General features: G+C 44.7%; 2 protein-coding genes across 5 annotated transcripts in view; one reads left to right on the top strand and one right to left on the bottom strand.

The window, feature by feature from the left end:
- The first annotated feature begins 65,291 nt into the window (after positions 1–65,291).
- Positions 65,292–127,595, top strand: Galm (galactose mutarotase). The gene is made up of 7 exons (XM_057775737.1): positions 65,292–65,726; positions 74,646–74,800; positions 81,976–82,182; positions 87,766–87,847; positions 123,087–123,228; positions 125,262–125,436; positions 126,297–127,595. The coding sequence occupies exons 1-7, from the start codon at positions 65,537–65,539 to the stop codon at positions 126,372–126,374; spliced, it is 1,029 nt and encodes a 342-aa protein (XP_057631720.1). The 5' UTR covers positions 65,292–65,536; the 3' UTR covers positions 126,375–127,595.
- A 14,129-nt stretch (positions 127,596–141,724) lies between these two features.
- Srsf7 (serine and arginine rich splicing factor 7) overlaps positions 141,725–142,322 on the bottom strand; it is a 6,734-nt gene continuing 6,136 nt past the window's right edge. For all 4 annotated transcript variants that reach the window (XM_057776671.1, XM_057776685.1, XM_057776679.1 and 1 more), the window contains one exon: positions 141,725–142,020. In XM_057776671.1, the coding sequence (XP_057632654.1) occupies positions 141,966–142,020 (55 nt within the window). In that variant the 3' untranslated portion in view covers positions 141,725–141,965. The remainder of the gene's footprint in view (positions 142,021–142,322) is intronic.

Genomic DNA, 142,322 nt, shown 5'->3' with positions numbered 1-142,322 from the left:
AAATTTCAGGATGTCAAGCCAGGCCCAGTGGCTCCCTCTCCCTGCTGCCTCCAGATGGGCATGTAAGACTCGGAGCTACTTCTCCAGCACCACATCTGCCTGGATGCTGTCATGCTTCCTGCCATGATGATAATGGATTAAGCCTGTGAACTTGTGAGCCAATCCCAATTAAATGTTTTCATTTGTAAGAGTTGCCATGACCATGGTGTCTCTTCACAGCAATAGAACACTAAGACACCAGGTCTCACTGTGGAGCCCTAGGTGTCCTGGAACTTCCTATGTAGTCCAGGCCAGCCTCAGACTGTCCCTGCCTCCCTAATCCTAGGATTAAAAGCAATCACCACTACTCCTGGCTCCTTTTTATAGTAGTTTTAGCATCAAAGACCAGGAAAGAAGGACAAATTAATTGTAGCTTGTTTGCCAGAGAAAATTTCTTCAGTGAAGCGGAGTAGCTCCCAACATACTCTTCTATTTTACACAAAATATAGCTCACTGGAAATGTTTCAGGCCATTAGGTTGAATGCCCAGCACCAGGATAATTTTTATAATTTTTTAAAGATGCTCTGTATAATTCTAGGACAGCCAGGGCTATAGAGAGAGACTCTGTCTCAAACAAACAAACAAACAAACAAATAAAACAAGATAGTATTTTGTTTGTTTCAGAGAAATCCTAGCTAGTTTCAGAGAGAGCCTAGCCACGCTGACCTTAAACTCATGTTCTTTACTTTGCCTGTTCTGCCATGCCTGACTGTTTAATCTATGTTTCACATAAAACATGAATTTAAAAAATTATATTCATGGGGCTTGAGAGATGGCTCAGTGGTTAAGAGCACTGACTGCTCTTCCAAAAGACCTGGTGGCTCACAATTGTCTGTAGCTCCAGTTCTTGGGGACCTGAAAACCTCACACAGACATACATGTAGGCAAAACACCAATGCACATAAAATAAAAATAAATTTTAAAAAATTATATTTATATCCAACTAAAGGTTTATTGAAACTTATAAGGACTTTCCAAATACTTATTAAACATTTTCAATTTTCAAAGCCCAAAATTTCAAACTAAATTAAAATGCAGTTCTCAAACTAAATAGAAGTCACCTTTAAGAGTTATACTAACCAGAGTATTCTAGTTGCAATTTACTGTAGAGAAGAATAAACTTTCCTTATACAAATTTAAATGGTATATCTGTAATCTACTCACCACTTCCCAGATTTACACAGTTGGTAGAAATTAGAGAATGAATCACTATCATGATAAGTGACTATAAAGTGAGTCTACATGTCCATTGCAGTAACAACACAAGCATTAAATCATTTTCATTCAGGAATTGCTCTGCCTCTATTATCAGGGTTGGATTCCAGACCTAAAAGAGAGAGCCAGGTTCTTGTTTGTTTTTCAAGACAGACTTTCTCTGTGTAGCCTTGGCTGTCCTGGAACTCACTCTGTGGACCAGGCTGGCTTTGAACTCAAAGATTCTCTTGTCTCTGCCTCTCTGGCAAGAGCCAGATTCTTAACAGCATCTCTAAAGCAGTTTTTTTGTTTTGTTTTAAACTTTCCTGAAACTGATTAATGTAGAATGGACATGTATAAATATATAATGTCTCTGGTAGAGACCTTGTTTCAGGATTTATCAACATGACCCTTCCAATGGCTAGCACATGCAATGGCACATAAGTAATGGTCTTTATTACTGCATGTGAACTGTTATGTATGCATATATACATGCTTATATCTCTCAGGTATGTACTGTATCAACTTGGTTGTAAGATGTGAACAGCAGTACCGAAATTCAGACACTGAGGTACACTCCTATAATCCCCCTTTTGGGAATCCAGGGTCTGAAGATCTCATGTTTGAGGCCAACCCTTAGCTACATATACGGAAAGTCCCTGTCACAAAATGAAAACAAAATAAGGAAGAAGGCAAGGGCAAGCTCTTATCACCTGAATGTCTTATTTTTACATACGTCAGCAGTGAGTTTTAAAATTGTAAGCAACATTTGGGGCTCTGTTCTGAAGGACTTCGCCTGTCAGCTTCCCCAGGCCTGCTAGGCTAGTATGGCCCTTGTATCTGCAGTGAGCTATGGCAGTGGAAGTTCTTGCCTCCCTCCTCAACAATAGTCAGTTTAATTAGAGGCTTAGAAAAGTGGCCGAAAGTCTAAGCTTGTAATACACGAGAGGTTCAGACAGTCATGGCCTTCGGGAAAGAGTTACTCCTGACTTTCTTGGCATTTCTGGCTACCAAGCACTATGTAATTTCTTTATCTCATGTAGTTCAAATATGATTTATTATTATGATTTACTATCTTTTCTCGAATCTTCTCAGAATGTAGTGATGAGCTGCCTAGCATTTTTCTTTCTTTCTTTTTTTTTTTTTTTTTTTTTTTTTTTGGTTTTTCGAGACAGGGTTTCTCTGTGGTTTTGGAGCCTGTCCTGGAACTAGCTCTTGTAGACCAGGCTGGTCTCGAACTCACAGAGATCCACCTGCCTCTGCCTCCCGAGTGCTGGGATTAAAGGCGTGCGCCACCACCACCCGGCATCTTTTTAAAAATTTTTTTACACAGGCTCTCTCTACATAGCCCTAGCCGTCCTAGAACTCTCTATGTAGATGAGGTTTGCCTTCCTTGCCTTCCTTGCCTTGCTGTGTCTCCCAAGTGCTGGTATTAGAGGAGTGCTATATCACTATGCTTTCATCAAAGGACCTACTGTTGCTGTCTAAATGACTTACCTACAAGTTGAAACATTGCTCATAGATCAAACAACTGATACCATATAACATTTTATTGAAAAGTATTACCATTTTCTGGTCCCCAATTCATTTGAAGTGGAGCTAAAAATTGTGGGATTTTCATACTCAAACTCAATTTTCAACACTGTTATTTTTATTGAATATGCAACACTTTTGTGTTATGCCTGAACCCCCTCATGCATGCTTTACTCTGAGTTCCGTTTCCAGAAGCTTGGATGGAGCTGGAGAGATGTTTTAGGTCAAGGCACATTTTTTTATATATATAAAATCTCAGAAACAATCCCTTCATTTCTGCAAAATTTTGTTGAACCCAAAGCATTCTATTTCTGGACCCCTTCTGTTAGTCTGACAGCAATCTCCTAGAACAAAAATTGTCACTTGTCCCTTTACTCAATTTGGTTGGTAATGGTGGAAAGTCACTGTTCAGGAAGAATGCACCATACAGGAAGTGCCTGAGGCAATATTAACTCCAAGAGCAGTCAAGTGTAACCACAGTGGTATATGCTTTCGAGAGTTGTGCACATCTGTTTGGGGGCTCCAGCTTTCTCAGTATTTGAACTCTTATTTATTTATTTATTTATTTTTTTAAGAAACCTGTGGCTGAAGATGATGGTATATACCTTTAATCCCAGGAGTCAGGAAGCAAAGGCGAAGGGATCTCTAAGTTCAAAGATCAGCCTGGTTTGTCTACATTGTGAGTTTAAGCCATCCAGGGCTACATAGTGGAAACCCCCCTCAAAAAAAAAAAAAAAAAAAAACAAGCCGGGTGGTGGTGGTGCACGCCTTTAATCCCAGCACTTGGGAGGCAGAGGCAGGCGGATCTCTGTGAGTTCGAGACCAGCCTGGTCTACAAGAGCTAGTTCCAGGACAGGCTCCAAAACCACAGAGAAACCCTGTCTCGAAAAACCAAAAAAAAAAAAAGATAATTTTATAGCCAGTAATGGTGGCAGATGTCTTGAATCCAAGCACTTGGGAAGTAAGACAGGGGTGTGGGGGGGTGGTCAAGAACTCAAGGCCATCCTAGCATCCTAGGGAACAGAGTAAGACCCTATCTCAAAAGAAAAATGATAAGATTATCTTTGGTTTTCCTGGCTCAGCGATGTTTTTATATTCTGAATAAGAAACACTTTAATCAGACAGGACAGATTTCTATATCATATTCATTGATTAGTGTTTTGGCTTTATGTATGTCTGTATGAGTGTGTCAGAATCCCTAGAACTGGAGTTACATATGTGAGCTGCCATGTGGGTGCTGGAAGTTGAACCCAGGTCCTTTGGAAGAGTAGCTAGTGCGCTTAATCACTGAACCATCTCTCCAACCCCAACAGGACAGATTTTAATCAGAATTATGTAATTTGTGTTAAGTATTTTATTTAGGACAAACCTCTACGTAAATAATTCCAATCAGATCAAATTAAAAGACATCCATGTTTAATAGATGGCCTTATTCCAAGGTAGCCCCCGGGGAAACATGGAGAGGGGAAGACCATGGGTAACCCCTGGGAACACGTGTTCATTCTCTGGGAGGCAGTTTAAATAGCCTGTGTGAGTGGTCTTGACCTTCCCTGGAGAGGGGGTTACTGTTTGGCAGACTTTCTTGACTCTTCCTGGGGAGGAGTCACCATTTCTCAGGCTTTCTTGGAGGTGGAGTTTGGACTGAGGCAACTCCCAGGGGAGGGAGCTTACGCCAGGAGCTGGGGTGAAGGCCCCAGGCAAACAATCCAGATTTTTTGGATAAAGGGGTGCCAGCGAGCTAAGGTGAAGCCCCTCAACAAAATATTTTAGACTGCTTGGATGAAGGGGCACTGACTCAAGTCTGGTTGCTTCCTGCGGGCATGGGGTGATGTGGGAGAGGGGAGCTGGGAGTTGGTGAGCTCACCTCAGAGAGGGGTGTGACTGGAGCAGCATCCAGTTTACTGTCCTCCTGGAGACCTCAGGCAGCTGTTTCTTGAGAGAGATGAGAAAGCAGGTGACTAGGAGAAAAAAATATATTGTTATTATTGGCCCTATGAATGGGGCTAGTCATGGGAAGAGTTATTAACTGCCAGAAAGAATGGGACAGAGAAGTGCCCTGTTGTACAGGTGAGGCTCGGGTGTATAATTGGGACACAACAGCAGATAAAACCAGATTTTAGTTGGTAGGTGTCCTTGAGCCAAGAGAGTTGGGACCAATGGTGAAGTCCCAGGACCTGGTGCAGATGTTTGGCATTGTCTGAAGGGCCCTTTGTAAGTTGGTCTTGGCCCAGACAGCAGGACTGACCTGTAAACTATGCTTGAAAATGGGTGTGGCTAAAATACGCTCTGGAGATTGTAGGCACATATTTCTGTATGGCACAAAATCCATAGGCCCCATCTGAGGTGATCTGAGGTTGTCACGTAGCTCTGCAGACAAGCTGTCTCTGACTAACAATAGTCGGGATGTGCTGCTCCTTCTCTTTTGTTATAAATGCAGATCTCCCGAGGAGAAGTGTTGGCTGAAGCTGGTGGTCAGGATGTTTGGTGCTTCTTTCTTGATAATTTGGAGGATCTCTTATAGAGATGCTAATTGAGGCCAACATGACAGCTAGCATACTCAGCAAACAAGTAGATGCGGACGTGACAGAAGGCTATTCACCTGGTTACCTAGGAGATGAATCTAATGTATTTTCCTGCTCAATTTATGTGATGATATATAAGCTGTTTGGATAATAAACGAGGGAAATCTTCAGGAGATTGTCAGGAGAAAAGACCCTGAGATGCCCTTCCATGATGACCGTGTAAGTTGTGTCTGATTATTCCTCGTGACTCCATTCCAGTCCAGTTAGGGAAAAGAATTATCCGTGTTGGACCCACATGGGCTTCAACAGGAGATTGTTAGTTTTTACAGGACCTGACTCGATGCAGCAGCAGAACTTTTCCCAGCAATCTGCAGGTAGCTGTAAGACAGCTGGGACAGATTCACATCCTGATGTCACAGCAAAAGGCCGTTGCTTTCAGTTAAAAGGTGTGAACATTTCAGAAGACAGTTAAAGGGAAGTGGAAACTCTGAACCTCTGAAGATACACCTGAAACCCGTTAGTCCTGGACTTGATGCCTGTTAAAGAGGCGCACCTGTCTGTACTTTAGCAGAAAACTTAACAATTGAAGTAAAGAGCTACCAGTACCTTAAGTTATCAAATGCCATTAGACAGATCTAGGGGATAAATGAGCAGAAATTTAGACAGCTTCTTTTAACTACACAGACAATCTCAAGTTTCTCCTTAGTCCTTGAAAAACACCGCCCTAGTCGGGCAGTGGTGGCGCACGCCTTTAATCCCAGCACTCGGGAGGCAGAGGCAGGCAGATCTCTGTGAGTTCGAGACCAGCCTGGTCTACAAGAGCTAGTTCCAGGACAGGCTCCAAAACCACAGAGAAACCCTGTCTCGAAAAACCAAAAGAGAAACCAAAAGAGAAAAAAAAAAAGAAAAAAAAAAACCGGCCTAGAAGCAGTGATTACTGTTAGCTGCTGAGTACAAGAGGTCGGAAGATTTTCCTGTGGGCAAAGATTTAGTCTACCTGTCTTGACAAGATGAAATCGATTCCCCAGGTGGCATCCAGGAAACTGAAAAGGTAGAAGGCTGCTTTATGCTCTGAGTGTGGCTTTGTCATGCCCAAAGGCAAGCCTCGAGGTAGAAGGTCTTTTACAACCACATATCTTCGTGGAGGAGCTAAAGGGTGCTGCAGGAGCTGGCATTTCTCTGTGTTAGAAGCTCTTTTGTTAAATGCCATGTTCTCAGACTGTAAAGGCACTTGAGAATTGGGTATCATTAACTAGACAAATAAGCTAAATTTAGACATGTATTTTACCCAATTAGTTATAGTTTACCAATGCTAGTAACTGTAAGATTAGAAGGAATATTTTAATAAGTCAAAGAATACTAGCATACGTGGGTACTCTTACCCAAGATGGTAGTGGTGTCAAAATGGAGGTTACCCATATGTTTGTATTTTTCCAGAGCTGTTGTAATCTGGAGTTAGAAGTTATAGATCTTAAAACATGCACACATACACACAGAGAAATAAAACAAGTGTACTGTGAAATCAAACACACATACTCACAGAGACATAAAGCAAGCATACTGAGGAAACACACCCCCATACACAGACATAAAACAAGCATACTGTGGCAACATTAGTCTAACAGACAGACAAATAAAACCCTTTTATGAACCCGTGTCAACTGACCAACTTAAAAATCCTGCCATAGGTAGGTGGCTGAAGCCAGAGGAGCAACAGATGGTCCCATTAAGGACCAGATTAACAGAAGCTAAAAGAGGGAACAAGAACGAAAGGACTGAAGAACTGTACGGTTTTAGAGTGGAAGGACAGGGGAAACAGCCATTGTAGAGAACAAACAGTGAGAGACAAGCATCTAGAGAAGCAGGGAGAGGAGTGGGAAATGGGAGTGGGGGTGGGAGCACCGTATCCAGAAACCAAGGGGTTTTGGAGCCTTGTTTGTTTTTATGTTAGATGTTAGCCCCAATTTAAAAGGATTTTTGTAAAAGACAGCCCAAGGGCATTTGAGAATCCAGCTTCGAATCACAAGAGCCAATTTAGAAGTCTATGCCAAATCTTGGGACTCAAGTCTGTCGCAGTGCATCCACCAGGACAGGGCTCTTGAGTGAAAAACGGGCAGACTGTTGGGAGAGGGCCCTGTTTGTTCTTCCCAGCCACCCAGCTAGCTTAACCCCTGAAATAATCACAGAGAAACTGTATTCATTTAAACACTGCCTGGCCCATTGTCTCTAGCCTCTTATTGGCTAACTCTTACATCTTGATTTAACCCATTTCTGTTAATCTGTATATATCACCACTAGGTCATGGCTTACCAGGAAAGATTTAGCATGTCTGACCTTGCGTCTCCATGGCAGTTCTCTGTCTCTGCTTTCTTCCTCCCAGCATTCAGTTCTGTCTTCTCCGCCTACCTAAATTCTGCCCTATCAGGTCAAGCAGTTTCTTTATTGATTAACCAATGAAAGCAACACATAGACAAAAGAACCTCCTACACCAGCAGATGTCTCTGTCCGTCAGTCCCACCTCTGTGAGGCCTGGCTCTTCACTTGAATCGGGCATCCAGCACGATCATGACTCCTACAGGAAAGCCCAAAAATCAACAAAAATGAACGCAAATGGGTCCCTGAACTCTAGAGGCATATGTACTCAGAAAGGGAACTCACCGAGATGAAGCCAATCTTGGAGTGGCAGAGAGCACGCCCGAGAAGGGCAGTTTCCAGCATGTGGCCCTGGGCCTGTGGGAAAAACAGCCCCCCGCAATGGAACCTCCAAATATTAAGTATTTTCTCTTAGATGAGCCTCGCCGCTGACACAAATAATCCCAATCAGACCGAATTAAAGATGCCCATGTTTAATGAAGTGCTCCTGAGTGGCTCCAGGAAATCATGGAGAGGGGAAGAGGGAAAAAGAGAGACTACCAGGGAACGGGAGACCACTGGGGAACCAGAGACCACATGTTCATTCTCTAGGGGGCAGTTTAAATAGCCTATGGGGGGGGGAGGGGGGCGCTGTCACCATTTGGCAGGCTTTATTGGAGGTGGAGTTTGTACTGAGGCAATTCCCAGGGGAGGGAGTTTATGGCAGGAGCTGGGGTGAAGCTCCAGGCAAACAATCTAGACTTTTTGTATAAAGAGGTGTTAGGAACTGAGGTGATACTTCTGACCAAACAATTTGTAGTGATATTTCATTTGTACTTTAATAAATAAAGCTTGTCTGAAGATCAGAGCATAAAACAGCCACACTGGGCCGGGCTATGGTGGCGCACGCCTTTAATCCCAGCACTTGGGAGGCAGAGGCAGGCGGATCTCTGTGAGTTCGAGACCAGCCTGGTCTACAAGAGCTAGTTCCAGGACAGGCTCCAAAGCCACAGAGAAACCCTGTCTCGAAAAACCAAAAAAAAAAAAACAAAAAACAAAAAACAGCCACACTGATTAGCCTTATAGATCACGCAGAAGTGACACACACCTTTCCTCCCAGTAGCCACACTACTTAGCCATAAAAACTGAGCAGTAGTGGTGCATGCCTTTAATCCCAGCACTAGGGAAGAATATCAAATGGGAAGAGACATGTCTCAGGTTCAGTCTCATTCTGAGGATTTGTGGAGGCAGGACTGCCATTTGGGTCTGAGGCAGAGTAAGCGCCAGTGGCTTTTCTGACCTTCAGGTTCAACGGCAATATCTGTCTCTGGGTTTTTATTATTTATGTTACAGTAATTGTTTCTTTTATTGCAATTTTCCCCCCAACTGCTGCAATACTTTCCTCATCCTCATCCTCACCCACAAACCAGAATATTAGGAGGCCATCTTTACTTTAAAACCGAAAAGTTTCCGTAACACCAGTAAGCTGTTGGGCTTGGCCTCTGATGGCCTTGGCCTGTGCTGTCCAGTATCACAACTTGTCATATTTGCTGTTTAAATAAATGAAAACAAAACTTGAGAGTCAGTGTCTGAATCTTGCTAGCCACAGTTGAAGTGACCAAGAGCCACAAAAACAGAGCTAATAGCACTGAGCATAGCCCGAGAAAGCCTGATGTTCATCATCACCTGCTCCTCCACCTGGTACTTTGTGTAGACCAGGACAGACACCTTTCTATCTGAATTAGGCCTTTATCTGATCAGGAAGAAGTATACGAGGGATGGGGGTGTAACTTACTTGACAGAGTGCTAGTCTAGAATGCTGGAAGCCCTGGATTAAACCCCCCTGCATCACGAAGACCAGGCATAACGGTACTAATCCCAGAATGGGAGGTAAGGAAAAGAATAGCAGAAATCTGAGATAATCTTTTGTTATGGAGTTTGTGACCCTGAATTCAGTGACCCCAAAGGATCTTTATTACAGAAACAAACAAATAGCAGTTAGTCACGTCTTAATAAGTAGATAATCACAGCTATATGTTTTTGGGTGGGAGGATCACTGAGTCAGTGACTGGGAATTTATCTAAAAGTTCAAAGACAAAGGGCTGGTGGATAAAATGGAGTTTCTTTTCTTTTTTTTTTTCTTTTTTTTTTCTTTTTCTTTTTTTGTTTCTTTTTTGGGGGTTTTTTTTGGGGGGGTTGGTTTTTTGGGTTTTTTGTTTGTTTTTTCAAGACGGTTTCTCTGTGGCTTTGGAGCCTGTCCTGGAACTAGCTCTTGTAGACCAGGCTTGCCTCTGCCTCCCGAGTGCTGGGATTAAAGGCACGCATTAAAATGGAGTTTCTTTAACCATCACACTTTGGCTACTCAGAGACTTAGGAGCCAACCTGGACTATGTGAGACCTTGCCCCCCCAACACCCTAAATTCCATGAAACAATGGATGCAAACTGAGCAAATTATGTGTTCTCAGGTATCTTGAAGACTAATCTATAGTTTACTCTGTAACCATATTTAAAATGAGGTCATATAAAAGTATTCCATTTATTTACATAACTAAATAGATATGGCTGCTTTATGCACTAGATAGATCAAATGTGTATGATGTAAATTGGTAAAACAATTGGAATAAACATATGAGAGACTTTTTTTTATATTTTATTTTTATGTGTGTGAGTGCTTTGCCTGCGTGTAAGTCTGTGTACCATGTGCCTGCCTTGGGCCTACAGAGATCAGAACATAGCACCATCACCAAATGCTCTGAGACTGGCGTTAGAGTTGTAAGCTGTCATGTGGGTGCTGGGAATGGAACCTGGGTCCCCTGAAAGTGCTCTTAATCATTAAGCCATCTTCCCAGCCCCACAAGAGGTATCCTAACAAAAACAAAATGCCTGTTAAGAATGTTTTCAAAAGTAAAAAGTCCTCTAGGACCAATGAAATGATGTATTAATGGCACAGGTTCCTGACAACCTGGTGGAAGGAGAGGACTGACCACAAAACGTCCTCTGATGGCCACACGTGTGTATGTGTCCCCGTGGTGCTTCACTGTGTTCAGAACCGGCCCCATTTGACTGACAGCAGCCTCTGATAAAGCAGACCATGCAAATCTCTAGCCTCCATTTGGCAGATGAAGATTTTGTTATCTTTCTAGATACTCATCTGCTTTTCACCATATGAATAATTACATATGAATCATTACATTTACAATCTATGCTGATTACACCAGAATTGGAACCCTTAATTTTTCTTCTCTCTCTGGGAGGAACTACTTTCGCAGGAATACAATTTTTAAGCAAGCTATAATTTTTGTAAGCTATTTGTCTTTTTATCTCTAGATAAAAATCTTACCTCAATACCTTTTTGTAAAAGGACTTCAATCGATTAACATTTGTTGAAGTATTGATAAATACACTAATGGTCTTTTTTGAAAAGGTTATGTTTGGTTGATACATTTTGTTTTGTTTTGTTTTGTTCTGGCTTAGTTTGGCTTTTGCTTTTTCCAAACAGGGTTTCTCTGTGCAGTGCTGGCTGTCATGGAACTCACTCTGTAGACCAGGCTGGTCTTGAACTCAAAGATCCTCCTGCTTCTGCCTTCTGGGTGCTGGGATTCAAGGTGTGTGACACAATCGCCCAGTTGCTGTTATTGTTATTAGACACAGGGTCTTACCCATGCTGTCTTGGAGTTCATTGTATAGCCCAGGTTGGCCTCCAACTCGTGGTACTCTTTCTGCCTCTGTCTCCTGAGTGCTAGGGTTACAGATGGGAGTTACCACCCTGGGCATAGGCAGTCAGTCATAGCATATAAAGTCAACATAGCATATAAACTATGGCAAGGCAGTAGTGGTGTGCATGCCTTTAACCCAAGCACTGGGGAGGCAGAGGCAGGCAGAGCTCTGTGAGTTTGAGGTCAGCCTGGTCTACAAGAACTAGTTCCAGGATAGCTAGGACACACATACACAATACTACTGCCTAGACACCGGGCATGGTGGCACATGACTTTTGGTTTTTTTGTTTGTTTGTTTTTCAAGACAGGGTTTCTCTGTAGCACCGCCTGGTACATGGACTTTAACCCCAGCATTCGGGAGGCAGAATAGTCTACTTAGTGAGTTCCAGAACAGCCATTGTTATGTAGAAAGACACTGTCTAAATAAATGAAACAAAACAAACATAAATAGAACACTGCCGGGAGGCAGAGGCAGGCGGATCTCTGTGAGTTCGAGGCCAGCCTGGTCTACAAGAGCGAGTTCCAGGACAGGCACCAAAGCTACAGAGAAACCCTGTCTCGAAAAACAAAACAAAACAAACAAACAAACAAAAAAAACCAAAGAATAGAACATTGCCATATATGGTGACTCAATGCCTTTATTCCCAGCACTTGAGGCAGGTAAATCTCTGTGAGTTCAAGGTTAGCCAGGTCTACTAAATGAGTGCCAGGCTAGCAAGGGCTGCACAGTGAGGCCTGTTACAAAACAACAATTAAAGAATTAAGTACACTGATGGAGTAGCTCTCAAAACTACACCTATGAACTAGAAAAGCAGGGGTGAAAAGAAAGCAAAGCTATCGTTCCTAGAACACTCTGGCTGTAGTCATGGAAGACACCATGATCAGGGAACTGCAGAATCATACCATGAAGCTCAGCAAAAATGATGGATACACTGTTCATGCTTCTGATAGTCACACAGCAAAAGACTATTATAGAAAAAGAAAAAGGCAGTCTGCAACCACACCCATCAGCAGAAGCACTGATTGTTCCACGAAGAAAACAGAAATCACTAAAGACAAATTTTTCCTATTTTTCAATTTGATTACTTCAGTCCAGTGTTGTAGTGAAACACAGCTTGCCTAATGACATTCAGATTACCAACCTCAGTCTTTAAATGTCAACTTTAAAATAAATAAAAAAATTAGGGCTGGAGAGATGGCTCAGAGGTTAAGAACACTGACTGCTCTTCCTGAGGTCCTGAGTTCAATTCCCAGCAACCACATGGTGGCTCACAGCCATCTGTAATGAGATCTGGTGCCCTCTTCCGGCCTGCAAGCATACATGGAAGGAATGTTGTACACATAATAAATAAATATTTAAAAAAAATGTTTAAAAAAAATTAAAGAGGGGCTGGAGAGATGGCTCAGAGGTTAAGAGCATTGCCTGTTCTTCCAAAGGTCCTGAGTTCAATTCCCAGCAACCACATGGTGGCTTACAACCATCTGTAATGAGGTCTGGTGCCCTCTTCTGGCCTTCAGGCATACACGCAGACAGAATATTATATACATAATAAATAAATAAATATTTAAAAAAAAATTAAAGAATATATTCAAGAATTATCTAGAAAATAAACAGACTGAATCCAGGTCTCCATTAACTGCTGTTTACTTACTTCCTGACATTGTGGAGATGCCAGGAACAACAGTTTGTTAGTGAGACAGATTTAATGGTTCATAGACCGATTGATATCACTGATGCCTTGTGAAATAATTTTTATTTTATTTTATTTTATTTTAAGACAGGATCTCATGTAGTCCATGCTGGCCTCCAACTCACTTACAGCCAGGACTGTCCTTGAATTCCTAATCCTTCTGCTTCCCAAATGCTTGAATTATAGGCATGTGCCACTATGCCCCACTATGAATTGATTCTTATTCTTAGACAACCCCACCCCTCAACTGTGACATCATGTCTCCCATTCTGCTGTGGTGGTAGGTTCTTCTAAGGATATGACTTCCTAGTTAGAGACTACATTTGCCAGCCTCCCTTGCAGCTAGATATGTCATATGACAAAGTTCTGGCCAATGGAATCTCTGTATCATTTGCTTCTTCTCTCTGCTAGAATACAGATCCACTCTGAGTCAGTCTCTACTGTACACTGTAAGAACGGACTGCCTGAGCCGGGCGGTGGTGGCGCACGCCTTTAATCCCAGCACTCGGGAGGCAGAGGCAGGCGGATCTCTGTGAGTTCGAGACCAGCCTGGTCTACAAGAGCTAGTTCCAGGACAGGCTCCAAAACCACAGAGAAACCCTGTCTCGAAAAACCAAAAAAAAAAAAAAAAAAAAAGAACGGACTGCCTGAGTAATAGGACTGAAAGTATCAGTACCTGAATGATTTTTGTGGGTAGCTTTATGTTTCACTTGGAACGCACACTTCTAGAGTATTGTATGGGAGCAACAACTTTATTTTACCTATGTAGCTTAATTTGAGATCTCTTAGTCACAATTTGGTTGGAGGCCAACTTTTAACAGCTGCACCATCTCTTCAGCCAAGTTTTGATAATTTTATCTTCTACTTAATAGTGATCCTAAGGAAAGGGGAATTAGATTGCTTAGAACCATAAGCTGGTTTCTTTGTATACTGCTTGAATATCTATTATTGGAAAAAAAAATTTTTGGCTTTTCAAGACAGGGTTTCTCTATATAGTCCTGACTGTACAGGAACTAGCTCTGTAGACCAGGCTGGCCTCAAACACATAGATCGACCTGCCTCTACCTTCTGAGTGCAGGGATTGAAGGCAAGCACCACCACTGCCTGGCAGTGAATTATTAAAAATATATTAATTATTCATTAATTTGTAAGTGCCTTTGTGCCCCTGCAAAACAAAAATCAATTTTTGTCGGCTGCCTTGGCGGGTTACTTAGTCTAGAGGTGTAACCTGCCTGGCAGGTCCAGTAATTCCAGGGTCACGGAGAGGCACTACCTGAAAAGACATGGGCAGGAGACAGGAAGAAGGCCAAGCAGAGTTCTTGTCAAAGCCTCCGTTTATTAGAGTCATGGTTGCAGCTTATATAGCCCCTGGATGAGGAGCTTGGGGGGCTGGGGCACGGGATCTTGCCACGTGGTCCACGTCGGTCACGTAGGCCAAGAGGTCACGATGGGTCAGGTGACGATTCCTCTGCCAGGAGTTCACAAGTTGACACACCTAGTTCTTCTAGATACTTTGGAATGTGAGGTGGGTTCTGCTAACAGATAGCTCTCTATTAACAGTTAATTTGGGTGTGGGATAGGCTCTGTCAATAAAACAATTCTCAATACAATTGGGAAGTGGAGCCCTCTGCAAACTCCTCAAGGCGATGATCCCTATAATAATTTTGGGGGGGCGGGGAATGGCTCCTGACAAATTTTTCCATGCATAATAGCACAGCAATTTTTTAATCCCAGATCCTAGGAGGCAGAGAATCCCTGTTTGTTCAAGACCAGTTTGGCCTGCATAGGGAGTTACAGGCCAGCCAGGGCTACATAGTTAAAACCATGTGTCAAAAAATTTATTTCTGGCCGGGTGGTGGCGGCGCACGCCTTTAATCCCAGCACTCGGGAGGCAGAGGCAGGCGGATCTCTGTGAGTTCGAGACCAGCCTGGTCTACAAGAGCTAGTTCCAGGACAGGCTCCAAAACCACAGAGAAACCCTGTCTCGAAAAACCAAAAAAAAAAAAAAAAACCCTAACTAAGACACTCTTTTAAGGGTAATGGTTGAAGTGGTTAAAAGGTTAAAAGCAGCTGTTTCTCTTGTAGAGGACCTAATATCCACATGATAATTTTTGTTTGTTGCTTTTTTTTTTTTTTTTTTTTTGAGATAGGATTTTTCTGTGTAGCCCTGGCTGTCCTGGAACTAGCTCTGTAGACCAGGCTGGCCTCGAACTCCCAGAGATTCACCTGCCTCTGCCTCCCAAGTGCTGGGATTAAAGGCGTGCGCCACCACCGCCCGGCAATGTAAGTGGGAAATAATGGTGATGGGGGAAGATTGTGGCTGAGGCATTTGAACTTTTGAGTAGACAATAGGATTTCAGGGAGATTCCCTTCACCCTCATTTCTGCTACCCACTATGTCTGAGCTATCACGTAAGTGGTGGGAGAACAAACGCACAACCATTGTCTAAGCCTTCTTTAAGATAAGAGCTGCTCAGCACCCACAGAGAGGCTGTGTCTTATTCATCTTCACAGCAGTGTCTCCCACAGGCCGGTGGATGACTTAAGCCAGGTAGAGTGGCTCATCCCCATAGTCCCTGCATGTGGGAGGGCAGGGCCAGAGGATTCCATGAACTTAAGGACAAAATGGGCTACATTTTTGCTTTCGAACACACACACACACACACACACACACACACACAGATGTTTAGTTAATAGACAGGGGAGTTCAAGCAGAAGAGCATGAAGTAACTAAAATGAGCGTCATTGACACTATGGTGGCAGATGATGACATGGGAAGATTTGTGTTGCCATAAAATTATTATACTATAGTCAGGACTTATTTTACTTGGCTATTTAAAGATTTTTCTTTTTGATATCATACTGGGCTAAAAATATCTGCGAAATGAGGTAAAATATCAGTTGCCTGAGGATTCTTAGCTAGAATGAAAAGCACTCTCTAGGAAGATCTTTTCTTTTAGACTTATTTATTTTATGTGTATAAGTGTTTGCCTCTGTGTGTGTATATTCATTGCTTACATGCCTGGTGCCACAGATGTCAGAAGAGAGAACTGGATCCCCTGGAACTAGAGTTATGGATGGTTGTGAGTCACCATGTGGGAGCTAGGAATCGAACCCATGTCTTCTGCAAGACCAACAAGTGTTACCAACTTTTGAACCATCTCTCCAGTCCCTACTCAGAAGAATTTAAATTTTTCCAATTAAATTTAAAGAAGAACCATAAACATAGGAGTATTCATATTATTGGTGACATATAAATATATAGAAGCCATTAGATCAATTCTCTATATATACAAAAAGGATAAATGTAAGAGCTTTGTGACAATAAAAATGTTATTTAATTAAAAAAATTAAAGTATAATTCAAAGCTAACTTTCTCCTCGTGTGTGTGTGTGGGGGTGGGGGTGGGAGTGGGTGGGCAGTATGTACCAGGATTTCTCAGCCCTAGAACACTGACTTTGGGGGTGAGTTTATTCTTTGATGCTATGGAACTGAAATTGTAAAATATTTAGTCGTGTACTTGGTCTCTACCTCTTACATGCCAGTTGCTTTCACTACTTCAAAAATGTCTCCAGATATTGTCAACTCTGTCTTAGGGAGCAAAATCAATTACGGTTGAAAACTACAAGTATACCTTCCATGATCATAGCTATATAAAATTTATACATAAACGGATAAAAATGGAAGTGATGGGATAGAAGCTAGAACTTGGCCAGGTCGGGCAGGGACCCTATGCTGTTGGTTGTAGCAACTTGCCCCAGATATGGAACCCCTCTTGGAAGAGGGGATCTTCATTGAGAAACATCTCCATAGAATTGGTCTGTAGACAAGTCTGTGGGCATTTTCTTGACTAATGATTGACATGGGAGGACCCAGCCCGCTGGGAGCAGGGCCACCCTTGGACAGATAGTCCTGGGTGGTATAAGAAAATAAACTGAGCAAGCCAGGAGGAGCAAGCCCATAGTCAGCAGTCCTCATGGTCTTTATTTCGTTCCAGCTTCCAGAATGCTGCACTGAATTCCTGCACCGACTTTCCTGGATCATGGACTGCAAGCTATGAGGTGAATAAATCCTTCCTCCTCAAGTTGCTTTTGGTTGTGATGTTTGTTACAGCAATGGGAACCTTAAGACTGACTCCAGAGCAGTGGTTCCAAGAGGCCAGGGACACCAGAAAAGCTCTGGTTCCTGGCTTCTAGTTGTCTCTCAGCCTTGCCCAGAAACTGTACAGGACTGAAACTGAGAGAGAGCAGCTGGAGATAGCTCAGGGTTGGGCCAAGTAGACCGATCAGCTCAACCCCTTTCCTCTACCACCCCCAGCTTCCGCCATCAGTCCTACTGCCAGCGCAGAGGAGGAAGTCTCCCTTCTCTCCCGTGCTCCCACCTGGGAATTCATAACAAACTCTTGTATGTTGTTGTTTTGCTTTGTTTGTTTGTTTTGTGAGACAGGGTTTCTCTGTGTAACAGCTGTGGCTGTCCTGGAACTCCCTCTGTAGACCAGGCTGACCTTGAACTCAATGAGATCCCCCTGCCTCTGCCTCCTGAGTGCTGCACTTAGAGGCGGCACCACTATCACCCGGCTTAGTATTATGTATTTTCACTGCAGTGAGTAGTTTTGATCTTTCCACCATGATACCAACAAAAGAAACTTGATTTAGAGGATTACAAAATTGTTTTTCATAAAACCCAAGTGGTATGTAACTCAGCTAGAGAAGGGCAGACTGACTCATTTGTACTGAATTCCTCTCTCTGAGCAATACTTCTCGGAGCATCCCCAAATTTAGAATTGCCAATGATTTCTAAGGAAATTTTGTATAAGAAAAAAAAATGAGTCTTGGATTTTTAATCACTGATACCCAACACTGGATTTGAGTAAGTGCATAACATGTGTTTGGCATCAATTGGAAAGTTACTTAAAACATATTGACAATTTCTAATTTTATTTTTTAGAAAGCTTTAAGGATTGCAGCTTGTAACATTTGCAGAACATGGTGTTCATTTCTCATTTAATAGATGTGAGCACAAGAAACAAAGCTTCAGTTATGAACAGGGACTGAGTAGTATAAGTATATAACTCAGAAATAAGGAATATAGGCTTGGCCTGGCAATGGTGGTGCATGTCTTTAATCCCAGCATGCAGGAGGCAGAAACAGGCAGGTCTGTGAGTTCAAGGCCAGCCTGGTCTACAGAGTGAGTTACAGAACAGTCAAGACTACGCAGAGAAAGCCTATCTTGGAAAAACCAAAAAAGAAAGAAAGAAAGAAAGAAAGAAAGAAAGAAAGAAAGAAAGAAAGAAAGAAAGAAAGAAAGAAAGAAAGACGTAGGTTCTAATACTATAGGAATAAGAAAATGCAAATGCACCATCAATACTCCAATAGCCATTATGTTCCTGGCTCCATTCAAACACATGATTAACCATTTTCCAAGTCTCCATAATGTTATTCTGAGAAGCAGGTACTAGCCTAAATCTTGATAGAGAAAAAAACTGACTAGTTGGCACACCCACTCTGTTCTGGGGCATTTTTGGATTAATAAACAAGCATATGGGTGTGAGATGCTTGTCGTGTCTTGAGGCTTAGGGATTCGGAAGCTGAGGATGAAGGGGTGAGAGAGGCTGTAAACAATCTGGAGGGCTGGGTAGAACATTTCCTTAACATACATAAGGTTTTGGCTTCAATCCTCAGCTTTAATCAAATAAACCTGACAAGGGCTAGGGACAAACCTCAGTTGGTATGCTGTTTGTCCAGCATCAAGGAAGCCCCAGGTTCAGTTCCCAGAATGATATAAACTGGACGTGGTAGCACACACTTTATTCCAACAAGAGGAATGTCAGAAGTTCAAGGTCCCACTCAGCTGCTCAGTGAGTTTGAAGCCAGCTGGGAATTAGTCTTTCCTTAGTCTGGTGTGTCTGATAAATTCTGGTTCTTCTGATAAGACCATGTGCCCCTTCAGTCACGTTTACCCATTTAACCTAAAGGATGGCTCCCTTTACATTCCCAGGGATAAGTCATGTGTCGGTCTATGCCTGATAGATAAGTCATGTGTCAGTCTATGCCTGATAGATGGTTTCATCTAAGATGGAGCCTTCTAGGGCAACAAACAGCTTGAAAGACAAACAAAAACCAGCTTTACACAATGTAGAGTAACTGCCTGATCTCAACAGAGGTTTGGGAAAATTCCAGTGGGGTGGGGTGGGGTCTGTTTCAGGACTGTGACAGGCAAAGTGATGGGCACGGTGTCTTTGGCATATCCTCAGGAGACTGCTAGCACAGGAACATGGGCAGACTTATTCCCCTAAGAGCCTATAAGAAGCCAGCTCCCCAGTTACCCAGGAGAGATCCAAGGACAGGACATTAATGAAGGCTTTCAGTAGACATTTCTACTTATGGGAGTCTTAAGTTCTTATGTGTTGACTAAGTATGGTAACAAGCAGATCACATCTGCCTCACTGAAAAATATCTCACTAATCCCCAACTCTAGATTCCATATGATTTATATACCTTGAAAAGAATTTTCAGAAAAATTGACTATAAGTACAATGTTACTGTAAGTAAACTCTAAGTCGACTCTCTACTTTCTTTTATAATTTACATATGAAAACATCATTAAATTATTTTCTAGTGGACAAAAGAGTTCCATGAATTGGATTCAAAGATTTTTTTTTTTTTTTTTTTGGTTTTTCGAGACAGGGTTTCTCTGTGGTTTTGGAGCCTGTCCTGGAACTAGCTCTATAGACCAGGCTGGTCTCGAACTCACAGAGATCTGCCTGCCTCTGCCTCCCAGGTGCTGGGATTAAAGGCGTGCGTCACCACCGCCCAGCGATTCAAAGATTTTGATAGTGAAGGACATCCAGATGAAGACTGGCTACTACAAGCCAACAAGGACAACTTTTCCTATTTTCAAATTATCTCTCCAGTAACCACTGCCATCTCCGAGCTCCCAGAGCTCGTTTCTTTGTCAGTGCTGGGAACTGAACCAGGGTCTCGCACTTGCTAAGCCAGTGTTCTACCACTGAGCTACATTCATAGCCCTACAGCTATTATATTGTTAAGGTAATATTTATGAAACATAAAGAGCAAGCCTGTCAAGGCACCACCTCTCCAGGAACTATGATCATCACTCCAAATTAAAATTACATACAACTACATGAAATAAATTCATATGTTTATTCTGAAAGTTCAGATTGTCTTGTATTGAATGACACAATGTGTTAAAGACTACGCTAGCCAGTATTAGGATGAGATTTTAGTCCATCCTGGGTAAGTGAATTTTTTTTTTTTTTTTTTTTTTTTTTTTTTTTTTTTTTTTTGGTTTTTTGAGACAGGGTTTCTCTGTGGTTTTGGAGCCTGTCCTGGAACTAGCTCTTGTAGACCAGGCTGGTCTCGAACTCACAGAGATCCGCCTGTCTCTGCCTCCCGAGTGCTGGGATTAAAGGCGTGCGCCACCACCGCCCGGCTTGGGTAAGTGAATTTATAATTGATAACCCTTTTGCTTTTCTTTTTTCTATTTTTTTTTTTTTTTAACAATCTGGTCCCTTTCCCCTAACGAAATCTTCTTTCCTATGAGGAACCCAAATCTCATATCCCATCTGAGGCCAAACTCTCCCTTTGGGCCACAAGACAATCTTTACAAGAGTGGGCAAGTGGCCCAATCAATCCAACTGCCCCCACTTTTCCTAGCTACATTGATTTCTTCAGATACACATACGTGAGCTGGCAGAACATATCAGCATCACCCCCAGATGTTCCTTGTCAGCCATTGTGAAGCCTGCAATCTCAGGGCCTGCTAAACTGCAGAGGTAAGCCCCTGATGGAGCAGGAGGCTCCCAGAGCTGCAAGATAAGAGCTCTGATGCAAGCTTGAGTCCTGGGACCCCTTATGTCTGAAACTTAATCCCTATTGATCTTCCGACCATGGGCCACCCAAGAACAGTGGGCTCAGTTGCTCCAGTCTATACCAGTTTACACAGGTCAGCAGAATTTTTTGAAAGCTTAAAGCCAAAAAAAAAAAAAAAAAAACCACCATTATTTCTCTATTTGGTGTTTCTATCAAGCCAGTAGTTGTGCCACTGAAATAATTAGTAAGATAACAAGAACAGGAAAACACATGACTTATTTTTGTCCATTTTGATCAAAGTTCAGAAGAACAGCAGCTTGGAAGTACCAACAATCACTCTCAAACCTGAATCATTTAAACAAATAAAAATCATATATATGTAAGTATATGTAAATGCATGTGTGCATACATATTTTACATATATAGGCATATATGTATATCTACAAATATGTGTATATATTGATGTATACATATATTTACAAATATATTTATATTGGTTTTTTTGAGACAGGGTTTCTCTGTGTAACAGCTCTAGCTGTAGACAGAGCTCTGTAGACCAGGCTGGCCTTGAACTTCTAGAGATCCACCTGCCTCTGCCTCCAGAGTGCTGGGTGGTGCAGAGGCATGCACCACCACCATCTGGCAATATTTTTATTTATTCTTTGAAAATTTGATACATATGTACAATATATTTTGCTCTTCTCTACCCCTCCTTTCTCTCTCCCTCTAATCCCCCCAAGCCTGACTGACACATCTCCCTCTAGATCTCATGTCCCTTTTATTGCCATCATCATCATCATCATCATTATTAATAGTACCCTGAGTCCAATTAGTACTGAATGTACTAATGGGTGTGAGAACATCCACAGGGGTATGAGCAACCTATTCATAGTTCCATCCCCAAAGAAAAGCGACTTCCCTTCTCTCAGCAGCCGTCAGCTATCAATCAATCCTTAGCTAGGAGTGGAGATTCAGAAGCCCCTCCCATCCATGCTGGGATTTTGAATGGTTTGATCTTGAACAGGTCATGCGCAGGCAACCCCAGCTGCTGTGCCTTAATGTGTACATCAACCATGTCATAACCAGAAAATAGCACTTTGTAGCTCTCTTCCCCATTGCTACCTTTCATATTTTTTTCCATTCAGACTTCTGCTATGTTCCCTGAGCCTTGGATGGGGAGATCCACCTGCTTCTGCCTCCCGAATGCTGGGATTAACAGCCACCACACCCGGCTAAAATAGTAATTCTTCTTTGGCGAAACTGGACAGTCTCAGAGACAAAATTCCCAGATTCTGACATCAGAGAGTCCTCAATAAGACTGATTCACTACTCAGTCATTTCAGCCATGGTCTTTGTACCCAGATATGACAGTTTTTATATGAGTCAGTCTTAAAAGTTAATGAAAATCAGATTCCTCGAGAAGAGTGATATTTTTAAATCAGAAAAGTCAAAACATTCTTACTTCTGTTAAAAAAAAATAACACCTAGTTATAATGTAATTGCTTGGTGTGGTGGTGCTTGACTTTAATCCCAGCATTGAGACACAGAGGCAGGTGGGTCTCTTTGAGTTCAAAAGCAGGCATGGGCTACATAGTGAGATTAAGATATGCATCGTCATGCTTGTTACAATGACTAGCAAAGATTTGTTGTCTGTGTGTGTGTTCCTGTGTGTTATATGTGTGACATGTACATGCAGATACCTTAGAGACAAGAAGGCATTGGATCCCCCAGAACTAGAATTATAGGAGTCAGTGAGCCCTGACACAGGTGCTGGGAGCCCAGCCTGCGCCCTATGCAATAATGGTAAGTGCTCTTATCAGCTGAATATTTCTCCAGACCCCATCTTATTAGAGTTTTAGAGAAACAAACAGGACAGGCAAGCTGTGGGAGGAAGGAAATGGCGAAGAGAGAGTCATGCCTTTCAAGTTGGGTAAGCAGCTGTAGGCGCAGGGAAGGTTCAGGTCTTTAGAGAAACAGGAAGAAAGCACAGAATGTCAGGGAAAGCATGATCAAGAGAAGGAAAAGGAAATGTGATGCTTTTTGAGTTAGAACCGAGAAAACCCAGCAGGCTTAGCACTGAAAAGCGGCAAGCACCTGTGTCAGGGGAACTTTGACTTATTGTCTCTTTTGTCCTCCCATCTCCAGAGTTTGTCTTCAGGTAAATCAGCCTCCAGAGGGTGGTCTCCAGGTGACCGAGAGACCCAGATGAAACTATAGTTTGTAATGTTGTAACCTTTGGGGTAGATCAAATGTCATGTGTCTACCCAGGACCACAGAAGTAACTCAGATTTTTTTCCTTTTATTTTTTTTTCTGTATATTTCTCGGTATTTTTCTGACTATCCTGGAGCTCACTCTATAGACCAGACTGGCCTCAAACTCAGAGAGATCCTCCTGCCTCTGCCTCTGTCTCCTGATTGCTGGGATTTAAGAAGTGCGCCACCACATCTAACCCAGATTCCTTTTTTTTTTTTTTTTAACCAGAAGGTAAAGCTCTCTCATTATGGGCTTCAACAAAGCTCTCCTGTCTCCAACTTTTCATATGGTATCCAATGGCTTCCCAAGCTACTAATTCCTATCTCAATACCTAGCAATAACGTCTCGTGAAACTGGTCGGTAGAGCTAGTCCTGTGCTACCCACAACATCCTATCAGTTCAGATGATGCCTAACTACAGGCAACAAAAATCTACACTTCTGTGGTTTAAATACCCGGGGGTTTATTTTTGCTACACTGTAAGAGCATGGGAAAGCAGCTGCAGGGTTTGGTTCAGTGTTCTAAGTACGGCAGCACGGCATTCCTGTGAGTTTCTCACTCTCGCCCTCCTGGCGCACAATGACTCCTGCATGTTCTGGAGTCACATCCTGTTGGCAGCCCCAGAAGGAAAGAGGAAGCCAGACTGAGAACAGCTATATATGTCCCCAGTGTGTCACTTCATAGCTGCAGACATGTTACACGGTCTGCCATTTGTCTGGGGATCTTTGCCAAGGAAAGCTGCTCTTACAGTCACAAGGACAGATGCTCAGGGATATCATCAGGATGGCCCAGGGATAAACCGGCACAGCTCTGGGAAGCAGGGAAAAGATCCAGGTGCTGTTCAAGATTCTTGGCTGCTATCTTCTGAGAATGCTGCTGCCTAAGAGCAAATGTTCCCTGCTTGCTGGCTCTTTAGAGTACTGTACCACCACGGACAGAGGTGATAGATTTGTCCACTCACTTTTAGTCATGGAGTTTCTGTATACAATGCTGTGTCCCCGTGTAAGTGTCTGACTGTCCTTTCCAAATCACTATCAAGCAAGTATCTCCAGAGCTTCCTGAGCCCTGCCTGTCACTCTGATTGTGGCTCTCATGAGTCCTCCTAAGTCTCTGAACATGCAACAGGCTAAGCACTCATATTTTACATCTGTGGAACCTAAATTATTTCTCTGGACCAGAGAGGAGGTATGGAATTAATTGAGACAACTCACATGGCTTTATTGGGAGGGAGATTCTCAGTGATCCTGAAAGACCCCCAGTTGGGTGGCCAGTCCCTGACTTACCCGGGCAACAAAGGCAGGTCCATTATCAGACTCGATTACCTTGGGAAGATTTCTTATATGATCTTCTTAGCCACCACATTGGCTGTCTCAGTCCTGGTAGGAAAAGCTTCTACCAATCCTGAAAAGGTGTCTATAAAAACTAATAAGTACTTGTTATCATATCTGGCTGGCTTAATTTCTGTAAAATCTACTTCCCAGTAGGCCCCAGGCTGGTGGCCCCTGAGCCTCTTCTCAGGAGCGTCCTGCATTAGTCATAGCACAGGCCTTGCAGCTTTTGATTACTTCTTCTGCCAAGTCAGAGAGTCCCATAACATAATAGTCGGAGGACATAACCACATCTTTTAGTTTCTTGGCCCCGAAGTGGGTCGGGTAATGTCTTTGTATACTGTCCCATGTATATGGGCAGTGGCATATACTACACTGCTGTCAGTGTAGATGTTGAGACTTTTTCCTCTGCCATTTGTAGAGCTGGTATCAAAGCCACAAGTTTGGCCTTCTGCACCGACGTCCTTCAGGGAGGCTATGCCCAGACTGCTTGCTTCCCATCCACCACTGCTGCCCCCGCCTTCCGCTTACCTTTACCCACGAAACTGCTGCCGTTCGTAAACCAGCTCAGACTTCCAGGCCAAGGCTGATCCTTCAGATCATTTCGGGTATCAGCTTCTTCTGCCAAAATGTCAGTGCAGTGATGGGTAGATGAGTCACCAGTCTCAGGCAGTAGGGTAGCAGGATTGAGGACAGCACGGGGAGCGAAAGTCACTGGTTCAGTCAACAAAAGGCTTTAATCACCTCCAGCCAGTTTGAGTCTCTTTCTAATAAAGGCGTGGGACATTCAGGGAAAACCAGGAAGGAATGAGTCACTTGCCCTTCCCCCAAATCTACAGTTCGTAAGGTGGTTCACAGATAATGTTTCTGTCCAGTTGTTCCAATTACTATTGTTGTGCTTTCCTGTCCCTTTAAGGGACAAGCCACGCTCACTCCCATTACCTCTGACCTGCCCACACCATCTTGCCCCTTCCTTGGCGTGCGCACGTGTTCTCTCTGTCTGTCTCTGTCTCTCTTCTCTCTCTCTCTCTCTCTCTCTCCCACTCTCCCTCTCTCTTAATAAAATGCTTTATGCCTATCTTTTGCGGTATATCTATGGGTATGCTCACAACCACCGCGCATTGGGAATTCTGCCGCATGGCTTCCCTCTGCCGCCGCTCGGGTGCCAGACTCTGGAGCCGGCGCCCGGCACCGCTGGGGACCCGCAAGAGCTTGCTGTTCCATGAGCCGGGTGGGGGGAAGCCCAATTATTTTAGGAATAATAACATTTTGGTGCCGTGACTCGGATGATTTGTGCACCCCAGACTTCCACCCGGGGCCAGAGTTCCGGCTTTAGGCGCCGTCTGGGACTCTGAGCTCTCTTCCGGGGCAGAATCAGGGCTGAGGACCTTCTCTACACGACCCACGTGTTCCATCTGCCTGGACGCGGCTCCTCCAAACAACACCGGCTTCTAATCGTGAGTGCCCCCATTTTGGCCAGCTTAACCATCTTTTTTAACCCAAGGTATTGACCGTTGAGCTCCCGGCAACCCTTTGAGGTTTCTAGGGATGGGGGGAACCTCCAACTGCGGGCCTTCAGGGCCTCGGTTGTTCCCTTCACTGGCATTCAATTCGGCTTGTCTCCAGTGCTAAGCCTGTGCCTGGGACGGCGTGGCCTTAGCCCGCCCCTCAGCTCACCTGCGCCTGGAGGCCCGGGGTCTCCAGTTCTCCCTCTTTTTTTTCGTTTCATTTCTTTTCTTTCTTCTTTTCGTCATAACTGCCGCTATGGTGCGGCACGCGGCTACAGTGCGGCCTGACCTTGGCTGAATTCAACTCAGCCAGGTTATAGCACCCCCCCTGTGAAATCGGACGCCTTTTCACAGGGCCTGGGTGTTCGTGCCATCTGCATCTCGCCTTAACGGGGAGCCATTCTCCTTGTAGGCTTGAGATGCCACGGTTTTTTGCGGGTGTTTTCACGGCCTTGACCATGGGAGCCAAGCCATCCAGACCTATCACTCTGGCCTCATGCTTTAATGCCTCACATTTATCCATCTCTGTCCAAATAAGTGGCCCCATTAAAACTATAGACAGCCGTTTTTCGGTTCCAGCCTTTTGCCCCTCCCCGCTGCAGCTTTTGTTATGACATGGCTGCTCTCCAACAGAGAAGACTACACAGGGTGGTCGCCATCTTGGCTGAGGGCCAAATGGGTCAGGTGACTTTTTTCGCCATCTTGGCTGGGAGCCAGGCCATGTGACCATGCTCTCCCGGTTTTACCCGGTTCTCACAAACTCCTCATGTTAACTCAGTTAAATGTGTTTTGAGCAATGGTCAAATGCCTTTAATAGGGCCCATTAGAGGCATCCACATTGCCCAATTCCTGTTCACTCTTTCTATATATAATAATTGTTTATTACATCTCATTTCTGACTACAAAACATGAGTCTCATATTTTAAACTGGTATGTACCTTTAAGTCTCTTAAGCTGTTCTCTACCATTGTCGGTTCCGCCACTAACCTTATATTACAAACAGTTCTTTGCCCTCAACTGCTCAGAGATCTAGGGAATGTGATATTTAAATATTTAATTATTAAAAAAACTTTTCACAACAAAAAAGAGATAGGTTGGCTCCTAGCAGCAGCTCTCTGCTCCCTCCAAAGAAGACAGAAGACAGACACGCGCAGAACAACGTCCTTCTGCATTTCACTCCGACTGCAGAGTGCTGACCATTGGGCAAATCTGCCTTTCGTCTAAAGTAAAGACCTCCAGACGTGGACGAAATCGCTGGAATCAACAGCCAGCTGCTCAGGTCAAGGAGCCGAATTAAGAAATCCATCTTAAACAGGGACACCGGTCAAAAGCAAAGAGACCAGCCATGCCAGGATGCGACCAGCACCCAGCCTTCTCTTGCACCCCCCCCCAAAGACGATGCCCACAATCAGCAGGAAGCAGTCTTGAGAGTTCGCTGCCCCAGTTCCTTTGGGCTGTGGTGTCTCGTCTCCTGCTTTTTATTATAAGGAAGACCTGGGAATGTTGTGCTTTCCTGTCCCTTTAAGGGACAAACCACGCCCACTCACATTACCTCTGACCTGCCCGCGCCATCTCGCCCCTTCCTTTTCTGCTTCCTTGGCATGCGCACGTGTTCTCTCTGTCTGTCTCTCTCTGTCTCTCTTCTCTCTCTCTTCTCTCTCTTTCTCTTTCTCTCTCTCTGTCTCTCTTAATAATAAAATGCTTTATGCCTATCTTTTGTGTCTATGGGTCTGTTCACAACTACCGCGCATCGGGAATTCTGCCGCATGGCTTCCCTCTGCAGCTGCTCAGGTGCCAGACTCTGAAGCCAGCGCCCGGCACCGCTGGGGACCCACCAGAGCTTGCTGCTCCATGAGCCGGGTGGGGGGAAGCCCAATTATTTTAGGAATAATAACAACTAGTCTTTTTTTATTCTTTAACTTCCCCAATGGTTGTTTCAGCACAGAGTGCTCAGCCCCTTTGTCCACTAGAAAGTCCATAGGGGTCCCCTCCACAGTCAGGGTTACCCTAGGCGCGGGGGAGGGCGTCTGAGCCCTGTCCCCTCTAATCCATTTTCTTTTAGGGCCAGTACCTTAGAGGCCCTTCTTTTCTCCTTTGGGCATATTCTTGCCCAATGTCCTTTTTTTTCTTTGCAATAAGCACATTGATCTTTGTCCAAGGGGCACCTCTGCCTGTCTTCATTCATCTTTGATCTTCTGTTGCCCAGGTTCCCTACCTGTCTAGGCCCTGTCTTTCCTTTCTCTCCTACCACTGTGGCCAAAATTCTATCAAATTTCTCTCTTGTCTATGATCCCTCCGGTCCTCTCTTCCTTCTGCCTCCTGCCCTCTCTCTCTCTCTCTTTCTCTCGCTTTTCTTTCTCATTCTCTTGCTTATGAAACACTTTCTCTGCCTCCTAAACCAAATCCTGCAAGATATAATCCTGTTACCCTTCTAACCACTGTACTTTTCTTAATATCTGATGCTGACTGTCCTATGAAGGCCATAGCTACCGCTGACCCTCAGAGGTTGGGTCAAAGGGAGTATAACACCTGTAAGCCTCCTTTAAATGTTTAAGAAACACAGATGGCAGAGCCCTGCGATGATTGACTGTCAGCTGCTCCTACCTGCTTTAAGTTTGACCTTGAAAAAGTACACAGGGAACTAGATAAGGCCCACATCTGTTTACACAATTTTTTTTTTACCAAAATCTCTCTTGTTTTTTAGACAACATACCAAAATCTCCCTTGCTTTTCAGACAACATAGCAAAAATCTCCCTTGCCTTTTAGACAACATAAAAACTCTTACCAAAGTCTTTTTTTTTTTTTTTTGGTGGTTTTTCTCAGTGGGGATGTATGGCTACATTTTAAACAAGAACAGCATATAAAATCCTATACCAATGTGAAACATTTGAGACCAGCAATAGGTAACATTAACCAACAATAATTTATAAATAAGAACAGCACATAAAATCCTGTACCAGTGTGAAACATTTGAGACCAAAAATAGGTTTTTTTTAATTAACCAACAATAATCTGTAACCAGTCTCTATAAATGATGACAGATACTTATAACCCATAGGATCTGAAAGAGTTCTTCACCTGCGGAGCCAAGCCTTGGCCAGCTTTGACCAGAGGTTTCAGGCATGCAGCTCCCAGGGCAGGCGGAGGGAACTTGTCCATCAACATGGGGGGCAGGCAGGGTGGTACGCAGCACTGGGGAAAAAAGATTGTTAACCTCTTTAGGCCATAGTGATTACCCTCAGATTTTTGTTTAGTGTTTGAAATTCTATTGGGGTACATCTGCCTTCTACAACTGTGTCTGGCAGTCTCAATACCTTGTAACAGCAAGGCTGAATAGCCCAACCATCCATATAAGCATGCTGCCCCACAGCCATGTGCTTGGGGCTGAGGCTGACTTTTTTAATGAAATATACCCCTATGCTTATGACCCTATCTCTAAAGTCTTGTAAGTGGTCACAATATCAAAGTCAAAGAAGTCATGATTTGAGTACATCAGCTTCAGTCTAAGTCAGGACAAAAGCACAACACACATTATACAGACATCAGGACAAAGGTGCCAAACAAGTCAAAGACACAACTTCAAGCTGCTTCATGGGTGTGACACGTCCCACTTTAGAAATGAGACCGCTATCCACGCAGTCTCTGACCATGCCATTCATGTGTCATACCACAGAACTGAAACACCACCCGTGTATCTCACCAGACTACTGAACACACTACCTGCGTGTAAGACAAAACAGAGACCGAAGATATATAGACAAAGGCTAACAAAATTTAGAAAGACAAAACCACTGATCCAGGGTCAACGTCACAAGTAAGAAAAGAAAAGACTGAAGACACACAAGACACGCAAACAAATGTCCATCTCCACCGAGACAGACAAAACCATTCTAGAAATACAGACGGCTGAGAGGACATAGTTCCTCCAATCTAGGAGAACTTCCGTATCCTCACCAGCACCCAGATGGGAATCTCCCAGGCCTCCCTGGGTCCCTTCTCACCTCCCAGGACGTCTCCCAGGACAGCAGTCAGTGATCTAGCATGTCTGCTGATCACTCACTCTGTCTCCTCCCAAGACACTAGCGACTGCAAAACCGAAAATACAGAACCTGAACTCAGCTCGCATGGAAACACAAAGACACAGACACGGCTGTAACCTCAAAGTACAGAACCTGAACCTGAATTCAACCGGCACAGAAACACAAAATAAGTCACGATTGTAAACCTGAATGTACAGAACCTGAACCCGAATTCAACCACACGGAAACACAAAGGCACGACTATAAACTCAAATGTACAAACCTGAACCTGAATTCAACCGGCACAGCACACAGACAAAGACACACAGACAATGTCTTACCTCCAAGCCCCCAAGTGGGTCTTCAGAGAAGAGGGTGATCACTAATCCCGGACGAGCCCCCAAATGAAAGACCCCCCCCCCCGCCCCAGTGCTGGGGAGACTCTGGCTCAAGTCTCGGGATAAGTCCAGACCCCTCCCCCCAGCAGGAAGAGAAGAATCAAAAATCTAGGATTAGCCAGTTCAGTGGCTGTGTTTCAGGAACTAGCTGAAGATAAAGTTAGATGTAATCTTGAGAATAATCTTGAGAAACAGGGAGTTTCCCCCTTGTGATTATCATTGTACTGTGTTTTAGGAACTAGCTGATTATGACCTTGGGAGTGGTCCTGAGAGGCAGGGAGTTGCCCCCTTGTGACAATCACTGGATTTTTTGAATTTTCTATGACCCTTTGGGCTGTGGTTTCTTCCCTTAAAAACTCCTTCTTCCAGTCACTCGGGGTCGAACTCTTCCCCTGCGTGGGTTATGAGTCTCGGCCCCAGTGCACTGGTTCCCATCTCATTTCATCATTAAAGCCTCATGTGATTGCAGCAAGGACGGTCGGGTCTCTCGTGAGTTACTGGGGGGGGGGTTGTGTTATCCCGAGACTTGAGTGAGAGTCTCCCCAGCACTGGGGGTCTTTCAATCCCATATGAAATCCTGAGTTCATATCCTGAAAATTCCTCTGTATTTATTCTCCAAACAGCCTTTTTACCAAAATGTAAACTGAGAGGGAAATTCATTAGATTCTGTTTCCTAGGTAACCAGGTGAATGGTTGTGGTCACATCCACATCTACCTATGCCTGCTCCCTACCTCGGACTGGCTGCCTTCGAAACGGCATCATTTTACTTTTACTATTACATTGGTGTTTGTGTCTCCGCCAGGCTCTTCATGTTCCCTCCTGCCCACAGGCTGCCCGGCTGAGAAAACATGGAACCCTGGGCTCGGGAACCAGGTTTCTTTACAACAGCTCTGCATTCTATCTGGCTGAATGCCGACCTCTACACACGCCAGCAGCTTTGGTAGTATTTCCCACTTTCTCTTCTGTAAGGTTCAGTGTGGCTGGCTTTATGTTGAGGTCTTTGATCTATTTGGACTTGAGTTTTATGCATGGTGATAGATATGGGTCTATTTTCATTTTTCTACATGTTGATATCCAGTTATGCCAGCACCACTTGTTAAATATGCTTTCTTTTTTCCATTTGATATTTTTTTTGCTTCTTTACCAAAGATCAAGTGTTCGAAAATGTGTGGATTGATATCTGGGTCTTCTATTTGGTTCCATTGGTCCTCCTGTCTGTTCTTATGCCAATACCAGGCTGTTTTCAGTACTGTTGCCCTGTAGTAGAGTTTGAAGTCAGGAATTGTGATGTCTCCAGAAGTTCTTTTATTGCATAGGATTGTTTTGGCTTTCCTGGGTTTTTTGCTTTTTCATATAAAGTTGAGTACCGTCCTTTCGAGGTCTTTGAAGAATTTTGCTGGGACATAATTTAAAAAGTGAAAGCATTAGCTGGGTGGTGGTGGCGCACACCTTTAATCTCAGCACTCGGGAGGCAGAGGCAGGCAGATCTTTGTGAGTTTGAGACCAGCCTGGTCTATAAGAGCTAGCTCCAGGACAGGCTCCAAAGCTACAGGGAAACCCTGTCTTGAAAGCAAAACAAAAAAGTGAAAGCATTACAAAGCTTTGAAATTTTAGGAAAAAATAGGAAATAGTGATGAAAACTTTTTGTCTGTGACAAAATGGGAGCCTATCTGCTCAGAGTAACTCTCAGTAAAGAACAATTTAAAATTCTCCATGATTAAAAAGGTGTAAACCACCAGAGGAATCGCAGGCAAGTGTTTAGCTGAGGGCATCTGCTGGTCCCTGGTGACCCAGCACTTGAACCTGACCAATGAAAACAGCAGGAGAAAAACTTGAATGCGTCCAAGATGGGGGGGCGGGGGGTCCCTAGGGCTGTGGGTCTGGCCCGAGGGTAGAGATGGGTCCCTGAATACTCTTGAAAGACCCTACAGACCCCCTCCTCAGAACCCGCAGCTAGCAGGCTCCCCAGGAGAACGTCCTGTTTGCTTGAAAGATTCTCAGGATCAGCAGCTAGCCTGCTCTCGTGAGAGGAAAACAGGATATCTATAAGATAGGACATCTACAAAGCAGGATGACTGCAAAGTAGGATATCTATAAGAGCAGGATGTCTGCTGCCAGACATCCATGCTGGGAGAGGAAAACCATTCATGCCCCCCCCCCCCCCCGCCTCATTCCGATAACCAAGCTTCTGCTTCTGTAAATTGCTTTTTGCTGCCCTCTTTCGTATAAAAAGTCCTCCTCCCAGTCTGCAGGCGTGCAAGTCCTCCAAAAGACTTTGCCGCCCGCAGGTACCTGTGTCTACCTAATAAACCTCTTGCAGTTTGCATCCGACCCGTGGTCTCGGCCTGGTCTCTGGGTCCAGGGATCTCCACCTGAGGGAAGGTCCCAACCGGGGTCTTTCACTCTGAGAAGACATCCTTGTCCTTACCCTTAATTCCTGGTTCTCTCCACCCTCTCTCACGCCCTCTCTCTCCTCCCCAACTCTCTTTCCTGGGCACCATCAACTCTGTCCCCACCCCATGCATTCAGTAGATTCACACTTCTTACAGAGCCTGAAACCTCTTGATCTGAACATTTAGCCTAAGTGGGCCTAGGTCAGCCGCCTCCAACATGTGACAAATACGAGTCCTTTTTGATGGCTGCACTTTAAATTTATGCTTCAAAAAGCATTCCCATGATGGGCCAGAAGACACTGACCAGACTTTTTCATTTTAACTACTTGGGGAGCTAAAGCCAGAGAACACCAAGTTCAAGCACAGCCTTTGCTATTATAGGGCAAGTTTGCAGTCAGCTTAGGCAACTTTGTGAGACTTACTCTCAAAATAAAAGTTAAAAAGAAGACTTGGTATCTACTCACAGGTACAGCCCTTGCCTCATAGGCACAAAGTCCTGGGTGTTATTTCCAGCATCAAAAGAAAAATAAACAAAAGGTGAAAAAAAATTACTACAACATTCCAAGGAACACAACCTCACAACCAGAACACACAAGACATGTAAGATAAGACACCCCTATGTGACAGCTCAACCAACCAATAGTAAAACCAGATTCTTAAAAGGTTTGTAGCTTAGCCAGGTGGTGGTGGTGCATGCCTTTAATCCCAACACTAGGGAGGCAAAAGTAGGTGGATTTCTGTAAGTTTGAGGGTAGCCTGGTCTACAGAGTGAGTTCCAGGACATGCATGTAAAGCCCGATTCTGTGTTACCCCCTCAGTACAGTTCGCGCGACAATGTACCGTATGCAAGTCGGGCAAGGGCCTGGAGATTGAAAGAACACACAAAGAGACCTGGGTCTTTCGAAAGGAGATCAGCCGAATGCCGTTTATTCAACCTTGGGGAAAACCTTATTTACCTCACTGCTGCACAAGGATTTCCACCCAGGCAGGTGGGAAATTACCACACCAAAGATGGAGTCAACAATGCCCTACAAGCTAATCACCAGGCGGGGCAGAGGGAGCACAGGAACAATGTTTTAGCTGGCTGACCAGAAACTGTCCTCAAGACGTACCCCAGGGCCGGGCAGTGGTGGCGCACGCCTTTAATCCCAGCACTCGGGAGGCAGAGGCAGGCGGATCTCTGTGAGTTCGAGACCAGCCTGGTCTACAAGAGCTAGTTCCAGGACAGGCTCCAAAACCACAGAGAAACCCTGTCTCGAAACCCCCCCCCAAAAAAAAGACGCACCCCAGGAAGAAGGGTCGACCCCCGGGCCCTACACAAGCCAGGACTGTTTCACAAAGAAAGCCTGTCTAGAACACCCCTGAAATCATCTCCAACAAAAACCATACCCCCCACATTCCAGCTATTGGACAGTATACTTGCAGGTACACCCAGCCCAATAAGGCAAAAAGAAGGATTCAAAAACAAAAAGTAAAGTGTCGTTATTTGCAAATGGTAGATGACAGATGACTCTATAGGTCAGTTGTTAGAAAAAGAGTTTGGTAAGGTTGCTGCACATAAAAATCAGTTCACAAGCCGGGCGGTGGTGGCGCACGCCTTTAATCCCAGCACTTGGGAGGCAGAGGCAGGCGGATCTCTGTGAGTTCGAGACCAGCCTGGTCTACAAGAGTTAGTTCCAGGACAGGCTCCAAAACCACAGAGAAACCCTGTCTCGAAAAACAAAAAACAAAACAAAAAAAAAAAAAACAAAAAACAAAACAAAACAAAACAAAACAAAAATCAGTTCACAAGCAGCAATGTTTCTGTAGAGTATAAGAAATAAAATTGGGCTGGGCAGTGGTGGCTGTTAAGAAAAAATAATAAGGGGCTGGAGAGATGGCTCAGTGGTTAAGAGCACTGACTGCTCTTCCAGAGGTCCTGAGTTCAATTCCCAGCAACCACATGGTGGCTCACAGCCATCCATAATGAGACCTGGCACCCCCTTCTGGCTTGCAGGCACACATGGAAGGAATGCTGTACACATAAAAAATAAATAAATATTTTTTTTAAAAGTAAGATGGACAAAAAAAGAAAAAGAAAAAATAATAAGAAAAGGGGTAGCAAGTATTCCAATCAGGTCAAATTAAACCGAATCAAAATGCCCATCATTTTATTCAGTAAGATGCTCTTGGGTGGCTGAGAACGTGGCGGGAGACAGAAAATCAGGGAGCCAATCAGACTGGAAACCACGTGTTTCTCCTCTAGGAGCCCTCTTAAATAGCCTGTGGGAGTGGTCCTGACTCCCCCAGGGAGAGATCAAGACCTGGCATGCTGGGATTTGGAGTCAAGACTAAAGCGACTCCCAGGACAGGGAGAATGGAATGGATGCCAGGGGCTGGAGACTATGCTCCCAACTTAACATTCCAGACTCTTTGGATATAGGGGACAGGAAATTGAAGTGATAATTATGACAAACAATTTAGACTCTCTTTGGAAAAAGACTCAAGTCTGGCTACTTCCTGCAGGCATAGCGATGTGGGGAGGGGAGAGCTGGGTGTTGGTGGATCCACGTCCAGCAGGTGGTGTGGCTAGAGAGGCATCCTGTCTGCCGTCACTCTGGAGACACCAGGCATTTGTTTCTTGAGGGAGATAAGAAGGCAGGTCTAGGAGAAAAAAAAATATTGTTATTACTGAACCTATGAAATAGGGCTAGCCATGAGATGAGACACAATAGCAGATGAAACCAGATTTTAGGTGGCAGGTGTCCTTGATCCAGAAAAGTTGGTGCCAATGGTGGGGTCCCAGGAACTGGTACAGGTGCTCTGGTGTTGTCCTGGGAGCATTTTGTAGGTTGGTTTTGAGTAAGCGGCAGGAGTAACCTAAAAAATATGCTTAGAACTGAAATTAAAAACTTTGGATTTTACCAGACCTGATTTTGGTGTAGCAAAAGAACTTTTCCAGGAACCTGTAGCAAAAGGCTATTACTTTAGGTTAGAATGCTATTAGAGTAAATTGGGAACTCTGAACCTCTGAAGATTGAAACCTGTTAGTGGCACATGCCTTTTATCTCACCATTTGGGAGGCAGAGGCAGGCAGATCTCTGTGAGTTCGAGGCCAGCCTGGTCTACAAGAGCTAGTTCCAGGACAGGTTCCAAAGCTCCACAGAGAAATCGAGAGAGAGAAAGAAAGAGAGAGAGAACTGATTGTTTAAAAAAAATACCACTTAGAAAACAATGAAAAGAATAGAGTGTCTAGAAATCAGTCCAAGGGACATTCTGTGCCAGCTGGGAGCAGAATAGATAAAGAATGATATTGTACTGTAATTATCACAAACTTGACATTTCCCAGCAGTACAAGCTTATATCCATGGCACAGTGGAGGTCAGAGTGTGAATGGAGGGTTTTATAGGCTAAAAGCAAATTGGTACAGATGCAGTCCTTCTCAAGACTCAAGAAAAATGTCTTCCCTCCCACACCCCTCTCCTTCCTTCCTCCCTTCTCTTTTTATGCTTTTTTGTTTTTGTTGTTGTTTACTTGTTTGTTTTTGAGACAAGGTCTTGATCCCTGGTTGGTCTGGAACTCACTGAACAGCCAGGTTGACTTTGAATGTGTACTGAACTGCCCGCCTCTACCTCCAAACATGGATGAATTTGCACCAATTATGATGGATCCTCATGCCCAAGGTTTTCTGAGTCTGCAGTTTAGAGTGGAAACAAATATGTAGCCAGCTTTCTGTGCAAGGCGTTGCCTGTTTTAAGACATTCCTCATTTTATATAAATTGTAATAAACCCGAAACGATGCTTACGGAAAACCAAACACGGTACCTAGTTGTCTTCAAGGTGATCTTCAACTTGGAGAATCTCCTTGAGCACGAAATGATCCAACCAGACAGGAGATAATAGCGTCTTTGTGGATGATGAACTTGTGTGGACTAAAGAGCAGTTCTGACTCCATTGAGAGGGCTCTGTGTCACTGAGATGTTCGGCTCGTCTCATTGAAGTTAGCAATGTTTTCACGGTCCTGAACTGGAAACCATCACATGTATTTCTAGCTGGTGACCCTCCATTTTGTGACCTTGTACTACTCTTGCTGGAGGTAACCTCCATGCAAGTATGCAAGTGTAGGTGATCTCATTTTCATTGCTGTTCCTGAAAGGACACAAATTGAGAAAAGATATGGAATCACAGAGACTGGTATGGAAAATCACCCCCTTAGACTCTAGGGAAACACCCTGGGCATACCTGGAGGAATCTAAGTTGACATACCAGAGACACTTGTACCGCCATGTTTATTGCAACATTATTCATAATATCCAAGACATGAGATCAACCCAGATGCTCATCAACAGGTGAATGAATGAATTAAAAAAAGAAAGATATATAGAGAGAGGATAGCTTCATTCAGCAGTGAAGAAAAATTAGATTATGTCATTTGTAAGAAAATGGATGGTACTGGAGACCATCATGTTAAGTGAAATAACCAAACTTGGACAAATATCTTGTTTTCTCTCATATAAATGATCTTAGATTTAAATATATAACATACATATTCATATATAACATATATATGATATAAAAGTAGAAAGGGCTATGTAAGGGAATAAATGAGCTTAAAATGTGAAGTAAGAACAAGAGGGTAATAGAGTTTAAGAAAAATACTATGTATTTTCTCTCATATGTGGCTCTAGATTTAAATACATTTTCATATGCATGCACACACACACACACACACACACACACACACACACACACAGTGGTTTAAATAAGAATGGCCCCCATAGGCATCAGGGAAGCCAGGCCCAGTGGCTGGTGCTCTCCTCTCTCTCTCTCTCTCTCTCTCTCTCTCTCTCTCTCTCTCTCTCTCTCTCTCTCTCTCTCTCTCTCTCCTGCCTGCAGATCCGGATATAAAACTCTCAGCCACTTCTCCAGCATCATGTCTGCCTGCATGCCATCTTGCTCCCTGCCATGAGGATAATGGACTGACAGCTTTGAAACTCTAAGCAAGCCCTAATTAAATGCTTTATTTTACAAAAGTTGGCATAGTCATGGTGTCTCTTCACAACAATAGAACACTGACACTGAATATATATGTGTGTATATATATACATATATATATGTATATATATATATTCCTGTTATTGTTGTTAGACCATGGACACCCCCATACTTTCTGTCTTTTTCCTAGAAGTCGAGTCACGCCCCACCCCTTCAGCTGACAGGCTCCTGCTGTGAAAGAGCTCACAGATATGGTGAGGAGGACCATGCTAGTGTTACAAATACGCTTAATGTCTCAAAGAGAGAGAGCACAACTCCATTTAAGTGTCTGAACCGAACTTTACTCTGGATCTTCAGGGTGTGCTAGGAGAGCAAACAGACAGGAAGGGCACTATTTTTATTCTTTTTTAAAAACATTATTCATGGGGCTAGAGAGATGGCTCAGAGGTTAAGAGCATTGCCTGCTCTTCCAAAGGTCCTGAGTTCGATTCCCAGCAACCACATGGTGGCTCACAACCATCTGTAATGGGTTCTGGTGCCCTCTTCTGGCCTGCAGGCATACACACAGACAGAATATTGTATACAAAATAAATAAATATTTAAAAATATTATTCATATTACTTTTGTTATTATAGTATAATTACATCAAACCCCCTTTCCTTTCCTCACTTCAAACCCTTCCATAGTACCTTCCTTGACCTCTTTCAGATTCATGGCCTCCTTTTTTTTAGTTGTTGTTTAGGAATATACATGTATATTCCTAAATACATCAACACAACCTTCTCAGTCTGTATATGTTGTGTGTATATGTATGTTTTCAGAGCTGATCACTTGGTATTAGTGCCAGGGTCCAGTGCCAGCCCCAACATAAACTATCTCCCTGGACCAGAGGGGAGGCGTGGGATTAAAGACACAACTCATATGGCTTTACCAGGAGGAAGATTCTCAGTGATCCCTCATGAAGTCCTAAGTTCACATCCTGAAAATTCTCCCATTTATTCTCCAAACAGCCTTATATACCAAAACATAAGCTGAGGGGAAAATACTTTTTTTTTTTTTTTTTTTTTTGATTTTCGAGACAGGGTTTCTCCGTAGCTTTTGTTTCCTGTCCTGGAACTAGCTCTTGTAGCCTAGGCTGGGCTTGAACTCACAGAGATCCGCCTGCCTCTGCCTCCTGAGTGCTGGGATTAAAGGAGTGAGCCACCACCGCCCGGGCGAAAATTCATCAGCGTTCTGTTTCCTAGGTAACCAGGTGAATGTATCTGGTCACGTCCACGTCTATGTATGCCTGCTCTGTTGCGTCTTCCTGCTCTGTACACGTAGCTAAATTAACATCTCTTTTCAGGCATCCTCCAAATTACAAAGAAGGCGCAGAACAACATCCTGACCCTTTGTTAGGGTAGCAACAGCCTGTCTGGAAGACCACCTCAGGTGCAGCAGGGGCCAACTATGGCCTGAGATTCTGGCCGCAATACCGTGTAGAAATATGTGCCCACATATTAGAAGATCAACTGATGTGCTCCTCTCTGGTGAAAGACTATTTCCCCTGTTCTCCGCATTTCTTAGTTGCCTCTGGTTTTTGTGTAGAACTGAGGCCTCATAGGCTTTCCTTGGTCCTCTTTGTCGTGTCTATTGTTCTTGTTCAGCTCCTGTTTAGGTCATCATGTTGGTGAGACTTTATGGGTGCAGCTTTTGATGTTCCTAGGAGACACAGTCTCACAGCAAACTCCCCAATCCTCTGGATCCTATAATCTCTCTGCCCACTCTTTCAAAATCACTCCTGAGCCATAGGTGCAGGATCTGAATTGTAGATGTTGCTCTTGGAATGGGTTTTTTTTGTTTTTGTTTTATACTAAATCAGGTGGTGACTGTCTTTCCACCATTGTCTGGGGTTTGACCTCATGGTCTTATTCCCTTGGCTAGTCTCAAAAGAATTGGTACATAGGATATGAAGGAAGAAAGGAAAAAGGGTCACTGTTCCAAGGGGAGAAGATCAGTATTGCAGGTCATCAAATTCCTGGAATGTAACAGATGGCTTTTTTTTTTTTTTTTTTTTTTTTGGTTTTTCGAGACAGGGTTTCTCTGTAGCTTTGGTGCCTGTCCCGGAACTAGCTCTGTAGACCAGGCTGGCCTTGAACTCCCAGAGATCCGCCTGTCTCTGCCTCCCGAGTGCTGGAATTCCTTGTCATGAACACAAATGTTGTGGCCAGTCCATGGGGACCCCAAAAGACCACCGGGGAGACCAACTCACCGAAATGCAAAAACCAGGTTTATTGTGTGCACAATACAAGCCGACAGGGACCTCATCAAAGCAACTGGCACAGCAGTGGCAAGAGGAGGTCCCCCGCCCTTCTACAGGGCGTTATTTAAAGGCAAAAACCAGAAAAGTTACATTAGCAGGGTGTGGGGTGACACTTTCAATCCTGATTGGCTCGTGTCTAGGGACTTTTATTTTCAAACCTCACCCGTTGCTTGTCAAGTTTTCTTATTGGCTTACTTTCCAGGAGGGGATATTCTGCGCTTATCTGTACTTTCCAGATGGCTACCTTGTTACTTTTGCCCCTGGCCATTTTTGAGAACTAAAATGTTTTACAGGAAACAGCTTACACAAGACACAAAATGGAGGCAGAGGACAAAATGGAAGAACTTTGGTTCTTCAATAATATTTGTCTTAGTTAGGGTTTCTATTGCTATGACAAAACACTATGACCAAAAAGCAAGCTGGGGAGGAAAGGGTTTATTGCTTTTCATCATTGGAGGAGTCAGGACAAAAACTCAAACAGGGCAGGAACCTGGAGGCAGGGGCTGATGCAGGTGCCATGGAGGGTGCTGCTTACTGATTTGTTTCCCCTGACTTGCTCAGCCTGCTTTGTTTTAGAACCCAGGACCAGCAGTCCAGGGATGGCCCCACCCACAATGGATTGAGCCCTTCCTGCACTGGTCACTAATTGAGAAAAGAACTTACAGCTAGATCTCATGGAGGCATTTCCTCAGCTGAGGTTCCTACCTCTCTGATGACTGTTGCTTGTGTCAAGTTGACACAAAAATGCTGGGCAGTGGTGGCACACACTTTCAATACCAGCATTCAGGAGGCAGAGGTAGGTGGATCTCTGTGAGTTCAAGGCCAACCTGGTCTACAGAGTGAGTTTCAGGACAGGCTCCAAAAAAGGCTACATAGAGAAACCTTGTCTCGAAAAACCAAGAGAGAAAGAAGTTGACACAAAACCAGCCAGTACAGTATTTGATGAAAAGACTCATATTTAATAGTTCTTGCAGTAGCAAGGCTCTGGTACTCCCAATAAAGCTAGTTGTTGGTCTCACCTTCATTTCCATTGAAACTGTCAGTTTCTCACCATCTGTTTGTTACAGTAATTATTTAGTTTGGTATTGATGTTTTTGAGAAACGGTTTCTCTGTGTATCCCCTGGCTGTCCTGGAACTTGTAGACCAGGTTAGCCTTGAACTCAGAGATTCATCTGCACCTGCCTTCTAAGTGCTGGGACTAGAGGTATATGCCACCACTGCCTGACTTTGAGTAATTTTTAAAATGAGGCCACCATAATGTGGGAAGTCTTTCTGTTTCTGTATGATTATTTGGATTTGGCAGCCGGGAAACGAAAGTACGGTTTCAGTTTACACCACCACATCTCAATAAGCATGTCCCTATGCCGGGCAGTAGTGGCGCACGCCTTTAATCCCAGCACTCGGGAGGCAAAGGCAGGCGAACTCTCAGTGAGTTCGAGGTCAGCCTGGTCTACAAGAGCTAGTTCCAAGACAAACTCCAAAGCTACAGAGAAACCCTGTCTCGAAAAACTGGCCCACTGTAGCCCCTCGGGGAACTGCTCCATCCCTGCCTGGGACTGGCTGCTCTTGGGACCCGCTGCCTGCCATAGCTCAGGAACCTAGTGGCATGGTCTCGGGACCCACTGCCCACTGAAGCCACTTGGGGATCCACAGAAATTTACTTTTACCATAGCACTTGTCTTAAGGCTTTGTCTTGGCAAACTGTCCCAATCATATAACCAACAACTCTAAAGCAATGAGTACAACAGAAATCTTCCAAGATAGAAAAGTCAGGAAAGACAGAAAGCAAGATGAGCAGGGACACATGGACTTCTGGAACCCTATAAGGAAGCACAAAACTTCAAATTATTCAAAGAAAAAAAATTATTTCAGAACAATCATTATCTTTTCAAAGCAATATGATTTAGCGTTAATTTATCATTAAAAAAGCAGCATAAATATAGGAAAGGTGGGTCAGAGGATTAGACTCTTGGACATAAGATTGTAAAGAGTCCAGAGAGCGCAGATGACCCCTTTGACCTGCATGCAGCATCGGGTGACAACCTCATGAAAGACACTGAAAAAGCTGTGTCCTTGATTTGAGTTTGACCTTTCTCAAACCAGAGTGTGGTTGGGCTAAAATAAGAAAAGAATCTTCCAAGGTCATGCTGTAGCTTATGGCTTACAAAATCTGGAAGAGGTTTTGCCCTAAGCTTCTCAGCAATGCTGACAAATCCATGGAAGAATTCACCTAAGGTAGTGCCACTGATGAGGAACAATCTTATTGTTTGGGGGTGGAAACATAGTTTAAAGACATGTCATTTAATTTTTATAACACAATTTGTTTCTGAAGGGAAAAGAAATCCAATACAGTGATTCACTAAATTAAATTTTTATTGAAGAAACATCCTGTTAGGGAAAACTTCTTTTCTTTTTTTTTTTAATTTATAAAATAAAGTTTATGGGCATTGGTGTTTTACCTGTTTGTATGTCTGTGTAAGTGCGTCAGAAACCCTGGAACTGGAGCTACAGATGTAAGCTGCCATGTGGGTGCTGGGAATTGGAGTCCCCATATATTAGAAGCATTTTAAGCAATGAGTTATTACATGCTTAGTGGCTTCCCCAGTTTGTGCGGTGGCTATCAAGAATCCTAAATATGTATCAATTGTCACATGCATATATCTTAATTTGCCAAACTCTGCAATATGAGCAACATCCATTTGCCATAAATTATTAGAAAATAGTCCTTGGTGATTTATTCCCAGATGAGGTACAGGCAAATACTGTGGGCATAAATCACATTGCTTAACAATTTGGAGAGCAGCTTCTCTTGTTAATCCAAATTGTTTTCTTAAATTTATACTATTCTGATGATGCAGAGCATGTGATTGCTGAGCAAGCTCAACCTGAGATAAAGCAATTATTTTTGTAAGCTTATTAGCTAAAGCATTACCTTCAGCTAAAGGACCAGGAAGATTTGAATGCGCTCCAATATGCCCTACAAAACATGGCAAGCTTCTTTGTTGTATGGCATTTTTAATTTTCTGGAACATCTTAATTCACTTATTCCTGGTCCCAATACGTGGGACAGTTTCTAGGGCTTGAAGAGCATTAAATATATATTGGCTGTCAGTATATAGATTAAGTGCCTTATTTGCAAAAGGCTGAAACACTATAGCAACAGCTCATAGTTCAACTGTTTGAGCAGAGGCCAGTTCTGTTTGCACTACATGTCCTTCACCATTAACCACATACACAGCTCTTCCATTGGAAGAACCATCTGTAAAAATTAATATAACATCCTTTAAAGGATCTTTTACTACAACTTTAGGAAATAATAAAAGAATATAGTTGTGCAAATTGCAACAATGGATCAGCTGGGAAAAATTATTAATCTGGCCTTCAAATTGAGCAAACACAATTGACCAAGAATCAATATTTTGAAATAACAATCAATCTGTTGTTTAGTATAAGGAACATTGATCACAGCTGATTCTCTGCCAAAATATCTCCTAGATTCCATTCTGCTCTTCTGTGCTAAGCAAGCTACTGCTTCAAAATAAGGGTTTAATACCTTAACTGGTGAAACAGGAAGATGTAGCCATAAAAACAGACCATTTTGCCGTAATACTGCTATAGGGGTAAGTTTTATAGGTAATATACATGCTTGCCAAGGCTGATTATAATTAATATAATTATGTTTCTGTATAGCATACTCTACCTAGGTGAGTACCTGTCTGGCAGCTCTGTAAGCTGTCTAGTGGAATTTGAATCACTGCTCCCTTTAAGAATTTCACTTACTAGCCGGGCAATGGTGGTGCACGCCTTTAATCCCAGCACTCGGGAGGCAGAGGCAGGAGGATCTCTGTGAGTTCGAGACCAGCCTGGTCTACAGAGCTAGTTCCAGGACAGGCTCCAAAGCCACAGAGAAACCGTGTCTCACCAAAAAAAAAAAAAAAAAAAAAAAAAGAATTTCACTTACTCCAGGACAGGAAACCCTGACTTGAAAAACCTTAGTGGCTCAAGGTCTCCCTTAACCTTAAGTAAAGTTTCAGCCATTGGATGTTTTCTTAAAAGTCTGTAATCTCTCTTTCTAATTCAAGTTGCAAATCTGCCTAGCCAATAGACTTAAAGCCCTTACATTTTCACAGACACCTGGCTGGGCCTGGAGCTGCAGTTCATTTTTTGCAGCTTGGCTGTCAGGCTGGAAATCAGGATCTTGGCTTGCAGCTGAAGCTGGACCTCACAGTGGGGCGCAAGTCATGCTCTCTCTGCTGCTTGGCTGTCCTGCCTGGGTACTTGGGACCAGGAGGCCAATACCTCATTGCCTGCTCTGCCTGGGCTGGATACAGGCCAAGTTCAGCAGTACTGCCACAGTCCAACATTAGAGGCAGCTGACAAATTTCACTCAGATTCTCAGGTGTCAGCCATTGCAGCAACTTTGAGATTGATGCATCCATAAGCTTAGGCAGGTATAGCCATGCTGATTTTTACTATCCTTGCTTTTTTATTTTAAATTTTGTAATCACGCCGGGCGGTAGTGGCGCACACCTTTAATCCCAGCACTCGGGAGGCAGAGGCAGGCGGATCTCTGTGAGTTCGAGACCAACCTGGTCTACAAGAGCTAGTTCCAGGACAGGCTCCAAAACCACAAAGAAACCCTGTCTCGAAAAACAAAATAAAACAAAAAAAATTTGTAATCACAAAATTAGGAGAATTCCTGAATCCTTTCCTGTGGAGGCCCAGAAATGTGATCCTATTTCCATGTTGACCAAAGGTCAGAGGGTTTGGAACTTTCCTCTAGTTCCTTCAAGGTTATGGTGCTTCTACCTCAAAACAAAGGTCCCACACAGTTGTTTAACGGACAGTTCTGCTCACACAAGGTTATAGTCAACAGGTGTGGCTAATATCCAGACCTTGTGCTCCAGGAATAGAGAAGTAGATGTTTCTACCTCAAACAAAAGTCTAAGAATCCAAAGAAGTTCCAGTTTCCTTTATGGAAATAACTTGGGATTCCACCTAGGGAATGGTTTGCCTACAGAATGTTTTGGTCTAGAGTATAAGCATGACTTGTTTTGTTCTGGCAACAGAATGTTTAACTTTGAATGTAGCCCACGACTTTTAATTAGTATATTCATTTCCTTGTATCATGTTAATGCAGTCTTTTGTCTTACTCCTACTTTTGGGTGATGTGGGATTTCCCTCTGTATGCTGTGATTAGTGGTAATGCATAAAGAACTGCTTTGAGCCAATAGCAGAGTAGGGCGGGGCAGAGCAGAGCTAAGTGGGGAAAACTAAATGGAATGCTGGGAGAAAAAAGGGCAGAATTGGAGAGAAGCAATGGAACCACTGGAGACAGACGCTGGGAACTTTACCTGGTAAGCCACTGTCACGCGGCAATACACAGATTAATAGAAATGGGTTAAATTAAGATGTAGGAGTTAGCTAATAAGAAGCTAGAGCTAATGGGCCAAGCAGTTATTTAAATAGTATGGTTTCTATGTGATTATTTCAGTTCTGGGTGGCTGGGACAAACAAGTGGCCTCCCTACTACATTTGGGGTCTGGTGTATTTTAAGCATTTGGAAATTAGACATGGGTGAATTTTCAGACTCACGGAAATTCCCTCCTAATACTATCCTGTATGTTTCATTTGCGTCTTCATCTTTTGTACTGTATTTCTAAATCCCACGTCCTTACCCTGGCAGAGGTGTTTTTGTCGAGGCTGGTCCCTGACACTCTCCTCTGTTAAAAGTCATAGATTTATCCATATAGGTTCCTTGGCTCGTGGGTCAATTAGCCTCTAGACATTTCCATTGACAGACTCCAAGTGCTGACTGGGGGAGGTATAGCCCTTCAAACTTTCTTGTCTTCTGTGTTTCCTGGCTCCACTGCGCAGTGTGGGTCAGACTCAGCTGGCTACAGCACTTGTGCGTGGACTGCCACGATCTCAGTGATAACCCAGGCCACTGCTAAGCCAAATGCCACATTCCCTTCATTCTTCCCACTGGCTCAGTAGCAACAGAGGCTGCAACTAGGTGACCAGAGCACTGCTGCTTGCAAGGGGGGAAGACGCACTTTGACCTCTCTGAGTCCTGGAGCAGCTGGACGCTGCCAGCACAGGGACAGGAACATAATATTTACAAACTCTAAAAATATCTTGTTTCTGCTCCATGTCAGCTCCTCTATCAAAATACATCCAAACAACTGTACAGACAGTTGAATACTATTTCCTTGTCCCATATTTACAAATATTTACAGTTTTACTCCCCAATTTTTGCCCCTCCTTTCTCTTTCCTTTTTTATTATCTAGTATTTATTTCTGAGCACTCATTATTCAGCTCTACATTTGCAGTGCAATTTCTTTATGCGAGGTCCCTCATGTACTTCCCTTTACACCTGGCCACACTTCTGTGCATTTCAGGGTTCACCAGTCACCCCCACATTGTGGCATCATATGTTGGGGATCAGCCTCTACAAAAATACCATTAGTCAGGGTAGGGGCATGGGGATTAGAAATATAAGTACAGAGGTAAAAAATGTGGAAATAATAAAACAGAAAACATAGGATAGTACTGGGAGGGAGTTCTAGTGAATACTGAAATCACCCACATTTAATTTCCAATAGCTTAAAATGCCCTGATCCCAAGAGGTAGGAATAAAATTTTTTTAAAAAACTGCATTAATATGCTACAAGGAAATGAACAGACCAGTTGGAGGTTGCAGGCCACATCCATAGTTAAATATTCTGTTGCTAGAACAAAACAAGTCACACTGACACCCTAGACAAAACATTCTGTAGGCAAACCTCTCCCTGGGTGGAGTCCAAAGTTATCTCTTTAAGGGAACTGGAACCTTAGTTCGATCCTTAGACTTTTGTTTGCAGTAGAAACATATCTACTTCTCTACTCTTGAAATACCTGGTCTAGATATTAGCCACACCTGTTGACAATAACCATGAGTAAGCAGAACTCTCTGATCTAAATCTAGATGGGACCTTTGAGGTAGAAATGCAATTACCTTGAAGGAATAAAGGTAAGTTCCAACTCTCTGACCTTTGGTCAAAGTGGAAATGAGCTCACATTTTTGGGCCTTCACAGGAATGGTGTAGATAGGATTAAGAGGGGGACAGAATTGGGTGAGGACAAGATGGCTCAGCCAGTAAAAAGTTGCTTGCCACTAAGCCTGGTAGCCTGAATTCAATCTCTTGAACACATATGTTTTCGGGTTTCTATTGTTGAGATGAAACACCAGGACCAAAAGCAAGTTGAAGAGGAAGAGGTTTATTTGACTTTTACTTTCACATCAAAAGAAGACAGGACAGGAACTTAAACTGGGCAGGAACCTAGAGGTGAGAGCTGCAGAGGCCATGGAAGAGCAGTGCTTACTGGTTTGTTCCCCATGGCTTGCTCAGCCTGCTTTCTTTTTTCTTTTTCTTTTTTTCTTTTTTTTCTTTTTTAATTTTTGGTTTTTCGAGACAGGGTTTCTCTGTGCCTTTGGAGCCTGTCCTGGAACTAGCTCCTGTAGACCATGCTGGTCTCGAACTCACAGAGATCCGCCTGCCTCTGCCTCCCGAGTGCTGGGATTAAAGGTGTGCGCCACCACCGCCCGGCCTCAGCCTGCTTTCTTATAGAACCAAGGACCACCAGCCTACATGGTTACTAGTTAAGACAATGTCTTTCAGGCATGCCCACAGCCCAATCTTATGAACACACTTCCTCAACTAAGGCTCCCTCCTCTCAGATGACTATAGTTTGTGTCAAGTTGACATAAAACTAGCCAGCACCCCACACAAATTTGGAGAGAGTAAATCAAGTCCACAAAGTTGTCATCTGACCTCAAAAATTCACACATCATACTTATACACATCTCTTTCTCATACACACACACAAACAAACACACATGCACACAATTATCAAAAATAAAATAAATTTCGCCGGGTGGTAGCGGCACACACCTTTAATGCCAGTACTCGGCAGGCAGAGACAGGTGGATCTCTGTGAGTCTGAGGCCAGCCTATTCTACATGAGCTAGTTGCAGGACAGGCTCCAAAGCTACAGAGAAACCCTATCTTGAATAAACCAAATAAATATGGTGTAGGAGGTTCTTCTGTTTGTGTGTTGCTTTCATTGGTTGAATAAAGAGACTGCCTTGGCCTTTTGATAAGGCAGCCCTTAGGTGGGTGGAGTAGACAGAACAGAATGCTAGGAAGAAGGCAATGTGGCAGACGCCATGATTCTCCTGCCCGAGATGGACATAGGTTAGAATCTTGCCGGTAAGCCACAGTCACGAGGTGATACACAGATTTAGTAGAAATGGGTTAATCAAGACGTGAGAGTTAGCCAATAAGAGATGAGAGCTAATGAGCCAGGCAGTAATTTAATTAATACAGTTTCTTGTGTGGTTATTTCAGAGGTTAAGCTAGCCAGGCAGTGGGACTTAGCCCGCTCCTTCTACTACATAAATAAATAAATGAATAAAATTTAAAGAAGACAGGAAGGCACTAAAAGGAGAAAGAGAAAGAACGAGGAGGAGGGCTCAGTGAATTCTTTTTTTTTTTTTTTCAGTTTTTTGAGACAGGGTTTCTCTGTGGACCAGGCTGGTCTCGAACTCACAGAGATCCGCCTGCTTCTGCCTCCCGAGTGCTGGGATTAAAGGTGTGCGCCACCATCACCCGGAGGCTCAGTGAATTCTTATACTCTTGTACTGACTGTTCTTTTTTATTATTATTTATTTATTTATTATGTATACAATATTCTGTCTGTGTGTATGCCTGCAGGCCAGAAGAGGGCACCAGACCTCATTATAGATGGTTTGTGAGCCACCATGTGGTTGCTGGGAATTGAGCTCAGGACCTTTGGAAGAGCAGGCAATACTCTTACCCTCTGAGCCATCTCTCCAGCCCTGTACTGACTGTTCTTACAGAGGTCCTGAATTCAGTTCCCAGCATCAATATGGCAGTTCACAACTGTCTATCACTGTAGCCCCATAGGAGTCAATTCCTTCTTCTCGTTGTGCAAAATCTGCTTGTGCAAATGTATATTCACATAAACTCCCATATACATATGTAAATATCTTTGGAGAAAAAGAGAATGGGAAAGAAAAGGGAAGAACGTATGTGAAGTGAGTGGGGGCAACCTTGGTAACAGGTACAACCATGCATTCTAGAAAAGGAAAAAACCCATCATCACCTTAGAAAATGTTGGGCTGGATATTTCTTATTACTTTAAATTAATTAACTAATTAATATTGGTTTTTGAGACAGGGTTTCTCTGTCGCTTTGGTGCCTGTCCTGGAACTAGTTCCATAGACCAGACTGGCCTTGAACACACAGAGATCTGCCTGTCTCTGCCTGTCTCTGGGATTAAAGGCATGCGCTGGGTATTTTTACAAAGTTGTGGCTTGAGCACACTCAAGTTTGTCAGTGGAGATTGCATCTCCTTACTTCTCAATGTTAGTTTTGTGTCAAAGTCTCTTTTCTTTTCAATGGTACTGTGGTGGTTTCAGAGAAAATGGCCTCCAAGGGGAGTGGCAGTATTAGGAGGTGTGGCCTTGTTGGAGTAGGTGTGGCCTTGGAGGAAGTGCGTGGCTGTAGAGGCGGGCTTTGAGGTCCCATATATTCTCAAAACAACGTTTATTTCCTGCTGTCTGCAAGATGTAGAAGTATCAGCTACCTCTCCAGCACCGTGTCTGCCTGCCCTCCGACATGTTCTACTATGATGATAATGGACTGAACCTCTGAAACTATAAGCTGCCATCTCAATGAAATGTTTTCCTTCATAAGAGTTACCGTGGTCATGGTGACTCTGCATAGCAATAGAAACCCTAACTAAGACAAGTCCTTAACTACCTCCGGACCTATGGCCATCACAAGTCCACAGGCAGCAGAACCAAAGATGCTTCTGCACAGCTTCGGAACTCATTGTTGCTATAAAAACACATTTAAATTTTGTCATGTACTCAAGAAAGACAGTGCACTTGGGAGGTGGAAGCAGAAAAATCAGAACTTTCAGACTAGACTCTGTTTCAAAAACAAAGCAACGATAATAATGATAAATAAATTTTATCTTTTAGCGTTTGCATGACAGGTGATTCTAATAGAAAATTACTGACTACAGATGTAATGTGACCATTTACAAAGACTCCCTGCATAACATGCCCGCCCCCCCTTTCCAGATGAATTCCGAAGACTGAGGTCTCGCACCTGCTTTAAAAACAGCCTTTGACGTGAGATCACAGTCAGCTGCTTTTAGGATGCGCAGGCCCAAATATAAAATTACAGTAGCTATTTTCTTTGGGGAGAAAAATGCACATGATTTCATCATCACTGCTGAATCCCATTCTGCAACGAGGTGCATTTTCCCCCAGAGATTAAAAAGGTAAAAAATAGAAACTCTGAAGCTGATAAAATGTTTAAATGGAAGAAGGAAATAAAAGCATTCATGTCCTTCTAAAATGAAATAATAGTAAATTATAACAGCTTTCAATAGTTACTTTGCTCTTAGGAAAAGGATTTACCATGGCAACTAATGTATCACGTTGTTCTTCAACAGTTTCCAAGCCATACACACACATGCACGCTCACGCGCGCACGCACACACACACACAAGGGTGAGAGAGAAAAATGCACCTCTTAGACCTGTATTTGTTCAAACTGTAGTCAAAAAGCTAGCTAGTGGCAGAGTGATAACACAAATACAGGCATCACATATGCTGCGTGCTACTGTAGTTCTTCCTTTAAAAGAAAGCACATTAACCTTTGTCTTTGCTTTGTGTGTATGACTGTTTGGCATTCCCACACCAATGTGCACAGTGCCTGCAGAGGTCACACTCCTGGAGTGGAGTTAGACATGGTTGTGAACTAGCATGTGGGTGCTGGGAATTGAGCCCTGGTCCTCTGGAAGAACATCTCTCCATCTCCTTTACAAATAAGATTTATATGTACATATACATGTATGTGTGTGCATATGTGTGCATTTGTACATGTATTTGTGTGTCTGTACCCTCAGAGAGCAGAGGAGGTCAGGTTCTCCGGAGCTGGAGTCGCAGGCATTGGTGGGCCTTTCTGTGTCAGGACTGGGAACTGTACTTGGGTGGCTGGAAGAATAGTCCATCTCACTGGGCGGTGGTGGCGCACGCCTTTAATCCCAGCACTCGGGAGGCAGAGGCAGGCGGATCTCTGTGAGTTTGAGGCCAGCCTGGACTACAAGAGCTAGTGCCAGGGCAGGCTCCAAAGTACAGCGAAACCTTGTCTTGAAAAACTAAAAACCAACCCCTCCCCCCAAAAAAGAGTAGTCCATCTCTTAACCACAGAACCATTTCTGCAGCCCTAATGACTTACTTTCTAGACAATGCCGTCCATCATGTTTTGTAGATATGTTCACGATGGAAGATTTAGTTTAAGTGTCTTGGTCTCCTTCCTAACAGTTCGGGACTTATGGTTATTTAAGTATGAAAAAGATCTTTGGTAAATATTGTGGCAGGTCTGTCCTTTCATGGGATTTCTGAACTCTGAACTAGTGTTGTATTCTTGTTTTGCTTTGTTTTGCTTTGTTTTTTGACAGGGTTTCTCTGTGGAACAGTCCTGGTTGTCCTGGAACATGCTTTGTAAACCAGACTGGCCTCAAACTCACAGAGATTCATTCCCCTGCCTCTGCCTCCCAAGTGCTGGGATTAAAGACGTGTGCCACCACCACCTGGTCTATAGAGTTCTGTTTAGAAAATCCACAGGTTTTTCTGGCCCACATCATTATTAAACCTTAAAAGTCTCAACTAAAGCAGGATTTTGACAGAGGTAAGTCATCTGCTAACTATAATCTTTTAATTTTCTTTTGCAATTTGTAAACCACTCCTAAGATAATTTCAGATAATATCCCCATCCAGGAATTTAAAAAAACCTTTCTGTTTCTATTAAATGGAATTCTAGGAGAGGTGTATATATGATCTACCTAAGACATACACATTCTTAGCCCTGGCTACTATCATTTTGATAATTCATATTATATATTTAAATAAATGGTTAGATAACAGAGTCAAGAATGAGGAACTTTTAGAAATGATACATTCTTTACAGACTGGTAATGAGAAGTTAGCAGAAAGGATTCATACCATTGAAAACCTTAATGATAACCTTAATTTGACAGGCAAAATTCAATCCATGCCAATGGGTTATAAAACCTTACAAAATGGTACTGAGAGATTATCTAAAAGGATTCATACTGTTGAAATTGGCACTCAAAATCTGTTAAAATGTTATGATGAGCTAGCAGATAGAACATCACTCCTGGAAGGCAATCTACACACCATCCAAATAATCTCTAAGAATGAGAAGGTATCATTAATGGAAAAAATTAAAAACTTAGAATCACAAGTGCAGATGAGAACCAGAAATTAATTGATTTGATGATATCATTAGAAATACTCACAGGTCAAGAGATTCAGATTTTACAAAAGATGGTGATAAAGATCTGAATGGATTGAGGAACTTATCAGAACTGATAAGCAAGAAGAGGAGGTGCAGACAAAGGACAATAGTAAAGATTCAGCATCGCCAGTACCAGTACATGGTCAGAGATGACTTGCCAAGTGTTTAGTGATTTATCCTGATACTACCTCTGAAAAGCCAGAAAATACTCAATACCCAAAAGGATATACTGAATATAAATGGGAGCCTATATGTATGAAAAAAATCTAAAAGATATTAAGCAAGCAGTAGTATCTTATGTGAGGGAGTTGGTAAAGACGTGGACTTCAAGAAATAAGGTTGCTCCACATGACTGGTTTCACTAGTTTCAGCTGTGATAGACCATGGTCCAGCGCTTCAGTGGAAGAATTATTAGAGAAAGTTAAGGCCCTTGAACAGCAAGGTAGAGTCAGAAGTTTTAAAGCCTCCCAAGATCAAATTCTGGGTTAGGACCATTATGCTGATCCAGATAGTCAAGCTATATGCAATGAACACATCTTGTCCCTATGCCATACTGCAGCCTTGAATGCTTGGGACAAGATTCAAGAACTAAGAGAAAGGTTATGTAATGCCCAAGCGAACCCTTTAGTGACTTTTTGCAAAGATTAACTGAAGCTGTGCAAAGAGGGGTAGGAGATCCAGAAGCTAGATGAGTACTCGGTGAATCTCTGACGTTGGAAAATGCTAATTTAGAATGCAAAAAGATCCTTGGGCCCTTAAAGGTTAGATCAGCACCAATGAATGAATGGATATGGGACAGAAGAAAACGCACACCTTTAACCCCAGTAGCCACACTAGTCTGCCATAGAAAACAGGCAGTAGTGGTGTACACACTTAATCCCAGGCCTAGAGAGGAATGAGTAAAAGACAGGAGGAGACAGCTCTCAGGCACAGTCTCATTCTGAGATTCCTGGAGGCAGGATCGCCATTCAGACTGAGGTAGAGCTAAGAACCAGTGGCTGGTTGTTTTCCTTTTCTGACCTTCAGGTTGAACCCCAATTTCTGTCTCTGAGTTTTTATTAACTGTACTTCAACACTCTATGGCCGTGAGAAGAGAGGTTAGAGGAGGCCACAGCCAAGAGGGTATGGAGAGGCCACTAGAACATATACACCTAAGGAAAAGGATAAGGGTACCCACAGAACGACCCCACTGCAGAGGCTGTGGTGGACCAGTAGGGAACAATGGAGGACAAAGCACAAACTCAGGGTCCACAGTCATAGATGAGGCAAGGTAAATGACAGGAGTCCATGTCCCAAGAAAATGCAAGAGATGCTGAAGGCTGCAACTGCTACACTCAGAAATAGAACTGATGGAACAATGAGTCTCTATGTATATGTGTAATTTATTAGAGTAGATTACAAATTGTGGTCCAATTATTCCACCAATGCTGTCTCCCATTGGAAAGTCCAAGAACCCAGTAGCTGTTCGGTCCACAGTGCTGGATGTCTCAGCCAGTCTTCCGTCTATGCTGGAATGCTGAAGAAGTAGACGCTACTACCAGTGAAGGGTGGACCTGCCAGCGAGAGGAAGGGCATGCAGGCAAGAGTGAAATTTCTCCTTCCAGGTCCATTATATAAGCTGCCACCAGAAGGTGAGGCCCAGATTGAAGATGGATCTTCTTCCCACCTCAGAAGATCTGGATTTAAGGTGAGTTGTCATGCTTCAAGTGACTTAATTAATAATAAAAAACAATCCTCCACAGGGGTAACCATTCACTTGGGTTTTAGTTAATTCCAGATGTAGTCAAGTTGTCAGCCAAGAATAATCATCAGGGTAGGGCGGTGGTGGTGCACGCCTTTAATCCCAGCACTTGGGAGGCAGAGGCAGGTGGATCTTTGTGAGTAGGCAGGGGAACCTTTCCTTTCTTTCATTCATTTCCCCACTGTTCACATAGCAGATCACAGATGGTCGTAAGCCTGCATGTGTGTGGGTGCTGGAAACTGAACCCAGGTCTTCTGCAACCGAAGCGAGTGTCCCTAACCACCCATGGGCCACCTCTCCAGTCCCTGGCGATGGATGTGTTCCATTACAGTCTGTCTTGCTGCTCCAGCCATAAAAGGAAAGGCTGCTGTCCATCTGGGTCTTCTCTGCCTGGCCTCACAGGTAGTTCTGAAAACCACTCACAATGTCAGAAGAGTGTCAGGTCAGGATCAAGCGCCAGATAGCCTACTGTGCCAAAGACACTGAGGACTTGCTATCCTGGGAAGCTCTGGGGAAGCAGCTGCTTAGGGAAGTAAAAGGTGCTTCTCCTGCTTGGCAGCACACAGTGGCCCATCAGCACCAAGACTTCCGTCCAAGAGATTTCTGGGAGGATTCACCCTGCATGGTGGCGTAGAGACACAGCTCAAAAGCAAGCCATCCGAGCTAGACATGTTTCCTTTTCATGGTACTGTTTGGAGGACCACATTGGAGCCATACCTTTGACCCCAGTCTTCTCTGTCTGTTTTCTCAGTCATGAAATAACAACATTGCCTTCAGAGAAAAACCACATAAATATGCAAACTCTGGTTGGTTTTCTGAATGTCAGAGTCCTGAGACAGAATCTCTAGGATCTAAAGGTGTGCTTCTAGCAACTTCAGTTTTCTGCCATGATTCTGCCCGCTTTTTAATAAGGAAAAGATCAGAACATGCAGTCAGAGTCAGGGCTTCCCCTGCAGAGTATGGCTGGGAGGCTTCTAGGAAGAAGGGATGCTTTGGGGTGAGGAAAGGGTGGGGACTCAGAGCTGTGCTTCCTCTGTCCTCAGGCTTCAGTGGCGATGGGACTTGGTTGGCAAAGTTATTAAAGATAAATGCTCCGGCACATCCCGGTCTTACTGCTAAGAATCACCGAGTTAGATCCAATAATCTATACCTTGAATAAGCTTCCTGGAAGATTCTAAATGCACCAAAGTGTGGGAACCCGGTGCCTTTCCTGGAAGTCCCTCCCTTTCCCCTGTAATCTGATCACCTCTGGAAGGAGCTACCCTGCTCTCAGGGTAGCTGGGGGCTGCAGGACAGCAACACACATTGGGTCTTTGTCCCTTGTTCCGAGCACAGACCCTAAAGCCTTTGGGATCTCCTGAGTGATGAATCTTTTATTTAATAATAAAGATGGGGGTGTGCTCAAAAGGTTCAGGATGGGGGCTGATTACCAGAACAATCAGCCAAGAGTTTAAGGGACTAGAAATCTTAGCCCCTGTCTTAGTCAGTGTTCCACTGCTGTGAAAGGCACCATAACCATGGCATCTCTTATAGAAGAAAGCATTTAACTGGGGCTTCCTTATAGTTCCGCAGTTAGTTCGCTTTTGTCCTGTGGGAAGCATGTTGGCATGCAGCAGACATGGTGCTGGAGAGGTAGCTGGAAAGTCTGCCTTTGGATTCACAGGCAGCAGGAGAATATTAGGTCTGGCTTGAGATCTGAAACTCCAAAGCCTACCCCAGTGACACACTTCCTCTAGCAAGGCCACACCTCCTAATCCTTCTCCAGTAATGCCACTCCTTAATGGTCAAGCATTCAAATATGTGAGCCTGTGGGGGCCATTCTCTTTTTCTGGTTTTTCGAGGCAGGGTTTCCTAGTAGCTAAAGAGTCAGTCCTAAACTGGGCAGTGGTGGCGCACGCCTTTAATCCCAGCACTAGGGAGGCAGAGGCAGGTGGATCTCTGTGAGTTTGAGACCAGCCTGGTCTACAAGAGCTAGTTCCAGAACAGGCTCCAAAGCTACAGAGAAACCCTTGACTCGAAAAACCAAAGAGAGAGAGAGAGAAAGAGAGAGAGAGAAAGAGAGAGAGAGAGAGAGTCAGTCAGTCAGTTCTAGAACTCACTCTGTAGACCAAGCTGGTCTCAAAACTCACATAAATCCACCAACCTTTGCACTCATGAGTGCTGGGATTAAAAGTAGGCACCACCAATGCCCAGCGGGGGGGGGGGCATTTTTATTCAAAGTACCACAGTCCCATTCCCAACTTATGGGGAAAGTTGAGGGGCTAGAGGTTGAGTCCAGTCGTCAGTTCAGTGGCCAATGATTTAATGAATCTTACCTAATGATACTTTGTCAAAACCTTGAAGAAATGGGGCTTTGGCATTTTTTAATAATGGTGAACACTGAAGTTCTCAGAAAGTGGCTGTGATGGTCAGTTTGGCAGCACTAAGAATCACCTAGGAGACAGGGCCATGTTTCCAGAGAGACTTAACTGAGGAAGAAAGATCCATTCTGAATGTGGGCAGCACCATCTTACAGGTTGGGGCCCTGGGTTGGGTGAAAAAGAAGAAAGGAGAAAGGGAGCTAACACCAGCACTTACCTCCTGGTGCTTCTTGACTTGTTGCCTTAGGCAGGTTTCTATCCCTGCGCTGAAACACCATGACCACAGAAACTTGGGGAGGAAAAGGTTTGCTTCCTTACACTTCCACATCACTGTCTGTCTTTGAAGGAGGTGAGGGCAGGAAGCTGGAGGCAGGAGCTGATGCAGAGGCCCTGAAGGAGTGTTGTTTACCACCATGCTCCTCATGGCTCGCTCAGGCTGCTTTCTTATAGAACTCAGGACCAACAGCCCAGGGATGGCCCACACCAATGCTTAATTAAGAAAATGCCCCCACGGGCATGACAATATCCTGATCTTTTTTTTTTTTTTTTTTTTTTTTTTTTTTTTTTTTGGCCAGAAGAGGGAACCAGATCTCATTACAGATAGTTGTGAGCCACCTTGTGGTTGCTGGGAATTGAACTCAGGACCTTTGGAAGAGCAGCGAGGGCTCTTAACCTCTGGGTCATCTCTCCAGCCCCTATCCTAATCTTATATGGAGACATTTTCTCAATTGAGGCTCCCTCCTCTATGATGACTCTAACTTGTGTCAAGATGACATAAAACTAGACAGAAAAACTGTGTATCTCAGTCATTGCCTCCACCCACACGGTGACTGACTGTGTCCTCTGAACTGTGAGCCAAAACAGATCCTCCTTCCTTAAGTTGCCTTTGTCAGGTGTTTGTCACAGCCATGAGAAAAGTAACCAATGAACTGACATTCCAAGAGAGAGCCTGAATTCTTTAACCTGTAGACCTAATTTGAACTCCAGGTAAACAGGGTCGGAATTTAACTGAATTCACAGGGGAAGATAAGAGTGGCATCTGTTTAAGATGGAAAGATGGCTCATCAGTCAAGAGTACTCGTTGTTCTGGCAGAGAATCACGCTTCAGGTGGCTTCTAGGACCCACATGGCAGATCACAACCATCTGTAACTCTAGTTCCAGGGGACTTGACACCCTCTTCTGACCTCCATGGGCAGACATACATGCAAGCAAGATGCTCATGCCCATAAAATCATTAAATCTATAAAAGAGTGATACAATCCTACTGACCATAGAGTCACACCTGTGGTATTCTGGAATGAGAATGTCCCCCGTACACTCTGTTCCCCAGTCAGTGGTACTGCTTGGGGAAGCTCAGATGGAGTGCCTTGCTGGAGGAAATCTGCCACTGCAGTCAGGCTACAGTTTGTTCTTTCTGCTTCTTGCTGGAGGCTGGAATATCAGCTCTCAGCTCCCTGCTTTGTTTACCGTACTGCTTGCTGCTATGCCTCCGTGCCACAATGGATGCTTACCTCTCTAGACCCAGAAACCCAAATAAATGCTTTCTTCTATAGTTGTCTTGGTCATAATATTTTATCAAGATAAATGAAAAGTAATTAATACAAGGCCCATCTCTAACAAAAGACAGGTAGGTTAGAAAAAAGAGAAAAGACTAAACAATTATTTAATCAAAGTTTATGTGCAGCTGATATGATGGCACACATTAGGAATCCCAGCTCTCAGAAGATGGAGGCAGGAGGACCAGAAGTTCAAGCTCAACCTTGACTACAGATCAAGTTTGAGAGGCCAGACTGGGTCACGTGTGACATTTGGAATGAAGTTCCAATTATACAGAGAAGGCTCCCATTTTTTTTTTTTTTCGAGACAGGGTGTCTCTGTAGCTTTTGGTTCCTGTCCTGGAACTCTTGTAGACCAGGCTGGCCTCGAACTCACAGATATCTGCCTGCCTCTGCCTCCCAAGTGCTGGGATTAAAGGCGTGTGCCACCACCGCCCGGCTCCAATTTTTTTATTTTATTTTTATTTATTTATTTTTTTTTTGATTTTTCGAGACAGGGTTTCTCTGTAGCTTTGGAGACTGTCCTGGAACTCACTCTGTAGACCAGGCTGGCCTCGAACTCACTGTCTTTGCCTCCCAAATTCTGGTATTAAAGGCGTGCACCATCACCACCTGGCAAGGCTCCCAATTTTTTCAAAAATTTTTTATGGTTTATTTAACTTTATTTTATGTGCATTGGAGTAAAGGTGTCAGATCCCCTGCAACTGAATCTTCAGGCAACTGTGAGTTGCCATGTGGTTGCTGGAAATTGAACCTGGGTCCTCTGGAAGAGCAGTTAGTGCTCTTAACCGCTGAGCCATCTTTCCAGCCCCAAGACTCCTGATTTTTATGCTTAGACTCAGGGAAGCATGACTGTGTTTGGACAGAGAAGTTGCGGTAGTTTGAACGAAATTGGCTCCTATAATCTGGCCTTGTTGGAGGAACTGTGTTACTGTGGAAGTGGGCTTTGAGGTTTCCTATATTCAGAATACCGCCCAGTGACTCAGTTGACTTCCTGTTACTTGCAAGATGTAGGACTCTCAGCTATTCCTCCAGCACCACATCTGCCCACATGCCGCCAATCTCCCTGTCATGATGATAATGGACTGAACCTCTGAAACTGTAAGTGAGCCACCACAATTATATGTTTCCCTTATAAGGGTTGCCATGGCCATAGTGTCTTTTCACAGCAGAAATCCTGAGACAGAAGGTGTGATCTGAGTGGAACCCAGTCAGGCCTGAGTGTCTGTAGATCCCTCTTGGCTTTTCGATACAGCATTATTTCTTCACAGAACTCGTTATGAAATAAGGGTTATATGGCCTGGTATCAGACAAGGGAGATGACCAGCCAGGGGCAATTCAGGCAATGTTCTCGGGTATTGTGGCTTACTTTTGGAAAAGGGAATCTAGTTTCTATAAACCTCCCTTATAAAAAGTTGCTCTGCTATTTCTGTATCCATGCTTGTGTAAGTGTGTTCCACATGTGTGCCAGTGCCCAAGAAGGACAGAAGAGAGCATCGCACTCCCTGGGAGCAGACTGACGGGTGCTGGGGACAGAACTCAGGTCCTCTGGCAGAGCAGCAAGTGCTCCTGACCACTGAGCCACCTCTCCAATCTCATCTGTGAATATCCTGAGCAGAGGAGAGTCTAATTTCTGGTTCTAACTTCAGAAGGAAAAGGGAGAGTAAGACACAGAAGGACAGGGGGAAGTGAGAGTTTGCTTTTTGAAGCCTCGCTTCTGAGGCCCCAAGTGTCACACCCTGCGTTATTCTCTTCGGAGACCCAACCATCCTTGGGCACACAGCTGGGGTCACAGAATCGGTTGTTCTGTGGAGAAATGATATGCAGTTGGTGCATGCTGCACAGGGATTCTGTCGTAGTCCTCTCCTCCTTACCTCGGGTGACCTTTGAGGCACATTTCTTGTGGTTAAGACAGAAGTGGCAGCCACTCTGATGTAATTCTCTGACCTACATTCAGAGGAAGAGCAGTGGGGCTTACACTGCTCTCGTAAAGCCTGCACCAGGGAGGGCCTGATTCCCTGCAGGCCTCTGTGCCAGGCTCCTGGTTATACTCTAACCACACTCTGTGGGCATTCAGCAGGTCAGGAGCACTGGAATTAGGTTCAGCCCTACCCGATGGTATCAGTCATCTAAGAGACAGAATATCTTGCTTATCACTGAACTTTGAGCTGCTGGTTGACCTTTGAGTTTATGGAGATGTTAAGTCTATCAGACTCCTCCTGCTTAGCTAGACCTCTTATTCTAGCTATGCTTGGCTGTCTATTGACAATCAAGCTTTTCCTAGGACCCTAGAGTTGCCACAGGCAGCTGGCCCAGCTGCTTCCCCTCCAGTCCGACTCAGGAACCCAGACAAAGGTCCTGCGGAAAACTTCCTATTCCAATCCTGAGCCTGATGCCCAGATATCTGGCTGTCCCGGTGTTTGCTGCTTACTTCTAGCTTTCTCCGTCTTCTCCTTCCCTCTCTGTCCTAAAGAGATTTCCAGTTTCATCCCAGTGCCACCCGTTTTTGTCATTAGTGATGCTACAACAAAACTGCAACAAAAACTACACCCAGGAGTGACGATGCACGCCCTAATCCCAGCGCACAGCAGGCGGAGGCAGGCGGATCTCTGAATTCGAGGCTAACCTGGTCTAGCTGGGGGACATAAAGATGCCTTGTTTCTTTTTTTTTTTTTCATTTTGCTTTTAAGACAGGGTTTTTGTGTGCTCACCTTGTAGACTGGGCTGGCTTCGTCTGGCTAGACTTGGAGATTCACCTGACTCTGCCTCCTGAGTGCTGGGATTAAAGGTATAAGCTATCATGTCTGGGTCTCAAAAAACTTTTTTAGTGGGTGGTCCTTGGACCTCCCACAGGGCAGAGAAACCTGCTTGCTCTTTGGGCTGAGGAGGAAGGAAGACTTGATTGGGGGAGGGGGAGGGAATGGGAGGTGGTGGCGGGGAAGAGGCAGAAATCTTTAATAATTAAATAAATTAATTAATAAAAAAAAAAAGAAGAGAGTGGAAAAGCCTAGAGGCAAAAAGGCAGAGGGGATAATATAAATTAAGAAAAGCAGGCAAGAAACAAGCCAAGGTAAGGCCAGATGTTTATAAATATGTGTATAAATAAGAATAAGACTCTGGGTGTGATTCCTTTGGGACCTGGGTAGTGGGCTGCCAAAAGGGTTCAAAGAGCATAATAACATCATGTTACTACAAAATAGAGGAAATAAATATAAGAAAAAAAAACTTTTTAAAAAAAATTATGTTAGTTTTCACAGTTTTAGAGACTAGAGAGTCCAAGATCAAGCTATCCATAGGTGTAATGTCTGGTGAGAACCTGGTCTCTGCAGTCAGCAAGCTATTCTGCTAAACTCTACTGACTGGTGGGAAGCACCCTAGGGACTTTAGATAAAACTTAAGACAGTACCTCAGGTAGCTTCGGTCAAAGAACATTTCTTTCCGTAGTTGTGCTGACACTTTGAAATTCCTCCTTCCAGTCTTCCTGGAGGGGTGGGAATAACATAAATATAATACTCAAAACAAGTTAAAAAATTTAGTCTTAGAATCAGTAATTGATTGAAACAACTACAAAAACCATTTTTTTCTTGGAAAAAAAGGAATAATCTCAGATAGTGCCGCCCGAGTGCCGGGAAGAGTACTGATGATAAACAGCACAGGAGATCAGACGATGAGAAAGGACAGGATGCAGACCCAGGTGAACGTGATGAAAAAGAGCCTCTTCCAGGCCTTGCCGAACAGGCTGAGAGTTTCCTATTGCAGCAGCCTGTCAATAGCTTAAGGTTTCGGGGTCATCTTTATGAATCCTGGAGCTGAGTCCCGGGAGCAGTTCACAGCCTGTGGTTTCCGTGTGGTGTGTGGAGCACAGGGTCTATGGCCTCACATCTCCTCAGGCCTCGGGTCCGTATGAGGACTATGCACCCACTGAGAAATAAGCCTTCTTCAACTGTCTAGTCTGGCACCTGCCTCTGGTTGAAGGAGAAGATACGTAATTCTTCTTACAAAAATGCCGTCACAATCTCCTCCACTCCTCTACTATGTAACTTAACCCCCAGGCTTTCTCTGAAAAGTAAAGCAAATGCCTCGTAGAATTTTACAGTGGTTCATTCTCCATTACTGCTTTGATGCTGACCTCCCTATGGACAGTGCACATTGCTGTAGACTTAGACTTTGAATGTAGGGTAGTACGGAAAGATTAAGAAAACTGGGTATTTGAATAAAGAAAGCAAGGTTTGTAGCTCACATAGGGTAGTCCGGTTTAATACTCTAAACACTTCAAAGCCACAGGAAAAGGAAATGAAGACATGTACCCTTCGCGTCTTAGGGAAATGCAGTGTTTCATACCAAGCCAAGCAATAAGAACTTCTCCGGTGACTGAAAAGTTTCTGCACCCCATAAGCCTCTCCGCTGACGCAGCAATCCAATCAGACCAAATCGAACCGAATTAGAAAGAGTCCAGGTTTAAATTTAATTTAATTAATAAATCCCGGATGATTTTCCAGGCTCCCAGAGAGGAGACGGGAAAGGAAGACTAGAAGGCCATGCGTCTGTTTTCTGGGGGGCAGTTTAGTACCCTGTGGGAGTGGTCTTGAGGATCTCTGGGGGAGGGGTCATCAGTTGGCAGGCTTTCTGAGATGCAGCAGGCTTTGGAGAGAGATGGAGCAGAGGGCTTGGAATGGAGCTTCCCCCGAACATTCCAGACTCTTTGGGTATGTGGATGCCAGGGGCTGGGGTGAAGTTTCCACCAGAACATCAACGTTTGGTGCTAGCCACCCCGGGTGCATTTCCTTTTGTTCTGTGGAAGCATGAGCTTGGCAGAACATTGAGAACTGGAGGTTGAGAAATGAAAACTGTCGTCTTCCTGCTCACAGAAGAGGCTCTCAGGCATCTTTGCTAACACGGCATTGCTGAAAGGGCTTCTGTATGAGTCAGACACACATGTTAAGTGGGCTGATGAGACTTGCAGACTCTGTAAGGGTTTCTGATGAAGCAGCCTACAGAGTGCCTGTGGGTTATTGTGTGACTGTGTCACAGTCTATAATTTTACTTGTTTGGATCTTTTTGTTATTATATGTCGTACTTCACCGAAGCCTGCTGCAGGCTCTTCTTTTGCTGACAGAATTCCCCTAATTTCTTGATAGAGAATACAGGCTTTGTAGCAAGAATGCTAACTACTCTTTGAAATTTCACAGACAGAAACAAGTGAGACAGTTATAATGTTTATTAGCATTTGATTACAGGAACATGAGCTCAGTTCACCTAATTTCCTAATCACAGATGCGTGTCTGCACTCACCAAGGCTAAGTAAAGACCAGGAATACAGATGTACTGTGGCACAATGGACTTGTATTGGTTTAATAAAACGCTGATTGGCCAGTAGCTAGGCAGGAAGTAGAGATGGGGTGAGGAGAACAGGAGAATTCTGGGAAGAGGAAAGACTCAGTCTGCAGTTGTCATCCAGACACCTCACTGATAAAGGTACCACATCATATGGCTAACACAGACAAGAATTATGGGCTAATGTAAGTCAGATGGAGTGGGTTCTATGCTTCTTTAGGCTCCCAGACCTCTCCTCCTTTGGGAACCAGCCATCTTCTAGAGAAGCAGATTCATCACTGAAAGACAGAGGTGTCTGTATTTTATTTCATGGTTCTGTTGAGGCTCCTAATAGCACTCTAGGCTATCAACGCCTAATTTGGGAAAAGTGAGTTAGTCACTGAAAGTTCAAACAGTATGTCTTTAAATCTAGTCCCAGATAATTGATATCAGAACTGCCTGAGAGGCGAGGAAAAGTGAAGATTCCAGGGCTGGAGAGATGGCTCAGTATCTAAGAGCCAACCACTAACGCTCTTGCAGAGTGCGTAGTTTGATCTCCAGCCCTCCTGTCAAGCACTACAACGGCAGTGCCAAGGGATGAGATGCCCTCTTCTGGCCTCCATGGGCACTTCATGCACGGGCATAACCGCACACTCAGACACACGTCTACACATAATAAAAAAAATTAAAATTAAAATTTTTAGGGGACTAAGGAGATGGCCCAGCAAAGAAGAACATCTCTCATTCTGGCAGAGCATCGGGGTCCCCAGCATCCACATGGCGGCTCAAAACCATTTAGAACCCCAATTCCAAGGCATTCAGCACCCACTTCTGACCTCTCTGGGCACCCAGCACAAATGAGCTGCACATACACACATGCAGGCAAAACACTCAACACAGAAATAATTCTTTTATTTAAGACAATTTGTTTATTTAAGATAATTTGTGATTGTTATCTTAGGTTCCCAGAGTCAGAAATTGCAGGCAAGTAATTATGAGGCACACTAAAGCAAGATAATAATTTAAGGACCTCAGAGTCTTCAAACTATACACACCGAAGTATATCTTCTTGAAAGAAAAAAAAAAACAGTACCCTGCATTTACCTGATTTACTTGGAAGCTGAACTTCAATAAATACGTGCTCCCTTAATTCCTTTTTTTAAAATACATGTTCTTCTAAAACAAGCACCATTAATCCCTTCTTGAAGGAGCTCTGAACATTGGGAGCAAAAGGGGGCAGATGTCTACACAATCTGAGACTATCGGATTACACGTATAAGGAGAGCCCTGCCTAAATTGGAGACTGAAAGTCAGTCAGGTGACCCAATCTCATGAGCGCTTAATCCCTTGAGACAAAGAAAAACAAAGCAAAAAAAAAAAAGGAAAGAAAAATGAAAAGGAAAACCAAGACAGATTATCAGCCAGCAGAGGAGTCCGCAACGACTTTCTCCATCTCTAAATCACCACTGCACCACGCTACTTCGTGGACCCCGAACAAAGGGTTACCAGAATTCCCTCGGGATCTGTCTGTCTTATTGTCCCATTATTAATAACCAGCATTAACGGTCAACCAGCTCAGCTCAGAGCATCTTATGAAGGTGTGCAGAGAACAGTGATATTGGGGTTTAGAAAGACTACGTGCGGATGGGCAGCACGGCTTAGTGAGAAAGGAGCGGCCCCCGAGCCTGCCCACCTGAGTCGATTCGTCGGAGCCCTCTAGGGAAAGACCTGAGATTGTCTTTTGACCGCCACTGCGCAAAATAAATAGTTGCTTTGGTGTAAACTACATGTCCCAAGATTCAATTGCAAATTTCTTAAAGACTACTTTTCCCGACATGCACTGCAGCTAGGATTAGCGAAGGAAAAGACCTGCAGGCGTGACTGGAAAGTTTACTTCTCAGGTACCTCAGGCAAAGGAAAGTTTTTAAAAGGCTTCAGGCATTTCCCCTCCCACCCCCCTAGGGGTGCTCGGCTAAAATCCAGGCAATAAAGGGGTGGAGTTAAACTGGATCCCTCCCCTTCTCCTGGGAAGTTTTATCATTCCCAAACGCGATCAAGGCTAGAGTTTGAACAGCAGGGAGTAGCTGCGCGCCCCGAACTTTCCCCATGGTTTCGGTGACCAGAGCCGTGTTTGGAGAGCTGCCCTCGGGGGGAGGGACAGTGGAGAAGTTCCAGCTTCGGTCAGACCAGCTGAGTGTGGACATCATCTCCTGGGGCTGCACGATCACAGCTCTGCACGTCAAAGACAGGCAGGGGAAAGCCTCAGACGTGGTGCTCGGCTTTGCCGAGTTGGAAGGTGGGTCGCGTCTTGCCCAGGGCTGCCAAACGGCCCCAGGCTCGCACAAACTCCTAGTCCTGTGTACCCCGGGTCCGGGACTTGAGGTTCCCAAGCTTGGGGCAGTCTAACTTGGAAGCGCGTGAATAGAGTAATGGTAGCGGCTAATGGGATTGTGTGGTTGTAAAAAACCGGATCGAATGCATATAACTGTAGGACTTGGCCTCCCCTAGACAGTCGTACTAGTCACGGTTCACGAGGAAGTCAGCTGAAGGAGACCAAACTCATTAGAGTGATCTTCGAACTGTGGGCCACAGGGTGTGTGCAGCCTTTAACTTCCTTGTGTTTCTTTTTGAGGAAGCAAAATCCAAGCGTCTGCTACTACTACTACACCCCCTCCCCCATCGGATTTTCTTTGAGACCTGCTTGGGCAGAAATGCCTCAGAATACAGGTCTGGTGTACACTCACCTGAGTCCTTGGCTACTGTGGTCAGTGTGGGGCACAGTGCCTCCATTTATTTGCTCAGGAACATATTCTTTTTTTTTTGAGACAGGGTTTCTCTGTGGCTTTGGAGCCTGTCCTGGTTCTTGCTCTGTAGACCAGGCTGGTCTCGAACTCACAGAGATCCGCCTGCCTCTGCCTCCCGAGTGCCGGGATTAAAGGCATGCGCCACCATCGCCCGGCTCAGGAACATATTCTTAATGGAAGGGGTAAAGCCACTAGTCTGAGGCCTTCTAAGACATAGGCATTATCATTCAGATCTGTTGGGCAATTCGAATCATGTCTTTTTATGTTTTGGACAGGGTTTCACACTGCCCTAGCTGGCCCCTAACTCACTATGTAGCCAAGGCTAGCCTGGAGCTCCCGACCATCCTGCTTCCACTTCTCAAGTGTTGGGATCACAGGCAAGAGCCTGCAGTTTTATCTTAATCCATGCACGAGTTTTAATTTAACTCATGCAGTTAAAACTGTTAATGCAATGAACGCACCCAACAAGATAGACAGGGGTCACCCTCAACTTGCAATTTAGCTGGGAGCAGATTTTAGCCCAACGATTATGAAGTGAAGTCAGTGGATGGCAGGTTGATTGCAGCGGGCAAGTGTACATCTTGTCCTGCCTTAGCATTGCACATAACCAGACAGAAAACAAAGTAAAATTGGCAAATGCAAAGAGAATGAATCTACTCTGCTAGGTGGTGGGTGTAGACAGAGTTTGTACCGCAAGAGGAGGTCTGAGGTTTTCCTTTCGGCACGTCTTTGTACCCACTTGGTTCTTCAGATGTTTAATTTGGCTCTTGGTTTTGGGGTCAACAGGAAAACCTTGTTTTATTTATTTATTTATTTTTTATTTGCCCCTTAAACAAAAATAGATGTGTTCCCCATCTTTTTGCTAAAATGCCTTGTCAGAGTATTGCTGAGGCTCCTGTTGGATCACCTCTGGCTGTCTTTGTCTTTATTGCCCTGGAACCCCCATAACAGGTTTTTGTTTGATTGTTTCCCCAACCAGAATTTCCTTGATAATTTAGTTGAGGCTGTTGCAAGGGGCAGACTGGTGGGAAAGTGTGGAGACTTGGAGAAGGTGGGCCCCGATTCCTCATTCTGTGTCCAGACATCCTCAAAGTAGGAAGGCGAGAGGTCCAGCGATTGAAGGGAGGAGGCTTTAGAGCCGGTTTGCTGAGTCACTCCTCTCTGTGGTATCACAGCCTTTTTCTGAACTGAAATAAAATCAGAGATTACAGTAGAGTGAAGGGCTAATCTGATATGGAGAATTCCGGAGCCAGTCTGAGCATTAGAGGTGGTGGGTGGTACCTGCTCTTATACCTGTCTCTGCCACATCACCGTGCAGGGGGGGCACCCACCACCCCATAGAGAGACACAACCATCCTCGCTCCTTAGTTCTGAGGTGAGAGTCCTTGGACCTGAAATAAGATCACAAGATTTCTTGGGAATCTATGTGAAATGTGAGCCCAGATGACATCCCACCCAGGGGCACCAGTCTCTTTACAGGCCTGGAAGTACCAGTCGTGAGGCTATTCATCTTAGTTTGGGGTGCCTATTGGAGGCTCAGTGAAAGAATTATCCTCACCTATTCAAAAAGCTCTAGACAAAGGGCATTAGAGTTACCCAGCAGGTCACTTGCTTGAGAAAGCTCTAAAGCGGTGGTTCTCAGCATGTGCCTCACCACCCCTTTAGGTCGAATATCAAATATTTGCATTAGGATTTATAACAGCAAAATTACAGTTATGAAGTAGCAATGAAATAATTTTATGGTTGGGGGTCACCACAACATGAGGAACTGTATTAAAGGGTTAGGAAGGGTGAGAACCACGGTCTATAGCACTTTCTTATCAACATGCATCACAGCTTCACCAAACCAGAACTTTTAAAATATTCTTGGTGCTGTATCTGTCAAGATGGACATTTTCATTCCTGTGCTATAAAATACTGAATTATTTTAAAATGAAAGAAAAGCCATTTTCAAAAGAGAAATTGAAAGGAAAACACTTGTAGATTATTAAGTAATGCTTTCTGAGATGTTAGCCGTCTTCAAGATTATGGCAAAGGAAACCTAGTTCCCCTTATAAAGTGCTGTTTTTCAGGTTTTCATAGAATCTTTTTGTGTTGTTGAAGATGGGCATTAGCTCATGTCACAACAGGAAGTATATTATCTCAACTGTGAAAGTATAAAATGCCTCAAGAGGTGGATTCAGGGGGGTCTCTGTGAGTTTGAGGCCAGCCTGGTCTACAAAGCAAGTCCCAGGACAGCTATGGCTGTTACAGAGAAACCATGTGTCAAAACAAAGAATATTTAGAGTGGGTTTGGTGGCATCTGATCCACACAGCAAATTCTAGGATAGCCAGTGCTACCTAGTAAGACCCTGATAATGGAACCAATGGCTCATTGGGTAAAGGTGCTTGCTGCCAAGCCTGACAATCTGAAATTGATTCCCAGGACCCATATGGTAGAAGGAGAGAATTGACTGGTCCTCCGACCTTCATAGGTGCACGTGCAGTCCCTGAAAACACACACACACAGATAAGTAAATGAATAATTGTAGTTTAATTTTCTAAATTTGAGTGTATAAATTTACATAAACAAGCTGAGCAAATAATCTGAAGTGAAAGAATTTGCCTTGTTTCAGAACTGTTTTGAGCTATGAGGAAGGCCAAACATTGGTAATTCTGTGAACCATGTCCCTTTTGTAACTGCCTGTCTCCCAGATAGATTGTTACATAAACTGCTTGGCTGGCAGCTATGGCCAGAGGTCAAAATGATTCAATTTCTCTCTGGGAAAATGAGATATTTCTTCTGTAGAATTCTAAAGAGGGAAATTATATATGATCTTTTAGTTGTAGCCTGAAAAATAAAATCAGGAATGTCTCCTGTGGGTTTTTGCTCCCCCTTTTTTATTATCTTGTGTGACCCACCAATAGTCATTATGACTTCTTTCAAAGCCTGTGATAAGAATATTTGCTTATAAGCCATGGGTATTGCCGGGCGGTGGTGGCACACGCCTTTAATCCCAGCACTTGGGAGGCAGAGGCAGGCGGATCTCTGTGAGTTCGAGACCAGCCTTGTCTACAAGAGCTAGTTCCAGGACAGGCTCCAAAACCACAGAGAAACCCTATCTCGAAAAACAAAAAAAAAAAAAACAAAAAAAGCCATGGGTATAAACATGCAATCAATGAGACGCCTTCCCTATCGTTGCACCCCACCCCAGTTACTACCAAATAACCAGCTATTACTGCTGTGAGAGCCACTATGAAACAATGAAAAAATACCCTTGATGCTTTGAAGTCTGGGGATGTAGTTCAGTGGTAGAGCACATGACTGGCAATAAACAAACAGTACCGGGGTCCAAGGGCTGGGAATGTAGCCCAGTTGCTAAAATGCTTGCCCAACATGCATGTAGCTTTAAAGACTTGAATTCCATGGTGGCACACGACTTTAATCCCAGCACTTAGGCAGAAGCAAGCAAATAACTGATTTTGAGGCAAACCTGGTCTACAGAGAGCTAGTTCTAGGACAAGCCGAGGTTACACAGATAAACCCTGACTCAAACATAACAAAACCAAAAACCAAAAAAACTTGAATTTCATCTTTGCTGCTGCATAAAAACAAGGCATGGTGGTGTTTGCTAGGTCATTGTCATCAAGGTTAGTTTGGGATACCTGAGACCCTGTTTCAAGACAGGAACAGCAGAAACCTAGGTTCTGATAGGGAGTGGAGACAAAAGAGTCCTGGTTAAAGACAGACACTGCAAATGCCAAAAGCTGCCCTTGTTGGAACATTGAGAACTCCTGATTTAAATCAATGCTTTGTTAAAGCTGTGTGATCTTTGGCAAGTTGTTTAACATCTCCAGACCTGTAGTGTATGTCTCTGCCCATGTCCGACCATGTGAGCAAAGTCTCTAACTAGAGAACTGTTAGTCATTGTCATCGCTTGTCCTTCTTTTGTCCCTAAGTAGCTTCTTTCACTCTGCTAGACTTTTTATTTATTTAATTTTTGTTATCCTGATAATGTGTTGTGGAGATATCTGTCATCTTTTTTATTATTTTTTTTTAATCTCTATTTCGAGACAGGGTTTCTCTGTAACAGCACTAGCTGTACTGGACCTCCCATGTAGACCAGGCTGGCCTCGAACTCACAGATCTGCCTCCCTCTGCCCCCCCTCCCCCAGTGCTGAGATTAAAGGCGTGCGCCGCCACCACCACCTGGCATTATGTGGCATAATTAAAGTGACTGTCAATTCAAGTTGTTTTCTTACAGCCTAAAGACAGGAGTTCAGTAGGGGGAGCTTCTGACGGGAAGTAGGGAGTAATTTTCCTCCTGACTGGCAAAGTCACAGGCTGTCTGATCGGGTAGCGTGGGAGTAGAAAGGCTGTGTTCCACCATTATAACTGGAGGTTTCTCATTATAACTGGAAGTTTCTCATTATAACTGGAGGTTTCTCATTATAACTGGAGTTTTCTCATTATAACTGGAGGTTTCTCATTATAACTGGAGGTTTCTTGTCCCACCTGGTCCCACAGCCGCTTTTAAAACAAGCACTCAGAGGCTTAATAATAATTACATACTGTTTGGCCTATTAGCTCAGGCTTATTATGAACTAACTCTTACAACTTAAATTAACCCATTTCTATTAGTTTATATCTCCAGTGGCTGCTTGTATCTCTCTCGACTCCACCTTCTTTCTCCCTGTATTCAGTTTGGCTTTTCCATCTGGCTGTATTCTGCCCTGTCATAGGCCAAAGCAGTTTCTTTGTTAACCAATAGTAATAAAACATATTCACAGCATACAGAAGGGTGTCCCACACCACACCATTAAGTATTTAGTAATTTATTCTGACTCCAGAACCAGGACAAACTTGCAACTTGGCAGTTGGGTTCCCTAAGCATTCATAGCTAGACCACAGAACTTTGACCTCTTGATGATAAACAATATTTTCTGCAATTCAAACCCCTTTCAGTCATGCCCTCTTCAGGATCTGAGCTTATCATTTTTCATGGTCCTAATTTGATGGGAAGGCTTCATGGCACTTGATCTGTTTGTTCTATAAAAGGTTTCCCAGAGACAACCAGGAAGAATGTTTTCTTGGTCCTTATGCTTTAGTCCTTAGAAACTACAGATTCATCCAAACTAAGGAACTGGTAAGTGTGTCTCTCTCCAGGGCCCCAGCCACTGTTGTCAGAAGAGGCCCCAGGGAAGGGATTCTTAGCAGGGCCTTGCTGTCTCACACCGGCTCTAACACCTGGCACAGCGTGGAGTGGGGCTCCATGTGCGTATGTTAGGTTTCTCTGAAAAACAGATACAGCCAAACAGTTTCAGACTAAGAAAAGGTTTGGGTTTATTGTTCTTATTTCTTCTTCTTCTTCTGCTGCTGCTGCTGTTTCTTCTTCACCACTTTCTCTCCTCCTCTTCTTCTTCCTCCTTCTCCTCCTCCTCCTCCTTCTTCTTCAAATATATTTATTTATTTATGGTGGGGGAGCATGGTGGAGGTCAGAGAACAACTTTCGGGGCCCAGTTCTCCCCTTGCACCATGTGGGACCTGGGGATTAAACTCAGGTGGTTAGGCCTGGTAGCAAGCCTCTTGGTCCACTGAACCATCTTGTCAGCCACACCAGTGCTCTTGATGTTTCTTCCTTTCTGAGCATCTCTTTCTTTTCTTTCTTTTTTTTTTTTGAAAGATTTATTTATTTATTATGTATATAACATTCTGTCTCCATGTATGCCTGCAAGCCCAAAGAGGGCACCAGATCTCATTATAGATGGCTTTGAGCCACCTTGTGGTTGCTGGGAAATGAACTTAGGACTTTTGGAAGAGCAGTCAGTGCTCTTAACCTCTGAGCCATCTCTCCAGCCCCCTTCTCCTCCTCCTTTTTGTTTTTGTTTTTGTTTTTGTTTTTGTTTTTCAAGACAGGGTTTCTTTGTAGTTTCAGAGCCTATCCTGGAACTAGCTCTTGTAGACCAGGCTGGCCTTGAACTCAGAGATCCACCTGCCTCTGCCTCCTGAGTGCTGGGATTAAAGGCATGTGCCATCACCACCCAGCCTCCTTCTTTCTTCTTCCCCTCCTCCTTTTTTTCTTTTGAGATAGATCAAAAATTGTTTTTCTTTATGTTTTTTAGACTAACTGGTATTCAGAAAATGATAGCCCAAAGTGAAACCTTTAGATGCAGCGTCTGGCCAGTTCCTGTTCTCCTGTTGTTCCTTCATCATCCTCCGCCAAAACTTGCGTCAGACCAGACTTCTTTTTTAGGAACCAAAAGCCTCTTCCCCAAAGCCAGCCACAGTACATAGAAAAAAAAAAAGTTATTCTTTCTCCCATCTTTCTAAGTTGGCTGACCCTTCTTGACTGACTATAGAGAAAAGATCTTACCCAAACCTAAGAGAAGGGAGTTCTGCCCAAAGAGGCCAGCCAGAATCTAACAGACAGGCCCTGATGGATTTCCTCTTCAGTTCCTTGCTATTGCATTATATCCATTTTACCAAGCTGTATTTTTACATAGATGTCCACCTTTTATGAGACCTAAGCACAAAAACGGATAGCTCACCTTAGGTCTTTGAGTCTTAGATCTGAAGGCTCCTGTGTCACAGAGTATGACCATTACATTTGGTGTGTTTGTCTCTTGTTGACTCACCCATCTTTTTTTTTTTTTTTTTGGTTTTTTGAGACAGGGTTTCTCTGTGGTTTTGGAGCCTGTCCTGGAACTAGCTCTTGTAGACCAGGCTGGTCTCAAACTCACAGAGATCCGCCTGCCTCTGCCTCCCAAGTGCTGGGATTAAAGGCATGCGCCACCACCGCCCGGCTCGGGGATTGCATTTGTACTAAAGGTGTTTAGACTTTTCTAGTTGTTGCCTAGCAATTATTCATGTAATATTTACAAGTTTAAGTATTATATGTAATTTGTGAGTTAAAGTATGTGGGAGAGGAGCTGGACAGATGGCTCAGCAGTTAAGAGCACTGGCTGCTCTTCCAGAGGACCTGGGTTCAATTCCCAGCACCCCTCCAAAAAATGTATTCGGGAGAATATGCATAGATTTTTATGCAAATGCCTCACTGTTCTCGATGAGGATGTGAACATTTGTGGATTCTGATGTCTCACGAGGGTGTGTCCTGAGTGGAGCGGCCTCCGCTGGGATACTGAGGGAGAACTGGTCAGCGATGTTATGCTTAAGGGCATGGATTCAGTAGGGAGGCTGTGGTGACCCATACAATAATTCCAGCAATTGGGAGGTAGAAAAAGAAGAATCACAAGGCCCAATTAGTCTGTATCACATGATCCTGCCTGAAAAAGAGAGAAATAGAAACACAAACTCTGGAACCAGACTTTCAAGATCAAGTCTGGGTTTATCGCTCAATGTTGTTTGGGGGCTAATCCTTTAACTTCTCTGTAAAATGGGGTTAGTAAGAGTATCTCTGTTTGCGCAAAGTTCTAAGGATGACTGGAGTGAAACACAGAGCACCCAGCAAGTGTCCAGGACTTAGAAATTGCTCGGTGACTGTTAACAGAATCTTTGGGATGGAACTCAGAAGCATCATGAGTTAGCAAGGAAGGAAACAGGACAGTGAGCTTGCAAAATGGTTAATGTTTAGCTCGTGCCGGGCCAGGTGAGCAGCGGGAACCTGGAACTGGCCTAATCAGCTCAGGGTCTGTACCCCGACAGTCTTCTACAGCTGTGGAAAAAGAATTTACAAGATTGAATCCCATCTCCGTTGGTCAGAAGTGGTGGTGGTACAGCGCCTTAGGAAAGGAGACCAGTATTCCTCATGTTAAAGCAAAAAACTGTCAGCAAAAAATCCATAATATTTTCTGTTGTAAACCAAGAACAGAGGAACATAAAGAAGTGGGAAATGCTATAATATGCTTATGTTCAAAGTCATAATTGCAACAATGCAACTTTGCTTTTTATAGTACTTGCCCCAAAGTAAATAATATTTTATCTCATCAGGATACCTTATAGCTATCAAGAGAAATATGGTAGATAGCTATGTTAGGGATGGGCAGATCTCAAAGCTTAGGATAAGCAGTTGGTGGTGCGTATACCTTTAATCCCAGCATCCAGGACTCTGAGTTTGAGATTAGCCAGGGCTACACAGAGAAACCCTGTCTCAAAAAAAAAAAAAAAAAAAATCAAAACCCTCTTTTTTTTTTTTTAAATCACTTTGAATTCATTTGTATAAAATCTTCTTCTGTTTGCTAATTGTGTGGTATTCTTGAAGTAAAAAAAAATGTGTATGTAGCCAGGCGGTGGTGGCGTACGCCTTTAATCCCAGCACTTGGGAGGCAGAGGCAGGCAGATCTCTGTAAATTTGAGGCCAGCCTGGTCTACAAGAGCTAGTTCCAGGGCAGCTATGGCTGTTTACAAAGAAACCCAATCTCAAAAACCAAACCAAAACAAAAATGATGGTTTTATGCCCTGTCTGTCTGTACAGGTTACCTGCAGAAGCAGCCCTACTTTGGAGCAGTGGTTGGGAGGGTAGCCAACCGAATTGCCAAAGGAAGATTCATGGTGGATGGGAAGGAGTACCACCTGCCCATCAACAGAGAGCCCAACAGTCTCCATGGAGGCTTCAGAGGGTTTGACAAGGTGAGTTGAGCATGTGACAGGGCCCCCTCGTGGCACACTTCAAAGTCCCCGCAAGCCTGTATTTGACAGACATAATCCCAGGCTCTGGAACACCCATGTGGTGGAGGAATCCAGGAAGAGGTTGTGGGTTCCAGCCTTTGACAGCCTTGGACAAAAGACGGAGCGTGGCTTACACAGCGTTAGCCTCAGGGAGCTGGGTTTCAGAAACGCGGGTTAATGATTATTCCTATGACTTACTGCACTGGCATTTGCACCTATTTTCTCTAGTACTGTAAAAACTATGTACGATTACCAAATGTGACCGCTGAGGCCCCCAAAAGCTACACATCTCCTAGTAGGATACCCAGGCCTGCCTTTCTCAATCAGCACTCCCAAATCCCTGGGAAACACGGTCAGGAAGGCAAGTGGATCAAGCAGCTTTCCGGTGATGGACAAATCCCTGCCTTGTGCTTCCCAGCCCCTCTGTGACTCAGCTCAGTGACTCTGACTGTTCTGGGCTGCGAGGGAGAAAGCCTCCGAGGTAACTTTCCTTTGGGTCATGCAGCTTCGGTTACTTCCTAGACGCTAGCGGGGAGAAGATGAGAACGTGGGTGGCGGTTCAAAGCCGCCGTTTCTTCTCTGCTGAAGGAAGTTGGTTGCCCTCTGTTTCCCCCGCTTCTGTCAGCAGCTTCCTGTCCTAGAACCAGACTACCTTGTTGGTTCCCTTTCCTTGGCGAGGTGCTGCTCACACTGGGAAGAGCAGACCGTAGAGGGAAGTGTCAGTTCCACCGCTGTTAGGGCTGAGGATTTCCAGAAGATGCCAGGTCTGTGAGCAAACCTCAACCCAGAGGAAGCTGGACCCAGCCTTGGCTGGGACAGGGATCTTCAGAGGGGCCTCAAAACAGCAACTTGTTCTAGCTTGTTCCTCTTTCTATTCCTCTATATTTTCTGTGTTATTCATTGACACAAACACATATTCCCTTTACAAACACAAATAGTAAGTGTATATCTGTCTGCCTCCCTACATTTTCTTTTCTTTTCTTTTCTTTTTTTCCTGACAGGATCTCACGTATCCCATGCTGGCCCTGAACTGGCTGTGTGGCTGAGAATAATCTTGAATTTATGATCTTCCTTTCTCTAGTTCCCATTTCTGGGATTGCTAATTTGTTTGTTTTTTAAAGATTTATTATCTATTTGTGTGTGTGTGTGAGTGTGCATGTGTGTGTGTGCATGTGCATGTGTGTGTGAACGTGCGTGTGTGCAAGTGCCTAAAGGAGGCCCGAGAGGGTGTTGGGTTCCTGGAGTTACAGTTGCTGGCAGTTGTGAGCTGCAAGATGCGGGACCTAGGGAACAAACTTGGATACGGTGCAAGAGTGCCCAACACTCTTAGCTGCTGAGCTGTCTCTGCAACCCAGGAATCGCCAGTTTTATCTGGTGATGGGGACTGAACCCAGAGCCTCATGCAGACCAGGTAGTCACTCTGCCAGCTGAAATACATCCCCTTAACCCTGCCTCTGAATATTTATATTGGTACAACTGTGTATACCAACTAGGTAGTTTGTTAAGAGAGGTCTAAATTAGCTCACGTTCCTAGCAACTGGGAGTTCAAGAGCATGGCACCAGCCTTTGGCTTTGTCTCAGATGCCAGCTCTTTCTCCCTTTGCTTCGTGCTGACATGGAGGAGGTCTTTTAGAATAATCGTGACAGCTCAGGTCTTTCTTCCTCTTATTATAAAGCCACTGAAACCAGCATGGGGGGGGGGACTGTGCTCGCTATCATGGCGTCATCTCGTCCTAACCACCCATCAGGTGCTCTACCTCAAACACCAAGTTTCCAACAGACAAAACTTCCGAGCGACACACTCCAATGACAGCAATGTCCTTTAGTGGAGGGAGTCCCTTCTGTGCACCAGGGAACCTAACAGGATTAGATTCTTGAGGTTCCAAGGACGACCCGCCCCTTCCAGAACTGGTATAGGATCCTGCAGTGCAGCAGGTAGATGAGCAGTGGGCCGGAAGTGAACAGGTGCATAGCAATGGGGGTGGTGGGATTTGAACTGCCCTCGAGGAGCAGATAGCATCCCTCCATCTGTGGATGTCTAGAGAATGATTGTGAAGGAAGACAAGGCTTTTTTGGAGCCACTGAAGTTTGGGGCCGGAAGTTTTAAAACAGTAACATGAGCAGCATTGTTGAACTTGATGCTTTATTCTTTATTTGATCTCAACAGTAAATGAATAATTTAGTTTGGAAATAATGTGCTTTTTCTATTTATATCTCACTTTTCTTTTAATGAATGTTGCGTCCTGACAGGACTAGAAATAGTACTAGAAATACTAAGGATGTGAGATTTCTGGGAATGTGGAAAATCAGGGTCAGGAAGCCCTTTCCCTGGATAGGAATCGCACTTAGCTGAGGATAATAAAAATATTTCCATTGTGCACTTTCTCTAAAGGTCAAAAATCTAGGCGGCCAGGCAAAAACATTCTATTTCAAACATTTCATTCCTAAAACTTTCCATATGGGGATTTTTTTTTTCTTAAAGTTTTTTTTTTTTTTTTTTTTTTTTTTGGTTTTTCGAGACAGGGTTTCTCAGTAGCTATGGAGCCTGTCCTGGAACTCACTCTGTAGCCCAGGCTGGCCTCAAACTCACATAGATCTGCCTGCCTCTGCCTCCCAAGTGCTGGGACCAAAGGCGTGTGCCACCCACCACCACCCGACTTTATTTTTTTCTTTTTTGTATACAGTTTTCTGTCTGTATGTATGCCTGCAGGCCAGAAGAGGGCACCAGATCTCATTAAAGATGGTTGTGAACCTCCGTGTGCTTGCTGGGAATTGAACTCAGGACCTCTGGAGGAGCAGTCAGCACTCTTAACCTCTGAGCCCTCTCTCCGGCCCTTTTTTTTTTCTTTTCTTTTTTTTTTTTAAATATTTATTTATTTATTTATTTATTTATTTATTATGTATACAACATTCTGTCTGTATGCCTGCAGGCCAGAAGAGGGCACCAGACCCCATTACAGATGGTTGTAAGCCACCATGTGGTTGCTGGGAATTGAACTCAGGACCTTTGGAAGAGCAGGCAATGCTCTTAACCTCTGAGCCATCTCTCTAGCCCTCCGGCCCTTTTTCTTAAACTTACACATGTATAGGCTTCCTTAATTTTTTTAAAAATTTCATTTGCTTTGTGTGCTTATGTGTGTATGTGTCTTTGTGTGTGTCTGTCTGTGCTCATGCATGCTTGACTGTGTATGTGTGTGTGTGTGCATGCGTGCTGTGCATGTGGAGGTCATAGGACAACTTTTAGAAATCCATTCTCACTGGGCAGTGGTGGCCACGACTTTGATTCCAGCTCTCGGGAGGCAGAGACAGGCAGATCTCTGTGAGTTCGAGGCCAGCCTGATCTACAAGAGCTAGTTCCAGGACAGGCTCCAAAAAGCTACAGAGAAACCCTGTCTCGAAAAACAAAAAACAAAAACAAACAAACAAAAAATCCATTCTTCCCTTACACTGTGGGTTCTAGGAGTGGAGCTCAGGTTGTCAGGCTTGCATGCAAATGCTGTTGCCCTCAGCGCCATCTTGCCATGCAAATGCTGTTGCCCACAGATCTGTCTTATCCTCCCTAGGAGTCCTTGTTGTTTTGCTTTATGCCTGTGCCCTGAATGCCTGGAAAGGGGCATCAGGTCCTCTGGGACTTGAATTATGGATGGTTGTGAGCCATAATGTGGGTGCTGGGAATTAACTTGGGTTCTCTACAGGAGCTACAAGTGCTCTTAACTATGGAGCCAACTCTCCAGCCCTAGGCCTTCTATTTAGAATACCTTGAAAGTTCGCCATTTCTGGGAGTTAGGGTGTCATCCAATCTCAGTGAATTTGTTCTCAATGTAGCTGCTTTCACCGTGGGGAATACAGAGGCCTTCACCCTTGCTGGGCTCCCCTTCCTGTCAAATGCACATTGGACAAGAGCAGACCCTGCTGGGAGCTGAACAGACAAGACCCTGGGTTATTCCTCTGGTCTACAGGTTATTAGCTTTTAACTCTATTCGGAATGACAGGTTTCATTTAACTATTCTGTGAAAAATGGAGATTTGGCCAGTTATGCATGCCAGTAGGAAATGATGAAGAGGGAGAGGCAGGAGATCACAGGTTCGAGGCCACTCTAAACCCAAACCTACTACACCGTTCCTTCAAAGAAAGGATGGTCGGGCTGCTGAGGTGGCTCAGTGGTTCAGAGCGCTTGCTGCAGCTGGCGGGGCATAGTGATGCTCACCGTTAATCCCAGCACTCGGGAGGCAGAGGCAGGAGATCTCTGTGTGTTTGAGGCCAGCCTGAGTTCCAAGACAGCCAGGACTGCATAGAGAGACCACCGCCCAGCTCACACTGAAATTCTTTACTCCAGTCCTTTATGAGCCACCCAAACTCCATCGGAATGAGACTCTGGCCAGTTCATTCTGATATTTGTAGGACAAGGGAGCAGGCACACATTCTGGCTCCAGTTCACTGTCGCTGTCTAGGAAACCTGCAGGGAACAGTTTATCAATTTGGGGAATTTCTTTTTCTTTTTAAAAAAAACGACACATGTAACAAGCTTCCTTTTTTTCTGAACTTCAGTTCTCTGGTCGTTGGATGACAGTGCCTCCTGTAAGTCTCCTCTGAGATGGTGAGACAGCTCCTGTGAAGTAGCTAGCCAGGTGGGGCTCAAAATGGGCACTCGGCAAATGTTGGATTTCCCTCTACTAGATACATGAGCTTAGGACTCCCGGCCAAAGCTGAGAGGCTCCACTGTGAACCCAGGATTCCTGTTTCTGTTTACAAAAGCAAACTTTCAGGGAACTTCTCCATAGTTATTACTGTTCTTGGAATTGTGGTTGCTAGAATAAGAAGACCTCTTCCAGATAACTTTTTCAGTACCTCTGTTTTAGGGAAAGGTTGGTGCCCAAAGCCACACACTGAGTAAGGGGCACACTGGTACCTAAAGTGGGACCCCTGACTTGTAGATTGCAACTCTTCGAAATAGAATAAGCACGCTAGCTATTTGCTTTAAACCCTTCTCAGGGAGCATGGCCAACCTCAGAGTATTTAGAATAAATATTTATGGAGGTGTTGAGGGTGTCGCTCTGTGGGAGAGCATTTGCCTAGCATGTGTAAGGCCCTGGGTTCCAACACCAAAATAATAATAATAATAATCAACCTTAGTAGAAAAGGGTTAAGTTCTTGTTTTTGAACATAATATCTCATACAGCCTTAAGAGCTGAGAATGACATTGAACCCTTGATCCTCTTGCTTCTGCCTACCAAATGTTGAGATTATAGTCATGCATTACCATGTCAGGATTTGTGTGGGTCTAGAAATCGAACCCAGGGTTTTATGCATGCTAGGCAAGCACTCTGCCAACTGAGCTACATTCCTGGTCCCAAGATTATCTTTATTTAGTTAGTTATTTTATAAAGGAAAACATTTAATTGGGGCTGGCTTACAGTTTCAGAGGTGTGGTCCATTATCACCATGGCAGGTGTTGTGCAGGCAGACACGGTGCTGGAGAAGGAGCTGAGAGTTTTACATCTTGGTTCACAGGCAGCAGAAGCAACTCTGTGTCACACCGAGTATAGCCTGAGCAATGGAGACCTCCAAGCCCATCCCCACAGTGACACACTTCATCCAACAATGCCACAAATACTCAAACAAAGCCGAACAGCATAATGCCACTCCCTATGGTGGCCACTGCTTTCAAACTACCAAATCCACTCGCTGGGCCCCATAGACTTGTAGCCATATCATAATGCAAAAATGAATTCAGCCCGACTCGAAAGTCCCCTCCCCATAGTCTATAACAGTTTCACGCTTATTTAAAGTCTTAAGTTCAAAGTCTGTCCTGAGATTTGTGCAATCTCTTAACTCTAATCCCCTATAAAGTCAAAATTGAAAAAGAAGATAACATAAAATGGCACAGTAAATACATTACCATTCCAAAAAGGAGGAAAGGGAGAATAGTGAGGAAATACTGGACAAAGGCAAGACCAAACACTAGCTGGGCAAACTCCAAATTCTGCATCTCCATGTCTGATATCAAAATGCTCTTCAGATCTTCGATTCATTTCATCTTTGCTGACCTCAACACACTTCTGTCTCTTGAGCTGGTTCCATGTCCTGTTAGCAACTTTCCTTGGCAGGTACACCACAACCCTAGCATCATCGACATCTTGGAGAATACATTCTGGGTCACCCCTGACACTTTGCTGGCATCCGTGGCTTTCCTTATTCAAGTAGAAAGATTCCATAACTCCTTTCTTACATCCTTGACTCCAAAGCCAGAGCTGTGTGGCCAAAGCTACAAAGTTCCGCTACTTACTGGGGCTGGAACCTGGACCCTCGTCAGCTCCATCTTCACCAGCTTCCTGTTCTCCACTATTCCTTTACCTCCTAAGCTTGGCTGTCCTGAAACTGGATCTGTAGACCTCGTTGAATCAAAGTCAGAGATCCTCTATCTTTAAATATTATAAGTAGCTTTAATGTCTTCTGTTTGTCAGATTGGAACACTAAGATTAAAATACTTGTCAAACTGGGCGATGATGGCACACGCCTTTAATCCCAGCAGTCAGGAGGCAGAAGCAGGCAAGTCTCTGAGCTTGAGGTCAGCCCGGTCTACTGAGCAAGTTCCATGACAGCCAGGACTTGGGGGTGGGGGCTGTGAATCAAAAGAAGAACAAAGGATGTGAGGGCAATCTGGCTGCGACATCTGTCACCTCATTGATCGCCAGGGTTGATTCGGCTGATCTGATTAGCAAGGCGGGTGTCCCCTTCCTCCCTCACCGCTCCATGTGCGTCCTCCCGAACCGGCGCGCTCAGTTGAAGAGGACGACCTTCCCCTAATAGAGGGGTATATGAGTAGCTGTGCTCCCCTGCTAGAACCTCCAAACAAGCTATCAAAAGAAGAAAAAGAAAAACAGACACAAATACATAATATACAGTTAGGAGAAGAACATATAGGAAATGCAAGTGGATAAAGGAGAAAATGTTTTCCCCCAAAAGCCGTCTTCCTGTATAAAGCAGTGTTAGGTGGGCAAAGCTCCAGACTATTATTCAAAAGCCTTTATCTCTGCCTAACAGGCTCCCTTTCTAGACTTTGCTCTTTAAATATTGAAATGTGGCATTTCGGCGGGGACTGGAGTGACTAAGCAGCTTTAAACACTTCTTCCTAGGTCCTGTGGACCCCTCAGGTGTTGTCCAATGGTGTCCAGTTCTCTCGAGTCAGTCCAGATGGTGAGGAAGGCTACCCTGGAGAGTTGAAAGTCTGGGTGACATACACCCTGGATGGTGGGGAGCTTGCAATCAACTACAGAGCACAGGCCAGCCAGACCACACCGGTTAATCTGACCAACCATTCTTACTTCAACCTAGCAGGCCAGGTAAGTGAACTTACTTCTTTCTCTCCTGCTGTAACCAGAGTGCTGGAGGGATGACCAAGGGATATGGCTGGAGAGACTAGCCCATCATGGAGATGAGTTCACACCTTGTTGATGAAAGTGACCCTACCAGAGTATCTGGCTTTAAATAGATGCTCAGTAAACTAGAAATCACAGAAGAAGAGCAAGTGACTATGTCTTCCTGCCAAGGGAAGTAGCCATTTCCCTGTGATGCAGACAAATGACTGGTTATTTCAGGAATTCCCTTTCATCTGGTTTCATAAATGCTCGTGTGCTCCCTTGTACTTCTCTCCCTGCCCTGTCCCCACCACCACCACTCCCATCTAAGATGCCTTCCTTAAATACTGGAAGTGGGCGTGTTTGCCCCCGGCTCCTTTAAATGTGCCACAGGCAGTGTGTGCTCCAGATGTGTGGTCCTACAGCTCTCCCGGGCTGCTGCTGGTCATTCTTGCCCTGTATAATCAGTCCAGTGATGGGGCACTGGACTTGAATTTAGAAGACCTGGCTTTTCAGATTACTAAACATGTTCTCAGTTTCAAAAGAATAGCTAACCTTGTTTTATCAGCCACCTTCGAAGCACTTTGTGAAGTGATTGGTGAAAAGATTGAAACCAGCCTAATAGTAAGGACACTTGATCACGTGGGAGAAGGCAGGCGGATCTCCGTGAGTGCGGGGCCAGCCTGGTTGACAAAGCGAGTTCCAGGATAACCAGGACTATGCTGAGAAACCCTATCTCAGAAAACAAAACAAACAAACAAATAAAAGATGACATCCGAGAATTGTGTAGAATCGCTGAAAGCCCCTTCCCTGATTAGCAATCCCCTGTAAACCAAGTCACCCTCCCCCAGATAATAATTTAAACCTGTTGAAGAGGCTGTCCCGGGATTGAGTGAGGAGCCCAACTGTAGGTTCTGTCCCTATGACTTCCTCTTCACACATCTTATCTAACCACTGGAATCTCTGTGGTGTGGTCTACAAGCTGGTAGCCCTGACCAACTGGCGACATCGTCCACTTTTACCCTTTATTCGGTTTTGCTGCTGATTTTGCTGGTGGTCACTTCCTGCAATAGTAGCTAGCTGGTTCTTACAGAGACCCTAACGTTCAGAACAGTGAAGGTGATTCTTCCTCGCTTGTTCTTGTTTTGATTTCAGGAAGAGTTTCATTCTTTATTCCAGGCTGGTCTGGAACTCACAGCCATCTTCCTGCCTCAGTCTCTCCGGTGCTGGGGGTGAAGGTGTGAGCCACCACCCCCATCTTCTACATTTGGTAAACAGAATTTTCTAGTTTGGGGCCCGAGCTTCAGGGTACCAGCTTTAAGTTTCAATGTTGGGGTCCTCAGGTGAGAGTGTGGAATCATGTTTTTCAAAGAATGGAAAAGGTATGTAGGTTACAGGTGTTTTTTGCTTTTTATCTTTCTGCCCTAGTCTGTGCCTTCTGCAAAACTCAGGGAACATGGTTTTTTTGTTATTGTTGTTGTTGATTTGTTTTTATTTTTCTGAGACAGAGTTTCACTGTGTAGCCGTGGCTGTCCTGGAACTAACTCTGTAGACCAGGCTGGCCTCGAACTCACAGAGATCCGCCTGCCTCTGCCTCCCGAGTGCTGGGGTTAAAGGTGTGCCCCACGGTCTGGCTGGGAACACGTTTTTTATTGAAACTTATCTGTAGAGTTGTGAAAGCACACTGGGGAGGTTTGAGGTGGAAAGGAAGCAGTGTGGCTCTGGCTGTGCCTAGACACTTGTGCCTTCAGGGATCCATCTTCTTCCATTTATCCATTTTCCCTCTGTCTTAGTTACTTTTTATTGCTGTGATAAGACGCGTGACCAAGGCAACTTCTAGAAGAGTTTATTTGGGGGGCCGCTTTCAGAAGGTTAGTCCATGACCATCATGACTGGGAACATGGCAACAGGCAGGCGGACATGGCACTGACCCATCTTCATGAAACAGAGAGAGAACTACCTGGGAATGGCTTGGGCTTTGGAAACCTCAGAGCCCACCCCTAGTGACATGCCTCCTCCCAAACAGTTCCACCAACTGGGGACGAAGTTGAACCTATGGGGACTATGTCATTCAAACCACACCTTCCTTGGTCTTCAAACTTGTCCCCCTCATAGTAACAGAATGGCTTCTGTAGCTCGGAGTCTCATTCTCATACACTCGTCTCCAGAGATAAAACAGAATTTCTTCCTTTCCTAAGAACAATGAGGACAGGGTTCAGAAACAGCTTTGTCTCATGTTTCATCAGCCAAAAGTGTGACCCACGCTCTACCTAATCCAATCACCAGCGAGAAGATTAAAACAGAATGATTGTTTTTGGAGGCTGCAGCAGGGTTCTCTTCCCTCTACATCAGCCAGCAAGTCTGATTCCTTCCAGGGGAAAGGGCGCTAAAGGCAGAGGAGTTGCTGCAGCTTCTGAGTAGAAATGTCACCTCCTGCAAGGCAGTAGTCATGGCAACGCACAAGCAGGTCTTTACGACCTGTGCCGCTCATAACCAACTGTGCGTGAAAACAGTGTGGTTACAACAAGCAGCAGTCAAGGGAAATTATCAGAAGAAAACACTGAACTTGGAGAGGGGCCTCAAGGTCTGTGTGGGAACCAGTGTTTCGTGTCAAGTTTTCATCGGTCTGGAAAGGAAGTGCGCCTGACAGTAATCTTCCACCAACGTAACCCACTGCATTTTCCAGACCAGAAGATACGGAAAATGGAAAATACCTTTGCTTCTTCAGTGCAGAAATGCCTGGGCTGTTCAGAGCACGGGATCCCGAAACACATTGCTTCTCCTCGCCCTTCCTAATACCTCATACACATCCATGTATTTGCCATTTGGTTTTCATGTTTTATTTTCTTCCTGCCTTAGTGCTTAAAACATTTTGTTTTGTTTTGTTTGTTTTTCGAGACAGGGTTTCTCTGTGTAACAGTCCTAGCTGTCCTGGAACAAGTTCTTGTAGACCAGGCTGGCCTCAAAGGTTCACCTGCCTCTGCCTCCTGAGTGCTAGGAGTAAAGGTGTGTGCACCACCACACCGCTCCTTTTTTGTTTTAAAGAAAAAACAGCCAAGGAAATTCCTTAGCAGCCTTGTTCCTATTGTGAAGGCACTGGAAGCAAGCCACATGTTTATCTCCAGGAGGGTTGTATAAAGCCCGACAATACTAGACCAGCAGTACAATGGACCAAACCACTGGTCCCGTGACTTGGACACATCCAAGAGCATTATGTTGTGAAGTAGATGGGAGAGACTGAATGATACTGTGGGGTCATTTATGTGAAATTCCAGAACAGAAGAAATCAGTTGGTAGCCATAGAAACCAGAACAGCACTCTGGTTCTAAGTAGGTATTTATCCTTTACAGAGGAATGGCAGCAAGAAGGCAGACTCCCGGGGAAGGAGAGTGAGACCTGGTCGCAGGCTGGGCTGGGAGGGTAGGGAACCGTCATTGCCACTAGGCTTCCCTCTCTGGATGATGGTAGCAGGGTTGTGTCTTTCAAGACTCCTGTGCAGAGGGAAGGACTCTGCTGCTCTCTAGATAGCCACTGCTCCTGACCAAGGGCCACCCAGGCTTCAGTCCAACCTCCCACGCTAATACAGAGCAGAGCCTCCAGGCCGTGTAATGAGCCCATTCCTGCTGTGTTTAGACATGGACTGACGTGTCTAAACTTTGACCTCTTCTCAGAATGACTCGTTTGATCATGCAGCTTGAGTCTTTCTAACTATAAAGACCAATGTCCAAGCTGGGCGGTGGTGGCGCACGCCTTTAATCCCAGCACTAGAGAGGCAAGGGCAGGTGAATCCCTCTGAGTTCGAGGCCAGTGTGGTCTACAAAGCAAGTTCCAGGACAGCCAGGGCTACACAGAGAAACCCTGTCTTGGAAAACAAAAAAGATCAGTGTTCACCCAGCTCCTACTCCTCCCTGGAGTCTGGCTTCTGTGCAGCTTCACCAGGGTTTCTCAAAACTGGCACTGACATTTTGGGTGAGGCAATTCTCGGTGGCAGTGGGGGCTACTCTGCAGTTAGGATGTTTGGCAGTGTCCTTGACCCCTTCTGATTTAGAAGGCAGCAGCTCTACATGTCCAGACATTGCAGATGTCCCTCTGAGGGCAAAAAGCACCCCTGGCTAAGAAACTCACTTCAGTTGATTTCTGAGCAGCTGTGAGGCGGAAGCCCCCCTTCCCTCTTCCCCATTTTCTGTGGTGTGGCTTTAAGATACTGAAAATAAGAAACAGTGCTTAAATGTTTTCTTTTTTTTTTTTTTTTTCGAGACAGGGTTTCTCTGTGGTTTTGGAGCCTGTCCTGGAACTAGCTCTTGTAGACCAGGCTGGTCTCGAACTCACAGAGATCCACCTGCCTCTGCCTCCCAAGTGCTGGGATTAAAGGCGTGCGCCACCACCGCCCGGCTCTTAAATGTTTTCATATGAATAAAAATGACTTCCAATCTGCAAGCAGCATATCCCCTAACTAACCTGTACTTCATAAGGGCCCTGGGAAAAGTGTATCCCTGCTTTCTCCTAAAACAAATAATTTTCCAGAAGACTTTGCAACTTCCCTGGGGACACCGAGCGAGAGGCAGAACTGAGTGAACCCTGGGACTTCTGACCTCTGCCTGGGCTTCCTAGACCATCCTTTGTCTCTCCCCCAGACAACTTATTCTCAGAAGCAGGGGCTGTGGTTCTGACTTCTGTTGCGTGACAGGGAATATGTCCTGTGGGTAGGAGCTAAGCCAGAGAAGAGTGACAGGTGACCTTCTCTGGCAAACCTGAAAGTGGTCCCTGGCTATCCAAGACTTGGGTGTTATAGGTCAGCCCCACCCCCTTCTTTTTATCTTATATGTCAGAGAGTTGCATGCTAGGGCCATTTTTTTTTTGGAAATTGTATTTATGCATGCACATATACACACATGCTTACTGTGAATTATTTACGGAGGTCCAAGGACAACTTATAGGAGTTGATTATCTTCTCTACCCTGTGGGGACAGGGCTGGCAACAAGTGCCTTTATACATTGAGCCACCTTGCCCACCCTGCAATCACATCTGATAGTTTCTTCCAAACTTCCAGTGACTATATGGTGGCTTCTTCTACCTACCCTTAAGTGATCTTATTAGTCATGATCATCAGTTAACTGTCAATGCTGGTAGACATTTTAATAATTTATTTGTATTTTATGTTCATTGGTGTTTTGCCCACATAGCTATCTGTGTGAGTGTGTCAGATCCCCTGGAACAGGAGTTACAGACAGCCATGAGCTGCCAGTGGGTGCTGGGACTTGAACCTGGGTCCGTCCTTTGGAAGAGTCAGTGCTCTTAACCACTGAGTCATCTCTCTAGCCCCACTTGTAGACATTTTTGCAGACATTAAAAAGTGAATACCTAAAATAAAACCCTGTAGCCAGATACGGTATCTAACACTTTTAATCCCAGCACTCGGGAGGCAGAGGCAGGTGGATCTCTGTGAGTTCGAGGTCAGCCTGGTCTACATAGCAAGTTCCCGGACTACACAGACACACCCTGTCTCAACCCCCACTCTCCCCCAAAAGACCCAGGCAGTACATTTCTCTCTCTCTCCCCCTTCCCAGGGCTCCCCAGACATATATGACCACGAAGTCACCATCGCAGCAGAGGCGTATTTGCCCGTGGATGAAACGCTGATTCCTACAGGTCAGTGACTGTCAACTATGATGTCATTTAGACCACAGTTCACAACCAGAGGAAGGTCGTTACCGTGTGAACCGTTACCGTGTGAACCGTTACCGTGTGAACCGTTACCGTGTGTTACTAGGTGAGCCGCAGCAGAAGTGCTGGCAGAGTTAACTAGAGTACTGATGTCAGACTTTGTATCTGGATGTGTGCATCGTACTCATACCAGACGGCAACACTGAGGGAAGCGGGTGGAAGGGGTAGCACAGATGTCCTGCTTTTACCCACAGTTCTGTAAATCTGAAATTACCTCAAAAATTCAAAGTGAAAAAAATTATATGAGCAATGACTTCATTTTTACCCAGCACCTGTCTTATACTAGGAAAGGGTTTGTTTTAGTGTTTGGTCTCTTTAACACAGTGGGTTTGTGTTTACTGCTGCAAATTTAAAGTTTTTACAGAGTACTGGGTATGGTCCAGGCTGTCTTAGTTACCATTCTGTTGCTATGAGGAGGCACCATGACCAAGGCTATAAAAGAAAGCATTTAGGGCTGGAGAGATGGCTCAGAGGTTAGGAGCACTGGCTGCTCTTCTAGAGGTTGGAAGTTCAATTTCCACATGATGACTCACAACCACCTGTAATGAGATCTAGTGCCCTTTTCTGTCCTGCAGGTATACATGCAGACAGAACACTGTGTACATAATAAACAAATAAGTCTTAAAACAAAAATGCAATGATAACCACAGACTGATCCAAAATATGAAAGAATTATAGCCAAAATATATTATGAATGATATATTAATGTATAAATATATAATTTATAATTATATATAAAGTAATGTATAATTATATAAAATAATATATAAATATACAATATATAATTATATAATATATTTTATATATTGTGTATAAAATATATAATATATAAATATATTATGAATTATATATTAAGAATTATAACCAAAATATATTAAGGAAAAGGCAAATCACTTTAAAAAAAAGAAAGCATTTAATTGGGAACTTGCTTACAGTTTCAGAGGGTTAATCCATGATCACCATGATGGGGTGGTGAGGAGTGTGGCAGCAGGTAGACATGATGCCAGAGCAGTAGCTGAGAGCTTATACCCAGAACAGGTGTCCACACACATACACATATATGAATCATAAATCTCATTAATCTTATCAATAAGAATCAGGAACCAGATGTCAGGATAAAATCCTGAAGGATCAGAGTAGCAGTGGAGCAGCCACCAGTGACTTCCTACCTCTTCCGTTCCTCCATCCAGAAGGGCAGAGTCCTGTTTCAGCCCTGCCTTACTACTTCCTGTCCTCTTTCTACGGTCCTCCAAACCTCTATGGTTAACTAGTGGCTAGCTCTGCCCTCTGACTCCAAGCAAACTTTATATGTCAGAACACAAACAAAATAACATCCAGAGAGAGAGAGAGAGATTGGATCTGGCGTGGGCTTTTGGAACCTCAAAGCCCACCCCTGTGACACACCTCCTCCAACAAGGCCACAGCTCCTAATCCTTCGTAACCAGTTCCACTGACTGGGAATCAAGGCTTCAACATATGAACTTATGGGAACTGTTCATGTTCAACCCCGTTACAGGGAGGGGAGAGGCCAGTGAGGTGGCTTGGCGGGTAAAGGTATTTACTGTGCAGGCTTGAGCTGAGGGAACTCATATAAACATAGAAGGAGAGATCTGATTCCACAAAGTTATTCTCTGCCCTTCACACACAGGCCATGGTACAAGTTCACCTGTACACATGTCATACACACATAAACAATAATAAAGCTAAATTACTTTACAAAGAAAAAGGTAAGTATCTGGGCCTACCCACTGAACAGCATTAACAGCAGGAATTAGAAACTTTCATAAATGTAGTGGCTATAAAATTAATTGGAAATGATATATGGGGCACACACATTTGATCTCAGCTCTCAGAAAGCAGAGGCAGATAGATCTCTGTGTTGCAGGCCAGCTAGGAGTCTGTCTGTCTGTCTATCTGTCTGTCTGTCTCCCTTTCTGTCTTCCCAGATACTGGTCAAAGCCTATACATGATTTCTCTGGCACTCTGGGTATATTCTCACACTTTTCCTAAAGCCCCATGTGCTGCCATGCAGCTGTGTGCCATGCAGCTGTGCGCTATGCAGCTGTGCACCATGCAGCTCTGCGCCATGCAGCTCTGCGCCGTGCAGCTGTGCTATGCAGCTGTGCGCCATGCAGCTGTACACCATGCAGCTGTGCTAGCCTCCATGGAGAAGGATATGGCTTTCTCTAACCCTCTTCTCCGTCTCCCTCTTCTTGGCAGCTGAAGAAAGTTACAGCTTGCCTGCCCTATTTTTCTCTCAAACTTGAGTTAAATAGTCCCCAAGTTTTTTTTATTAGAATAATAATGAGAAGTTGAAATAAATGGACTAAAAATTTCATTACCTCAGCTTTGAATATTTTCCTGGTTGCTGAGCTGGATTTGAAGGCTTTTCTGTCTGTCTCACTAACATGTGTCGTCTCCTGATATTTATGTGACTCAACAGATGAGCAGGAATAAGCAGGCCCATCTTGCCCTAGATGCAGAATTATTGCATTACAACATTATAGTAGTGGCTTCTGCCTGTGACCGATAAGGGAGAAGGTAAGCTTATAAATGAAATAACGTGTTTACCTGTATGCATTTATGAATCATCTTATACCATGCCATTGAGTTTTAATCTAATGAAAATCACGAGGGTGCACACCTGGCATCTGAAGTGTGCCATGATGTAAGGCAGAGCACAGTGGAGCCTAACCTGGAGTGTAGTGAAATACAGAAAAGGCTCCTTCGCCTCAGTTCTGCACCGCAAATGCCTTTAGGGTGAGGGTCTACACCTTGTTAGCATTCAGAACTTGGTGAAAAAGAGCTAAGAGTTTCAAGCTCTGGCAGCAGGAGCCCTGTCCTAGTCTTGCTTCATTGTGTAATGGACTGGCCTGGAACTGAGTGCTGGCATCCGGGATCACAGGCGTACACACCACCACACCCAGCTCTCGCTTGTTCTTACTCAGGATAAAGGCCATTCGTGTTTGAGTAATGTTCTAACATTTAACTGCACAGGTTTCCATTTCCTCTTTTACATATAGGCAGAAAATAGGAAGTTTAATAAGCTTGGCCTACTTCAAGACAGTATCTCAAAAAAGAGAGGGGATGGGCTGGAGATATGTTATTCCAGAGGACTAGAGTTCAATTCCCAGCACCCACACTGGGTGGCTCACAACTGCTAAAATACCAGCTCCAGGTAATTCAAAACCTCTGGCCTCCACTAGCACCCACACTCATGTGCACTTACCCCAACCCACGTACATAAGTAACAATAAGATAAAAATATTTTTAAGAAAATTAGAAGACAGGTGGTGGTGGCACATGCCTTTAATTCCAGCACTCGGGAGGCAGAGGTAGGTGGATCTCTGAGTTTGAGGCCAGCCTGGTCTACAGAGTTGCAGAACAGCCAGGACTACACAGAGAAGCCCTGTCTTAAAACACCCTCCCCCCCAAAAAAAATGAATTGGGAATGTATATGTTAAGCAGTTGTTTATGTGTGACCATGGGGCTCTGTTCTGGAACCGTCTGTGGATATTAAAATCCTCATCTGCTTAGATCCCTTATATAAAATGGCATAGTGTTTGCAAATACATACCTACATCCTCCCTTATATCTTGTTTTTATTTGTTCGGTTTGAGATAGAATATTACATCGTAGTCCTGGCTGGGCTGGAACTCACTTTGTCACTCACACTGGCCTTGAATTCACAATCCTCCTGCATCAGCTTCCTGGATTCTGGGACCAGGTGTCTATCAGCGTGCCCAGCCTCCCTTCCTGGTTGTGAACATCATCTCTAGATTATGTGGCATATTCCTAGTGTATTTCAGGTGCTGTGTGAACAGCTGTTGTACTGTGCTGTTTAAGAAGAATTAAAAGAGAAGTCGGTACAAAATGTCCAGGACAGATCAATCCACAATTGTGGTGTTTATAGATGTAAGGACCAACTGTATCTTAATGAAAAAATTTTTTTAAAAAACCTAATTTGAATAATAATGAACAGAGATAAATACATTTCTCAAAACAAGAAAATACCTAGCTACTGTTTATAATCACTATTCTTTCATATAAGATTGTGTGTGTGTGTGTATTCTGAGAATTGAATCCAAAGACCTCATGCAAACTCAGCCAACATAATCTCCTACTGAGCTACATCCCCAAACCAAGAAAAAAAGAATCTTAATACCACAGAAGTGGGAAATCTTTAATTTCAAAATGAAGAACATTTTTTATTATGTTTTATTTACTTATTGTGGAGTGTGTGGAGGGGTGCATGGGTGCCATGGTGGGAGTGTGGAGGTCAGAGGGTAATTTTCAGGTTTGTCCTTCCACCATGTCAGTCCTGGGGATTGAACTCAGGTTGTCAGGCATGGCGAGAGGTTCTTGTGCCGGCGCGCTAACTCACTAGTTCACTTTGTAAAGAACCGTGAGAGCAGATTATCACAGCCAATCTCACTTTTCTTTGTACCAAGGAGACAGACATTGTAAGCTACATCAGTAACTGGTCTGTGAAGATGCAACCACTGTTCCACACTCTTGAGATCTATTAGGACACCAGCAGAACTCGTGAGAAATCCATGGTTCTCTTCCATCTGCCCATTTGCTCATCAGTCCTAGATGCTGCCACTGTTCTACGTGACATTCAAGCAAAAGCCGTATCATTCTTTTGGAAGTTAGTTTCTCCAAAAGCGGTGCTAACCACTGTTGCTTTGTATCTCAGAGGTAGAAAAATTCATTTGCCTCGCCCAGTTTCTATCAAGAACAGATCTGTAGGAGCCCTGGACTTCCTCTGACTTTTATAGATTTGTTTATGTGTACCTGTGTTTGCCTGTATCTGTGTTTGTGCACCATGTGTGTGCCTGGTGCCTGAGGAGATCAGAAGAGGGCACTGGATTGTGAGCCACCATGTGGATGCTGGGAACTGAACCGGGGTCCTTTGTAAGAGTAGTAAGTGCTTGCCGGTGGTGGCGCACACCTTCGGGAGGCAGAGGCAGGCGGATCTCTGTGAGTTCGAGGCCAGTCTGGTCTACAAAGGGAGTTCCAGGACAGGCTCCAAAGCTACAGAGAAACCCTGTCTCGAAAAACCAAAAAATAAAAAATAAATAAATAAATAAATAAAGAGTAGTAAGTGCTCTTAACAGCTAAGCCACCTCTCCAGTCTCCATGGCTTTTAACCAAGGCTCCATAGCAGATGACTTAATTCTAAACCAGCCCAGAGGGCCCACCCATCATTCCATCATCTAGAAATGCCCCACATCCCCTGTATTGCAAGGCATTCCAGGAGTTAGTTAGCCATCTAAAAGAAGAGGCAGCAAAACAATTAGTCCATGAATCCGGACAACGTCAGGATGGCACACACATATGGAGAGAGAGAGAGAAAGAGAGAGAGAGAGAGAGAGAGAGAGAGAGAGAGAGAACTAGGACCAGGAGAGTTGGTACAGAGAGAAAGCACAGCCTGGAGGTTCTCAAGTAAAGGAAATGAGGTTAAATGGAACTGCAAGGACAAGCAGAAGTCTGTTAGATGGGGAGGATAGGTGGATGAAGCCGGGCGTCCTGAATAGAACTTGAAGCATCAGGACCAGCCCCAGGGAAATGCTGTGTTCTGGAAGCACCAAGATTGCACCAGGACTATGTGGCCTGGAGAAGTTAGATGGGTCGTGTCAGATTTACACTGAGCTCAGTGTAATGTCAAGCCCTGGATTCACCCTGAAGGAGCTCAAGGAAAATCCAACCAGAGCAGACTCACAGGTACACCTGAGTCTAGCTTGAAATTTCTAGGTATTCCATTGTAACTGGAGGTTTCTCTCCCACCCACCAGTTCCCAATATCCACTCCAACGCTTAATATTAATTACAAACTGTTTGGTCTGTTAGCTCAGGCTTATTACTAACTGGCTTTTACATCTTAAATTAACCCATTTCTATTATTCTATATTTTACCATAGGCTCATGGCTTGTTACCTCACAACTTGCTTCCCCGGTGGCTGGTGGTGTCTCTCTGACTCTGCCTTCTTTCCCCTCTCTGTTTGGATTCCCCACCTAGCTATATTCTGCCTGGCTATTTGCCAAATCAACTTCTTTATTAATCAATGATAGTGAGATATATTCACATCATTCAGCTAGAAGTGGCCTGGACCACTTCCTTTCATCGTGTCCTAAGAAACTTGTTGAAAGGCCATAATCCATTGAGACCTGGGGGGGATTGATGTGCAGTAACTAGAGTTTGTAGTGTTGTTTGATCAACCTGTAAGTTGAAGTGAAAGTTTATGACAGAAATAGTCTTTCATAGGAAACTATGGATAACCCACACTGTAACCACCGGAAGGTAGATTCTCTTAATAGTTTCTTATTTAACAGACGTAGAAACCATGCACAAGTTTAAAGAACTTGTTTGGATGTGATTTGTGTCCCCTGAAGACTCATATGTTGGAAGCTTGGTTACCGGGTGGCAGGATTTAAGAGGTGGGGCCTAGTACAAGACCATGGTACATTACACTTAGAAGGAATTTATGCCAGTCTCAGGGTAAGTTCTCATGGAAATGGGCTGTCCAAAGGGGGACCACCTCATGTGTGTGGCCTCTTGCACATGTGACATTTCCCTTCCATTTCTCCACTTTGCTGTGATACAACAGAGGATCACTCACCAGGAGCCAAACAAATATGGCCACATCATTGAGCTTTCTTTTTTTCAATTTTTAAATATTTTACGTATGGGTGTTTTGCCTGTGTGTTTGTGCACTATTTGCATGAAGTGCCCATAGAAGCCAGAAGAGGGTATCAGATCCCCTGGTATAAATGGTTGTGAGCTACCATTTGGATGCTAGAAACCAAATCCTGATCCTCTGGAGGAGCAGCTGGTGCTCTAATGGCCGAGTCATGTCTCCAGCCCAAGAAAAATTTGAATGTATGTGTCCTAGTTAGGGTTTCTGTTGCTGTGAAGAGACACCATGACCATAGCAATTCTTACAAAGGAAAACGTTTAATTGAGTGGCTTACAGTTCAGAGAAAAAGTCCATTATCTTCATGGTGGCACATGGCAGCATGCAGGCAGACATGGTGCTGGAGAAGGAGCTAAGAATTCTACCTCTTGATTCCCTGGCAACAGGAAGTGAACTGAGACACTGGGTGTGGCTTGAGCATATATGATACCTCAAAGCCTGCCTCCACAGTGACACTTCCAACAAGACCACACCTCTGCCAAGGCCACACCTCCTAATAGTGCCACTCCCTTTGGGGGCCATTTTCTTTCAAACCACCACATCTAGGGAGATCTCTATTTCTATCATTATAGAGGAAATAAGCCAAGCACCAAAAACCTTTTAGCTGATAACCAAGCATAAAAGTGGCTCCTGCAGAAGAGTCTAAGTGGACTAGGCATTGGGGAGATGCTAAAGCAACATTTTAACCAAGTTTTTATCTGATCATATGCATTCTTGAATTTTGTGGGTTTGTCCTAGGTGTTTAGTTATAATTTCCTTTTTTAAAAAAGACTTTTAAGTGTGTGTGTGTGTGTGTGTACGCATATGTGCTCTCAGAGGCCAAAAAAGTATGTTAGATCCCCTGGAGCTAGAGTCACAGGTGGTTGGAGTTGCCTGATGTTGGTGCTGGGAGCAAGTTCTCTTAGCCTGGAGCCATCTCTGCAGCCTCTAATTATGTCTACAGTTTCAACAGTTTCAATTGCTCAACCTCAGGCTGACTCTTGGTGGGTTCTGTAGGGTCCTGTCTAACGTGCAGTGTTTCCGAGGCAGTTCCCACCACAGACCTTCCCCTTTTGTGGCTAATACTTTATACTCACATTTACGTTTGAACTTCTGACCTGTAATCTAAGCTGTTTTAATTAGGGAGATGCTGAGGGTGATGCAGATCTAAAGTTGGGGTATCTTTCACTCTGGTTAGACATAGTAAAAAGCTTTTCAGGTGATGGGAAAACTTACACCTGAGACAGTAGCTGTATTTTACTGTAGGTGTATTTTACTGTAACTGCAGCATTGTGGCTGGCTATGCTGGTTCCCCTGTGTGTTCAGGGTGGAGCCAAGTCCTGTCCTCCACTTGCTTGTCTCCTGCTTCTTTACTGACTGCCCTTGGATACAGAGGGGCTGGTGCACAGGGCAACAGATGAAATGGCTCCCGTTAGATGTCAAGCTCCCATCTTTACCCCAGGCACCTGTGGGACATTTTACACTTGGGCTATTTCACTCCCTCGGGTAATTATAGGGGACATAAAAAAATGTCTTCAGCCCTTTGGTCCAGTGAAGAATAGAAGACAACAGCCTATGGGGTCTGGCTTCTCCGTTTTCTCCTTTGTCCTTTGAAGAGGCGGTTCTTCTTCCCAAGTCTCTGCACAGTAGGGGCATGTGCAGCCTTCACAGGGGCCCAATCCAATGGGCACATCACCTTGCTCTCTCCATAGAAATTCCTTCTTACCAGCCCGGAGGTTTATAGCACAACCAAGCAATATCCCTTCTGGTTCATTGTTCAGTTCAAAGGCTCCATCTTTGCCTTTCCACCTGAAAACAAACAAAAAGCCAGGTGGAGTGGTGTACTCTGGAGTTCCAACTTCTTGGGAGGCTGAGGCAGGAGAATTACTTGCACCCAAGAGTTCAAGATCAACCAAGGGAAACCTAGACCCAATGTCGAAAGAAAATAAGACAAAAGAAGGAAAAGAACATACATTAAATAAGACAAATATTTTGTATAAAATCCATTGCCTAGCTGCCAAAGCTACTCCTCGGGATGACATTTTTGGCACTTCTGGGGTCACTAGGACCTCTCTTGTACCTTGGCAGGCTGCCCTTGTGGAAGGCCTCTGTGAGGCTGAGAGCTCCCTGTGAACCCAGGGCTCAGGTTTGCAGCTGAGCCTTCAGCTGCGATCAATCGCATGTTGGCAGTGAGCTTTGTTTCTCCAGAGCGATCGTTTCTAGCTACTTAAACCAGCCCCAAACCCTTGCTGCTCATGAAACATTTACTCTCAGTACGACGTTGGGAGCCTGCTTTCATCACGTATCTTGGGTCCCTTTGAGTGAGTGTGCTTCCTTCCTGTATTGGAGTCAAATTGAGCCCCGAAATGAAACTCCTAGAGGTCATTTACAGAAAGGGCAGATAGTATAACAATGTCAGGAATATAGAGAACTCCCGTTTTCTTTTTCCATGTTTATGTGTGTGTGATGTGTGTATTGGTGTCTGTGTGTGTGTGTGTACGTGTTCTTGAGGAAGCCTTAAATGGGTGCCTGGAATCTTCCTCAATCTCTCTTCTACCTTATTCTTTGAGGCACAATTGCTCAGTCAAAGCCAGAGCTCACAGATTAGGCCAGTCTCCCTAGCCAGCTTTCTCAGAGGCACTTCTAGCTCCTCCTTCCAAGGCTCACAGAGAAGCCACCTCCTCTGCCCAGCATGTACATGAGCCTGAGGGTCCAAACCTGGGTCCTCCTGCTTGTCTAGCAAGCACTTTGACTACTGAGCCACCTCCCTGACTCCAGTATCGTCGGAATCTTGTTAGCAGGTTGACTTCAGGGCCTGATTCTAGTGCCCCGTCCTCCAACAGCAAGAGAAAGCTGGGGCCCTACTCAGGTAGCACAAGAGAGTCAGACCCAGCGATGAATTCACGCCCAGACTTGTAACCCTAAATTCTACCCTTGCCCAGAATGGAGGGACTAGGAGGCAAGCTACCCAGCCAAGACGTCACCGTGTACAACTGTGTTTGTTTGTGCTGTGCTGTATCTGTAGTAGTGTATAAGGAATAAGAAACCAGAAAGGGATGCTCTAGCCCACTCATCCGCTTCTTACAGTAACATTAGTTTTAAAAAATGTTTAAAATTCCTTTCCTTGAAAAAAATATAACTCTTATTTTTAAAAAGTTTTCCTCAGTCCCCCACCCCATATGCATTTACCTGCTGTTCTTGCTGCCCTGTGTTTTTGAAAACTCTTTGTAAAATCACATGATAGCAGCCCCATTTTGATCAAATTAGAGTTCTGGTCGGAAAGGCTTACCACAAGGCTGTCCAGGGAGGCCCAGCAAGACGATTCTCTTTTCTTTCAACCTCTCTCAGTTCAACCTACAATCCCGTCTATGATCTAATTACTTCTCTAGTGTGGCTCTGTTTATCCTCCAAAGAAATAAGATGTTCCAAGGTTGCCTCTTATTTCCCAAGCTGCTGCGGGTGACGACTGATGTTCGAGTGCCGGCACGTGGGCTTTAATCTTTCTAGAGCTTCTCACAGAAATTTCCTCAAGTCTCCATATACACCTAAAATAATGCCTGAGGTATTTATTTCCATCATCCACAGAGATGTTTCTCTTTCCTTCCTGCCTCCCCCATGTCCCTAGCCATCGGGCCCTGCTGATTCTTGGCTCCTGGTGTGCCTCCAGTCTGTTCCTTTAGTCTTTCACGTTAGTTCTACAGCTCCATCTTCATCACTGTTCTCCTGGTTTAGGTGACTTCTCCCTCGATTTAATCAGTTCCTGCCTTACATTATGGGCAAATAAATTTTGATCAATAAATGAATGGACAAATGAATCTAGATGATTACTTTCTAACTGAAAATAAAACCTTAAATATTTTTTTCTCTATCTAGTTCCTAAATGCACCTAAAATACAAGTCTTCGCTAATTCCTTCTTTGAAATACCTTTGTAGGGCCTGGGCCTGTAGCTCAGTTGGCAGATTACTTGGCTAGCATGTGTGAAAGTTCTGAGTTCTTCCCCAGCACTGTGTAAACTGGGTATAATGGTACACGCCTCTCATCCTAGCACTCGGGAGATGTAGGTAGGGTCATTATAAGTTCTAGGTCACACTTGACTACATAGGAAGTCTGAGGTTAGCCTGGGCTACATGACACTTCATCTCAAAACAAAAACCACCCCCCCACACACCTTTTTTACATTACTACCCAGCCAGACACTGGCTGCTTCCCAGGATGCTCTCGCCATGCCTCGCTCACACCTTGCAGGTCTCTGAACATCCCCCACCCCCGTCCTTCGGGGCCTGTAAATACTCACTTTGCCTCACAGACCCCCTCTCACCCTTCAAGGTCCTCATTTTCTTCTTGCCTGTCCTTCCTGATCTTCTCCAGAGCAACTTTGTTTCCTATACATGGTTTTGGTAATGCCTGGCCCCCTGGAGAGTTTCTTACTATCCAAACCCTTCTCTCTGTCCGTCCGCAGCCGAGGATGTTCCACAGACATCTATCTGCCAGGATAGTTGTAAAACCAAAGAAGGGCTTGATGTCTGGTTTGAAGCTGGAAAACTGACGTAGGGCTGGTGAGATGGTGCCGCAGGTAAAAGACGCCGCCACCTGAGGCCAATCCCTGGCTTTCACGTGGTGAAGGCAGAAAGCCGGCTCTCACAATTGTCCTCTGACCTCCACATGTAGGCCGTGGCACGTGTGCACATGTGCACTCACATGTGTGCACGAATACGGAAAGGCACATACAAAATACATAAAATGTTAGAATCAATACACACACACACATTTAATATAGGGGCTCACTATGCAGCCCTCACTATTATAGATCCAGGTGGCTTCAAACTGAGAGAGATCTTCCTTCTTCTGCCTCCTGAGTGCTGGGATCAAAGGTGTGTGTACTCACTATATAGACCAGGCTGACCTTGCACTCACAGAGATCTCCCTGCCTCTGCCTCCCAAGTGCTGGAATTAAAGGCGTGCGCCACTACACCCCAATCCTTGCAGTGTTGTAAACAGTGTTTTATGCAGTATGGTGTGAGAACTGGGATTCAGAAAACCAGGTTCTAGCCCCATGAGCCATGCCCTCAAGTCAGCCAAGAGAATTCTGGTCTTTATGAACCAAATATGGAAAATCTGAGTTGAACTCTGACATCCTGTCCCAGGTCTAAAGCTCTGCCCCAAAGACCACGTGTTAGCCAAGATGTGTCTAGAAATCTGAGGAAAGAACTGAAGGGATCCGGAAGCTCCTGAGAGCCTGTGGCAGATCTCGCGTGAGCTGGCCAAGCCATCTGGGTCTGCACAGGGCTTTTCTTACCTTTCTGCTCTCTCGGTAATAACAGTCTATGGCTGCCTTGTTGGGTAGTTGTGTGCCACTGGTGGTAGGGCTTTCCTGCTGAGGAATTTCAGGCAGGGTTGGGTGTTTTGTTTCCCTTTGCCCAGTTCATCACAGCTGCACTTCTGAAGGGAACCGGAAGGTGAGCTAAAGGAGGGAGGTGCACACCAAGCAAAGCCATGTCCCCAGAGAAGCAACCGCAGTGAAGGGCTTGAAACAGCCGGCTTCTGTTTCTGCTTGAGCTGATGCTCATCGGCTCATGTCAGGATTCAGGCCTGGACCCTCGGACACAAAGGATGGAGCCAGCAAACACACTGCAAATAGAAACAATCATGTGTCAGGGCTGCGGGTCCAAAGGCAAGCCCCTCCAGTTCCATGTCTGCCTCTCGCTCCTTCTCTTCCCAGTTTCTTTCTCCAGTATTGACTGTGTGCCAGGCACTGTGTCAGTCCTGGCAGGGTAATACTGGGTAAGCTCTGCCTACACTGGGAGCATACAGTAGTGCCCACGGCACAGGTTCTGTCCGCAGTGAAGAAAGGTTGTAGTTAAAGAAGTACAGGAGATGCTAGGGAGATGGTTCAGAGGCTAAGAGTTCTGCCTGTTCTTCCCGAGGACTCAGGTTCGATCCCCAGCTAACAACCAGCAGTAATTCCAGTCCTAGGGGATCGATTGCCCCTTTCTGGCCCCTGAAGACACTGCACAGATATGGTTCACAGACATGCAAGCAGGCAAAAACAAAACAAAACAAACAAACAAAAAAAACCACACACAAAATAAAAAAATAAAGTACACAGGCTGGAGAGTTGGCTCAGTGGTTAAGAGCACTGCTTGCTCTTCCAGAGGTCCTGAGCTCAATTCCCAGCAACCACATGGTCACTCACAACCATCGGTAATAAGACTTGGCACTCTCTCCTGCCCAGCAGGCATACATGTAGACAGAACACTATATACATAATAAATAAATATTTAAAAAAAATAAATAAAGTACAGGTGAAACTGGCACTAAAGCCAGGCTTGGTAGTACACATCTATAACCCCAGCACTCTGGAGGCTAAGGCAGGAGGATTGCCGCAAGTTTGATATATAATGAGTTCAAGGGCAGCTCCAGATACATTGCAAAAGTCTGTATCTAAAATAAATAAATAAAGGTGGCTAGGAAGATGGGCAAAGACACTCATTGCTAAGCCTGATGACCTGAGTTCAAGCCCTGGTAGAAGGAGAGACTTGACTCTTGAAAGTTATCCTCTGAATTCCTCATGCTCACTGTGGCACACGTGTCCACACTTGTACACATGCATCACACACACGAAGGAAGGAAGGAAGGAAGGAAGGAAGGAAGGAAGGAAGGAAGAAGTAGCACTAAAAGATTAGGTCTGTGGCATTAAGCTGCTTGTTCTAGAAGAGGTCCTGCCTAAACAGCATGCAAGGGGATTGCTGCAGGCTCCCCAGACTCTCCTGATGGCACTGATGCTTCCCAAGGGACACATTTCTGAGGACCTTTCCACCAAGTGATTCCGAGAGCAGCTTTGCGAGCTTCCCTGAGCTGCTTGCGAGCCTCCCTGAGCTGCTTGTGTTCCCTGCTAGGAAACACATCACCCACTGCTACAAGAATGGCAAACATGAGCCTGCCTGCTGGAGATTTAGCAGGAAGATAGCTCAGGAGTGAGCACTCGGCCAGGCTCCGTGGAATCCCTGTGAACTGTGGGCTCACGTCAAGTGAATCTGTCATAGTGGAAGTCATTTGCCAGCGTTCTGATCACTGCCCTTAGAGATCTGATTATCACTCATACCTTCCCCCTCCTGCAGGTCCAACGAGGGTGCATAGAGCTTCTTAGGGCTCTTCTATCCCAAAGAGGCTGAAGGTTAATGGGGCTTTGAATAATGCATTAGAGGCTGACTTGAGCGAGTTCCCAGAGCAACATCCTTACAGAGTCTAATGACTTCCACACTATGTGAAGCTTGACCATACCTAGAGAGAGAGTAGAACACTAGAGAAGCCATGGAGAAGCTCCCAGGAATGGGGAGAATCTGACGTAGCTTGAGTAGTCATAGAGATATTTAGGAGATAAAATCAGGAGGCTGGAGCAGGGAAACACAGCTCAGTGGGTGCTTGCAGACTTGAGTTCCAGCTCCAGAACCCATATAAAAAAAAGCTAAGTGTCTTAGAACATGCCTATAATCCCAGATCTGACAAAGAGGTAGAGACAAGAGGATCCCTGGCGCTCTCGGGCCAGCCATCCTCTCCAAATCTGTAAGTTCCAGGCCAGGGAGAGACCCTGTCTCAAAAACCAAGGTGGGTGGGTCCTGAGGAATGACCTCTGAGACTGTTTCTCCAGTGGCCCCTGGGCAGCAGAAACAAAGATATTAAACAGTGGTGAGGGGGCGGGGTTTACAGTGCAGAGGGCAACCTTTGCGAGCGGCTAAAAGCCTGATGCATTTTAGCCTTGGAAGCTGTGAGCAAGTCCCGTCATGACTACTAAGCAGATGAGTGTGCTGTTAGGGAGAAAGGAGGCTTGGAGACACTATTTGCACGTGCACTCTTTTTTTTTTTTTTTTTTTTGGTTTTTCGAGACAGGGTTTCTCTGTGGCTTTGGAGCCTGACCTGGAACTAGCTCTTGTAGACCAGGTTGGTCTCGAACTCACAGAGATCCGCCTGCCTCTGCCTCCCGAGTGCTGGGATTAAAGGCGTGTGCCACCATCGCCTGGCTCACGTGCACTTTGTAGAGCAAACCTTGTGCGGTCCCAAGAAGAAACAAACTGAGGAGAGCAGCGATGTGAAACCCAAACTCAAGAGGGCCCAAGGAAACCACCACTAAGATTTTAGGTATCAGAAAGATCCGTGCAAAGGTACCGGGAAGATGGCCAGGTAGAGAGCAGAGGGAAAAAGGGTGTCCCTGCTAGCCCCACAGAACAGCATGGTGGGGCAGAAGCTGGTTTGTGATGTGGAGGGAAGACAGGAAGTGAAGAGTCAGAAAGTGGGGGCCTGTGAGTGGCTCTCAACTAAGCTGACTTGAAAGCAGAGCCCTGGGCCTCCTCCCCGAATTTCTGCTTTGTTTGTTCTGCTGATAGCCTAACGGGTCTGTCTGTCCTCAACAGCCTGCATGAGAAATGGAAGAGGCAGGGAAGGGGAGCCAGGGCATCTCCAAGAGGCATGGGTACCAGTGAAGTTAGGTTTTAATCAAAAGGAAAACTGGCTTACCGAGTAAAATGGTTATGAGAGAACTCAGGGAAACCAGCTACTGAAGACTGGGACCCCGTATTTGTGTAGCCTCAGTCAGGTCTTCTGTGAATATTCTCCTGCTTCTTTTAGACGTCAGGACAGAGAAGGGGGATTGGCCCACAGATGGGCCTTTGTCAGATGAAAGGGCTGGAGGTCAGAGTGCAAGACAGGTCCATGAATGTCACTGAGCCCTTAGCTCAGGCCCTAGACAAAGGCTATTTCATAAGGATTGAAGCTGCGAAGGACGGGAGGATGCACAGTCAGAAAACATGGTGACACCAGGGACCTGGCAGTCCCTGGAGATCAGACCTGTCAGGAACCTCATGCCTGCGGCAGAGCGGGAAGGCCTGGACGCCACAGCTGGGCAGAGGGCGCCCGCAGGATAAACATTTTACTTAAGGCGAACCCACGTGTGCAGAGCCGATAGGGAAAGATGGGAAAACACTGTCATGTAAATGCCTCGTGTGAGGTTAACCATGAGAAACTGCCTTCTCACCCAAAAGTGACCCGCAGTTCAGCTTAGCTTTTCCTGCTGGGGATGTCACGTCATATCTGGACGCCGTACCCTCCCCCACTGCAAGTCATAGATAATTCATAAAGTACTCAGAGGAATGGAAAGGGGTGGGAGGGGGCGGGAGGGGTGGGGTGGGAGAGGGCCGGAGGGGTGGGCCCCACCCACACAGTGGCAGAACGAAGCCACAAACACAACTAGACAGCACAGTGCGCGCGGGCTTTGAGGTTACGTGACTTGTGAAGATGTATCCAAACGCGGCCTGTAGAGGAAAAGCCCAAGGTGTTTTACTTGCCAACTGCTGGAACAAAGTAAAAATTCCCACCCAGGGTGTTACTTTTCATTATCATTCTCTTTATGTTGTTACCTAAAATAATAACTGCCATTCTGGAGATGATTTACCAAGATAGCTTAATTAGATAGCAGGCGGGTACCTGTGCCCAGGAGCCCAGTACTGCAGGCCTCCTCATGCAAATCTCTCTGACTGTCCCCAGCCTGCCGCTAAAGAGATAAACATAATTGGAGCAGCTGGGCTGCAGGCACAGCTGGGCCGTCCCCATGGCGACCATATCCAGCACGGAGTGGAGCGCTTCCTGTTGCTCCAGCTTTCTTCCTCGCTCTTTTTTCAAAGATCGTGCAGCAGTCCATCTGAGCCCAGACCTGTGCTTTTCAGCTTCAACGTGCAGACCAGTCACTGGGGAGTGACCTGAACTACAGGTCCTACCTCCGTGGTCTCTGCAGTTGAGCGAGTGGGTCCATGATTCTCACAAGCCCCTAGGTGACCCACGTACTGGTGGTGGTGGTCCTTGGGTCTCACTCCAAGCAGGGCCCCGACAAAGCTCCAGCTAGCCTGCAGGAGCCCGTGTTGCTTTTCTCATTTCGGCACCATTTCTCCACTTTTGTTGCCCTCCCTAGCTTCCTGATGGTCTCCAGTGACCCTTATCCCAATATCCTCCTCTCCTTCCTAGAGCCCACCATTACTGGACTCTGGTCTCTCTGTCATAAAATTTGCATTTTTCAGATAGCTCTTCAGCAAGTTACATTTAGCCAGTGGTCTCCTTGGATAAGACAAGCTGAAGATTCTATTTAAAAAAAAAAAAAAAAGGCCGGGCGGTGGTGGCGCACGCCTTTAATCCCAGCACTCGGGAGGCAGAGGCAGGTGGATCTCTGTGAGTTCGAGGCCAGCCTGGTCTACAAGAGGTAGTTCCAGGACAGGAACCAAAAGCTACAGAGAAACCCTGTCTCGAAAAATCAAAAAAAAAAAAAAAAAAACAACAACAAAACAAACAAACAAAAAACAAACAAAACAAATGACTGAGAGGCAGGTGGATATCTGTGAGTTCGAAGCCAACCTGGTCCACAGAGTGGGTTCCAGGACAGCCAGGGCTACACAAAGAAACCGTGTCTCAGAAAACCAAAAAAGAAAAAAAAGAGGGGCTGGAGAGATGGCTCAGAAGGTTAAGAGCATTGCTTGCTCTTCCAAAGGTCCTGAGTTCAATTCCCAGCAACCACATGGTGGCTCACAACCATCTGTAATGAGGTCTGGTGCCCTCTTCTGGCCTGCAGGCATACACACAGACAGAATATTGTATACATAATAAATAAAATAAATAAAAAATAAAAAAAAAAAGAAAAATATGTCTAGGGATGAGACTCACTTGCCAGAGTGCCTGTCTAGCGTGTATGAGGCCTGGGGTTCGTTCTCAGTATAAAACTGTGTGGGAGCCGCACCCGTATCTCGGGACTGGAGCAGTAGTGTCAAGAGGATCGGAAGTCCAAAGTCATCTCAGCTGTGCAAGCTTAAGCCCCCTGGGCTGTGAAAGGCTCTGTCTCAAGTGTCACGGAGTGTTCCCACAATTAACAACCACCTTCGCTGCTTTTGTCTCATGAGTGTGACAAAAATCTTGCGGTGTTGTAATTGGAAATCATCTATCTGTCCCGCCTCTGGGTCCCAGAGCTGGACAGCAGTGGGGTGGGTTAGAATGCTGTTCATTACCCACCGGGGTCACACATTGGAAAGGCTTTTCTTTTCTTTTCTTTCTCTCCTTCCTTCCTTCCTTTCATGAGATACGATTTCTCTTTGTAGCCTTGGCTATCTTGGAACTCACGCTGTAAACAAGGCTGGCCTCGAACTCACAGAGAACCATCTACCTCTGCCTCCCAAGTGTTGGGATTAAAGGCGTGTGCCACCACCACCCAGCTGGTGGTCATATTGTTAAAGGTGATCGCCTTTAATAACTGGAGAGGCATACATGTGATGACAGACAAACAAATAGACAAAAATACATACACATAAAAATAAAATTGAAGCCGGGCGGTGGTGGTGCACGCCTTTAATCCCAGCACTCGGGAGGCAGAGGCAGGCAGATGTCTGTGAGTTCGAGGCCAGCCTGGTCTACAAGAGCTAGTTCCAGGAACCAAAAAGCTACGGAGAAACCCTGTCTCAAAAATCAAAAATAAATAAATAAAATAAAATAAAATTGAAGCTGGGCAGTGGTGGTGCATGCCTTTAATCCCAGCACTCGGGAGGCAGAGGCAGGTGGATCTCTGGGAGTTCGAGGCCAGCCTGGTCTATAAGAGCTAGTTCCAGGACAGGCTCCAAAGCTACAGAGAAACCCTGTCTCTTAAAAAAAAAAAAAAAAAGAAAAATCAAGGTTTAGTGAGATGGCCCAGTGATTAAGAGCACTTGTTGTAAACCAATTTGTAAACCAATCATTCTATGGAATCGATTGCCAAACAGGTGAACAGGATGCTCCAGGGAAGTGACATTATGGATACTGGTGGTCATAACTTCTGATATCCACCGAAATCCTGGGTAGACACTTGATCTCTGCAGCTGCACTTTGGAGGTTTCATTAGGAACGAGTCCTGCTTTCTTCAATGCGTCATATCCCTACTATTTCTGAAAGCTCTTGATTTGCTCACACTGAGTCACGCATCTCTGCCTTCCTGGGTTTGTTGTATGTACTGCAAGAAAATAGAGGGAAGCCGGGTGGTGGTGGTGCACACCTTTAATCTTAGCATTCAGGAGGCAGAGGCAGGCGGATCTCTGTGAGTTTGAGGCCAGCCTGGTCTACAAGAGCTAGTTCCAGGGCAGCCAGGACTATTTCACAGACAAACCCTGTCTCACAAAACCAAAACCAGAGAGAGAGAGAGAGAGAGAGAGAGAGAGAGAGAGAGAGAGAGAGAGGAGAGAGAGAGAAAGAAAGAGATTATAAATGCTGCAGGGTTAGGCCTTTTGTGTTACCTGGAGTCTTTGCTGCATTGCTGTAAGTGGCTATCAGCCAGCAGATCCCTGACTGGCTCACTGACCAAATCCCTGGTGATGTCACTGCATGCAGCATTGCGCCTGTGGATTTGGGCATGCAGTCAGGGAAGACAGCATGTTTGGTGATTCTTTTTTTTTTTTTTTATTAAAGATTTCTGCCTCCTCCCCGCCAACGCCTCCCATTTCCCTCCTCCTCCCCCAATCAAGTCCCCCTCCCTCATCAGTCCGAAGAGCAATCAGGGTTCCCTACCCTGTGGGAAGTCCGAGGACCACCCACCTCCATCCAGGTCTAGTAAGGTGAGCATCCAAACTGCATAGGCTCCCACAAAGCCAGTACATGCAGTAGGATCAAAAACCCATTGCCATTGTTCTTGATGCTCTGTGATTCTTACGGTGTAGGCGTGACTGAACTAGGAAGTTCTAGGAACCTTCTGTGTGTGCATATATACTTTTCCTCGAGAGAGGGAGAGAAAGTCTGTACTTTCAGGATTCTCAAGGGAACCCCTGACTCCACACAAAGTTTTAAACCCGTTATTCTAAATCTTTAAATAATTAACAGTGGAAAGTGAAAAACAAAACAGAAATATCCTATTCTTAAATGGAACTGGCCGTGCTCCAACACTTTTCTCCTACCACATACACGTGTGCGTGCACGTGTGTAACAATCAAAACAAGCTAATTGTGTGCCAAGCAGATGTCAGTATTAGCTGTCTTAAAAATGGAGAAATTAAATCCTACAAAGACACAGAACTTATCCAAGATCGGTTAGGAAATTCATCTGAATCCGAAGGTATTTTACATAGTTATACAAAGCAAAATACAAGGAAAACAGAGCCTTTTTTCTAAATTGTGCCAATGGCAGAGGGCTGTAATCCCAGCTGCTTGAGAGGCCGAGGAAGGAGAATTTCAAGTCAAGGTCTGTTTGGGCAACTTTGTGAAACCCTACCTTAAAATAAAAAGCAGAAGAGATCCTTGGTGTATGGGTTAGTGGTAGAGTGGTTGCCTAAGGCCCAGGTTTAATCCCTGGGACCACACACGCGCGCACACAGGACAGGATCTCGTGTTTTCTACATTGTCCTGAGACTCTAGTCAAAGGATAACCTTTACTTTCTGGCTGTCCTGCTTCCACTGCGCAAGTGCTGGGGTTGTAGACAAGCAGCATCCGATTTATGCAGTTGCTGTGTTTGTGCACGGTGCTGGGGATTGAACCCAGAGCCTTGCATATGCTAGGAGAGTGTCTTCCGCCTCAAACTCACAGAAATCCGCCTGCCTCTGACTCCTGATCCCTTTTGTTTTTAAATTTTATTATTAAATTAAAATACAGTGTTCCACCTGCATATATGCCTGCATGACCAGAAGAGGGCAGCAGATCTCATTACAGATGGTTGTGAACCACCGAGCGGTTGCTGGGAATTGAACTCAGGCCCTCTGGAAGGTCAACCTCTGGGCCATCTTGCCCAGTCCTGGTCCTCGTCTTGTGTAGGTCCTAAGGATCAAACTTAGGTCATAGGCTTTTTGACAAGCGCCATCTTGCTGACCCTATTTTTTCTCCTCCTCCTTTAAAAAATGTTAATATTTAGTGTTCTTCATGTGTGCGGCGGTGTATCTGTATGGAAGGGGGTGTTGGAGGTGTTAGATGACAGCACATATGTAGAGGACAACACTATTTTTAAAAAGCAACACACAGCTGAACTGTGCCGGCGCACATCTTTAGTCCCAGCACTCAGGAGGCAGAGGCAGGTGGATCTCAGCGAGTTTGAGGGCAGCCTGGTCTGCAGAGGGAGTTCCAGGACAAGTAGGACTGTTACACCGAGAAACCTGTCTCAAAAATCAAAAAAAAAAAAAAAAGTAACACACACAATGTGTATATGTATGTGTGTGTGTATGTCTGTGTGTATATATGTGTGTGTATGTGTGTGTTGAGACAGGGTTTCTCTGTGTTGCTTTGGAGTCTTGTCCTGGAACTAACTCTTGTAGACCAGGCTGGTCTCAAACTCACAGAGATCTGCCTGCCTCTGGTTCCTGATTGCCGGGATTAAAGGTGTGCGCCACCACCGCCTGGCTCACACACTATTTTTGATCAAGGGTTCATAAGCAGCAGCTCACTGAGATTACCATCTACCCTGTTTCTTTTCTTTTTTTTTTAATTTATTTATTATGTATACAATATTCTGTATACATGTATGTATGTCTGCAGGCCAGAAGAGGGCACCAAACCCCATTACAGATGGTTGTGAGCCACCATGTGGTTGCTGGGAATTGAACTCAGGACCTTTGGAAGAGCAGGCAATGCTCTTAACCACTGGGCCATCTCTCCAGCCCCCTCTACCCCATTTCTTACATCTTTCAACCGCATGCCCTAATTGTCGAGCTCAGAACCCATCGCATCTGTGTAATGTTGTATAACTGTGTCCAGCTTGTGTCCCAAGCCAAAGTTCACAGGAAGAGAAGTCTATTCCCGTGTTGTCATCTCCACCCCCTCCTCACTTTAGCCAATCCTGACTCATAAAACTAGGCTCCTGACACAGCTCTGAAAAACCCTTGCCGGCCCGCCTGAACCCCCCAGCCGTGGCGTTTTCACAACCCTGTAGAAGTTTCTATTGTAAGTCTGTGTCTGCCGTGTTGTTTTAGGCTTCCTGGAGTCAGTTTAACCATTGACACAGATAATACTTGAAAAAATATTGAACTCACAAACTCCTGTTTGTGTGTCACAGGACAACCTCAGTTGTGGTTCCCTGGGCGCTATCCAGCCTGTCCTTTGAGACCTCTCGCTGGCCTAGAGCTTAACAAGTAAGCTCGGGAGCCGGACGGTGGTGGCGCACGCCTTTAATCCCAGCACTCGGGAGGCAGAGGCAGGCGGATCTCTGTGAGTTCGAGACCAGCCTGGTCTACAAGAGCTAGTTCCAGGACAGGCTCCAAAGCCACAGAGAAACCCTGTCTCGAAAAACTAAAAAAAAAAACAAAAAACAAAAAAAAAAACAAGTAAGCTCGGCTTGCTGGCCAGTGAGCCCAAGCAGCTGCCTTCTGCATCTGCCTGAGAGCTGGGATTATATGCCATTATGTCTGGCCTTTTAAAGTTTAAAATTATTAATTTTTTAATGGAGGTTTTGTGGAATAAACTCAGGTCTTCGAGCACTCCCCCAGTACCTCTGTTTGGTTTTCTCCCCATCCAAAAGTAATTTAAGGGTCCATGCTCTTGATGTAGGCTCTCCTGAAGGCAGCTAAAAACAACGTGCAAAGGGGAGGAGGATGGGAGTGACCTCCGAGGGACTTGTCAGTAAGTTCTGAGAGGCAGAAACATCCTGAGCTGCTGCACTGGAGCCGTTGCTACAAACAAACCCCTTGAGCCCAGTCTTTCTGGGTCTCTCATTGTTTCTTTTGGTCAGAGCGAGTCATCCTCCAGGGCCTCCAGCAAAGACCAGAGCAGCTGCTGGGACATCTGCAGAGTCCTCTTCCGTGTTTGCCTGTCACCCTGACCGCACACACTCCTCCTTGTGACTTAGACTTCTTGGTGGTGTGGTGGCCAGTTGTCCAGCGCACATGTCCTGAAGAGCAGCCCAGGCTGAAGCCACTTTATATTTCCTAACTTCATCTCAGGACTCACACCTAGCACCTCTGTTGTTTGAGGCGGTTGTTGTGGTGCATCTAAGTTCAAGGGGGAAAGGAAGACGCCAGCTGTCAGTGAGGGAGTGTCAGTACCACGTTAGAAAAGGACATGGGGCTGGGGTGTAGACTAGGGTGCAGTCTGTAAGACCTGAAGAAAGGCCACATTCCTGGTGATAAAATGTGGCAGTGGGACCCTCAGTGAGAGGAGAGAAGTCAAGGCAGGGGGGTTACTAAAGGCAGGGGCTGGGAGTTCTCACTTTCGGAGAGTAAATACCACTCTGTCAGGGATGCACACAGAACGACCTAGACTAACCCCTGGTGACAGAGATGTAGCATTAGTAAGTTCTGTCTTCAGTGACCAGATCCGCTTCATCTGGCAGAAGGGATGCAGCTGTTACAGCTAGCGCGACGATGTGCTCGTGGACCCCTGTTGTCCTCTGCACGCACCCTCTCTTCTAGCACCGCTCCTGTCCTAATGCTTGGCCTTTTGGGTGGTGCCCTGACCTCCTAGTCCCGTAGTCGCGCCATCTTTGGATGCCTGTCCTTCATGTGTCCTTACCTGCTCAGGGCTACTGTCTCGGGTTTGACTGTTTTCCTCCCTTGCGGCCTGCCGTGAGCACTCTTCAGTTGTCTGTCTTTGAGATCCTGTCCCTCTTCAGGACCACAGGAACCCGTAGTCCTTTGATCCTTCTGCTCTCACCCACCCACTCATGACCTCACTTTCCACTCTACCCCAGCCCAGCTTAGGTCAGGAGCCCATCACGGAAAAACGCCTCTTTGCGAATCTTCTTAATTTTCTTGCCTCTCTCCCTCCTCTTGGAGTCTGCAGGCAAGCTCCACGCTGTTAACTCCAACCCACGCTCACCACAGCTGCTTCCCAGATGCTTCCCCGCGGGTTTAAGTCATGGCTGTGGCCGTGTGAACAGCATGCAAGGGATCATTACTGCTGTGTGTCCCTAGGCTTTGCTGGAATGAGGAAGCAGGTTCAGTCAAGTCAACTCCTGAGCCCTTGAGCTGTACGGCCACATCTTCATCTTCCGGTCAGAGGTTACCAACTGCAGGCTTTAGGTTTTGCTGCACATGTGACGGATGGATGGATGGACAGATGGACAGGGAGGGAAGATGGGAGGGATCCGGTGGCTTCTAAACTAGAACCATGATATGGCACCCTCTCTGTGGACACATTTTCCATTTCCTTTTCATTGTCTGTACACTAGGCCTTCAAAGCATGATTGACGTCTCTTTTCTATTCTTAGCACAAAGCAGAAACTCGTATATGCAGATTAGCAAATTAAAAGAACTCGTTCATTTTCCAGAGTCTCAGAAAAGCCAAGAGGACTTGGGGGCTTAGGGCGGAAGGTGCTGTCACCAAGGCAGACATATCATAGTGAGTCAGATAGGGCTTTCAAGAACATTTAGAGACTTCGAGACTCTGGAAATGTCCCTTTTTTTTTTTTTATTTATTTATCAAAGATTTCTGCCTCCTCCCCGCCACTGCCTCCCATTTCCCTCCCCCTCCCCCAATTAGGTCCCCCTCCCTCATCAGCCCGAAGAGCAGTCAGGGTTCCCTGCCCTTTGGGAAGTCCAAGGACCTCCCACTTCCTTCCAGGTCTAGTAAGGTGAGCATCTAAACTGCCTAGGCTCCCACAAAGCAAGTACGTGCAGTAGGATCAAAACCCATTGCCATTGTTCTTGACTTCTCAGCAGTCCTCATTGTCCGCTATGTTCAGCGAGTCCGGTTTTATCCCATGCTTTTTTAGACCCAGGCCAGCTGGCCTTGGTGAGTTCCCGAAAGGTCATCCCCATTGTCTCAGTATGTGGGTGCACCCCTCGCAGTCCTGAGTTCCTTGCTCGTGTTCTCTGGAGATGTCCCTTTGCACCTGGGACAGTGTCTCTCTGCAAAGTGAGGGATTTGGATGAGGCAGCTCACACGGGTCTTTCTGGACTCACGTTCTGACTGTGTCACTGAATGCTGCCACCTCCATAAGGGCTCCTGCTTTCCTGCATTGGCTCAGGCATCCTCAGCTTTGCCATCAAGCAAAGACTCTAGATCATGGCGGTAACTATGGAAGACAGGACTCTTTCAGAACCGACCTTCGTCAAAGGCGGAGAAGCTCGCCATACTGTACTAGTTAGGCCAGTGTGGTGAGCAGTTGAAAGTCTGTTCCTTGTCTGATGGCAACAAAGTAGAGAAGGAATTAGTCCGACCGTGAAAGTTCTCCCCAGGAAAAAGCTACTAGACAGGGCTAGAGAATACTCTGACTTTGGGGTTTTATTATTATTATTATTATTATTATTATTAGTTTCTGCTTTTTTGAGACAGGGTCTCTCTGTTATATAGCTCTAGTTGTCCTGAACTCACTATGTAGACTAGTGGACCAGGCTGACCTCGAACTCACAGAGATCATTTTTCATAGGGTCTCACTATGTCTCTCAGGCTGATCTCAAACTTGAGATATTTCTACCCAGTGTTACATGCAGCACCATGCTTGGCTATAGATTACACTTTTTTCTGTCTTGTTGCTGTTGTCTTAAGATAGTTAAGATAGGGTATTACTGTGTACCCCAGTGTGGGCTGAAACTCAGGGTGATGCTCCAGTCTCTACCTTATAATGCTGAGATCACAAGTATCTATCACCATGCATGAATTAGAGAGTATTCTTTTTTGATTTTGTGTATATGGGTATTTATTTTTCCTGCATGTATTCTATGCACCATATGCAATCCTGGTGCCTGCAGAGGCCAGAAGAGGACATCAGATCCCCCTGGAATTCACATTAGCAGGCACATTTGTGAGCTACCGTATGGGTGCTGGGATTGAACCTGGGCCCTCTAGATGAGCAGCCAGTTTGCTCTTACCTGTTGAACCATCTCTCTAGCCCTTAGAGAATATTCTTAAGTAATCAGTTGGACTTTACCAGAGTGTTGCGGGAGTCACAGAAAAGGGCATTTCACTTATTAGAAAAAGCCCAGATGTGGTAAATCTGGGGTGCAAATTTCATAGTTTCCACATACCTGCCTGTGAAGCCCATGAGGGCATATGAATTTTAAAAAAGAAAGGGGGGCTGGAGAAATGGCTCAGTGGTTAAGAGCACTTCCAGAGGTCTTGAGTTCAATTCCCAGCAACCACATGGTGGCTCACAGCCATCTATAATGAGACCTGGCGCCCCCTTCTGGCTAGCGGGCACACATGGAAGGAATGCTGTATACATAATAAATAATTTTTTTTTTTTTTTTGCTTTTTCGAAACAGGGTTTCTCTGTGGTTTTAGAGCTTGTCCTGGAACTAGCTCTTGTAGACCACGCTGATAAATAATATTTATTTATTTATTTATTTATTTATTTATTTTGGTTTTTCGAGACAGGGTTTCTCTGTAGCTTTGGAGCCTTTCCTGGAACTCCCTTTGTAGACCAGGCTGGCCTCGAATTTACAGAGATCCGCCTGCCTCTGCCTCCCGAGTGCTGGGATTAAAGGCGTGCGCCACCACCGCCCGGCTTAAATAAATATTTTTAAAAAAATAAAAATAAATAAAAAAGAAAGGAGGGAAGGAAGGGAGAAGGAGGGAGAGAGAGAGAGGTAGGGAGGTAGGGAGGGAGCGAGGGAGGGAGGGAGGAAGGAAGGAAGGAAGGAAGGAAGGAAGGAAGGAAGGAAGGAAGGAAGGAAGGAAGGAAGGAAGGAAGGAAAGAAACCTTACTTTGGAACTATTCCAAATTCCCTTGTTTGGTTGGTTGTTTGGCTATTTGGTTGGTTTGTTTGTGGCACGGTATCTCTATTTAGTGCTGGCTGTCCTGGAACTCACTATGTTAACTAGGCTGGCCCTCAACTCACAAAGATCCTATGGCCTCCACCTTTTTTGGTTTTTTAAGGCAGGGTTTCTCTATAGTTTTGAAACCTGTCCTGGAAGTCGCTCTGTAGACCAGGCTGGTCTCAAACTCACAGAGATCCACCTGCTTTTGCCTGCTGAGTACTGGGATTAAAGGTGTTCTAATTTTACATCAAGGCATAGTTTTTAAGAATTAACCCTCTGGAGGAGGGGCATGGTTGGAGAGATGACTCAGGAGTTAAGAGCACTTGACTACTCTTGCACAGGTATTGAGTTCAAATCCCAGCAACCACATGGTAGCTCACAGTCATCTGTAATGGGATCTGATGCTCTCTTCTGGTATGCATGAAGACAGAAACTCATACCTAAAATACACAAATAAATATAGCTTGAAATTTAAAAAAAAAAAAAAAAAGAATTAACCCTTTCCAACCTCACTTGATGCCGCATGTATTACCCTGAAGAATCTGATGCATGCATGTGTGCTCTGCTCCAGCATATCATCTGTCAAATACGTGCATGTAATATGTGGAGCAGCCCACAGCAGCATCTTACTACAGGAAGGGATAAGCAGGCGCTGACTCACAGTTTACTCAGTATGGACGAAACAGGCCTACAGTGTGCCCTGTGCCATCATCATGAAATTCCATGGTTCTTTTATTTCTAATTGTCTTCTGTGTATACCTTATGGGGGAAGTGTTCATAATCCTTAGGACAGTCACAAAGTTTAGACTGTGTGTCAAGTATGGCTTTAAGAAAGATCTAAGTGGCCGGACCATGGTGGCGCACACCTTTAATCCGAGCACTTGGGAGGCAGAGGCAGGTGAGTCTCTGTGAGTTCGAGGCCAGTCTGGTCTACAAAGTGAGTTCCATGATAGCCAGAGCAACACAGAGAAACCCTATCTGGACAAAAACAAATCAAAACAAATATGTGTATGACTGTAGATATATGTATTTATAATAAAGGACTTCCAAAACCAAACTTACATTTGAAAAATTGTATAGTAAACAACTTTGATAAATATTTTGCAAGAGGAATGAAATACAGAAACTTTAGATTGACCACGTGTCTCCTATTTTATGTCTCTTTGGCAGCTTCTCCACAAACTGACTTTATTATATTCATTATATTTATTAAAGTCTACAGTTTTAAATGTTAAAAACAAAATACACCCAGGAGATCCCCACCATCTAGGATTTGCCTTCGAGAGCCAAAATTAGCTACTAATTCTCCCAAATAACAGTATAGTGGTATATTATTTGTGTTTTAATAAAGCTTGCCTGAGCCAGGCGGTGGTGGCGCACGCCTTTAATCCCAGCACTTGGGAGGCAGAGGCAGGCGGATCTCTGTGAGTTCGAGACCAGCCTGGTCTACAAGAGCTAGTTCCAGGACAGGCTCCAAAACCACAGAGAAACTCTGTCTCGAAAAAAAAATTAAAAAATAAAAAAATAAAGCTTGCCTGAAGGTCAGTGCAAAAGAGTCTCACTAGTCAGCCATAGGCCAGACAGTGGTGGCACACACCTTTAATCCCAGCAGCCACACTAGGTAGCCACAGAGGCTCAGCGGTGGTGGTGAGAAACACTTCTTGTCCCAGCACTAGAGAGGAATATAAGGCAGAATGAGGCAGGAACTTTCTCTTTTTCAGCCTGAAGATTTCAAAGAGGTAAGAGTCTCTCTAGTGGCTGACTGCTTTTGCTTTTCTGATCTTCAAGTTGAACCCAATATCTGTCTCTGGGTTTTTATTATTTGTGCTACATAACGGTGCAGAGGACTGACGGGCACACAGTGCATGCTCTTGCTCTCGTGTTTGTAGCGCCACCTCCTGGGGAGTAGTGTCTCTGCAGGGGAAATAACAGTCTGTACAAGTGTGAGCCCTACAAGCATAAGGACCTGAGTTCAATCCCCACAACATACAGAAAAAAAGCCAGACATGGTAGCATAGACGGGTAGAACCTTGGGGCTCACTGGGCCAGCCAGCCTAGAGTAATAAGTTCCAGGCGGGTGAGAGACACTGCTTCAAACACTAATGTGGGTGGGGAGGGCATGGTGGTCACGCCTTTAGTTCCAGCATGAGAAGCAGAGGCAGAGGCCAGCCTGGTGTGGTGAGGCCATCTCAAAAACAAAACAAAACAAGCCAAAAATTTTACCATGAAAAGGCTGCAGAAGTTTCCTAACATAGAAGAAACATAGCCAGCACGGATCAGGAAGTGTAGGTCCCCTAATACCTCTACTGTCTACTAAATTGCTACGCATTATAATCACACGTAACAAAATCTTACAGTACATTAGAACATAAAACAATGTAAATGTATTGCAGTTTTGTTTTGTTTTTACGATGAGAAGTCTTCACATCTACGATAGCTGAAAAGCTGCTCAGAAGAAAAACCTAGCTCAGTGGGTAGAGCATGAAACTCTTAATCTCAGGGTCGTGGGTTCGAGCCCCACGTTGGGCGCCAAAATGTGGCGGCGTAAATGAATGCAGAAAGATTATAAAAATATATACAGCTTTAATAAGGAAATAGACTTACAGGACAACAGGTTCCCGCAGAGAACAGGAGAAGCAGAGCAAAAAAGGGCTGCTGGGATCACGCCCGGCAGATTTATCAGTAAACATTAGCCCAAGGTGAACACGCCCCCAATGGGTGGGGCTATATCCCTACAAATCTTAAATAGACCAATTACCATAAAGGAAAAAAAAAGAATCAGTGCAGAGAGTTTTCTTTTAAAATGCCTAGGGATAAATTTAGAAATATTTACTAAGACACATTGAGTGCAAAGATGGTACAGAAGAATACCCGATTTAAGAGTTCCGCGTGCACACCCCACCTCGTGAAGAGCTTGTGATGGCTCCTGAAGGGAGCGTGAGGACTAAGCTACAGAGGCTGCTGTGGAAGGAAATGGCTGCATGAGGAATCATGAAGTTCTTTCATCATACAGTGTTTTGTGCAATCTACATACATCACTGTGGAGGTTCATCACGTGGGCAATTACCTCGTCAGAATTCTTTTTTAGAGAAAGACGTAGGTGGTTTTGCGTTTCCCCAGCCGCTGCCCTTCTCGCCTTCTAAGACTGACTGTGGTAGTTCTTCATGCTTCCCTGGTTCCCAGGTGGAGAACCCAGCACCAGGATGGTCTTGCCCGGGTGACAGTGTCTTGCTCCTGCATCAGGAACAATTCTGGAATTTAAAAAGGGACGTTCTCTTTTATCCAAAGGTTCCGTTTTCTCTCAGCATGTCAGAACCCACAAAAGCAGAACTAAGGACGTTAATAACCGAGTTGGTTCTCTTTTCACTTATATAATTATTTCAATGATTATGTTTTATATTTGTTTTGTTTTTGAAATAGTATCATGGAGCCCTAACTGGCCTGGATCTTTCCATGGAGACCAGCCTGGCCTTGAACCCACAGGAATCCTCCTACTCTAAGTGTCCAGCTTTAATTATTTTAATGCTTTCCCTTTATTTTAAGGCTGAGCTTGGGATGCTCTGGACTTGGCATTGGTTGTATGATGACCGCCATATCTCTTCTCTGCTTTGCTCTTGGTCCCCACACAGCAGTGTCCTCCGTTGGGACTGGCCGCTCATCTGTGGCATTGTGATGAAGCTGGGGGAGCTGGGTTGCATACAGGGAAGCTGTAACACCAGAGCATAACTCCCTGAGTGGCAGACTTTATTTTATTTATTTATTTATTTATTTATTTATTTATTTATTTATTTATTGGTTTTTCGAGACAGGGTTTCTCTATGGTTTTGGAGCCTGTCCTGGAACTAGCTCTTGTAGACCAGGCTGGTCTCGAACTCACAGAGATGGCAGACTTTAGAATGGCCATATTTTCCAGCTTTCTCTTGACTGACCCAGTCAGCTCATTTGTTCCAGTGACATTAACTGTTTTCAACACCACTTGGGAAGTGTCTACAGGCTGGTGGGGACGTACCTGGAACAGGGTGATTGCTGGTGTTCTTTTATCTAATACTGGCCCACAGTGGTTTAAGAATCTTATCCAAGGGAGCTGCAGAGATAGCTCAGCGATTAACAGCATTGCCTGCTCTTCCAAAGGTCCTGAGTTCAATTCCCAGCAACCACATGGTGGCTCACAAGCATCTGTAATGAGGTCTGGTGCCCTCTTCTGGCCTGTAGGCATATACACAGACAGAATGTTGTATACATAATAAATAAATTAATTAATTAGTTAATTTTTTTTTTAAAAAAAAGAATCTCATCCAAGAGGTGGTAGCACATGTCTTTAATGCCCAGCACTCAGGAGGCAGAGGCAGGAGGATTTCTGTGAGTTTGAGGCCAGCCTGGTCTACAGTGAGCTCCGGGACTGTCAGGGCTGCACAGAGAAACCCTGTCTGGGGCAGGGGGTGGGGTATCACTACTCTCAGAATTTATATTAGTGTCTGGTCATCATTATGAGCTCTAGCATAGAACAACAATCACCCTTTTTTCCTATTGAACCCTTCCAGCCATTATTCTCCTCATCACTGTAATAAACACCTGGCAGAAAACAACCTGAGGGGAGAGGCTCTGTTTTGGCTCGTGGTTTAAGAGGACATGGTTAATTACCGTGGGGCTCCAGGTTGGGGCAGCTGGAGCCCGAGGCAGCGTTCCTCACATCCAGATGATTACAGTGCTCAGCACCTGCCTCCCTTCCCCCTTTTCATTCAGTCAGAGACTCCTGCCAGTGAGACAGGCACCCATATGCAGGGGCTTTCCTCTTTGAACTCTCTGGAAACGGCTTGACAGACATGCCGGGTGTCTTTTAGAGGACTCCAAATCCTATGGTGTTGGCAAGATGGGTAACCGTCACAGGTTTTTTTTATTTGCTTGGTTTTTTTGTGGTTTTGTTGTTGCTGTTTTTCAAGAAGGCTTTCTCTGTGTAACACCCCTGACTGTCCTGGAACTTACTTTGTAGACCAGGCTAGTCTTGAACTCATAGAGATCAGCTGGCCTCTGCTTCCCAAATGCTGAGATTAAAGGTATGTGCCACCACCACCTAGCGACCATCACAGTTCTTAATGAAAAGTGTGTGTTCCCTTGATATTTTTTTCTTTTCTTGCACTTAAAAAAATTTTCATGCCGCGTGGTGGTGGCGCACACCTTTAATCCCAGCACTAGGGAGGCAGAGGCAGGTGGATCTCCATGAGTTCGAGGCCAGCCTAGTCTGCAAGAGCTAGTTTCAGGACAGGCACCAAAAACTACAGAGAAGGGGGCTGGAGAGATGGCTCAGAGGTTAAGAGCACTGGCTGCTCTTCCAGAGGTCCTGAGTTCAATTCCCAGCAACCACATGGTGGCTCACAACCATCTGTAATGAGATCTGGCACTGTATCCTGGAAAGTGTATATATAATAAATAAATAAATTTAAAAAAAAAAAAAAAAAAAAAAAAAAAAACTACAGAGAAACCCTGTCTCGAAAATCAAAAAAAAAAAAAAAAAAAAAAAAATTTTTTTTTTTTTGAGGAGCTGCAGGATGGCTCAGCAGAGGACCTAAGTTTGGTTCCCAGCGTCCATGGCAGGTGGCTCCTAACCACCTGTAACTCCAACTCCAGGAGATCTAACACTATCTAACACCTTCTTTTGAACTTAATAGACATCTGCACTCCTGTGCACATACAAGCTTTCCAAAAAACATTTGTGTATATATAAACAGGTGTGCATTTGTGTGTGTGTAAGTGCAGGTGCACGCCTGCCACAGTATGTGCATGTGTGGGATGTGTGGACTATGTGACATGACTTCATGTGTCAGCCCTCACCTTGTTTACTCCCCTGGGAGAATGGAGCCAATAAATGAGGCAGACTAAAGTCTCATACAATAACCAACTTTATTCAGAAGTACTGCTGTCTGGGGGGCCAATCTCTAGCAGCACAGGGCTTTGAAAGGAGTCTAACAGAGGTGGCATAAACTAGAATCTTCTATCTGAAGGCATTATAAAAAAATAAACACACACTCTCTTGATGGCTTCCTTCTTTATTCTCTCGTCTCATGTTTTTCTACAGCTTTTATTCCCCAACAGAGTCTTCCAGACAGTACAAGAGTCAGAAATATTGCATTCCATTTCTCAAGTGCATGATTACAGGTAAAAGCATGTTTTTCATCCCCCTTAGATGATGAAAAACAGAGCCATACCAGTGACCCCCATACAACACATCTAGATCATGAGCGAGCAAGAGGCTTTGTTCTCAGTCAGCTCTTGCGTTGTGGGCTGCAAACTGCGGTTACAAAGAAAGTCACTCACTTCATGATGAAAGGGAGTCACAGATCTAAATTTTTATACCTAAAAAACAGTCAGTCAGCTGAAATTTTAGTCCTCAGGATGCACACCCATTCATCAGTAACAAAAGGTTGAGGTCAGGAATTGGTGAAAGAAATTAATCATCTTGCAGGCAAATGGATGGAGCTAGAAAACATCATATTAAGGGAGGTAATCCAGACCCAGAAAGACAAACATCACATGTACTCACTTGTAAGTGGTCTTTCAACATAAAGCAAAGAAAACCAGCCCACAAGTCACAATCCCAGAGAACCTAGACAACAATGAGGACCCTAAGAGAGACTTACATGGATCTAATCTACATGGGAAGTAGAAAAAGACAAGATCTCCTGAGAAAATTGGGAGCATGGGGACCATGGGACAGAGTTGAAGGGGAGGGGATCAGAGAAAATATATAGCTCAATAAAATAAAAAAAAATCAGCCGGGCGGTGGTGGCGCACGCCTTTAATCCCAGCACTCGGGAGGCAGAGGCAGGCGGATCTCTGTGAGTTCGAGACCAGCCTGGTCTACAGAGCTAGTTCCAGGACAGGCTCCAAAGCCACAGAGAAACCCTGTCTCGAAAAACCAAAAATAAATAAATAAATAAATAAATAAATAAATAAATAAATAAATCTTTTAAAAAAAGAAATTAATCCTCACCTTTGATTATTACCCAGACCTCGCAAGGGCAGCCAGCAACAATCAGGCCATTTTGTATTTTCGAGCCTAGCGTAATGAGTCAAACAGCTCAGCTATGTGTCCTTGTGAACTCCAGCTTCTTTTCCGGAGTTATTTATCTTAAAACTATTAGCAAGGCGTCTGCTCTAACCTGAACTTATTTGGAGCTTTGTCTTAGCTAATGGTACACGACTTCCTTTTTTCAGCATTAAGAGACTTAGAGCCAGCTTGGCTCCTGGACTCGGGTGCTGTCCTTCTAATCACTAACCTGAGCTGCTCCTGAGGCTCATGGCCTTAGCTGTGAACCGCATCCTTATACGTCTTCTTAGTCATCAAAACTCTGAATAGGCTTTCATTATTACCAAATTAATACTGCTTACGGAGGGGTCATCTTGACAGTCCACAGGTAAAAATGCCCGGTAGAATGGGTTGTTTCCAAGAGATAAACACACTGTATTACAGCAGTGGAGATCTCCCCACGTCCACTCACACCATGCTAGATACCAGAGGAAGAGAGCTGCAGCAAACACGGAAAGGAAAGGCGCAGCAGAAACCAAAGACCCTCGGGGATCTGCAGTCCCTCCCGTGGCCTTGCCTAAACGGGATCAGTCAGAGGATTCCCTTCTGCTGGGCTGACACCTGGACCCTCAGTTACCCCTCGCTGCTCCTCTGGCAGGGCCAACAGCAAGAGCGTTGGGCAATTTACACACTGAAGGTTAGGAGGAGTCGCATGAGTAACACTACAATCACAAAGGCAAATCATGTTTTCCATTGAGGCACATAAACACATAACAGTAGCCAGTTGTAAGTAAACTCGCTCCTATCTGCTACACCTGGGAGGGGCATAAAAACACATTCCAAAAACAGTTTTATGGTTTTGAAGAACTGAGGTCCCAAGACTCTTATTTTCTTGGGGTTTTCTCACGAGCACTCGGAGTTTCTTCCTAGATGCACTCCTCATCCAACTGTGTTCTTGGGCCGTGTTCTGGCCCTCGCTTTTCCCCGTGTTTGAGTTTTAGTCTCTCTTGTCCCCGCTGCATATACTAGGAGAGCTGGCCCACAAATGTCCCAGAATTCTCCCGTCTCTGCGTCCCATCCTGTCACAGGAATGATTGGTTTACAAACGAATGCTATTAGTCCAGCCTTTACATGGGTTCTGAGCATCTGGACTCGGGTCCTCAAGCCTGCAGGGCAAATGCTTTACCCACTGTTCCATCTCCCCAACCAAAATTTTTTGTGTATGTACTTCTTATTTGGGTTTTTGCTTGTTTGTTTTTGAGACAAGATCTCATCTTGGAGGGGGGGAGGTGAGACAGGGTCTCTCTACCTAGCCCTGGCTGTTCTGGAACTCACTGTGTAGACCAGGCTGGCCTTGAACTCAGTGACATCTGCCTATCTCTGTCTCTGCCACTGAGTGCTGGGGTTAAAGGTGTTTGCCACCACAACTGGCACATTTGAACTTCTGATTCTCCTGCCTGTGCCTCTGTGTGCTGGGATTCCAGATGTGAACCATCACATCTAGTTTTGTGTGGTTCTGTGGACTGAATGCAGGATTTCTTGCACGCTCTGGAAGCCTCTACAGCTGCACCCCACCTTTGTCCTCTTCACATTGGTTTTAGACTCTGCATTTGGCAACCAGCTGCATATTCTGATCCCGGGAACCCAGCAACCCATTCTCCTCCTTGGGATCCAGGTTCCCTTCTCCTCCACACACTGACATGAAGGCTGAGAGACTAGAAGCCGTAGGTCTTTAGGACTGTGTATATAAGCTTTGTCTTAGGCCTGACCACCTCTGTTGTCTCCTATCTCTTCCCAGGAGTCATTGCTCCAGTGGAAGGAACTGCATTCGACCTGAGAAAGCCAGTGGAACTTGGAAAACACCTGCAGGATTTTCACATCCCTGGTTTCGACCACAACTTCTGTCTGAAGGGATCCAAAGAAAAGCATTTTTGTGCCAGGTTTGTCCTTTTCGCCTCTGCAGAGAAGAAACAGCGGGTTCTTATGAGGAGCATTCCCTATGACAGTTTCAACAGCACCTCATAGGAGCAGGGGTCAAACGCCACCTGCCATAGCTTTGTAAAGTCCTCTGCCACGAGTGAATTCTCTAGAACGTAGCCTCCCCAACTGCACATCCTCCCTGACCCCCTACCCAGCATCCTCTCTGGCCCTCTACCCCTGCCTGACCTATAAGCCCCTTTTCTGTCAGAGACCCTGACTCTCCTGTTCTGGTCACCTGTGCCTTCCCTGACTGTCCTAGTCTGTGGGACAGAGCTGGAGGCCGCTTCTGGAGGCCGCTTCTCTCGCAGCTCCTACCACGCCCACCTCCAGTTTGACAGACAAGTGAGAGCACACGCTCTGTCAATGTGAATCCAGTCCTTAGGGTCATTTTGTTTGGGAATCCTGACAACCTAATAACATGCTTGTCACAAACATCTAGTCAGCTCATGATTGTGGACTCAAAGGAGTCTAGGAGGGGAAGGTAACTCAGACCCCAGATAGAGACAAAAAGGACTCCCCAAATCTCTAGGGACCAGGGCCTCTTGGGTTCCGCCTGCTCAGGACATCTTCCTACTACGTACCTATTATGTTCCTCTCCTCAGTGCCTCTACACAAGAGCCCTTCCTGCCTTCTCCCCATTGATTCAAATCCTGGACCCTTCTTGTCAAACATTTTTTTCCAGCCTCTTGGTTGACAACGTATTTGTATTTTGCATTTAAATTATTTTTTGACCAACTTTGTCCTGATGCATTTAAATGTTTTAAATTCTATTATTATTAGTATGCGCTGGGGCGGGGGACGTGGGGAGGAGGGGAGTATCTTTCCGAAGTTGACTCTCTGTTGAAGCCCGTGTGGGTCCAACACAGATAATTATCTTCCCTAACTGGACTAAAAGGGAGTCGTGAGGAATAATCAGACACAACTTACACGGTCGTCATGGAAGGGCAAGATCTCTTGAAGATGTCCTCCTGTTTATTATCCAAACACCTTATATATCATCACATAAATTGAGCAGGAAAACACATTAGGCTGTCTCCTAGGCAACCAGGTGAATGGGCTTTAGTCACGTCCGTGTGTAAGCCATAAATTAGCATCTCCATAAGACATCCTCCAAATATCCTGACCATTGTTAGGCAGAGACAGCTTGTCTGCAGAGCTACGTGATCAGCTCAGACCGGGCCTATGGCTTTTATGCCTGGCTGCTACACCATACAGAAATATGGGCCTACAACTCTCAGGGTCAAGCTTGTACAACAAGCACCAGCACACCAGCATTCTTTGTTTGAATGAGTTCTTGTATGATTTGCCTCCTGGCAAGACTGTGTGACACAGGCCTTTCCTTGTTTCCCCTTGGCAAGAAGTACAGACCCAGGCCAGGTGATGGGAGGCAGAGACAAGCAGGTCTCTGTGAGTTCGAAACCAGCCTGGTCTACAGAGTGAGTTCCAGGACAGCCAGGGCATTGACACTGAAAAACTCTGTCTCAAAATAAACAAACAAACAAACAAACAAATCTTTCAGAGCCCCATGGCCGGACATGGGAGCACAAACCTTTAATCCCAGCACTCCAGAAGGAGAGGCAGGTGGAATTCATGAGTTCCAGTGCAGCCAGCCCACACCCTTAGGAGTATATCTCAGTAGCGTGGTGGAGTGCTCACCAGCGAGTACAAGGTCCTGGGTGCTGTCCCCAGCATCACAACAGAATCTCAGGACCCCAGAGTTGCCTCTCTACAGCCTCATTGCCCCTCCCTGACTCCCATGATGCTGCCGTCATCCTGTTACTATGCCCCAGAGAGGCCAAGATCATCTGCGAAGCTGTTTCTGAAGGTCCTTAAAGCCAACAGCTCATGCCTCTCCTGTGACGTTTCCAGAATCTTCGCTCTTCTCTCCCACATCCTTCTTGTTCCTGTTGTGTAGCCAGATCTGATTCCCATCCCAAAACTAGTTCTTGGCCTTTTCCTTCCCCACTGAAATATGACTTGTCTTTATCCCCAGGGTGCGTCATGCCGGAAGTGGGCGGATCCTGGAAGTATATACCACCCAGCCTGGCGTCCAGTTTTATACTGCCAACTTCCTGGATGGTACTCTGAGGGGCAAGAATGGAGCGGTCTACCCCAAGCACTCTGGCTTCTGCCTGGAGACCCAGAACTGGCCTGATGCGGTCAATCAGGTAAAGCCGCAGGCAGGTTTGTCAGGGTCGCGCTGATCTGGTGTCACATGGTGTGGCAGATCCCAGCACTCCAGTCCACGTTTCTGTTTTTCATTTTATACAACCACAAAAAAAACCCACAGCCAAGGAACTGTCGTTAAAAGCTCAATTTTTGGCTGGGCAGTGATGGTGCTCACCTTTAATCCCAGCACTTGGGGAGGCAGAGGCAGACGAATCTCTGTGAGTTTGAGGCCAGCCTGGTCTACAAGACCTAGTTCCTGGACAGAGAAACGCTGTCTTGAAAAATTAAAAACAAACAAACAAAAATCTGCACTTTTCTGGGGGAGGGATGTTTGGACAGGGACGTGCCATGTAGGTCAGAGGACAGTTTTAGGGGTCAGTTCTCTTCCTCCGTGTGGGCTCCAGGGGTAAGTCTCAGGCTGTCAGCCTTGGCCTCCAGCTCCTCTACCCGCTGAACCATCTTGCCAGCACACACCATCCACGAGACCTCCAAAGCCTTTCTTCTCATTTCCTCTCTACTTGCAACTTAGAGCATTGCTGCTCAGACTGTCAATCATGGAAAGGAGTTTGTGTCTTACTTCAGAATATATGTCAAGGCATCGCTTCCTGTAGCCAGATCTTGCTTTGACAAAGCAGATGCGATGCTGTGGTAGAGCTTCGTCCATTTCACTGCAAATCAGCAACACTCTGTCTTCACTACCACCAGTCCGCAAACATGGCTTCAGAGCTTAGTGCAGGGGCACACCCCATGTGACTGTTAGTACGGCCATGACGGCTGGCAAGGTCTAAGTGTTGATCTCGTGTGACTGTTGGTACGGCCATGATGGCTGGCAAAGTCTAAGTGCTGATTTCCTCCACAGCCCCAGTTCCCCCCTGTGCTGCTGCGGCCTGGGGAGGAGTACAACCACACCACCTGCTTCAAGTTCTCTGTTGCTTAAAGAAGGCTGAAGATGCGACCCGGACCCTCCCATCCCAGTGAAGACAGAGAAGCATTAAAAGTGATCCTGCGTGTTAAGTCGCTACCATAATAGTCAGCTTGAATACTGATTTCCTTTTCCAACAGCTGGCTTCAGGCCATGTCTCATGACCAGCTGTGTTCTCTGTCTAGGTCAGAGGACAAATTCACTCTGCTGCCAGTGCCTTCCTCTAGGCCTGGCCCTAGTGGAAAAGTGGCCCTCTATACCCTAATAGGCTCCGTCTCTCCAGTCTATTGTCTTTAAGCCTTCCTTCCTTTGATGGAGCTCTTTGTTTTTCTGTCTCCTCTTTTACCTCAGACTACCCTCCAGAAGTTAGTAAAACAGTTTTAACCCCAACTTGAGTTCAAGCTATGAGAATTCATCTCCTTTGTGCCTCTCTCTACCTCAGTCTGCCTAAACATTCCTAGGGTCATTGAAGGGCAAGGAGGGGTTTGGAGCCTGCTCTGTCACAGCCTTTCGTCTCAGACTTACTTTAGGGGCGTCAGGGGTGACTCAGCAGTGAGAAACACACAGTGCTCCTGCAGAGGACCGGTTTAGCTCCCAGCACCCAGATCAGGCTCACAATTGCCTCTAACTCTAGCTCCAGGGGATCGGGTGCCCTCTTCCAGCCTGCACGAGTACCCACACTCATGTGCACACACCCACATACGTACAATTCAAAGTGAGTCTTTTTTTTTTTTAAGTGAGGAGTTTATTGAGAGTAGGGTAAAGGGGAGGGAAGAGAGAAAGAAATGCAGAGAGGAAGAGGAGGAAGGGCCAGCCTGCCTCTTCAGAAGAGCAGCAGGAAAAGAGTAGAAGTAAATCTTAGAGATTAAAAAAGATTCACTTTAGAGCCACAAGAGCGAATTGAGCTATCTTTCTATGGTGTGACTGAAATCATAAGATCCAAATATCCAGAAAGACTTAGATTTTCTGCCTTTGGGGTTAACTAGAAGCCCAGCTAGTGTGTGAGAAGATACACAGGCCTGGAGGGCAGCAGATGAGGGAGAACACCTCACACGAACAGTGCCTGGAGGATTAAACTTGGCATGAGGAGCAGAGGCGACGTAGAGATGAAATGGCTGGAGACTCCTCTTTTCCTCAGTGATTGCATCATCGGTGATGGGCTTAGGAGCGCTGATTCTGAAAAAAATATATAGTTTATGTTATTATCTGCTACAGGCAGTTGAAATAAAACCAGAATTTTACCTTCAGGAGACTCTTATTCATTTGCGTGTGTGTGTGTGCATATGTGTGTGTGTGCATGCATGTGTGTATGTGTGCATGCATATGCACATGTTTATACACTCCTGTGTGGAGGCTAAGGAGGATTTGGAACATCTTCATGTTCCCTCTCCATCCATTCCCTTCAGTCATTCCTCTCCCTGACCCTGAGCTGTTTTTCAGCTAGGCTGGCTGCCAGAAAGCCTCATCTGTCCTCACGGGTTACAGGTGTGCACTACCGTGCCCAGCCTCGTTATGTAGGTGCTTGTGGTCCACTCAGGTGCCCATGCAGGCACCGCAAGCACGGTTACTCACTGAGCCATGTTCCCAGCCTTCATCCTCTCACCTGTGGTACAAAGGGACAAGATGAATACACATCTGCAGGGAAGACCTAAAGTTGAGAGAGGAATCAAGTTTTTTTTCTTCCGGCCTGGGACCCTCCAATGATGGTGGAGCATGAGGAAAGGGTAGACAGCAAATGCTCAAGCTGACCAGAGCCCTAAGGAACAAAAACTAGGAGCCTAGAGCTCTGGCCTTGTTCCTCTTCTGCACGGCACTTGAACAGACACAAGCCGAACACATCATTGCTCGGAGCTCCTACTTTAAATTAAGCAAAACTGCCTCACAGGTGTGCCCTCCATACGGGTTTAGTTCATACCAGGTATAGTCGACTTGCCAGCTGAGAGCAGCCATCACAGGCAGTAAAGAATCCCTGGAGAGCCGGGCAGTGGTGGCTCACGCCTTTAATCCCAGCACTTGGGAGGCAGAGGCAGGCGGATCTCTGTGAGTTCAAGACCAGCCTGGTCTACAAGAGCTAGTTCCAGGACAGGCTCCAAAACCACAGAGAAACGCTGTCTCGAAAAACCAAAAAAAAAAAAAAGAAAAGAAAAAAGAATCCCTGGAGAGAGGAGACTCCTGCCGGTTGAGCTGCCTGAGAGATGCCTTGCACCTGCGATTTGAATATATTTTGGTCAGCAGAATAAAGGTGGGTATGGGGCTCCATTGGTAGGGTGCTAGCTTAGCACGCAGGGGGACCAGAGTGGGGCTTTAGTAGCTTTGCTGAGCCCCACGGTGGGACAGGAGCTTTAAAATGTAGGAGGCTCTGGTGAACCTAGGTGACTCAGAGTGGCGTATGAATCAGATTCATACAGTGCTAGAGCAATCACAAGGAGAGAGGGGAGAAAAGAAGCAAGCCATGTCAGGGTCACCTGAACGCAAAATGTGGCAAAATTTGTGTAGGGCTACAGAAGAAAAAAAAATTGACAGAAAGCTCAGTTCAGTGAAAGCCTGAGAACCATTCATGCAGGGAAGAGAACACAAATGAAAAAGGTAAAGTTTATCCCAGGGATGGGATGGGCGGTTACCCATCCCTCCAGAATAACCTGTGCACTTTTCTCTCCTGCAAGAGTGTGTACCGAAGATGGAAATAATTATACATTAAGGCCAAGGCATGTCTGATAGAGGCAGCAGACCTTGCCACCAGCTAAGAGCCCATCAGTGCTGGGGAGCCACATTAAGCAGCAAACAGGACTTGCATCTGTGCCAGCCCCCACTGAATCTTCTGGAGGCGAGAAGCTGCGTGACAGCCTCACGGCAGTTCCCAGGATGAGGCAGGCAGCTCAAGGAGCATGACTAGATAGTATAATGTTAAACAAGGTGGGGCTTCCCATTTATACCCCTGTACCCTACATTCACCTCTTGAGAAAAATCTGCTAGATCCATAAAATCTTTTTGTGAAGTATTGGGTCTTACTAGCACTTTTTAAAGTATCGACTTAGCTGCTTAGTCTCAAGACCAGTTGTCACTTGCTTGGATTGGCCAACAGTAGACCTTTGGAAATCTAGCCCACTCCTTGTAAGCTCTCATGCGTTAACTTCCAAGTATTTTACAGTCTTCGGAAAGCACCTGAGAGGCATGTAAGCATGTCTGAAGGAAAGGCCACATTGGATACAAGGACCAGGCAAAACTGGGAATCTTGGGACTCTTGTTGGTGACACCCAGTAAAGAGGACAAGAAAAACCTTACGAAGAAAGCAAAGAAAGACCTGATGCACCACAGAGCATTGCTGCTGCTGACTTTGTTCAATGAGGCTTTTTTTTTTTTTTTCCTTGGTTTTTCGAGACAGGGTTTCTCTGTGTTGCTTGGGAGCCTGTCCTGGAACTAGCTCTTGTAGACCAGGCTGGCCTCAAACTCACAGAGATTCACCTGCCTCTGCCTCCTGAGTGCTGGGATTAAAAATGTGTGCCACCATCGCCCGGCCAGTGAGGTTCTTTTTGCTGGGTTAAAGGTGATGGTGGCAGTTCCCACGGCTGCATGAGTGTTCAAAGTGCTGAGGAATGATTGCTTAGTGCTCATAAATGGGTCATCTCTTGTTGGTCCGTCCATATCTCAGGAGAGGAGGCCGGAGGATGGAAGGAATAGAATGTGTCATAATACTGTCCTCCAGTCAGGACGCTGAGGCACAGGCTGGATGGGAGAGAAAGTGGCTAAGGTCCCATTCCTCTTTTTTTTTTTTTTTTTTTTTTTGGTTTTTCGAGACAGGATTTCTCTGTGGTTTTGGAGCCTGTCCTGGAACTAGCTCTTGTAGACCAGGCTGGTCTCGAACTCACAGAGATCCGCCTGCCTCTGCCTCCCAAGTGCTGGGATTAAAGGCATGTGCCACCACCGCCCAGCCCCATTCCTCTTAATAATACAAAAGTAAGCCAGCTGGTGATGGCGCTGGTGATGGATCTCTGTGAGTTTGAGGCCAGCCTGTTCTACAGAGCAAGTTCCAGGATAGGCTCCAAAGCTACACAAAGAAACCCTGTCTAGAAAAAACAAAAACAAACAAACAATAAAAAAGTACATTTCTGGCAGTTACGACTCACACCTTTAATTCCTGCCCTCAGGAGGGGAGATGAAGGCAGGTGGATCTCTGTGAATTGAAGCCCAGCCTAGTCTCAGGACAGTCAAGGTTACATAGTGAAACCCTGTATCAAACCCCATTCACCCTCCCAAAAAATGCAAAAGTAGTTAACAGTTGCTTGGGGTGGGAGATGACACATTTTCCTTGGTAATATAGTCACCCATAAATTGTCCATGATCTTATAGGACCCATGCTCCCATAAGTAGCTCTGACTAAATTTTCTGACTCTCCGAGTAACTTTGATAAAGTAATTTCTTTGGTCTGTCACTGATGCCCAATCTGGGGTCAACAGACATTACTCCACATCTTCCCAGGAGAAGTTCATAAAACACACACCATTTTCCAAAGGGCCTGTTTCACTTCATGCTTTAGGCAGTAAGTGACAAAATGTTAGTTACAGTGACATGATGCTCATGATCTCAGCCACCTGAGAGGATTGTGAACTGGAGGATGCCTGATCTGCCATAGCGCAGCCTTGTCTATAAATAAACAAAGCAAACAAGATCCAACCAGATGTTGTTTATGGAGTTTTCCCCTTAGATCCTCAGACAATTCAAAATAAATGGATGAAAGATATACCATACAAAAAATGCTCCTAAGGGAGGTCGAGCAGCTATCTAAATAGAAAACCAAATATTTTAAGAAAATAAATATGCTGTCTATGGTAAAACATACTTGTATCTCATCATTCAGGTGGTAGAGACCAGAAGATCATTTTGAGGCCAGCCTGGGACGCACAGAGAATTCCTGGCTAGCATGCCTAAATAAAAGCAAAGCGGGATTAGGGGGTGGGGGAGAAGGCAAGTATTGCTAGAGACAGGAGTGGTTTGTAATAAGAGTCAGGCAAGGAGACGGTTCAGTGGGTAAAGCACTGGACTATTACATGTGAGGGCCCGAGTTTGAATCTCTAGGATTCCCAGAATGCCCCGTGCAGTAGTACGCCCCTGTAATCCCAGTACAGAACCCCCAGAAGCTTGTGAGTCAGCTAGCCTGGTGCATGCAGCAGCAAAGAGTTGTCTCAAACAAGGCCATAGGAGAGCTGCCCTGGGACTCCCACGTGTGCTTGTACACACACACATCAGCATAACAATCATAAAAATCTGTAGTACCTAACAACAAAACCTTTGGATGCTTTGATTCAATAAGTGTGGCTAGAGACGTGAGTCGCCTTAGTACTGGGTCTAACTTAACAGTTTTCCTGTGATACACTGCTTCAGAGTTCCTGAAAGATAACGGTTAGGTTTTTTCCAGTTTATTATTTCTTTTAGCACAGTGACCTCTACTGGTACAGATGTAAATTAACACATGGTTTCTGCTGTTTCATAGACCAGTGCTTGGGCTAGAGAAATCTAAGTCAGCCCCTTAGCTTCTCTGTGTCCCATCAGGCTAATATGGGTTCCCAGTTAGGAAATAGAGGAGAGGTCCAGTGCAGCAGCTTTCAGTTATTAATATAACTGAGAGGCTTTTGCACTAACCCATTGGGTTTTAAGGAAGAATCTTTGCAAGGTCCCCAGATGATCCTATTACAAACAGGGTTAAGAGCAATTGCCCTACCAGTTTTCCTTAAGTGTCTCAGTGTGGTCACCAGTATTGCAGATACCAAGTACACAATGTGTTTACTCCCTAATTCACAAGCACTGTCTTCATGAGTAAGCCGCAGACAACAGTCTTCCAGTCCAGAAGCATTGTCTTGGTGTTCCGGTCAGGGTCACTACTGCTGTGATGAAATACCATGACCTACAGCAACTCAAAGAGGAAAAGGTTTGTTTGGCTCATGCTTCATCACCACTGTTCATCATGGAAGAAGACTGGACAAGGACTCAAGCACGGCAGGAACCTGGGGACAGGAGCTGGTGGAGGCGCCATGGAGGATGCTGCTTACCCTTGCTCTCTCTATGGCTTGTTCAGGCTGCTTTCTTTCTTTAATTAAAGTGGTTTATTTTACATCCTGACTGCAGTTTCTCCTCCCATTCCTTCCCTTTACCCTTCCTCTGCCCTGCCTCCCCAATCCACCCCTCCTCCACCTCTGTTCAGCAAGGGGCAGGCCTCCCATGGGTGCCAACAAAGTATAGCATATGAAGTTGAGGTAGGACTAAGCTTCTCCCTTTGTTTTAAGGCTGGGCAAGGCAACCCCGCATTAGGAACAGGTTTCCAGGAGCCAGCCGACGCGTTGGGAAGAGGGCCCACTCCCACTGCCAGGACCCCCACACAACCATCACACACTCGCAGGGGCCTAGGCCTGTCCCACACGGGTTCCCTAGATGTTGGTCCATAGTCTGTGAATGCCCATGAGCAGGTCAGTTCTCTGGGCTCCATTATGATGATCCTGACCCCCCTGGCTTGTACAATCCTTCATCCCTCTCCTCAAGGTTCCCTGGGCTGGTCCCAGTGCTTGGTTGTAGATCTCTATATCTGTTTTCATCAGTTACTGGATGAAAGCTCTCTGATGACTATTGGGGTTACCAATCTGACTACAGGAGACGGCCCGTTTACAGCCTACTTTCTTACAGAACCCAGGGATGGCACTACCCACAATGTGCTGGGCCTGCCCACATCTGTCACTCACTAAGAAAATGCCCTATAGGCTTCTCTGCAGACAAATCTTGAGGCATTTTCTCAGTCGAGGCTCCCTTCTCTCTTACGGCCCTGGCTCGTGTCAGACATGAAACCGGCCCGAACACAAGGGAAACTGGCAGTGGCAACTCTGCCAAGAATCCTGGCACTCTACCTCCTCACAGATACTCGTTTTAAAATCTGTAAAGTTATAAATGTCTAAAGCAGGGGCTGACAAATACTTTGTTAAATCAACACGAGTAAACATTTATGTGGTAATGACCCAGCCCTGCACTTCAGCACAAAGTCACGGCAGACATGACAGTGACCTTATGGAACTGTATCATTTTTTAAGTCATAGACAATTGGTAAATGAGATCATGAGTATATTCCAATAGACCTTTAAGGATTTTACTGTTTGAATTTCACTAATCTGTCACAAACGTTGACACTTCTTAGTGTCCAACCACTTCAAACTGTTAAACTTTCTACAAAATGGAAGCAGGCCGAATTTGACTTAAAGGTAACCCAGGTTGTCACTATTTCCTCAAGGTGTGGATGAGAATGCAGAGGTGCACATGAAGATCAGGAGATAGCGGAAGAGCCTGGCACTCTCCTCCCACCTCCTGGATGCTGGGGGATTGAACACTGGTCATTTGGCGTGGCAGCAGGTGTCTTCACCTGTGGAGCCCTCTCCCCAGCTGGGAAGAAACTTTGTTTTACCCACACCAGTTGTGTTAGTACAATGTTGAGGGGGGAGGGCTGACTTTGGTTTAGTTAGAGGGTACAGTCCTTCACACTGGAGATGGATATGGTGACAGACAGGAAACCGATCAATTCTGGGGCGTCATTTACTTGTCCTTTGTATTCAGCCTGGCCCCAACCTATAGAATGGTTGCCTATTTGGTGTGAGTCTTCTCAAGTCAAACCCATTCTAGAAAGTCCCTCAGATATGCCAGGTCTGTCACCTGTGGGGTCCTAGGATCAAACTCTGGTGTTAATCCTTTGAGCAAGCATCTCTACCCAAGGAGCCATCTTACTGGCCTCCTTTTGGGCTTATTGGGAGGTCTCATTAACATAGGCCATGATTAAATTCATTGGCCATTAGTGGTCATCAATACAATCTTCTGCTCCTCCTCCTTCCCTGGACTGTGGGAGGATGGTAAGGAAATCCCAACCCTGTAATTATTTATTCATCTTTCAGGTGACCAGCATTCATCTTGAAGCCTATCTAGGGGTCTCTAGCCAGAAGTCAAATTATCATGCATTAAAAGATACAAAACAAAAGCATCATTTTTGGAGATTTCAAGGGGTTTGGAAAGGTTTTAGATTTGTGTCAGGATAGGGAAGAAAACTATTTCAGAATGACAGTGACCTAAATTATATCTTAGTTGGAAAAGGAAGAGTGAGCTGTCAATGGTCTCTGGGACTGTGCTGATGGTCCTTCCCACACACAATGAGGTAACTGACCATTTTCCTTTCCCTCGGCTGTACATAGTTTTATCCCTGAAGATAGATTGAGACCGGGTCTCACCATGTAGCCCTGGCTGGCCTGGAATTCACTATGAAGATCAAGCTAGTCTTGAATTCAGAGATCTGCCTCCTTCTGCCTCCCAAATGCTGGGATGTGCAGGTTTTTTGTATTGTTTTGGTTTTTTAACATCTTGAAATCTTATTGTTGTCTAGAATTCTTTTTTGTTGTTTTTTTGTTTCAATTCTCAGCAACCACATGGTGGCTCACACCCATTTGTTTTTTTTTTTTTTTTTTTTTGGTTTTTTTTCGAGACAGGGTTTCTCTGTAGCTTTGGTGCCTCTCCCGGAACTAGCTCTTGTAGACCAGGCTGGCCTCGAACTCCCAGAGATCCGCCTGCCTCTGCCTCCCGAGTGCTGGGATTAAAGGCGTGCGCCACCACCGCCCGGCTTGCTCACACCCATTTGTAATGAGATCTGGTGCCTCCTTCTGGCATGCAGGCATACATGTCTACATAATAAAATAAATCTTTAAAAATGTTAACAGAGTCCTTGATCTTTTTTTTTTTTTTTTTTTTTTTTTTTTTTTTTTTTTTTTTTGGTTTTTCGAGACAGGGTTTCTCTGTGGTTTTGGAGCCTGTCCTGGAACTAGCTCTTGTAGACCAGGCTGGTCTCGAACTCACAGAGATCCGCCTGCCTCTGCCTCCCAAGTGCTGGGATTAAAGGCGTGCGCCACCACGCCCGGCCAGAGTCCTTGATCTTGATAGGACTTGATCCAGATACTTTCAAACCTTGCTTTAGTGAAGCACAACCAAGGGCCTCCTGCAGGATAGGAGGCAGCTCAGTCGAAATGGGAACTCTCAGGCCAGCCAGTTAACTTTTCTTTTTGAAGAAGGCATCAGATTCCATTAAAGATGGTTGTGATCCACCATGTGGTTGCTGGGAATTGAACTCAGGACCTCTGGAAGAGTAGCCAGTGTTCTTAACCTGTGAGCCATCTCTCCAACCCCCAGTCACTTAATTTTAGGCCAGGCTCTCAGGCTCACCTGGCGCACCAGCTCCATAGACTTTCTGCACATACCTCTGTTAACAATTCCCAGACCCTTTCTGAGCAGTATCTTTTAGACCAGAACTCAGAATTTAGCTCTGATGAGAATCTTGTGTGGGTTATTTTGTCCATCTGTATGTAGATGCACCATGAACATGAACTGTCCACAAAGGCCATCAGATCCCAAGACTAGAGTTACAGACGGTTATGAGCCACTTCTTGGGTGCTGCTAGTCAAACCTGGGCTCTCTACAAGAGCAGCCAGTACTCTCAACTGCTGAGCCATCTCTCCAGGCCCCAGATTAGAAGAATCCATGCTAGAGTTACAAAATAGAGACATTAAATACAGCCTAAAAAGACAAAGTCAGGCTCATAGATACCTAAAACAAAATAAATGCTTTTAATTGATATAGTTATTTCAACTTCATGTGCTTAGCTTATAAAAATTAGAATCCAAGTAATTAAATGTATTCATTCACCCATTAACATTTTCACTCAGGTATCTGCTAACCAGTATATACACAATGAAATAAAATAGGCAGTGAGCCCTTGGGAAGAGGAGGCAGGCAAATCTCTGGGTTCCAGGCCAGCCTGGTCTACAGATTGAGTTCCAGGACAGCCAGGACTGTTTCACAGAGAAACCCTGTCTTGAAAAACAACAAATATAGATACACATACATACATATACACATATATCTCCCATATATGTATATATGCATACACACACACCAAAATGATCCGCTGTCACGTTTTGTGGTGGCTTATATGCAGAAAAATGAACTGATTATATATAATTAAGAGTCCCACTAGCAGGGCTAGAGGGATGGTTCAGAGGTTAAGAGCACTGACTTCTCTTCCAGAGGTCCTGAGTAAGTTCAATTCCCAGCAACCACCTGGTACCGCCTTCTGGTAGCAGGCAGAATACTGTTTAGGTAATTAATAAAATTTTGGGGGAAGGTTTCAAGACAAAGTTTCTCTGTAGCTTTGGAGCCTGTACTGGAACTAACTCTTGTAAACCAGGCTGGCTTCAACCTCATAGACTCACAGAGATCCACCTGCCTCTGTCTCCCGTGTGCTGGGATTAAAGGTATGTGCGACTACTGCCCGACTTAATTTTTTTTTTTTTTTTTGGTCTTTTGAGACAGGGTTTCTCTGTGACTTTGGAGCCTGTCCTGGAACTAGCTCTTGTAGACCAGGCTGGCCTTGAACTCACAGAGATTCACCTGCCTCTGCCTCCCAAGTACTGAGGTTAAAGGTGCGCACCACCACCGCCCGGCTTAAAATTAAAAAAAAAAAAAAAAAAAAAAAAGCTGGAGAGATGGCTCAGGTTAAGAGCACTGACTGCTCTTCCAGAGGACTTGAATTTAATTCCACATGGAAGCTCACAACCATCTGAAATGAGATCTGCTTTCCTCTTCTGGCCTGCAGGCAAACATGTAGACAGAATACTGTATACATAATAAATAAATAATAAAGAGTTCCACTGGCAAAGTTCAAAGTTTCTAAGGAAATTAAAGCATTTTGTTAAATGTATGAAAATGTCCTAAGCCTATTATTTTGTGTAACTAAAATGTGATAATTCAAAAGGAAAAACGTATCAGTTTTCAAGACAAAATTTGTAAAAATCTCAAGTTTAAAAACCCATCAAAGAGGCAATATAGAGACTCAAGCATGCCTACACATTACCACCAGGAAACCGAACATTCACCAAAAATAAAAATGTACGCATATTCTTTGACCCAGAAACTTAAGAGATTATCCAAGATATGCATGCTCACCCAAGCAAAGCTGGTTGATGACATTCACTTATATGTGGTAATAGTAATTAGAATCCACTCAAGTCCACCCACAGGGAACTAGATTTCTGTCACTGTTCTCCTCAATGGTGCACAAACCTTTAATCCTAGCACAGGGGGCAGAGGCAGGCAGATCTCTGAATCTGAGGCCAACCTGGTCTATTCAGGACCCTGTCTCAAACAAACAACAAAAAAACAACTCCATTAAAAAAAATTGGCCATGCCAGGTGGTGGTGGCACACCTTTAATCCCAGCACTCAGGGAAGCAGAGGCAGGAGGATCTGAGTTCGAGGACAGCCTGGTCTACAGAGGAAGTCCCAGGACAGCCAGAGATGCACAGAGAAACCCTGTCTCAAAAAAAAAAAAAAAAAAAAAAAATTGGCCACATCCAGGCTTGGTGGTATGCACCTTTAATCCTAGCTAATCCTAGCAGGGGCATGTGATCAATCCAAGCTTAAGGCCAGCCTGGTGTACTAACAAATTCCAGGCCAGTGAGAGTTATATTGTTAAATTCTTGTTTCAAACACAAACAAAAAAGGAGTGCTGGAGATATTTTACTGGTTAAGAGCAGTTACTCTTACTAAAGACCTGATTTCTGTTCCTGGCATCCACAAGGTGGCTCACAGCTGCCTCTAACTCCAGTTCACCAGCGCCCTCTACTGATCTCTCTGGGCACTAGGCACATGTGGTACACATACATACATGCAGGCAAACACTTATACATATTTAAAAACAAAAGACTAAAGTCCCTTAATAGATCTTTCACCGAAGAACATACTGAATACACAAACTGTGGACAGAGAAATGAAAGTTCTAGCAAGCCACCACTAGACACTGGCCAAAATCCAGAACGCTGACGGACAATAGGGAGCAACATTAGCTAGTCTACTGCTTGGGCTGTCTCTTGAAAAGCTGGCAGTTCTTATAAACCATATTGAGAGTTCTACTGAAGCCCTAGTAGGGGAGCATGGCTACTTGTATTCTCTTGACTGAAAACTGTCTTCCTCCTCTGGGGAAAGACATCCTCTTTGACAGAGCACACACCTTTGAAAGAGACATACATGGTGTGAAGGAGGAAGAGGATATCAGTCATTAATGCTGGGGTTCAACTGGGTGAGAGTTCACCATCACATCCAAAAGTAAACACAATCATGCTCCTTGACATTTACCCAAAGGTGTTAAATTTAAATGTCTACAAAAAAAAGACACCACTTTAATGGTAGAGTAGCTTTATTCTCAATTACCTAAACTAGGAAGGAACAAAGACATCATCCAGCAGGCAAAGGAACTGGAACATTACTCAGCACTAAAGAGAAAAGAGTTATCAAGACTTTTTTTTAAAAAAGCGGGAGGTTAAAAGTTAAAATGCTTAGTACTTTGTTTAAGGACAAAGAAAACAACATTGCTGGGGGCTGGAAAGAAGATTTAGTGGTTAAGAGCACTGGCTGCTCTTCCAGAGTTCCTGGATTCAATTCCCAGCACCCAAAGTTACAGGCAGCACACAACTGTAACTTCAGTTCCTAGGTACTGGACACCCTTACACAGACATACCAATGAATATAAATAATAAAAAAAAATTGCTGGGATTTAGTACATCTATAGTCCCAGCTACTCAAGTTGCAGGCAGCAGCAGGATCACTTGAGCCCAGCCGCAATTTAAGAGGGTTCAAATCCACAAGAATTAAATTCGGATCTCCTACCAGATAAATAAACCAGAATAAAGTACTAACTTCTAAACCCAGAGAAATGGGAGGTAACAGTAATTTTGGAGACCAATTTCCAATTTCCTTCAATAATCACAGTAAAATGACCAAGTGTAGAAACCTCCCATGTTGCTGAGTTAAAAGTAACTTTCTCCAGTTGTTCAGCCTACCTGCTGCTTCTTCCCTTCATTAAAAGCTGCCTGGTGGCATCAAGTCTTTGGTTCCAGCACTGAGGCAGAGGCAGGGAGATCTCTTGAATTCAAAGTCAGCCTGGTCTACAAAGTTCCAGGACAGTCAGAGCATGCACTTTTAATCCAGCATCAGGAGGCAGATCTCTGAGTTCAAGGCCAGCCTGATCTACAAGAGCTACTTCCAGGACAAGCCCCAAAGCTAGAGAAAAACCCCCGTCTCAAAAACAAAATTCTGTATTTAGATCTCTATAATACTATAAAACTAGTCATTAGCCATTTTCTTTGGTTTTTCCCATCTTCATCCTCCAAATAACTCCACAGCCAGGTCTAGTATTTACTAATCTTTGTCCTCCCAGCTAAATATATTCATACATGTCATTTTTTCCCCTTCATTTTGACTTTGTGCCAACTGTCAATCTGATATTTGGACCTTCCTTCTCAACTTGAAAAGGGGCTCATTATTGCTCAGAGGATACATGTTGAGATCCCAGCATTATTGGGTGGCTCACAATCAGTTTCAAGGAATCCAGTAATACTCTCTTCTCTGGACATCTGTACTGTACCTTAAAAACAAATCTGTAAGGAAAAGAAAAATTTGATATAGTTCAAAGCCTGATGGGGGAGCTCTGTGCATCCCTATTCTTCTACATCCAAGGATAAAAAGTCCATGTTTTTTTTAAGTCTCAGGCTGAGTCAGTCGTGGTGGCACACACCTTTTATCTCAGCAGAGGCAGGTGATCTCTGAGGTCAAGACCAGCCTAGTCTACAAAGTTCCAGGACAGCCAGAACTACATAGTGAAACCATCTGGTGGAGGGAGAAAAAAAGAAAATCTCAGTAGTTCAGGTCTGACTCTATCTCAAGATTCTCCAAAAATGCCAATACAGATAACACTATACCTGATCTCAAACTTACTATATAGCCTACTATAATGACTCTGGGGCTCCTTTTGACACCATTATTCCCCAAAGTAAACTTTCAAAACAGGGCCTGAACTACTGTTATGCTGAAAAGTGAATGGAACTGGATCAGCACTTTTCCTGTCTAGTAGTGGTAGAATTGCAGAAGAGAAGCCTACTGGCCTACACAGCCAGTGCTCTTGTAAAGGCAGCATGACTGTTTATGGGATTTTTTTATTCCATCCCATCCCATCAGGCTATCACATCTAGAATGCTACTAGTTAATCTTAAAAAGCTACAGGGTTGAGTGTAACTTTTGACTCAGATACCATACTTTCAAAAATCAAGTATCAGGATTATTTGTTCAATCTCTGCATATTTATTGTTGAACAAACTTAAATTTTCAAATACAGAATTAAAGCTAACCAAGTGCAACAGATAAGTCTGCCCATTACTCACATAGCTTCAAACCATGTATTCAACCAGTCAAATTTGAAAAACAAAGACTCCAAATGACTTCTACTCAGCCAAATAAATTTGAGGCAGACCAGTACAGTATTCAAGTTGCAATACCAGACAACTTTGTTGAAAAAGCCTAAAATGGACAAGGACAGACTCCTGTGCTACTTTTTTTTACACTCAAGGCTAAGAAATAGTAAAAAGTTTGTCCAAAAAACACTCAAAAATGACTGTTACTGCCCTTGTGTTTAGTATACTTAAAAGTTTGAATAAGAATCTACTGGCTATACCATTCTAAGGTCTACCAGATACTATTAAAAAACAAACAAAAAAACCTACATGAAACGCTGCTAAATATGTAAGGTTTACAAAACTGCTGTCTCGTTAACATTTTTTCTTAACATCTCTTTATACCAGCTTGGCAAAATAGAACAATGTTGTCAGACTGCAAAAATCTAGCTCAGATATTAACAGGGTTTTTGCACAGGATAAGGCAATCCATTCAAAGGAAGAGTATTGAGGCTGAATAATTTTGCAAAGCTGGTTTACAGGGTTTTGTTCCAAATTCAGACAATTCTTTAAACATGCATTTTTTTTGGTATTAAATTGGCTGTTTGAAAGAAAGAAAAATTACATTGAGCAGAAATCATCTCAACTTAATAGTCTGAAAAAAACCACACAGCTACTAAAATCTCAGCCTCTAGAAATCATTTTCTTCCTACTTCTTAATATGACATTTACACTGTCATGCACCCATTTATAGGCTAAATCAGTGGTCCCTCTAGCTTGAAAATTTGAGACTGTTAGCTTGACTTCTAGTTAACACCAATTCTCAGTTAGGGATCTGCCATGATGCATTCATGTTATTAACAGGACAGATCATTTAACCCAAAGGTACAAGGGTAAAATGGAATTTTCCAAGTTCTTTAAAATCCTGGACAGTGTTATGTATAGAACAGTTAGTGAATGATGTTTTTAATACTCCAACACCATTTAACCTCACAGGCCGATATAGTCCAATTAACAATTGTCTTGACACCTGATGTTACCAAATTGAAAAGTATTAATATTGAACACGAATCAAAAATCTAGTTAGAAACATTTTATTTAAATGTGCCAAATAAAAACCCACATCTTCAGACCAAAAGATGTTAATACATTCAACAAAAACAATTACTTAACTGCTATGAATTTTACAGAGCATTAACCCAGATCCATTTTGATTAGATGGTTGATGATCCTTCCTAGGTTACATTTTACAGACATAACAAATCCCTTATAATAATGTAAACAAAATAACTTTCCCCTAAAGGGTGAACTTGAGAACTTCAGTCCATTCTTTCAGGACTTGCACTTCTTCGTGGACTTCCTGATGGGGAACGACTGAAAGAAAAACATTAAGCATGGAACCAATTAGTGTAATAAAACTTCCTCTTCTTATGCACAAGTCAGAGTAATTCAGTATTTCAATACATTTATAGGGATCAAATTTCTATGGCCAAAGGTCTAACATAAATTTATATATCCCTCTATTACCTCACTTGGCATTAACTCTTTTTTAGCATTTTTTTTTTACTATTTAATATTTATTAATTATGTATGATGTTCTTCTGCATGCCAGAAGAGGGCACCAAATCTCATTACAGATGGCTGTGAGCCACCATATAGTTACTGGGAATTGAACT

Source organism: Chionomys nivalis, chromosome 1, assembly GCF_950005125.1.
Source record: "Chionomys nivalis chromosome 1, mChiNiv1.1, whole genome shotgun sequence".
In the NCBI taxonomy this organism is placed as follows: domain Eukaryota; kingdom Metazoa; phylum Chordata; class Mammalia; order Rodentia; family Cricetidae; genus Chionomys; species Chionomys nivalis.
This window is presented reverse-complemented; position numbering and strand designations above follow the sequence as displayed.

Bases quoted from the DNA above. Each gene is read 5' to 3' on its own strand.
- Galm (XM_057775737.1), top strand. From the start codon at position 65,537: ATGGTTTCGGTGACCAGAGCCGTGTTTGGAGAGCTGCCCTCGGGGGGA. The intron at 65,727-74,645 runs GTGGGTCGCGTC...CTGTCTGTACAG, and splicing joins CGGCTTTGCCGAGTTGGAAG to GTTACCTGCAGAAGCAGCCC. The intron at 74,801-81,975 runs GTGAGTTGAGCA...ACTTCTTCCTAG, and splicing joins GCTTCAGAGGGTTTGACAAG to GTCCTGTGGACCCCTCAGGT.